The following is a 144,179-nucleotide window of genomic DNA, read 5'->3' as shown; positions in this document are numbered from 1 at the left end:
CCTCTCCCTTTTTATATATTCTCATAGCCCTGGCACCTGTATTCTGTGAACATTTATCTCTGTGATGACATAACAGATATTTTTGAAGTTTTTTGATTCTTATCTGTTTCCCCTTTAAGGTGTCAGCTCCAAATGGTCTGGAGTGGGGAGGTGGAGACAGAATCCATTTTTGTCTACTTTTAGATCCACACTGCCCTGCATAGTGGTAGATGCTCAGTCTTTATGTGTATGTTCACATACACACAGGTGTGTGTGTGTGTGTGTGTGTGTGAACAACAGCAGACCCTGGTACTCTGCCACACCCCAGATTTTTAATTCATTGAATTCCCTCCTTTTCTCCAGCTGTTTGAAACTCATGAAATCAAAGATTTCATTATACGTGTAATGACACTGTAAAGCTAAATGATGATTGGGGCAAACTATTCTCTGCTTTGGGGTCTTTTGGGTTCAGTAAAAGCCATTTGCAATGCTACACAGGCCATATTTCTCTTTATTTCTATCTGAATCCAGCTATAGGGTTGGGGATGTAGCTCGGTGGTAGGGTGCTTGCCTAGTATACTCTAAGCTCAATGTCCAGCACTTCGCAGGTAAAAAAGAAGGAAAATACTGAATTCAGGATCTACATTCTCTAGCCCCTTAAAGACCACAGGCCCCAGGAATACCAACTAGTGAGAGAAACTGGATTAGTCAACATCTTATTCTTTCTGTGACTCAAGTAGGGCATTTATACAAGGCACTCTTTTAAGCCAAATATCAGGTGTTCTGTTCTAACAAGGAGCAGGAAGCAGATAGAAGTATCAAGTCAGAAAATGACTTGAAGAAAGTGATGTAAGAGTGGGGAGAGATGGAAATAGGCTAATAATTCAGAAAGGTTTGATTCAAGGGGATGCTTCAGAGTATCCTCCAAGCATCCCAACTGGGTGGATGGCCAGCTGAATGTCATTTTCGGAACTGTTTGCAAACTTTGGGTATGACTCCCTCTTAGTGTTGATGAAGACCAGCATTTCCCAGACTTACTGAACAAACACACCTCCTGAGGGTCTGTGAATATTCACTTTCCGAGTTGGGGAGTCTGGAGTGAGGTTAATGATTGCTCTGAGAAGTTAGCAGGTGCTGCTGGTGCTGCTGGTTTGAGTGGCAAGTGTGAGGAGCTCCCCTAGCAATGCTGGGGCAGATGCTTCAGTGACTGGTCCAGGCTTGACAGTTACTGATATAAACGACATCTTGGGTTGATGACTTTGTTCTTAACTCTCCTTGTTGCTCCGTCACTAGGCACCCCTGTCTTCTTCCATGCTCTTTAAATGCAAATCAGTCTTAATGATCAGAAAAGCAACCTGAAATAGACCCAGGCTAGATAATGGTTTCCTGTTGGCTCCTTGTGTCCAGGACTGGGGACTGTTCATATAGTTGAGGAAGTGTTCAGCAGTCTTTGATACCTGTTGCTAGGATGGAGCAGAAGTGAGAGACAGAAATAAGATTAGAATGGAAGATGCCTACTAAGGTAAGGTATCCAGAGCACCAAAAGAGTGCTCTGTTACCCACCAGTGTTAGGCCATTTAAACATCAGAGCGACTTAATGAAGAGGAAACCTTCAACATTTATCTCTATTTTACGGTTGCAGAAAGTGAGGACTGAAGAGCTCAAGAAATCTGCCCAAGTTGTACAGTTAGTAAGGAGGGAACCCAGAATCTGATCCACAAAGACACATTTTAAATCTGCTGTTATTAACCTGGCTGAACATTAGAATTCCCAAAGGACTCCCCTGAAAACAGTCCTTTCTAAAACCTCAAGGATTCTTATTTCATTACCATTTTTAAAAAAGAGAACTTTTCCTGCTAATGTAATGTATATTTAGAGTTGAGCACAATTTCCAAGACCTTGACTCTTAATGACCAGAATTTATTCCCTACAACTACTGGAAAGTAAGTCAAACACTCAAACTAAAGAATTTGGAACCCTTGGCAGGGTATTTTGAGGAAGCTGCATTTTAGGACTACACAGTAGACAGGGATCAGCCCTGATCTATGGGCCACTGATCTTATGCTAGCAGGAAAATATCCAGATTCTGTACAATAATAGCTACGTAGTGTTTGTCATGTACCAGAAGACATTGTTTTAAATACTTTAGATACATTGCATTCTGTAATCTCTCAAGAATGTCCCCAAAGTAACACCAGTCACGAATGACCTCTCCTGTTGTGTAGATGAGAAGACTATGATTCTGTATAGATGCCTTGTCTTGTTACGGGAGTTGCCAGGATTCAAACTCAACCCCTTAGCCCAAGACCGTGGGATAACCACTTTGCTTCATGGTCTGTCACTTTACAGGTCATACTTGTCTCTTGTCAACTCTTCACCACCTTGCCAAGGTTGAGAACAGAAAGGATTGAAAGAAAATAATTGTGTCAGAGGACAGAGTCCCTATTAGACAATGACGCTCAACATGTGGAAGTTTGGGAAATTCAGATTTCCAGTTAAAATCAGGAACCAGCTTTCATTTGGCAAAGTCATTCAGCAAAAGAGAAGGTAGTTTGGGTGGGGATGAGTCCTACCACCTCTGGTGCTTCAGATATTTCCTGGATATCTACAAGGAAGGGATGTTATTGGAGGCTCAGAGGTTGAACGGGGAGCTGACCTGGATGCTGTCTGAGGTCTTCCTTAGGCATGAGTTGCTGTGATCCTATGATCTGACTTACGTCCTCTCACACTCAATCAGCAAGTGAGGGTTTGATCATTTACAGTTACAGAGTGAGACATTTCCAGGAATGATTTCCCTGTAGCATTTTAATAAGTACTCCATAAATAATAATTTATCGAAGTTGCCTAGTACGTTAGAAAAAGAATATATTAAAGAAGACTGGCTAATTGAAGCTGGCAGTTAAGTTCCCTGAATCGAAACCAATCGGTTTATCTACATAACTTTAAAGATTTGGGATGAAAATTGCTCATTATATCCCAACATCCTGATACCCAAAGATCCAGATGTTTCACAATATATTGACATGGCCTTCCAGGAAACCTATGTGCAGCACGGAGTTTAAAATGCACTGATACAATTAAAAATAAATTGGATCAGAAAAAGCCTTTGCTTCTCTTTGGCTGAGAGCTCAAGGAACTTGAAAGAAACAGAAATCCATGTGGTCCAAGTCAGCAAGATTAAGGTTCTAAGTTAGATGAATGCACAGCTTGAGTTCCTAGTGACTATCCAGTTTATACCTATGGTTCCAGTATTAAAAACGGGGCCCCCTTTCCATCCCCAAATGGTCTTTTTGAATAATCAGTTATGGAGTCACTGTGATCATCCTGGTTATTCCACAGTGAGAAAGATCGGATGGGATATGATCTAATAGGGGCAAAACAAGCTCTGAGGGAGGCCCAATTTGGGGTGGTGAGAAGGAACACCACACAGTAGGCAAGATGGCCGCTCAGGGAGAAGCATCTTCTCACCCTTCCTCAAGTGTAACCTCTCATAACTAGTTCCTCCTTGGCTCAACTTTTTATATGTGTGTGTGCAGGGGAAGAACAAAAAACCTAGGAGCATCCTTTTCTATTTAAAACGTTTTCTCCCAAATTGCATTATCATAGAGTAGTTGAGGACAAAAACTCCAAAACCAAAATTGAATATACAAGATCCTCTGAAGCTTTTGACCTTACCAGGTTTGACAATTCACAACAATTTTTCTAGTCCTTCCTCGGGATTTTACAATAACGACTAATGCTTCCAGTACTTGTTTAAGTGAATGACAAGTATTATTTGTAACATTCATGCAAATCCCATAAGGCGGGTATTATCATGATCCCCCTTTTACAGTTAAACAAAATAACAAGACTAAGTACCTTGCCCCAAACTCCACATTGAGCCGATGATGATGTCAATAATTTCACCCAGGAAGTTTGACTGAGCAGACCGCTGTGCATAACAAATGCTTGTTGAGTTCAGTGGGGGTGGGAGAAGGTGTAGGAGAGGACCCCTCTGCAGCAAATCACAGTCTCCACCAGCAGAATGTTACAAACCCAACCAACATGGACCCAGTGGGACACAGCAGTGTTCTCAGAGGTGCAGAGATCTCTGGAGAGAAGGTGTGTCTGCTATGGAAATCACCAAGGGTTTCCTGGAGAAGAGGGTATTGTCATTGAGGAATGGCAAAATGAGAAGAAGAAATCAAAAGAGGACTATCAGCCTGCAGAATGGCACTGGGCCTGGGAATAAATAACGGGTCTCCATTCTGGGGTCCTACACCAGGGCTGGACTGTCATGAGGTTCATATGCAGTGTTGGGATGCAGGTGGATTTCCCACCACGGCCTCTGCCCCCACTGCCCACCACACGTTTCTCTCTCTTCCGCTCTCCTCTCCAGCCCTGGCCTTCTATGGCACCTCCATTAATCCCTGCTGGCCCAACAACTCACTGGTATCAGTTCATGACTTCTCTCCATACTGGAACCCCTTCCCTGTAAGCTTCCTTCATGGGATTCATTGCTACTTACCTACAATGTCGCTTCTTTGAGGAAGACTGCTCTGACACCCTGAGCCGCTCATTTCTCTTTATCATGCAGGACAGCAGCAGTAAGGTCCTTGGTCCTGGTGAGGACTGGAGTGTGTCCGTGAGGACAGCATGGGGGATATGAGGAGATGCATATGATGGGAATCTCCCTCCAACGATCAGAAAGAACTTTACATTTCAGACCCTAAACAATGATAAAAACTTAGTTGATCGAATGCAAGAAATTCCATCCTGCACTTTTAAAACTGTCCTTGTGAGAATTTAGCCCTTTCTTCATAAAGGAGTTTTTCCAGTATTAAAAAACATCAAGGTTAAAAATCCATTTAGTCATTCAGTCAGTTCTTCATCCATGAAGTAAGCATGGAGACTGTACCAAATCTGGGCATGAATGGGAGTCCATTCATATACGAGAAAAACTGAGAAGATTGTAGAAGGAACAATGCGTATTAATACTGGGTCTTCTCTCCTTTGCAGGGTCATTTGGTCCTCAGGCAGCCCCGAGTTGAAGAAGAGTCAGTCCATGTCTCACCAAAGACTTTCTCCTATGGCCTTCTGATGTGAGGTCATTCTGAATTAGATGTGGACACTGATAACTTCATGAAGATCTATCAGATGTCCACTTGTTCTTTTTTATGTTTTAATTAGTGCATTATAGTCATACATAATGTTGGGGTTCATGGTGACATAATCACAGATGCATGGAATATAATTTGCTCTACTTCAGTCCACAGTATTTCCTCTTGGCCTCCCTTCCTTCCTTCTCCTGTTCCCCTTTCTCTACTGGACTGGTCTTCCTCCTCTTTAATTCTTTTTTTCACTTAGTGTTTTATAGAGATACATAAAGGTGAACTTCACTGAGGTATATTCGTGTATGTACATAGCGTAAGTGGATCAATTCCATTCCATCACTCTTCCCTTTCCCCATGCCCTCTCCCTCCCTCTCAGTCCCTTTCCTCTGCTCCCTAATTTTCCCTCTATTTCTATGGGAGTCCCCACCTCTCCCCACTTATTTCTGTCTAACTTCCGCATATGAGAGACAACACTCCACCCTTGACTTTCTGAGTCTGATTTATATCACTTATTCTTTTCTGAAGAACCAAAGTAGCAGATGCCTCCCTTCAATGCATGCACTGCAATAGTGGTTATGGAAAGGGTTGGTAATAAACAGATACGATGGGAAATTCAGTAAGAACATACAGAACTGCTTATGTTTCTCAATTAGAAGTTAAAAGGCAAAGACTTGGGAACTGTTTTCTCTTCACTTTGGGGAAAGTGTGACGTAATAATCCTTCATTCTTAAGAAATGAAGAGAAATGAGTGGTTTGTTCAGTTCTTGATATAAAAAAGTCAACTTTAAAGCAACATCTTATTAGAAACATAAGTTTTGTTTGAGAAATTTTTAAATCCGGAGTTTATTTTCCTTTGGTGTTGCTGCAGAAAGTCAACAGGAATTGAGATAATTTTTTCTTATATTTGTGCCCACTTATTAAACACATATGTGAGCTAGATTCCTTGCGTAGGTGCAAAAGGGATTGGAAGGGGGGAAGGTGTAATTTGGTCCACTGACCTGTTTCCCTGCCCTCAGGACACTTTCAAACAGCTGTGAGAAAAAGGAGGAGGGGAAAGGAGGTAATTTAGCAGCTCATATCCAGATGTTCATTTCAAATACACCCTGAACAACTTTTGCATGGTTTATTACATTTTCTGAAACCATTTTTCACAAGCCTGTTTTCTCAGCTGGGAAACTTGTGGTGTAGTCTTTTCAAAAAAATATTGCGTTTGGCATTACAAGAAAAAAAAAAAAAAGAGCTTTTGAGACATTCAAAGGACAATTTGTTTGCCTTGGTCTTCAGAAGCAGGACTACAGGAATGTAGGCATTCTGAACCACCCAAAGTATAGGTGGAGAAAAGTTCCACTTTACATCCCGTTTACAAGAGAACTTGAGAGCTCTATTTAGCTTCTTTGTTTTACCACTCTGCCATCTTGGGTTGGCCTGAGGTGTCGGAGACAAGAAACCTAATAAGGAAACAAATAAGACCAGTGGAAGACCAAACCAGAAACGTTCACATGGCTCTTAAACACAGGGATCCATTTTTATATAAATCTGCCCTATTCTAGTCTCGCCCACCTTCTGAGGTAAAATGGAAAGGAGGGGGAGAAAACAGCTGAGTGCCAAGGAATCTCTCGGGCAGAAGCCCGTGACGGGTCCCAATCATCTTAAAATCCAGGCCCTGGCACCAGAATAGTTGGGGGTACAGGACAGTCCCCACCCCACCACACAGTGCAACCGATCTCCTGGCCAACTGTAGGAGTCAAAACCTTTCCCCACACACAGTTGCCTCCTGCTGAATCCAACCCAGAAATAGCCTCAGGATGGAGTGGACAAGCCAGCATGATGAACCAAAGGGGAAGAGTAAGATCCATCTCTTAAAGAAAGTGAATCAAGCCACAAAGGTAAAATCAATCGGAAGAAATTATAAAGCAAAATTGCAACGTGGATAAAATAGAACATGTAAGGGTTTTTAGGTCCCAAACTGACACATGGATGAGTTTTTTAAACTTTCTCAGGCCATTTCCCAATTTTTAGAATTGGGCAGACAAGTCTTCACAAATTTATGCATGTACTAAATGTCTCATGGTACCCCCATAAGCCTGTGCAATTATTAAGTGCCAATTAAAAATAAAACAAGGAAAACTTTTAAAAGTGGGAAATGAGTGATGTGATGTGGTACCTCTAGCAGTACCAGGCAGATCATCATGCTTATTATGCACGTGACCTCCACATCGTATTCCCCTGGCCCCAAGAGGTAGTAAATAAATGTTTCTGTTGAAGTTTTGTGTCTTTGAGATATTAAAGAAGATATTCAGTTGATATACCAATCTCACTGCCAGAAGGCAAATCTGGTCTGAGAAGAGATATTCAGGGGTCATCAGCACAATGGTGAAGACCACACACATGCGCATCCCCAAGGGACTATAGAGAAAGGTATAAAAGGACACAGAGCAAAGCCTCCAGGAGACCACATGGGAGAAACAACCCACAAGAGAGGACCACGGAAAGACAATTGAACAAGAACAATTAAAGTGGAAATTAATGAGAACAAAGCCAAGAATGTTTCTAAAAGAAATGAAAGGGAGAATTTTCTAAATTTTAAACTAAATGCAACTCAAAATATAAAATACTGTGGAAATAATACCACTTTTGCAAAACTACATGCTACACTCTGAAATCCTATGAAGAAGTTGAAAAATAAGATGTGCTCTCAACTAAAATAAGACGGAGTCAAAAACTATTGTCTCTCTGTGACCTTGATAATTAGCGGAATCAGATCAAGAATGCTATTTTGTAAAATTTAGTAAAAATAAAAAACAGGATGATTCCTCCCAAATTACTGCAGGAGATTAAAGAAATCAAAGCAGAGTTCATTTACAAAAGGCAGGAAATAGGGGAAATGATAGGAAAACGTGAAATGCAGAAAACACAAAATAAGGTCACAGAAGGAAATACAAATGTAAATTAGTGTGATACCACCTTTTAACATTTAGGAAATGTCAGTTCAAATGCAAAAAGCAAAAGTACACCTCTTGAAAGATGCAATGTGTTTAAAGTGTCTCAGAAAGTTTAAAGATAAATTATCCAGAAAATGTGTATCAGAAGCACAGACATAAAGACAACCAATGTCAGTGTGAGTATCAGACTATGTAGAGTACCAGATTGAAAAAGAAGATACAAGCAGGACAAGAGTAAATTTATCTGGAGTTACATTCCATTATGGAAAAATTACTATAATAAATTTTTCTATGCTCAGTAGTAGAATAAAATAGATTCATAAACTAATCTTTTGGTAGATCAAAGGAATTTTTTGTTTGAGATACATACCTATTACTCTCAACTAGATGTTCCAAATTGACAAAAATCAAGTAAGTCTTTTTTTTTTTTTAATTTTTCAGTTGAACCTTTATTTCATGTATTTATTTTTATGTGGTGCTGAGAATCGAATCCAGTGCCTCACACATGCTAGGCAAGCACTCTAACACTGAGCCACAACCCCAGCCCAGTAAATCTTTTATTACTATAACAAAAATATACCAAACATGTACACTGCACCTAGATCATGAATGATCACCTGGCAGGTGTGTTTCTGATTTTTCCCTTCTGAATTAGTCTCCCCACAAATAACTTTGTTTTCCTGAGGATATGTTTCCATAGGATATGAAATTATTTCTTTTTCCTATCCTACCCTATAGTCACACCTCACTGGTGACATTTTGTACCCGGCACTAAAGAAGTGCTCTATGCAGTATGCAAGGATACAGCCTTTTGTAGAAAGATCTCAAAGTCTTTCTCTCGAAATATGGCCAACTCTTGCAAGACTCATTATGGAGACGCTCTAGGTTCCCATGTTATGAGTAAGGTCTTGGGAATATTGGTTTCATCTACCTTCACAGAGAGCTTTAAGGCAACTGCTTTCAATTCCTTGTTCTACTAAACATCTTTCCATAGTTAAACCTTGCACAGACTTTTAGAGGAATTCATTCACAGAACTCACTCTAGAAGAAATGAGTGTGTCCCATCCCCTGTACCAGTGTCCATCTGTCAGGGTCTTTCCATTGTGGACTAATGAGTTGCCTCTGACACTGAGAGTAGTGATAAGGACGTCATGGGTAAAGATGTCATGCTTATTTTTTTTCTCTGCACTAAAATAGTCTGAAAATACCTTTGCATTGTTAGAATCAGTGTAAAACAACCAATCTCTGGCTTATCATCCACATACCAGAAGTGGAATAACCCTACTCAAGATTTTCCTACCCTGATTGGAATAAAGTATGTCTGAGAAACTTTGCACCGTGTTTACCTCCTCCTAACATCATCTTCACCACCATCACGTCTACTATAATAATCAACATCGTCAACCATGCAGATCACTTGCATGTTTTCTATCACTTTTATCTCACGACAACGTCCAAGGAGCACTCTCCTTGAATGAACTGAGTCTCATGCCCAACATCACACAGCTAGTGCATAGTACAGACATTATTTTTAAGACTCCTTTTCATCACAGGAAACACCTTCTCCTCCCTTCTCCCATGATGCTCTGTGTGGACTCCTGCTCAATCTCTGGTTACATGGGTTCCTGGGTTATTTCAGGAATGTTTCCCACTATAATGGCTTCCAGAATATGGTTTTAGTTTTTCCTTATTTCTGTTCTACAGAGTTCTTAAGTGGTCACACAACCAGTGAGAAAACTTACTCCCAGTTCTCTTGTTACATGCTATTGGGGAAATAGTCTTAAATTTTAATAGAAATTTTTAATGCTTTTTTTTTTTATAGTGCTGAGAATGAAACCAAGGCCTGGTGCATGCTGGACTAGCGTTCTACCATGGAGTTACGCCGTGTCAAGTCTTGACTTCTCTCTTCATTGCTCTATCTGGGCATCCTCCCATCCATGTTCATGTCCTGTCTAATAGGAGGATTAGACAATGTTATTCTTGATTACAGAGATTCATAATCATATTTTTTGCATGAATGTTTTTCTTCTAGTATATTGTCACATGTCCTTAAGGGCACAATTAGCCAAACTTCCATTCGAATAACTCACCATGCTTGTTTTATTCAAATGGCCACTCCTTTACAAAGTAAACCACTTCCTTGGGTCACATGTCAGCTTTCAGCTCCCTGACACTCATTCGTTCACTCACTCATTTATTTCAGACATATTTATTGTGTGTGTTCCTTGGGTCAGAACCTCTGCTGGGTGTTGGATGACTACCACTATGTTATACTAATTAGTGTCTACACTAATAAAGAAGATGGCGTTGAAGAACTCAGTGGGTTTAGCATTTAATAAAGAACCAACAAGCAAGTTAAAACCTGCAATAGAATAGTATAGTTGCACAGCAGGGCTATGGGCCAGGTAGGGGAGAGAATCATCAGCTATATTGGAATCCCACCCATGAGGCTCCTTGGCACATATCCTGCCTGCCTGGCTGACCCTACAGGCATTCCCAGACAAGTCTGAATATCCAGGATGCACACATGTTGGGCTCCCATTCTAGGACCCTGTTAGATTTGGAATGTTGCCAGTCTCTTCTTGGTTGGTATTGTGGTCTGAAAGAAAAAGAGAAAGTTCTATATGTGGTAACTTAGAGATTTCATCTCCATCCGCCTTCCCCACTTACCTAGTTACTCCTCATTCTTTAGGGTTTGAGTCCATGGTAAACTAAAATAAGAGAAGAATATTACTGGAAAAAAGATGGAAAAGAGAAGTTACAACCCTGTTAGGATAAAAATACAGATAAGATTTAGCAAGTCAAAGACTTGTTAGTCTTGTAAGTTATGTCAGTGTGAGGTTGGTAAGAAAAGCCCATTTCCTTCATTCACTAGGAGGACTTCAATGATTCAAGAGCTTTACCTGGCTTCCACCTGTCCCAAGTGACATGGCCCATGGAGTGGAAAATTGTCATTTTCCAGCAAAAGTTAATGGTTAAAAGCATAAAATTGAGAGCTGATCTAGCTGGTTCTGAGCCCTGCTCAGCTAGGAACTACTTAGTTGAGCAGGATTGGAAACTCAAACATAGCACACAGCAAGTTTTTTCTTTTCTCTTTTCTTTCTTTTGCAGTGCTTGGAATTAAAGGTCTCATGCATGACAGGCAAGTGCCCTACCCCTGAGCATCCCCAGCCCCTTCTAAACATATCATACCATCAAATACTGGTAATGATCCTACTTGCTGGGTTGTTGTAAAGGAGACTTAAGAGCCTGGATGTTTTCCAGCAATTACTAGGCACATTTCATTAAAGGTGTCTGAGGGGGAGGGATGTGAAGCTGAGTCCTCAAAGATGTACTGGTGCGACCCAATGGCCAGGTGGAGAAAGGCATAATCAGCAAAGGCATCTCTATAAAATGAGGAGGACGAGACTGTGGCCAGGCATCCCAGTCCTGCAGAAATGTAAAAGAGTGTTAATCTGGACTTGGGATACCACTTGGGGGGCACTGCTTAAGCTAAGCCTGGAGAAAAGGTGGAGTCGTGAGGAAGGCCCACAGGGCATACCGAGAGCTTCAGACCCAGCTGCAGTGGGCAATGGGCAGCCATGAAAGGTTTCAGGCACAGTAAATAGTATTTTTGTAAAAGTCTCTGTTTCTTGTTCATTCAGTTGTTTTTTTTTTAATGAAAAAATATTTTCCCAGGGAGTGAAATATTGTATAAAATTATAAGCAGGTTAATCTACAGAAAAATCATAAATATAGTTAAAATCACATAAAAATCACACAACCAAGAGGAACCACTCACCATCATTCTGTTGAACATCTTTCTCAGAAAACATTCATATAATTTTGGTGAACTTGTAGATAACATCTTATAAAATGTTTTAAAATCAATAATATGTCATGGCAGCCTTTCCATATCAATAAGTAAAGGCATATATTAGCATTTTAATGACTGAAGAGTTCTCTATTTTATGGAGGTAATATAGTTTATTTACCCAGTCTTTATTGATCAAAAAAAATCTTCCTCTAATTTCTGAGCAGTATAAATAGGGCTTCAACACACAGCTCAGAATACAATGTAATAAAGTCATAAAATAACAGAGAAAACATGACAAATGGATTTCTTAACAGTTAAACAAACAAAACTCACCTCTTTAACTTGCTATAGAATTAGAAGGCAAGACTATGTCCACTACCTTGGGTGGAGGCTTATTTAGTCCATAGTTTTTTATCCCTTATTAGTTGGTAACACAGAGTAGCACAGAGTAGAGACCACTTTAGTGAGACCATCTGGAAAGGTTGCTTTAAGGAGATGACCTTAAGGCTGCAGAATGAATGACTAAAGGGTTCAGAGGGGTAAAGATCAGTCAAGGTGATTCAGAGAGGCATCATTGACCACTGCAGGGGCCCAAAGCGAAGAATGAGCTTTGCAGAACTAAGGAGAAATAGAACAGGAGCCCTCCAATGTAGCTTGCCCATTTTCAACCAAGGGAAAGGCAGCTTGAAGTGGAAGGCATGGGCAAGGACTGGGAGCATCCTGTGGACCAGGAGGAGTTAGATCTTACTCTTTCCTACAAAGACAGACCATTGAGACAGGCTGCACCAGAGAAGAGCTTGATTGAACATTTGAAAAATGAAGAGCCCTAAATGACTTTCCTAAACTACAAGCTTCCTTAGGATAAGGTGTCTTGTTTAATTCTGTGTTCACCAGACCTGGAAGAAATACCTGGCTCATGTGAAGCGTTAAGAAGAGTTCACAACCATTAGGTAGGCAACCAACATTGAGGAAATGAGGGTGGAGGCAGAGATCCCTTTATTGATTCAACAATGAGGAGTATTGTACAGTTAAAATTATTATACTAAGTATTATGGTTATAGTGATAAATAAGACTTCAACTTTACCCATGAGGAGTTTATATTCTAGTTGATTTTAAAATGTCCAGAAATTAATAAATGCAATTACTGAATTTTGGTTATAAGTGAGAAACTTGACCATCCATCATCAGAAGAAAGGGTCATGTCTTCCTTTCTTTCTTTCTTTCTTTTTTTTTTTTTTTTTTTTGACACTTCAACCTACAATCTATTTTTAGATTGAAATCAGACCACAACTGGTTGTCTCTATTTTCCTTTTCAAGGAGAAAGCCAGGTCCTAGAAAGTCTAGGGGGAAAGAGAAAATAAGGGGAAAAGTAACCAGTGTTGGCTGCTTGGTGTTTTGTGGCCCTGTGGGCACAGATGACCAGTGGAAGGTTGGATGTGGCAACAATGTAGCGCTCAGGCAAGAGAGTTGGAGATGGGGCCGTGGATAGATATGTAGGGACTAAGAAAGAAAGAAAAATGCAGTGTGTGGGGTGTGTCATTACTTGCCTCTTCTGTCCCAGAGTAATTGCTCCTTTACCAGTTCCTCCAGGGACCTATTGTACCATGGAAAGAGCACATGCTCTGGAATGGAATTGCTAGCCTGAGCAGGTGGAAGCATCACTTACAAGAAGGATGCTCTGGGGGAAGTTAGAAAACCTCCTGGAGTTCGGTCTCCTCATCAGTCAAATGGGAAAAATAAGAGCACCTATTTCACACAGTTGATTAAATTTTCTAATAGATTGAAGGGTTGGTTCATATGAAGGTCTTAGTAGAAATCTAATATCCTTATTACATTCAATTGAAAACGTGTGCTTACTTAAGTCTGTAACTCCTACTGATCCATCATACATTGTGATGATTTGCATATTACCAATGGCAATAGCAGTGTTTCGTAAACAATGCGCATGATGAATGTTCTTTGAATAAATATTTTTGAATTGCTTTTTTTGATTATAATGGACAAAAAATAATGTGAATCACTGTATTTAGTTTAGAGATAAGCATGTACCCACAAACCATTACCACAGTCTGTGCTATGAACATACCTGGAGTCCCTGCTTACCTGGAATCTAGGAGACCCTTTATCATGGAGGTCATTATATATAAGAGAGGGCATAGGAGTGTAGACAACATGCCCTCCTATCTTGTTTCATTCCTTTGGTTGTTGTTGTTGGGATCTAATAAATTCTTCAACAAAAGGGTTCAGGAGAAGGTTTAAAGAGTCAGGTGTTATCTGTGGTTTCAGTCTCAAGTGGAATCTCCAGTGCAAAGTGTTTCACGGGGACTTAGGCACCACCTGCATCCCAGCACTATGGATGAGATGCTTCCTGAACTCTGACCTGTCAGCTCACCCTTCTTTACTGATTCCCAGCATCATGGTGATAGGGAGGCAGAGAGAGCAGAGTGCTTGGAACAAACCCAACAATGTCTCCTTATAAAGGCTATCAAATTCTAAAAACAGAGGAAATCAAGGAGAAAAACAGCATATCTGGATACTTGCTGATGGAAATTGTTTCAGGGGTCATGTCATACGCTGGGACTGTGAGATCCTGGAATCGGTGTTTGTCTTCGTAGAGCAAAGTTTTCCTTTTCTGAGAGGACACGGGAAGTAGGAAGCAGATAATGCCTCTTGGTGGCAGTCCGACTTGGCAGGGAGCCCCTTCTTCTGGGCAGAACTTCTGTGGGGCCTTCAGAACCCACTGTCCATTTCACCAGGCTACCCATGAGATGGGTCCTGCAGAGAGAGCCTGTGATTGATTTCAGCCAGTTTCAAGGGGTATAATTTAGTTGAATTTGGGAAAGACAAAAAAAAAAAAGAATTTTTTTTTTCCTTTTCTGTTTTATTTCTGTCTTTCTCTCCTTTTTTAACTGAGTTTCTGCCAAGGCAAACTGGTACCACCGGCGCCATCAGGAAATATGGAGTTGGAGTCCAGTTCTCTTGAACGGTTCATACCCAACTATATTCTTGCTTTAAATCAGCATCTAACACTTAAGTCAAGCTTGGATTCCTGTAAAAACCTTCTACAAAGGAAACATAGACCAAAGACACGGTGAATGTGCTGCCAGGTGGCTTTTAAAATCCATGTGCAAGAAGCCAGTTGTCACCACCAGCTCATGGTCGGAACTTCCTCTGAGATTCTTTAAGCAGGACTCCCACAGCCCTTCCACCAAGGTGTATTCTTTGGGGGCCTTTGCCACCCCTCAGTCTTGCATTCTCCCATGAAAATGAGTAAGAGCAGCCCCAACAGAGGCCCTTGTCCTTGGCAGAGCTCCGTGTTAGCAAAGCATCTCCAGCAAGTATTTCCGTGGGAAGATCTTCCATCTGGAGCTTTGGCAGAGAGGGGAAATTTCCTTTGAGGTTCTGCCACCCTTTCCCCTCAGTTCTCCATAAGGTGCAGCTTAAGAGGCCCTGTCCGATTTCAGGGACAGCCCTAGTGAGTTTCATGCAGTCAGAACATGAAAATACCATCTTCCTATTTTCCTTCACAAGCATGAAAGACTCTGAGAAAAAGAATGTTGTTTGTTCTGCCACTACTTCCCATCTCAGTGTGCAACAGGTCACAAGATGTGACAAGTTCATGTGCTGATTCCTTCCTTTTCAGTTAATAGAATAACACAGATGGGAACATTGAGCTTTGGGTAGCACAGCAGCAATACAGGAAAGACAGGCAGTCTGGGCCATTCTCAGCTCTTCAACAAGCAAAAATTATTTTCTGTGGCATTGTTACCCTCAACTGGGTAACCTCGAGAAACTGCTCTCTGACAGAAAGGCCCAGGGCCCTGGCTTAGGCCCTAGTCTCAATCCACTTACCCTGCAACTGGCTCGCAGCGTGTTGCAGAAATATTAACAGTAGACCGAAACTTCATTGCTTCCCAGGAGCATATGAGCAGCACGGCCCTGCAGAAGTTCTAAAACTATCCCATGAGTTATCAGTGAGATGATAGATTACTAAGATGAATGAGCAGAGAGCATCGAGACAGAAAGGATAGCATCATGATCGGACACCACTGGGTCTCCCAATGTCCACTTTGACCACGGTGTGTCTCCAATATTAAGGTACAGAATTGGCTTCAAATGACTTATCCCTTATCAGACTCTGACCCAACATTTGTCCAATGCTGACAGTGAATCATTGGTGATCAAATGATTAGGGCTTTGAATTCTAAGGAATATCCCCCAGTCTCTGGCTACCCCTGATGACTTAAGACTCTTCGGATAAATTAGTCAACTCTTTCTAAGACTCTACTTTTTCATTTGTGAAATAAATCAAGACGATCCTTTCCCCCTTATTTAGTTGTTGAAGATCAAATAAAATGTCTATAGCAATGAGGGGAACGTAAAAATAGTAGCTTTGGTTTACTGATATATTGAACATGGTCTGAGCATTGTGTTCCCAACACTTTAAGGCAGGTTTCTAACTAAAATTCACTCAGGTGCTCTGAAATAAATGCTCATATTGCAAATGAGGAAATGGAAGTTCAAGGCTATGTTCCCATGACTTGCAAGTCTGAAACGAGGTCTATCTCACTGTGACCTCAAAGTCCAAGTCTGTAACCACGTGGTAGGTGGTCAGTAAATGGTGTCTGTTATCACTTTCATCATTGTCAAAACTACCATTAACCAAATCATGAGAGACTTCCAAGCCAGTATATATGTCAGCGTGGTGCATTGGTTTTAAGAAGATGATATTGAAATTGGAGAATTCAGAGAGTAACTCCTAACTTAGAACTGTTTTGGAAATCAAAGAGGAACTGCAACTAGAAGTTTAGATTAGGTCCAAAGCATATCTTCATGACTATATGTCAGTTATCAAAACTGAACCTCTCCCTCTTCTTTTATGATAACAGGTTTCCTCCCATCCTAAGAAGTAACTTTCTCCTGTCCCCCATGGCTCTGATATGGATGGAAGCTTACATTTTTCCAGTGCCTCAGACCACCAGTGTGGGCCACCATCATGGACCTCACCCGATGCACATGGAATGAGCCTAGGATTCAAAAGGCCCATCAGGATCATTCTGGAAGATAATGTGTTCACACTAGAAAAAGGGAAGTGCCTCTGTCTTCTGTCCCTGCAATGCTGGCATGTCATAAGCCTGGAGCTTCTGATGGCCATTTCTGTTTCTCTATTTCTATATAGAGTAGGAAAGAATATAACCAATTTGAAGAGAGCCACCAGGTAGGCAGAGAAATGGAAGAGGAGGGGTAAAGAGTGACGGGAAGTTGAGGAAAGAGAAGGAAGGAAAAAGATAAAAGGGAAGAGAAGGAGCGATTCTTTTCATTTTAGGATCCTCTTGCACTTAAAAGCAGGTCTACTCAGAGATTTCTACACTGCACACAGAGGAACTCTGGTTTGCACAGCATACCTTGGGTTCTTCCATGTTGAAGTCCTGATGCGTTGATGAGCATAGTCTCACATTGTCTCCTCATTCTCCTCCCCAGAACATTTTTCTTTGTCTTTGCTTGGGAATCTAGAAGCACAGCCCAACTGAGATTCAATTGAGAATGGACTACAAAAGAAGATAAATCTAATTTCAGATACCAACTTAACTAGAACCTCAGCCTAGGATCTAGGACAAATTATCTAAAATCTCTGAACTTTCGTTTTTCTCATCTGTAAATTAAATATGGTAGTTGGGTGTGGGAACAAGGTAGTTGGGCAAATTAAACAATTTAAAGTAAGAAAAATAAAGCAAAAAGGTAAAAAAAGAAAAGAATCCTGGGCATAGGGGAAAATTCCCTAAAATATGCTTGTATTTCATCAAGTTCAGCTTTACTCTTTGCAGGCGACAGTTTGGCTCAGTAATTGAGGATGGGTGTCCAAGTCTTTCTGGGCACTCAAGAACCTGTATGCAATACAGAATAATGATGTTGCTCTGTATGATGGAAATTGTACCTGACTTTGATATATAAAATGTCAACAAAAATCTCTCGGCCTCGATTCTTAGAATAAGTTGCAAAAATTAACAAAATATGTGAAGTGTCTAATTTGTTCACTAAATGAACAATTACTTTTCATACATCATTATCACTTCTCTCTGATGTTTCTGCCTTGTAATTAACAAGTTCACAGCTCTCACTGCCCCTATTCCAGTGTGGAAAAGGTGATGATGATCTGGTGGCCTTCTCTGAGCTCAGGATGTATCTAGTGACAAGGATACTGATGCAGATTTCATGGCTGAACTATCTCAGCCTCTCCTTAGCTCTGCTGGCTTATTCTTCAAAGAGAGAATAAGGATTGTGCATTGCTGGAGATTTAGGGATGATTACAGTTCAGTTTGATTTGGTATCTTTTTTACTTCCGTATTCCCTATTTCAGCATGTTCTGCAGAGTTCACCCCACCTCAACCTCTTGACTTTGTACCACGGTTCTATCCAGTGGGGACAAGATTGAATAAGATATAACCTCCTACCTCAAAAAGCTCACAGTCTCTTTGAGGACACAGACTGAGAACAGTTTGCAATAACTATTTCTTTAGCTGGAAGCCAAGAAGGTGGAGTCAAGACCCATGCCAGTGTGCAGGGTTGACTTCTCAGCCCAGGAGAGGTGACATTAAAGGGTGTTTCTGCCTCACATGGTGCCCAGATGCCTCCCGTTGTCCCCTGTGAGCCAGTTAAGAGGGAATTATCTTCCTATAAAAGCAGAAAGCCTTAATGCCTGGCAGACCCTGGATGTAAATTTCAAACACTGAGATTTAAGTAAAACTTATTTAAAGTGAAAGTTGTGGTCGCACTGAAGATAGAGCCCATCTTTGCTTTTTGCCTTACACAAGTTTATATGAAATTCCTTTCTTTTCCATTCTTGATGCCCATTGGGTATAGGTATCCTTTTGGCTGATTCAGAACATTCACAGAGAAAATCAGAACCAGGACTTCATCTCTTCTCCCGAAAATGGTTTCTCCTTTTCAAATAAACCTGCTGGTAAAATGTTTACAAGGGTGATATTTCACACAAGGAGGAGAGGATCATATTAACTGGAAGAAAGGGAGGATCTGCCACCTCATTCAGACAACATCCCTCCTACTTCCAGGGATGGGAATATAAACTCTACTGGTCCAGAGGAGAGAGACATCTAACAGGGTTTGGGATAAGAGGAAAATCCAGTAAGGAGGATCTTGGATCAGTCCTCCAGCAGATTTCCAGTCTTTTAAGGAATATGTTTAATTATAAATTGTCATTTTGAATCCACAGTTGCTTTTGCCCTCCCGTCCATCTAGGGAAATAAATGTATGTTCATTTAACATCAACTATGCATTGCAAGATTAAAATAAAGAAGGGATGTTAATTATTTATAGCACTCATGTGAGTGTCTACAGTTCAAATTCCCTTGGCAAATTTGTCACCAATGTCCCATCTCTGTGAAGGGATTTTCTTTACTAAGCATTTCCCAGGTCTTTTTCAGTCTATGTTTTCTTAATTTCCTAATTTTATGAATTGTCCAGAAGGGACCAGGACTAAGAGGGAAAAAAACCAACAGAGTGAGACCACATGGGATTTGGTTGCCAGGACCCAAGAGGGTCTTGTTGTTGCTGGAGCCTCAAATTCAACAACAGTCTTAGTAACAAAACACAAACAGTTCCCTGGACACTCATTCAAAGGGGCGAGTAGGGTACGGGAGCAACTGGCTTATTCTCTAAAAGGACTGAAAGCGAAATCTGAGTGAAGTCTGTTAAATCTTGAAGTAAAGAAATGTTCACAGGACTTTCCCAGCAGATCAACAGGCGTGCTGAAGAGGGATTTGGGGAGACTGGAAGCATGTTGAATGTGACTCATCAGACCCCCAGAGGGTTTTTGGGATCCTGAATGTGGAGAGGATCCAAGTCTCTATTAAATGTGATGTTCTCTCCTGGTGATTTTAGGGATGCGGGTGCTCCTGTCCTCCTGCTCTGGTAATCGGGTCTAGAAGGCCAGGAGCGGCAGTCTCACCGAGTCTGTCACACGTTGGGGCAGAAGAGGAATTGGAGGATCAGGAACGTGGTACCAAAGTGAGTTCTGTTACAGCCTCTTGGGTCAGGGGAGAGAGTGAGGGTCGAGTTCAATCTGTAGCATGAAGAGGCTTATCCGATCTTGGCCACTTACCAAAAGCCAACCATGAGCTGAGAGGTGGGAAGCCAATCGGGTGAGTGTACCAGCCCTCTGACCTGCTGTTGTGTCAGACATCCTCTGAACTGAGGCACGGAGAGCAGGCGCAAGCCCGGCAGAGGCTTTCAAAGGGAGAGGGCTGAATCTGGTGCTGAGATTCACTGTGGTCTAGAGAACTCATTCATGGAATCCTGAGCATTTATTTATCATCAACTAAGTGCCAGGCACTGCACAAGGAACACAGTGCTGTAAGACAGGAGCGGGAAAGAGAGAAGCTAAGCAGTAGCTCTGAAATCATGTAATGAGCCACCTGAAAGAGAAAGTCAGAGGAGGCCAAGAGTGTGCATTTGGTGTTTGCCAGAGCAGAAGGCCTCCTTCCAGCCCCCTGACACCAGGTCAACCCACCATCGTTTCCAACTCAAGCCCAGCAACCATCCTGCATGGATCTTTTTATGTCCATTCCGTCACCTTCCAAACACATCTGAACCTATTACGCCCGCCTAAAACCCTGTAATGATATCTCACTATGACATAGATACAATCAGCATTCCTTATTGGGACCAGTGTGGTTCTGCTCTCTCTGATTTGTCTCTTTCTCCAAATTCTTTCCCTCTCTTCTACCATTCACTATAAAATGAGAACATAGTTTCAACAAGCACACAGCATTTCCAGGCAAAGATGTGCCTCAAAGTACTAGCTATAGGCAAGAGAAAATTCAGGGTCGGATAGAAAACAAATGTTCTCTTGAGATACAGTTTCTTGAGTACTCTGAGGAGGTGTAGTAGGTAGAATTCTAAGGTGTCCCCTCCCCCAGGATTTCTGGCCCTTGGTCTACACACTCCTACTCCAAGTCATTAAATCAAACACTAATCCGTGTGCTTACTATGAAAGCATTTTGCAGATGTGATCGAAGTCCCGAATCAACTGATAGGGAAGTTATCTGAGTGAGTCTAACCTACTGGTTGAACTCTGCATGCAGAGTATTTAGCATCACAAAGTCAGAGATTTGGAACACAAGAAAGATTCAAGTCACCACTACTGACTTGAAAATGGAAGAGTCATGTGGCAAGGAATGTGGCAGACTCTCTAGTAGTTGTAAGTGGCCCCTGTGTAACAGCCAGCGAGGGACTGGGGATTTCAGTCCAACAACCACAAGGAAATGAACTCTTCCAACAACCAGTGAGCTTGGAAGAGGACCATGCACCTCAAATGAGAACTCCAGCTTTGTTGTCACCTTGTTTCAGTCAGGTGAGGTCAAGAGCAGAGAATCTAGCTGTGCCGTGCCCAGACCTCTAATCTGTGGGTCCATAAGATAATGCATTCTGTTATTTTTAAAAGGCTAACTTTGTGGCTACATAGGGATGCACAACTAATACTAGGGAAAAAAAGGAAATTTTAGCTTTCCCAGCAGCCTAGGTATATAGGACTCTCTTCCTCATTTACCAGCACCCCAACGTGGACTTCAATACCAACAGCCACCCAAAGCAAGAAAGGCATGCACAGCACCTGTCTTAGAAATAGGGCAGCAATTAGTTCTATTCTCAACTGCACTCACATGTGCAAGTCTGATTGCTTGAGAGATTGACAACTGAATTCTTTTTGACTCCAGAATAGATACATAAAGGGCTACAGATATTTAGATCGTCTTCCGAGCAGTTAGGATTTGATAAAAGATGAAAACGAGTCAAAAGCTGGTATGGGAGACTTGGACTCTGCTTACCTGAAGAAAAAGTGAAAATAACTGCTGGGGTTATTCCAAAATCCCCAGTTCTACAAGTCCATGCATTGAACTCAAAAGTATTGGAATGAACTCAGGTCCAAAATACATGTAGAAGATAGAATGAAAGCCAGAAACGCATCCATAGCTATCTCTTGGCAGCTAGCACAGACAGAAGACCCACATTCTGTATTAGAAGAGAATTGGGCTAATGTTGACATTTGACCTGTGGCATTGTTCTCCAAATATACATAGCCTGAGTCAAGAGAACTCTTTGCCAAGTGAGAGTTGCTGGCCCTTTGCCCAGTCGCCAGGCCTTGCTTGTTTTAGAGAAATTTATTACCATAAAAATGGGACAAATTGTAAAACTCAGACTTCAGTGTTGAAAAATTAATTAGGCCTTTGGCCCTCTCTTCTCAGCATTTGCAAAGAATTTCCTTATATACTCAGCCAGTTCAGTGATAGAGGTTAAATATGTGTACTCTGGAGATTAACACTTGTATTGGAGCTTTTTCAAGAGGAAAACTATGCTAGAAACAGGAGCCCATCTAGTCTTTCCAAAGGACATATCATGAGAAGGCAAATAAATCAGCTTCTTGGTTTTTAGGAATGGCTTCCCATTGGCAGCATTAATTCCAGGGGAAGAATTGTTCATAAGCCAGACAGAGAGAGGTAGGGCAACCTAATTAGTGGTTGTGGAAGGTATAAAGATGGTAGCCAGAATGAACATGAAGGATCCAAGACACTGAAAGTCAGAATCAGTGTGCTTGGAGTAAAGAAGTTAGTCAATGGCAGAAGGTACAAGGCTGGGAATGAATTTGGAAAAGTCAGTCTGAGCCAAAGCCATAGCCTTTATGCCATCCAAAGGGGTCTGAGCTTTAACCTAGAGGTACCAGAGGATTTTTACCAAAGGCATGACATGGTTACTCTCATTTTAGAATAATATATCCAAGGGCGGCAGTCTGGAAAATAAATTGTGAAGTCCAAGGTGACACCCAGTTTTCTGATGTGTCAATGTCATAAACTGAGCTCAGAATGGTGTTGGGACTGGGATGCGTTCACTTAACTTTTAGACATGTCAAGTTGCACTGGCCTGTGCTATGCTCCTGAATACGCCATGTGACTATTCTTTAGGACCTGGAAGATAACTAGAGATTCAGACAGGAGAGTGGTTCCACTGAGTGGTGGTGCACTCCTCAGCTAGTCCAGGGAGGTAGGTAACAGAGTTGTTTATTTCCTCTATAAATCAGGAAATTAGTTTATATTGCATTGGTCAATTACTTCTGAATTTTTAAAAATGAAGTCATTAACATTCTTTCATCAAGCATCTGAAATTTAATGAGTTCTACTGCAATGGGCATTATTCAGGCACCAAGGACTGTAGATCACAAGATAGACCAAGTTCCTAGCCTCACTGAGTCTCAAAGAGATGAAGACAACTAACAAATAACCAAAAAGGTCATAATATGAAGTGATACGTAGTATCTAGAAAATAAACAGGTTAAGGACGTCAGACATGGTTGAGGTGAAGCTGGGTCCCTTTTTAGTAGTTTTGGTCAGAGAACTTTTGCAGGGGAGATATCAACATTTGAGCCAAGACTGGCCTGAGGAGAGGAGTGAGCCAAGTCAAGGTCTAAAGGAAGAGAAAGCAATGTCTAAAGGATACGAGCCAGGAAGGCGACATTAAGAATGAAGAAGGGGGCTGGGGAGATAGCTCAGTTGGTAGAGTGCTTGCCTTGCAAGCACAAGGCCCTGGGTTCGATCCCCAACACCACAAAAAAAAAAAAAAAAAAAAAAGAATGAAGAAGGTTAAGGTTAGTCAGAGCCAAGTGACTGGCAGCAGAGGAGTAGATGAGAAGCAGGCAGGTGACGATCACCACGGGGCTGGGGAAGTTAGATGAGATGGAAAACCAGTGGAAGATTCCAAACGAAACAGCCATGTGATCTCATTTATGTGAAATAATCTGATTGGTATCCCTATGGACACCAATAAGATTAAAGATATTATTATTGTATTTTATTATTATTCTCTTCAGTCACTTTCATATATTATGGAAACATGCTCTGAATGCTTTCTCTCTGCCAAGAATTGGGAGAAATATTAGGAACAGAGAATCCAGCCAGACACAGTTCTCTCCTTTGATAATTTGTAGTATTGAAAGTATGTTTGTACGCACTGAAGTTTCTTAAGCACGCTTCCCATTCCACTCCTGATGCCTCGTGCACAGGGCAGGACTGGCTGGATGTCACGGATCTCCGATGCTTTCAACATCTTAGCCAGATGCCCATTTGATTACCTACGTTATGTGGCTTCCTTTCCACACCTTAACCTTCTCCTCTCCCTATTATCTTTCATGTATAGGTTTTTGCTTTTATAATTTATTTCAAAATGCTTATTTCAGTTTTGTAGTGACTATTTTTTTCTACCAAAATGTACATATCAAGCCTGAAGTAGAGGGTGCAATTCACTAGATTATGTACAGATACCAAAAATCCTTATTTTAGGTGTGTGTGTATATATATATATATATATATATATATATATATATATAAGAAACATGCAGGGGATTCACTATATAAGGAGATATATATATATTTATATATATAAATCTCATATATTTATATATAAATATAAATATCATAAATAAATAAATATATAAAGATATATAAATATATATATATATATATATATATATATATATATATATATATATATCTCCAGGTATTGCTACCTCAATTGATAACTTTTCATGGTGGGAGATACTAAAGCTCAGTTGTATGTTTGTAAACAGACTTCCTTGGTGGGAAAAAGGCCAAATTTGTAATGTTTACTGATTTTCATGGTGCAAATATCCCCACTGTGGCCAATTTCAAGCTAAGAGATTGAACAACTAGGTTGTAAAAACCCAAATATTTAACAATTGGCTGGAGCCATTCTCAGCACACTATTGTTTAAATCTTCAATTCCTTCTGAATAAGTACCCAGAGTAAATGTCCATTAAAATAAGCAATCCCAGTTCAATATGTCCTTCTTCCCAGGTAAAGGAACATTCAAAGTGCTTACATGAGTAACAAGTTAGATTGGCATCCCAGAAACTTTGCTAAGCCCACCTGGCGAGGAGTGACATGACCATTGTTTTTTGTTCTGTTTTTCCAGAATAATTTAAAATACTAAGTTTTCCAGAATAGTTTGGCTATTTGGTTAGCTGTGTATCTTACTGTTGGAGTGTGTTGTATGGACATGGTAAAGCCATCTGTCTGATCCTGACAACATAAGCAATTCCTAGCCAAAAGACAGGATGGCTTGTGGCCATTTTAAATATTGCCTCAGACATGTTTACAATCCTTGGGTCACAGTGTTTATGGGAGCCAATATCTGCTGTTGGTAAGTGAAGAGTACAGTTGGGAGGAAAATGGGTTGTTAGAACATTGAAGAAGCTTGGATTTAGTGAGTCCATAGATAGAGAAGCTGAATCATTACTAGAAGATTCAAGAGTGGCTTCTTTTGAGTTATGCAATCTCCATATGGACTTCTGACATCTTAAAATATGGGTATCCATCTTCCTTCTCACTGTATAAATAGTGAAATCTAGTTGCTGGAAAGTGAATATAGTCATAATCTAAACATTTTCCATATATGTTTCCCTGTAATCCTCACAAAAACCTAAGTTGGCCTTACCATGTTCCTCATCTCATAAATGAGAACACCCGACTCAGAGAAGATAACAAACAGATCCAAGGTCACGCAAGCTATCAGCGGGATTCGAACCCACGCTACCTGTGCCCAGAGCCGCCAGTTCTCACTGCCAGCTCATACTGCTTCCCAGTGCTTCCCACCACAGTGCCTGATGCATAGCTGATGCTCAAAATGCATTTGTGGGATGAATTAAGTGCATACATGGTGGGGAGATTGCCAAGAGAAGTTGAGTTTGGAGCATACAGATTTGAGTGCTTTTATTGTAGTGAAAGACTACTGCAAAATGTTGTATGGACCTTGAAAATTTATGTCTTTCTTGGAAATCTGCAAAAATTAAAAAAAAAAAAAAAAAAAGAGTGTGAGCCGAAGGTAATTGTCCTTTTATACTGTTATACTTGTCATAGTGCCAACATCCACATTTTTCCCCTAGGGATGAAATTAAAATGCCAAATTTTCATGATTATGAGATGATTACAGAATAAGGGCTGAGGGAAGACTCGAAAGGAGCAATGAGTCTGTATGACTTCCTAACCAGTGAGGGGTGACTTTGGTGCTTCCCATGTTTTTGCAAGGAATTGACTATATAAGGATTTTCTTCTATGTTCTTGATACACGGACTTTATCTTCTGGTAATTATACAGCCCTTGACTGCTTGTGACGTGTATGCTTTAGGAAGAAATGCATCTGAATTCATTAGCACCATTCAGAAGGCGGTTTGTCCCAGCTGGACTGAAAATACTAAGAAAGTTTCAAATCAAAGATCAGTTACTTTTGGTATGATATATATAAGTGCTTTGGATAAAAATATGCATTTTTTCCCAACTACCAAGAGTTCTCAGTGATTAGAAAGAATTCTATACAAGAAAACTTTGACCAGAGTGTGAAAAAATGAGACTTCCAATATACATCTCAGGGCAATTTTCACACGAAGTTTAAATTGTCCAACTTATTCATTCGTTCATGACATAAGAAAGAGAAAGCAATAATGAAAATAAATAAGGTTCTGATTGCATCAGTTTAATTAGAGAGCTTATTTTTGATTGACAAAAATATAAGCTACAGAAAAAGAACTGCAGACATAGAATCCAGCCCTTGCTTTTTTATTTCCCATTTCAGTGGGATGCAGACAGATCTGTAGAGTGTATTGCAAAAAGCCAGCCGGCGACCCGGGCTCACTCCTGGGGCTGACTGATGGAGCCCTCTCTGACTGTAGTTCAGGCAGATGGAAATCACAAGAATATTCCGATGGAGCTCTCCTTTGGTTCTCCCTCTGGGGCTGGTGGGAGGGGACAAGGCCATTTGTCCTGTTCTACAAGTGCGATGTCTCTCCCTTTTAAAAGGAAGAGCTTGCCACATGCCATATACCCCACTATTCGTCAAGTAGTGGAAAGAACTCAATACAGACTAAGAAGTACAATGCCCAAAGGGACACCATCAATCCTTTATTACCACGACTTCCTCGTTCTTGAGTTGTTTATATTGATTTATCTTTTGCTCAGGTGGAGTGACTTAGAGTAATTTTCTCAGCAAGAGAACACAGATTGCATCTGTTCTGAACCTTTGCCTGTCTGAGGATGCTTTTCCTCTGCCTTTGCACAGAATAACTGGGTATGGAAATGTGGGACCATCATCTTTTCCTGGCAAATTTTGTAGTTTCTGACTTTTCAGACCTGTGTGGCGGATGTCAGAATATGAAGCTGCTATGATTTGGGATCTATTTCAATCAATATACTTTCCCTTCCCACTTCCATTAAGTTTATGCTTTATATTTGGATTACCTTAAAAATTTTGTGTTTTAATTTTGTTTACATTCATTTTTCCCTGGACTGATGGAGTATTTTAGTTAGCAGATTGTTTTTTGTTTCTTTAACTCAAAAATGTTTTCTTCTATTACTCTTTTATTGCTTTTGATTTTTTTTTACTTTTCTCTGAGATAGTACATCATATCAGATTTCTCTATCTACCTGCCTATCTATAACAGGTTTATATAAATATATATTCTAGCATGTATGTGTGCTCTATATTCCTCTAGGTTTCTCATTATTTACTTCTAAGCTTCAGTTTTTTTTTTTCCCATACTCTCTAAATGCTCTTAAATTCCTATGGGTATTTTCTTTACTGATATACATGTTTTAAATAATTTACCACAGGTTCCTTATTTGAAAATCAGGACAATAAAGCAGCTTTTAATTTTCCCCTTTATCTCTGTTTCCTGATTTCAAATTATTTCAAGGAATGCTTGCTTACTTTGATTCCATGAATTCCAGATATCTTATAGAATATTAACCAGAAATGTCCTACAATTTTGGAGAGTTTTTCTAATTCCTGGGGACTGTGAAATGTGGAGGTTGGTTCTGGAGCCCGTCCCAGGGCCCGTTGCCCATGCCTGGGGGGCTTTCACAGAAGACAAGAAGGGTCACTTTATCCCTTTCCTTTGTCCTTCTCTCTGGTGCATTTTCCCTTGGATTCTTTCTTAATACTTATACAATTCCTGAGTTTTTATATGACCAACAAAATGTTATTGGCAGAGAGACAGCAAAGACCCAAAACATTCCTCAGAATTTTTGTTTTATTTTTCCCTTTGGTTTATTTTCTGGTTGAAAATGCAATCTTGGACTCACTTCAAAGGAACTTAATAACCAGAAGAAGCCTTGTGTTCCAGGGTATGTACTCCAGAAACAACCTTCCAGAAAATAAATATTTTCTATATTAAAATATTACTAACTAGTAAAACACTCAAGGCGTCAGGTGTATCTCCCTGTCACTATGGACATGAACTCTACCTTATTATGTAACAGAAGTCCCTTCTCTTAAGATGAATCCCCTCGCTCATGACACTGTGGTTGTCGGTGTGACAGGCAAAAATATGGTTATCACTGATATGTTTCAGTCTCCTCTGATGGTGATCTGCATGTCATATAGATGCATTAGTTAGAAAGTGCAAGCTGGAACTTAATTTTAATAATATAGTGGTATTTGCCTCATGCTTTCTGTGTCAGTAACAACTCACAGATGTCTCTTTTAGTTTAAATATTTGGGCAATTTCTCCACCCTATCCTTCACCTCTAAGTTCTATCATCCATCTATGTCATGTCTCTTGTCACATGTCACTCAGTAGGTAGTGAGCATTAATCTCACAATAAAGAAACCTATGTTATACTTTTAAATGGATTTCTACAACCATCGGTAGCTAATTTTTTTCTGAGCACCTACTTCATGAAAATTTTGAGAATTAAGTTCTTTGGATATCCAACCAAGGAAGTTTTCAATAAATAATGCTTAGGGAGAACTTAGGAAGAACTTTTTTCCCCAGGATGAGAAAGCATTGTAATTACCATAAAAACAAGGTATCCTTTGGTTAGAGATTTTTAAATTAATCTAAACTTCTTTTATGTAATTTTTAGAGACTCAGTTGCAAAGAAAACACATGAATGACTACCTAACTCTGAGAAACCTGACATCCTAGAGAAAATTATGCTTTCAATATATCCTGCCTTGGGTTGCAGGATATACTGATGGCCGGAGAACTCTGGCTGCAGCCCAAAACCACCCCTTGAGCTTCCCAAGCTCGGAGGACACACTCAACTTCCAAGGGCCCATCCAACAATGATGGGACCATGGCTGACGGGAATTATCTAACATTTGTCAGCAATGAACACACACTTGCTAATGGCCCATTTCCTTCCGTTGTGTGTGTCCCTGCAGAGGAAGAAGGCAGGAGAGAGCAAGACCCTTGGCTCTGTGTAGGCCTCCTCTCCTCTTTCCTTTCCCAAACACCCTCACTCCAGCAGTATGCTTGATTCTAGAATTCCCATCAAATTTCAGGGGAAGGGGAAATACAGTTTCTTGCACATTTTGTTGGCTAAGAAGCTGATGCTATCTATCTGCCATTGTTCTACCCCATCCTGTTTGGGCTTGATTGAGGGCAGGGATGAAGGTGTTCATCCAGCTGTGCCCATGTCCTTTGCACAACTCAGTCTTTGCATGGAGAAACCATTTCAGAGATTCTCATTTACTTGAAATATTGGCAGTAAATTCACTGCATTGTCCTGAAGAAAGTCACTGAAGAAACTCAAAAGAACTAGTGAAAAGCAAGCAAAAGTAAGAACAAAAGTCAAACTCGGGGGTGGGGGAAGAAGCCTTCAAAGTGTGGATTAAACTTTCAGGTGGCTGTAGACATAGAGAAGGAATCAGCCCAAAGACAGATGGGCGCTAGAAAACTCTTTGCTAGTGATAACAATGGTCGTACCTCTTCACGGGACCAGAGTCGAACTATCGTACCCCTGGTATACAGTAGGTACTCAATAAATGTTTGTGAGTGTTAACACCATCTTCCTAGTGTGCCTGCCTTTCTAGGCCACAGACTCTAAAGGGGGAAATAATTAAAATGCACCTAGTGCAGAACCGAGGTGGGGTAAATGGTACTGTTTAAATTATGAGAAGATTTTTCTAAATTAAGCTTTCATGTTTGAATTATTTTAGACTTACCAAAAAATTAACAAAGAAAGCACAGAGAGCCCACAGATCGCTCATTCAGTTTCACTTTTCCTTTAGTGTTATCTCTACATGGTAACAGGGCTTATTTGTCAAAATGAAGAAAACATTTTTACTTCATGAGAACTTCAGACTTCATCTGAATTTTATTCAATGTCCTTCCCAATAAGATGTTTGCCTGTTTGATTTTTTGGGTTCCTATCCAGGATGTCACATGCCATTTTTTCAGCCTATCTCCATAGACTAGTCTATGGTAATTTCCTCAGTCTTTCTTTGATTTTTATGGTCTTTAAATTTTTGAGGAATATGGATATGTTAGTTCATAGACTCTTCCCCAATTTGGGATTTGTCTGATTTTCCTCACAGTTTGACTGGAGTTAAGGGTTTCTGGTTAGAATACCACAGGAAATACAAACACATAGCATACAAATGATATAAAGTTAAAAGATATTTAGACAATGATGCTACTGTGAATTTGTAATGGAATTATTAAGTAAACCTCCCTGGAAAAGAAAACACATGTAGCAAGAGAGCAAAAGAAGATGTTTTTATAAAATGCTTACCCCATCAAAGGAAAATAAACAAACAATCCTTTTTAGCAAAATCCAAGGGTGGGCATAAGCTACAGAGGGAGGAGCAAAGACCAGCAACTTAAAATACAATAATATTCTACCATAATGGGACAAATGAGATGCCAAATATCCAACTGCTGCAAAATGCAGGTGCATGCCATTAATGATTAAATGAAATAGAGAATACAATATTTTAGGTCTGTGCTGTTTAAAATCACAATAGTAAAGACAGAAAAAAAAAATACACTCCAAACCACTGAAATTTGCCTGAACTACGAAAGCCCCAAATTATCACTGACTGGTCGTATTCTAACCACAACCACTTCTTACAAAAGAAAAGAACGTTTACCTACCCCTGCTTGAGAACCGGGCTGGAAGGAGGTCAGGAGCCACTCACAAACTGCATTATCTCCAAGTTCAAGTTTGGAGGGGTTTACTGCAATTTGCAGGTCTCCCAGTGAGGCAAAAGCGAGACTGTTCTGTGGCACTCATCTTGATAGGCCTGAGGGAGTGGTTCTGTGGAGTGTCAGTGGGGAAATACAGGTTTAATTGTGGGAATTAGAAGTTCCCACAATCAAACTGAAACATGTAATAGAGCTGCTAAATTACCAGGAGAAGAAGGTAACCAGAAGAGATGAGAAATTGCATTATTGTGTATTATGAGACAAATGCAAATCTAATGAAGCTTTAGAAAATATTGATATCAGGACAAAGAAAAATCAAAGCCATATGCATTAAAGAGGGTGAAAAGGATATTATGTAATAATACAAATGTAAATTCATAGGAGGGACTTGCAAAGAATGTGCATCCTTCTATAGCAAATAATATTCAGCAAGATAGAAACATTGAGTTAAAGCTCTTCAAATATGATAACTTCTTAAAATCAAAATTCACTGGAAAATTTCTGTAACAATTATTTTAGAATACAAAAATCCTATAAGCAAAAACAGAATATTTGAATAATATAATCAACAAGCCCAATGTAATAGATTTATATAGAATTGTTAGAGCTTAAAATAGAAATCTACATCATTTTATGTCCTTAGAATACTGTGAATAATAATTAATATTCTTAGACACAAAACATATGAATACAGTCAGGAACAGTGGCGCATGCCTGTAATTTCAGCTGCTCAGGAGGCTGAAGTAGGAGGATCGCAAGTTCAAAGTCAGCCTCAACAACTTAGCAAAGTCCTAAGCAACTCAACAAGACACTGTCTCTAAATAAAATTTTAAAAAGGGCTGAGGATGTGGCTCAGTGGTTAAGTCCCTGTGGGTTCAATCTGGGTTCCAAAAAACAAACAAGCAAACAAACAAAAACCAAGAATACATTTTCAAAGGAGATATTTTATAGGCCCATTTTCTGATTATACCCTACTGATACCCCCAATGGAAATCAATAACAGTGATGCCTACCCTTGAAAACATAGCTAGACATTTCTATTTAACAACAAATTTCAAGGAACATCTGATTAAAGAAGAGAAAAATATAAACCACAAATTATCTCTAAAGAATGAATGGAAAAAAAATACAAAATCCCATAAGACAACATATAGGGTCACAGGTAAAGTTATATGTTTTCAGAGAAAAAAATACATTTTCAAAGGGAATATTTTCAGGTTTAATTGAATATATTTTGCTAAGGAAAACATAGAAACTGAACTACATTTTATAATTTATTCTTAGAAGAGGCTTTAAATGTAGAAAAAAATTCCCACCTTGATTTTAGATATTTAAAGTATAAGAAGAACAACAAACAGCTTATAATAATGTTACATAAAACCAAAATAGAGAGTTAGGGAATGATTCATGATAGGGTGAAATAGATGAAGTGATCAGGAAAACCCACTGTAGAGAAACACTGAGCAGAAAATGGAGAGTGAGCCAGTAAGTCCTGAGAATGTGAGATGGCCCAATAGATGTGAAGTACTCCTCTCCATGGGGATTTCTCTTCCTGGCTTCTGTGATGCTGCTTTAGTCCGTTTCTCATTGCTGTGACCAAAGGACATGACAAGAACAACTTAGAGCAGGAAAAGTTTATTTTGGCTCATGGTTTCAGAGGTTCAGTTGGTGGTTGACTGACACCATAGCTTTGGACCAGAGGTGAGGCAGACCATCATGGCGGCAGGGCATAGTGGAGGAAAGCAGCTCAGGACACAGCATCAGGAAGCAGAGAGAGAGCTCCACTTACCAGGGACAAAATATAAACCCCCAAGGCACAACACCAGTGACCTACTTCCCTGCCTAGAGTTACCTCCCAGTTAATCCACATGAGTGGATTAATCCACTGATTAGTTTGCAACTCTCATGAACGAATCATTTTGCCTCTGAATATTCTTGCGGTGTCTCAAACATAAGCTTTTGGGGGACACCTCACAGCTTCCCATGGAGGTGACCAAAGCAGCTTATATGGACAACTGTAAGAAACAAAACCCTTTCTTTCTTCTGTTTCAACAGTGAAACTAGCTTCGTAACTGCTTGTAATTATATACTTAATATATTTTTATTCTACAAGGCAAACTATTTTAAAACTGTAATGTTCCCTTGAAATCCTTCTGTATCAGGATAACAAGAATCATCATTATTGATCATTTTTTCATGCATCTCTCTATATATTATTGTGTATTATATATAGTATACATATGTTACAAAAAATATGATATGTAATTAAGTTATTTCTTATTTTAGATACTCTAATACCATCTTTCTGGTGGGTTTTCCTTCAATTTTTGGAATTTGTCTCCTCCTTTCCCTCTCCTGTCCCAGATAAATAATACTAATTGCTTTCCTTATAGCCTACTCCAGGCTCATGAAATCCAGCTAGAGTGTTCAGTGTTGATAAAGATTCAGGTGTTAACATGGATATAGACAGCAAAGATTTTGTTCTTATTTTGTTTTTCAAATGGCCACAGTCATACTGTTTCTCTATGTTTTGCTTTTTTTCCCCTCACCAGATCATGACCATTCTTCCAAGGCATTTGGTCTGAATCTATCATATTCTTATAATGGTGACATAATATTCCCTATAGATGTATCACCCTCAATCTATATACCTCTGACTTGTATTATTCAGTTCCCTACCCTAATTTTTGTACCTGTTAAAAATCCTTCAATGAATATGCCCTTACATTTTAGTGTGTGTGTGTATGCATGTGTGCGTGTGTGTAAGTAGGTCAAAGAAATATATATTTTTTTTTAATTTTTAATGATCCTTACAAATTGCTTTCCAAAAAAGCTGTACTACTAATTCACATTGATATCAGCAATACCTGAACTGGATTCATATAATTTACATCCTTATCAGCAATAACATTTTTCTCACCTGTTAGATATAAAAGACTACTTTATTTTGTTGGTGTTTTTGGTATTGGGGCTTGAACCCAGGGGTGCTATACCACTGAGCTACATTCCCAGTCCTTTTTTATTTTTTATTTTGAGACAGAGTCTCACTAAGTTGCCCAGGCTGGCCTTGAATTTGCTATCCTCCTGCCTCAACCTTCTGAGTAGTTGGAGTTACAGGTGTGTCATTAAGCCAGAACTTTGTTATTTTTCATTGTATTTTCCAAATTAATAAGAAAGTAACACAGTCATTCCTTTCTTTCCACTGACCATTTGTGTTGATAATTATAGAAACTATTTGTCCACGTATTTGCCCATATTTTTTGACCCTATTTTTCCTACTGGTGTGTGTGTATGTTTTACTGTCAATATATTATCAATTTGTTAATAATATGTTTTAACCTTTTATCTAGCACGTGGGTAGAATTTATCTTCGATAGTTTCGTGTTCATTTTTAAAAATACATAAACAAACAAGGAAGTTAATTTTTATATAGTCAAACATCTCTGCCTTTTCTAAACCACTTTGCAAGTTTATTATTTTAGTTACAAAAACTTTTAAGCTCTTTGGCCTTCACTTTCATTTAGAATTTTTAAGAATATTTATGTTTTTACCCCAGATAAGAATATTTTTTAATGTGACATGAGGTAGATGTCTACCTTCTTTGATTCTTTTTGATGGAAAACCAGTTGTGCTGGAATGATTTATTACATTTCTGCTGAATTGAAATTTTGCCTTTTCCATTTTTTAAGTTGTCCTATGTGCTGGAATCTGTTTCAGAGCACTCTAGTCTGTCTTTCTTGTTCCTTTGACTTTTTTAATGCCAACATTAAACTGTTTTATTACAATGACATATATTTTATATTTCAATATCTGCAAGGAAAGTCCTTCTTCACAATTCTCCCAAATTTGAAGCTGAAGATTAGTGCTGCCCCCTACCCTGATTTTTTTTTAATCCTTTAGTGGCTTGTATAGAAGGCATTGCAGGGCATCCAGGCCCTTAATAAAATCTTTGTTTGCAAACCTGTATGATTTATGTTTTTCTGGATGAACCCTGATGGAGAAAATAAGAGTATATTGAGGTGGAAGAAAGTTCTGTTAATATATAAATGAGTTGGCATCCAAAAAGCAGGCAAGAGATATTTAAACAATTAATTTTCCAAAATATAATTTTCAATAGCATCAGGAATATAAAGTGTTTAAGAATAACTATAACGAAACATGTGAAAGACATTTATGGCAAATTTTCATAAACATTCATAATGAAAAACATTTGATATATTAAAACATATTAAGTAGACTGTGCAGAATATGAAGCATGAAATAAAGAGATGACAAGCCACAGACTGGACGATGAACTTGGTCCATCAAGTAACCTACAAAATTTTAGCATTTAGATTTAGAGAGGGCCTTTGCAAATCATAAAGCAAAAATGCAAGTCAGCCAGCAGAAAACTGGCAAAAGCCAGTAACTGTGACCTGATGCTGAACTCTACAACCTCTGAAGGACACTCAAACTAACACCACAGGGAGCTCTCTGTTACATCCACCATGTTTGCACATTTTGTTTTTAATTGACAGCATTATATACTGGTGAAAAATGCAACCAAGGAAGTTTTGCAGACTCTTGTTTATGAATTACTATAAAAGTGCCATGCAGCAGGAATTAAAGCAATCCTAAACTTGTGTTCATTTAACAACATGGCCTCCAAATGTATGAACGAAGGTTGACATTACCATATGGAGAAATGGACAATTAGAAACCTCAGTATACTTCTCTCAGTTACGAACAGTTCAGGAAGACTAAAACAATATTAAGAACAGAAAACTGAATGCCACATCAACCAGCCTGACACAATGGTCATTTTTAGAGCATGACTTATGACAACTGTAAAAATACATTCTTGTCAAGTGCACATGGAACACTTAAAGAAAAGATCAACTATGTGCCCTTAAAGTAAGTCTCAGATTTCAAAGGACTGAAACCATAGAGGAGGACCTCAGACACCAGTGGAGTCAAATTAGAAAAAAATAATAGAAAGACAACTGGGAAATCCACCAATATTTTGAATTATTTTTCCTTGGGTTCATAAAATAAATTACAATTAAAATTATAAACTATATTCAACTATTAAAGACAACATATCAAAACTACAGACTTCATTTATTGCAGTCCTTCTAGGAAACATTTTAGCTTAAAATGCATATATTAGGAGAGGGTATGAAAGATGGCGGACTGAGACAGACATCATTGCCCTATGTACATGTATGATTACACAAATGGTATGAATCTACATCATGCACAACCATAGAAATGGAATGATGTACCCCATTTGTGTACAATGAATCAAAATGCAGTCTGTAAAAACTTTTAAAAATGCATATATTATAAAAGAAGAAAGGAAAAGAATCAAAGATAGGTATTTAGGGGGGAAATAGCAAATTAAATCCACAGAGATCAGAAGGAAGAAACCTAAAAGAAGATAAAAATGGGGGCTGGGAATCAAACTCAGGATTGCACACTTAATAGGCTAACACTTTACCACTGAGCTACATGCCCAGCCCAGCCTAATTTTCATATTATTCAAATGGAGGGAGAAACCTGACCCCTGTGTTATGGGAATGGTACAGTCCCAGGCACTGTAGGGTGTTTAGCAGCTCCCCTCTACCCAGTGTATGACAGCAGCACCTTGTGCTAAATCAAAAGGATTGCCAATAAGAAGTGAAAAGGATGCAGAACTACTAGGAATCCCATAATTACTCTTTGGAACCAGTGAAAAGTTTTAGAGAAGTACCAATTAAAGATCAGCCTGAATTCTATGACAATACTACAACCTATGAATTACCCGTTTCTCTTTTGAATGCATATATACATGCATACACATATAAAAGATTTATATGACATAAATCTGTGTTTATATTGAGCAGAGTACCTTCATAGCACCATTGTCTATAATAGACCCAAAGCAGAAGCAACCTAAAGTAAAATGGATGAGTTGACTGTGGTATATCCATACAATGGAAAGTTACATAGAAATGAAAAGGAATTTTTTCTATATATAACAAGAATACATCTTAGAGACTTTATGTTTGATGAAACAACACAGATATAAATGATGCTTCTTGCATGAAGTTCAAAACTTATCTGTGGTGAGAAAGGTCATAAATAATGAAAAGACACAAGTGACCTGGGACGCTAGGATTTTTTAATGTTTTAAATCTTAATCTAGACAGTGATTGCATGTATATGCATATCTGTAATAGCAGAGTAATGAAGTTTTTAAGAAAGAGAACTAAGTTTTACCTGTATAGTTCTTATGACATACTTTATAAAAATAAAACACATAAGGGAGTTACTGACATATAACAAGAACCTGGCAAATATTAGCCAATAATCAGATATCTCTTACATTGTGTCCAGAGATAAGAGAGTGCAAAAGCAACACATTTCTGAATAGATCTTTCTTTTGAAACTTAGAGCTACCCTATCTTGTTACCCACTGGTACAGCTATCAAGGACCCTGGTTCTTGGGAATAGTGAGGACATCAGCAGTGAGTTTGGGTTGATGAGCGATGGTGGGGATAGGTACGACCCCATGGCTCAAGCCTTTGATGGTTGCAGCATCTGAGCCTTGATCCCTAGCTCCCCTTCCTGATGAACGAAGCTCCCCTACTTCTGGCGTCCCACCAGTACACCCTGGACTTTCCTGTGCATTGTTCTTTTGTTCTTGGCAGCTAAGATTCTGTGATTACAGGTCACTTCGTAATTGATAGACTGCACCCTACACTGAGGTCTTGAGGACTCTGGTGCTGTGCCCACCCTGGTCCTGCCCTGGCTCTGATGTAATAATATTGCTTGCTCCAGGAAGGATGGCCTCAGGAGATTCCCCAGGCACTCTCATATTCAGAGGTTTGTGAGCCAGCAGCCAGCTGAAAACAAATATCCTGATGTCCATGGTGTGGAGAAGGATGCACATTGTCCTGCTGGCTGCCACTGAGACTGAGGCTGAGGTGTGGGTCAAGGCACAAAAGCCAGAGGAGGAAGGAAGGATCTCAGCTCTGGGTGAAAGTGTCCCATTCTGCCTCAAGGGTTGTGGCTCTTCAGGATGTCCTGTCCTGTGAACTCAATGCAGAAGCAGACTGAGGGAGAAGATGGGGTCAGAATAGGCTCTGAGTCCTCTTCTCTTCTGTTCCTTGCAAGCCTGAGTCCTGCCCATCTCCCATTATGCTCAGCAAATCATGTTGTGTCAACCGTATGTTCAGTCAAGCCCTTCCCATGTTATTCCTTCCATCTTTTTTAGTATTTTTTAAGTGAACATATAGCATTGTATGTATTTATATTATCTGCCATTATGGAAAACAGTATGGCAGTTCCTCAAAAGAATTAAAAATAGAATTATCATGCAATCTACCTATCCCACTGTTAGGTATATATCCAATGGAAATAAAATCAGGGTGAGATCCCTGGAGTCTTGTGTTTATTGCAGAATTATTCACAATACCCAAGATATGGAACCAGTGTAAGTGATGATGGATAGATGAATGGACAAAAACTAAAGATGTATACATACACTGCAGAGTACTGTTCAACCTTAAATGATGAAATTCCATCATTGTTCACAACATGAATGAAGCTGGAAGACATTATAATAAGTGAAATAAGCCAAGCACAGGAAGACAGTCTTCTTCCCCCCACCACTGAAATAATTTCTAGTTTTACATCCTCCTTTACCTACTTCACATCCATGAGTCAACCTCCCAGATTTTCCTGTGTGCTCATGCTCTGTGCAATTTCCTTTTCCATCTTTACTTCACACCCCTTTTCTTCCATTATTGTCTGTTTCTTTACTGCCTCCAACATCGAAGTATAATTCCTAATCTCTCTGGGGACCCTGCCTCTCATTGTCCCTATGCCAGTCTGCCTTTCAAAATTAAATTCTGAAGACCCCGCAATGTCTGCATACTTTCTAAGGATTTCTTCATTGTCCTAAAAGATTATGATCTTATATTACTGGGAACTCCAGCAGAAGCATTTGCATTACATTTGCAGATGTATGTATCTGCCTGGCAAGACAGGAAGTTCCTGGGGACAGACACTCAGCTGTAATTATTATTATTATTTTTGTGGTGCTGGAGATTGAACCCGGGCCTTGTGCTTGCAAGGCAAGCACTCTACCAACTGAGCTATCTCCCCAGCCCTGAGCTGTAATTATTTTTGTGTCTTTAGCACCACCACAGAGTTGACCAAATACATGCTGATTAATTTACATAACAAAGATGTACATTGACATAAATCATCATATATGAGGAGAAGACATGAAAAATTCTAAACAAATCATTAGATTATTAGAAAAGTGAAAATAAAAACCACAAGGAGGTACCCACTAGAACAGTTAAAGTGAAAAATGGACACTCTCTAGTGTGGGCAATTTTGTAGAGCAACTGGAATACTTGTGAATTTCTAGTGAAAGTGCAAAATAATACAGTACTTGTGGAAACACTCTGACAGTTTGTTTTGAAGTTCAATGTATACTTTTCATGTGACCCAGCGATTTCTCTCCTAGATATTTACCCAGGGAAAATTTACTATGTTTACAAAAAACAAACAAAAAAGTTTCAAGATGGCAGATAAGAGGAAGATGGCATTTCCAGTTGCTCCATGGCTCAGAACTCAAGCAACAGGGATACTACTTCTCAGCAAGATGGGTGAAAGACAGAATTCATTGAAACTCAATATTGGATGGTTGGAGACTCCTAGAGACTTAGAAATTTGGGTGCATTGAACAAAGGACAATAAAGAGTATATTGGAGCCAAGTCCGTTGAGGTGGTTGCCAGCTGCACTGGTTCACGGCATAAGGAAGGGGCGACACAAACACAGAGAGAAACACATGGACAAATTTGGCAGGGAATACTTTGGAAAAGAAAAGCAGCCTGAACATAACTGAACCAGAGGCTGCACAATGAGCTGGTGTTTGAGGAGGGAGCCAACTTGAGGAGGCCATGCTGAAGCTTGCCACTGATGGTGTCCCTGAGATCAAGGCACACATTCCATATTGTTCTGACCAGTGCTTGCCATGTAACCTAATGTGTACCAAGCAGAACAAGAGTGAAAAACATGGGAAGACTGTTCCTAGGGGGATTCAAGTCAGAAAAATGGAGGGCAGTCCAACCCACTTTCCCTTTGAGTCTGGTGGCTCATTTGACCAGCTGGAAAGGATTGGGTTAGTGAACAGGCAGACAGAACACACTTCAGGTATTTGGGAAAGGCATATACATGTGTGGCAGAGCATGGGAGACTTGTGAAGGGCTCGTTCCAATGTCCTGTGAAGAGAATTCTGGGGAAGCTCCTGAGCAGACTCCCAGCAGAGATTGGCATCTGCCCAGCCCCAGGTGTGTACTGATCTAATCTCTTCAGAACAGATGCCACCCAAGAAAATCCCAAAGCCTGATTAGAGTTAAGCCCCAGCCACCAGAACTCTCTTTGAAGAAACCCCACCTAAGGGGTGCAGGGATCTGGTCTGACAAGACAAAGCTCCCACAGACAGGATTACCTACTCTGTCTTACCTTATACTGGTGAGGAAGGAAATCAAAAGGTGTTTCATCTGGCTTCAGTTTTAGGCCACTACATCTGGAGGCTGGGTGAGCAACACAAAAACACTCCATGCTCTCTGAAACGTAGATAGCACAAGAAAAAACAGAAAGAAGGACAACTGGGCATAGGCAGTGATCATCCATCTGGGGCCACTTTTTTGACCACCTCAGTGAAAGCAATCCTCACCACCACTCTCTGGAGATTGAATCCAAGGGTGCTTTACCATTGACCCACATCCCCAGCCATTTTTATTTTTTATTTTGAGACAATGTCTTGCAAGTAGCTGAGGGTCTCACTAAGTTGCAGAGGCTGACATCAAAATTAGGATCCTGCTTCAGCTTCCTGAGTCACTGGGGATATAGGCATGGACCACTGTGCCTGGTTCTTTAATGTTTTATGAAGAATTTTTTACCATTTTGGGGAGGAGGTGTTCTTGCTGTGCACCAACTTGTTCATGAAGATACATATAGATATACAAATACGTATTTGTTTTTTTTTTCTCATTTTTAGCATTTTTAAAATGATGAGTATTTATCTTGTCTTGAAGGTTAGGGATTTTTGTTTGTTTTTGTTTCTCTCTTTCTCTCCTTACCTCTCCCACTTATTTTCTCTCTCTCTCTCTCTCTCTCTCTTTCCTTCTTTATTTCTTTTGTTTATTTTTCCTCCTCCTTCTTTACATCAAGTACTTGTTACAACTCTTCTGCCTTCTCTGTGTTCACATTTTGGAACATCCTATACTTTCTTTTATCTTCCTATAACGTTTTCTTTTTCTCTAAATAAACTGTATTTTTACCACCTTTGAACACTATTTGGTCAATATCATTACTGCCCCCATCGTTCATATTGTGGCAGTTATTAGTACTGTGGATGGTGTAGTTGACACCTGCTGTTTACTTTAATGCCAAATCTAGTTTGTGACTATGTGTTGTTTCTGCTGCTGGCAACTGCTGACCCCACCATTCCTGTTTTTGTGGTAATGAGTGTTGTAGAAGTTATAGTAGGGATTTAGTTTAATTCTGTATATTGTTTGCTTTTGTTGTTGCTGTTTTTAGTTTCTCCCTGAGGTGCTGGAAGTCTGCTGGGACACTACAAGTTTACAGGGTAGAGACTGAGTCTGAGCTAAACACAGGCAAGGGAAAACACTCCTTGCTCCACAAGAAAAATAAGCATACTCAGACTTCAACAATACTTTAATGCAAAGAATAGAAGAGGAAAAGCATAAACACAACCAGGCCCCAGGTAGGAAAGGTTGAGGGAGGACTTGGATCCCACTAATGGACCTTAATACCTACAAAAAAAAAAAAAAAAAAAAAAATGGAGAGAATTATCTCAAAGACTGTGTACATAATACTTATGCAGGGTTTCTGTCTAGACCACTCCCATACCCATTTAGAATGTGCAGAGTTGTTAAATGGATAAGAGGAATCACATATCTTGCTATATATAACACAATTGCCAAATGTATAAGAATAACCCATTCTTTTGAGACCTGCTAGGAAAATTAAATACTCAAGCTCTGACACAATATGCACTGTACAAAAATACACTAATTATAACCAAAAAACTAACAGAGAAGTTATAATACAAAACCCACATGGAAATATATTGAGAAATTTACAATTTAACATCACAGACCACTTTGTCAAGAGAAGGCTGTGCCCTAAAAAAGACTCACATATTAGAGGGAAAAATAAATGAATTCCATCCAATGCATAAAACCTAGCACAGGAGTACAGCAATATGAAAAAAACAAGGTAACAGGACACCTCTTAAATTTCATAATTCACCAGCAGCTGACAGCAAAGATATTGAAGTGGATGAAATAGAAGATTTAGGAATTTTTAAAAAGATTATATAAATGATCAATGAATTTCAAGAGAACACAGACAAACAACTCAATGCATTAAGGAAGTCAGTTCAGGATAAGAATGAGAAATTTAATAAGGAGATAGAGATATTTAAAAAGAATCAAACAAAAACATTTGAAATGAAAGACACAATAAATCAAATAAAATGTCCAGTTGAAATCCTCATTAATAGAATAGACCATGCTGAAAACAGAATCTCAGAGCTGGAAGACAAAGTGGCCAGCCTTGAACATCCACACAGTATTAAAAAGAAAGAAAGATAAAAAGAAACCATGATCAAAATATACAGGAACTCTGGGACATTTAGAGCGAATTTAAGTATCATTGGAATTTAAGAGGGTTGTGAGATGCACGCTAATGGCATGGATAACTACTTCAGAGAAATAATAACAGAAAAATTTCCAAACCTCAAGAATGAGATAAACATCCAGATACAGGAGTCATTCAGAAGATCAAATAGACAAAAACAAAGAATAATCTCTCTACATTACATTAACTAAAATACCTAACATACAGAAGCAGAATGGAATTTTAAAAGCTCCCAAGAGAAAAACATCAGGCCACATTTAGAAATAAGGCAGTAAGAATTACTTCTGATTTCTCAGCACAAACTCTAAAATCTAAGAGGGCTTGAGATGATGTGTTCCAAGCTCTAAAAGAAAGTAACTGTCAATGAAGATTGCTATATCCAGCAAATCCATCCTTCAGAATTGATAAGGGAATAAAAATCTTTCAAGATAAGCAAAAACTAAAAATTTATGACTTCCTAGATGGCGCTACAGAAAACAAAGAAATACCATCCGCAGAAGCAATAAAAAACAAACCCCAGCACTCATAAATGGTCAAATATATTTGAAAAGTTGTTAGGCAAACAGAACCAACCACAAAACTCAAAATGGCAGGAATTAATAAACATCTCAATCTAATAACATTGAAAGTAAGTGAACTGGTCTCAACTCTCCACTTGAGAGACATAAGTTTGCAGAATGGATTTTAAAAAACAAACAATTTAATGATTTTTGCAAAAGAGTCAAAGGTAGCCACAGGCTAAAAGTGAAAAGATGGAATTTAATATGCTATGCAAATGGAACTGGAAAACATGCAAGGATAGCTATTACCATCTCTGAGAAAGCAGATTTAAGACAAAATTAATCAGAGGAGACAGAGAAGTTCACTTCATATTAATAAAGAGAACAATCCAATAAGAAGATGTAGCACTAGTAAATATTTATGCCCCAAACTTCAGTGCATCTAATTGCATAAAAGAGACACTACTCCATGTAAAGACCCAGATAGACCACTGTACAAGAATACAGGGTGATGTCAACACACATTTCACCAATAGACAGATCATCCAGACATAAACTCAGTAAACATTCTTCAGATCTAAAATAATACTATAAATCAAATCGACTTAATAAACATCTATATAATATTTCATACAACAACAGACAAATTCCTTTTCTACTCAGCTGATTTTGGAAACTTCTCCAGAAGAGACCACATTTTAAGCCATGAAACAACTTTTAGCAGATACAGAAAAAAGCATAATTAATTCTGTACATCTTATCTGATCATAATGTAATAAAATTAGAAATCAAAACCAAAGAAAATAAATACTAAAAATATAAACACAGAGAGATCAAAAATACTTTTGAACAATGAATAGTGACAGAAGAAATCAAGGGAAAAATTTTTAAAATTCTTAGAATCAAATGAGAATAGTAATACAACATATCAGAATTTCTGGGACACTATGAAAGCAGTTCTAAAAGGAAAATTTATTGCTATGAGTGCCTACATAAGAAAATAAAAAAGAACCCAAATAAACAACCTAATCATGCATCTCAGTGTCCTCAAAAACTAAGAATAAATCAATTCCAAAATCAGTAAAAGGAACAAAATATTTAAAATCAGAGAGAAAATTAATAAAATAGAGAATAGAAAAATACAAAGGATTAATAAAAGGAAGGGTTGGTTCTTTAAAAAGATAAACAAGATATAAACATCCTTAACCCACCTAACCAAAAGGAAAAGAGAGAAGACCCAAATTATTAAAATTAGAGACAAAAAAGGAAATCACTACAGGCAACACAGAAATCCAAAAGATTGAGGTTTATTTTGAAAACATATACTCCAATAAATTGGAAAACCTAGAAGAAATGAATATATTTCTAGACACATGACCTGCCAAAAATGAATTATGAGGAAATGGAAAACCTAAACAAACCAATAGCTAGCTAGCTAGATAGATAGACAGAAGTGAGATAGAAGCAGTAATAAAATACTTCCAACAAAACAAGCCCAAGACCAGACTGATTGTCAACTAAAGTCTACCGAACCTTTAAAGAAAAACTAATGTCAATGTTCCTCAAGATGTTCCATGAAATAGAGAAAGGTTGAAAACTTCCAAATTCAACCGATGAAGCCAGTATCACATTCATACCAAAACCAGATGAGGACCATCCAGGATAGAAAACTACAGAACAATATCCCTGATGAACTTAATTCTTAATATCAGCTCATCATATTCAATAATGTATTAAGAAGATTGTACATTATAATCCAATTGGTATTATTCCAGGGTTGCAAGAATGGTTTAACATATGCAAGTAAGTAAATGTAATTCACCAAATAGTTAGAATTAAGGATAAAAATCTCATTGTCATTTCAGAGAAAGCCTTCAACAAAATTTAGCACCCACTCATGATGAAAACACTAAAGAAACTAGGGAAAAAAGACAATAGAAGACAGAGAGACAAACCCACACATCTACAGTCATCTTATCCTTGATAAAGGTGTCAAAAACATACATTGGAGCAAATATAGCCTTTTAACAAGTGGTGCTAGGAAAACTGGTTATCCATATGTTGAAGAATAAAACTGGATCTCTATCCTTCACCCTGCACATGTCAACTCAAAATGGATCAAAGACCTAAGAATTAGATCAGAAACTGCTACTTCTAGAAGAAAATGTAGGGTCAACACTTCAACAAATAGGTGGAGGCAATGATTTTCTCAATAGAACTCCAAAAGTTCAGAAACTAATACTAAGGATTAATAAATGGAATGGCATCAACTATAAACCTTCTGCATAGCAGAAGAAACAATTCTGTATGTAAAGAAACAACCTAGGGAGTGGGAGAAAAATCTTTTCCAGCTACTCTTTAACAGAGGATTAATATACAGAATATATAAATAATTAAAATTTTTACAAATAAAAAGTTAACATGAAAAAGCAAATAATAAATGAAAAAATGAGCTAAACTGACACTTCTCAAAAGAAGAAATTCAAATGGCCAACAAATACATGAAACAACTAGAGACATGCAAATTGAAACTACACTGAGATTTCAACTCATTCCAGTTAGAATAGCAGCCATCAAGAATCTTAACTGTAATAAATGCTCAAGAGGATGTGGAGAACAGTGAACAATTTTACACTGTTGTTTATGAGTGCAACTACTATTGAAATCAATAAGGAAGTTCCTCAAAAGACCAGGAATGGAATCATCATGTGACCCTATGGTGTTCATTTTTTGGCAATCAAGAACAAAACCACTAGAACATCCACAGGCTTTATTTTGCTTCCTTGTTTTTTTGTTTTGTTTTGTTTTTGTGATTCTTTTACCTGTCTTTTTCATATACTACACCTCAGTATTCATCCAAAAGATGGCAATATATGAATACCCATGGTTATAATGGTACAATTCACAATAACTGAACTATTGAACAAGTCTAAGTGACCATCAGTGAAAAAGGAAAATGTGTTTTATATATAGACCACAGAGTTTTATTTAGCCACAAAGAATAATGAAATTATCATTTGCTGGAAAATGGATAAAACTTGCAAACGTTATGTTAAGTGAAATAAGTCAAACTCAGAAAGTCAAATGTCACATGTTTTCTGTCCTATGTGGAAGCTACAGAGGATAAAGGCAAAGAACAGTAGTGGGGGGACCAAGCAAAATCAGTAGAGTTGAGGAAAGGGAAGGAGGAGAGGAGGAAATGGGGAAATACTGAGGAATGAAACTGGCCAAATCATATTGCTATATTGTATGCATGTATGAATATTTAACGGCATATCCTACCATTATATATAATACACCTATAAAAGTAGGAAAATATAAGTACAAGAAAAAATTCACAAAACAAAATATAACCAACAAATAAACAAAACAAAACCTATGAATGTTGCAGTAGTTTCATTCAAAATTGTCCCAAACTGAAGTCAAACCAAATGTCTTACCGCAGAATTGGTCAACTGTGGCACATCCAAACAAGAGAATTCTTCCCAGCAATAAAAACAAATGAGGATCCAAGATGGTGGATTAGAGGGAGCTGTGTTCCTTGTCACTCCGTAACTCTGGTTTCAAGCAGAGGATATCTGTTTCTTGGTGAGGTAGTTTCTGCTGCTTATCGATCCCCTGCTGTTTACCCCATTTGTCTGCTGTGACCACCTGCAGTCTGCCAGCATATTGACGCCTTTTTTGAGTGCAGATTGCTCACTGTCAGGCACCTATCATCTGCCATTTGCCTGCCTCTCGCCTGTCCATCGCCTGCCTTACACCTATCCATCACCCAACGCACAAGGTACACCTTCCGATCATCTGACAACAGTCAGCAAACTGGTCACCCACCGCCAGTGGAGCACCAGTTGCCTGCTGTTGCCTGGAAGTTCACTGTTACAGTACCTGCAGGTTTGATTACACGTGGCTGCCGCCATTTTGAGACAAGAGCCAGGCCACATAGGACCCCTGGCCAAACTGACTGAGGGATCCATCTCCAGGATCCCTCAGCTCAACTGATCACTCCCTGCCTCTGGGACCCTCACATCGACTGACTGCTCCCTGCCGCCAGGACCCCCAGACCAACTGACTGCGCCCTAACACCGGGACCCCAGACCAACTGCACCTGGCCTCCAGGATCCCACAACCACACCAAACACACCCGAACTCCAGGACGCCTGCCTGACCAACCGCATCCCCCGCCTCCAGGACCTCCAGCTGACCACGTCCACACCCTGAGCTGCAGCTCCCCATTTGCCAACACATTTGGAAGCCAGAGCAGCCATCTTGGATAATCCTGGAAGCCGGAGCTCCAATCTTTAGGTGGGACAAATCCCATCCTGTGACACCTGCTGGAGGCTTGAAGCTCAATGTCAGGTACCTCTCATGCATCAGACTACTGAAGACAGGGAGGTTTCATTACTATATGACTGCTATACTGTAGATTTTCTTTTTTCTCCTTATTGAAAAATGTTTTAAGTTTTTATTTCCTTACTTTTTTTGCTCTCTTTTCCTTTTGTTTATCTGTTCCCTCAGAGTTTCTTTCTCCCTTTTTTGCATGCTAACATCCAATTTCTTTTGATTACACTCTCACCCTTTCTATTATCTAGAACTTCTGTATATTCTTTTCTTATCCAAATAACAGCCACATTCTACATCCCTCTGCATCCTCTTTGTCCTCCATTAGAAACTGTAGACCTTATTGCAAATCTGTTTGTTTTACTGAAGATAATATTTGAATTCATTCCGTTTATTATGACAATTTTGTTATTGTTCTCATAGGGGCTATTTGGTCTAGGATTGCATAGTGTCTGAATTGGGCACTGCTAACATTGATCTCCCCTTAAAGAAAAGGTTTTGGAAACCTATAGGACCACTATAAGCCTATAGGGGGAAATCTGCAATACTCCAGATCTGCACTGCTAGAGGGGAAGACACATGAACAAAATGAAAAAACAGGGGAAGAAAGTGATCCAAACAAATCTAGATTCTATATTAATAGAATCCAATGACAGTAATGGTAGAAGAAATATCAGAAAAGGACTTTAGATTATACATAATTAGGATGATTCATGAAGCAAAGGATGAGATAAGAGAACGATGAATGATAATACCAATAAGCTGACAGAGCAACTGCAGGAAGCAAAAGATCATTTCAACAAAGACATAGAGATTCTCAAAAAAAAACCAAATGGAAATCCTTGAAATGAAGGAAATAATAAATCAAATAAAAAACTCAATGGAAAGCATCACCAAAAGACTAGACCACTTGGAAGACAGAACCTCAGACAATGAAGACAAAATATTTAATCTTGAAAATAAAGTTGCCCAAACAGAGAAGATGGTAAGAAATCATGAACAGAATTTCCAAGAACTGTGGGACATCATGAAAAGACCAAATTTAAGAATTATTGGGATTGAGGAAGGCACAGAGATACAAACCAAAGGAATGAACAACCTATTCAATGAAATAATATCAGAAAATTTCCCAAACCTGAAGAATGAAATGGAAAATCAAATACAAGAGGCTTATAGAAGACCAAATGCACAAAATCACAACAGATCCACACCAAGGCACATTATAATGAAAATGCCTAACATTCAAAACAAAGATAGGATTTTGAAGGCTGTGAGAGAAAAGCATCAGATTACATATGGGGGAGACCAATACGGATAGCAGCAGACTTCTCAACCCAGACTCTAAAAGCTAGAAGGACCTGGAACAACATATTTCAAGCTCTGAAAGAACATGGTTGCCAACCAAGAATCCTATACCCAGCAAAACTAACTTCAGATTTGAAGATGAAATAAAATCCTTCCATGATAAACAAAAGTTAAAAGAATTTACAAATAGAAAGCCTGCGCTACAGAATGTTCTCAACAAAATATTCCATGAGGAGGAAATGAAAAACAAAAATGAAGGTCAGCAAAGGGCAGAACTACCTTAGAGAAAAACCACTCAAAGGAGAAACCAAGCCAACTTAAAAACCAAAAATAAGCCAAATGACTGGGAATACAAATCATATCTCAATAATAACCCTGAACGTTAATGGCCTGAACTCATCAATCAAAAGACATAGACTGTCAGAATGAATTAAAAAGAAAGACCCAACAATATGCTGCCTTCAAGAGACTCATCTCATAGAAAAAGACATCCACAGACTAAAGGTGAAAGGATGAGACAAAACCTACCATGCACATGGACTCAGTAAAAAAGTGGGGGTTTCCATCCATATATCAGATAAAGTGGACTTCAAGCCAAAGTTAGTCAGAAGGGTTAAAGAAGGACATTTCATACTGCTTAAGGGAACCATAAATCAGGAAGACATAACGATAGTAAATGTTTATGCCCCAAACAATGGTGCATCCCTGTACATCAAACAAATCCTTCTCAATTTCAGGAAACACATAGACCACAACACAATAATTCTGGGTGACTTTAACGCACCGCTGTCACCACTAGATAGATCTTCCAAACAAAAACCAACAAAAGTAACCGTAGAACTCCATAACACAATCAATAACCTAGACTTAATAGACATATATAGAATATTCCATCCATCAACAAGCAGATTCACTTTCTTCTCAGTAGCACATGGAACCTTCTCGAAAATAGACCATATGTTATGCCACAAAGCAACCCTTAGGAAATGCAAAAAAAATAGAGATACTGCCTTGTGTTCTATCAGATCATAATGGACTGAGAGTAGAAATCAATGACAAAATAAAAAACAGAAATTACACCAACACCTGAGACTAAATAATATGATATTGAATGAAACACGGATAACAGAAAACATCAGGGAGGAGATAAAAAAATTCTTAGAGGTCAATGAGAATGATGATACAACATATCAAAATCTCTGGGACACTAAGAAAGCAGTACTAAGAGGAAAATTAATTGCATGGAGTGCATTCCAGAAAAGAATGAAAAGTCAACAACTGAATGACCTAACATTACAGCTCAATGCCCTAGAAAAAGAAGAACAGAATAACAGCAAAAGTAGTAGAAGACAGGAAATAATTAAAATTAGAGCTGAAATCAATGAAATTGAAACAAAAGAAACAATTCAAAAAATTGACAAAACAAAAAGTTGGTTCTTTGAAAAAGTAAACAAAATAGACAAACCCTTGGCCACACTAACAAAGAGAAGGAGAGAGAAGACTCAAATTACTAAAATTTGTGATGAAAAAGGAAATATCATGACAGATACCACTGAGATACAGAACATAATGAGAAGCTACTTTGAAAATCTGTATTCCAACAAAATGGAAACTACCAAAGATGTTGACAAATTTCTAGAGACATATGCTCCTCCCAAACTGAATCAGGAGGACATACACAATTTAAACAGATCAATATCAAGCAATTAAATGGAAGAAGCCATTAAAAACCTACCATCCAAGAAAAGCCCAGGATCAGACTGATTCTCAGCTGAGTTCTACAAGACCTTCAAAGAAGAACTCATTCCAATACTTCTCAAAGTATTCCAGGAAATAGAAAAGGAGGGTACCCTACCAAACTCATTCTATGAAGCTATTATCACCCTCATACCCAAACCAGGCAAAGACACATCAAGGAAAGAAAATTTTAGACCAATATCCTTGATGAATATACATGCAAAGATCCTTAACAAAATATTGGCAAACAGTATCCAAAAACATATTAAGAAAATCATGCACCACGATCAATTTGGTTTCATCCCTGGAATGCAAGGATGGTTTAACATCCGTAAATCAATAAACATAATCCATCATGTCAATAGACTTAAGGTAAGAATCATATGGTTATATCAATTGACACAGGAAAAAGTGTTCAACAAAATACAACACCCCTTCATGCTCAAAACACTAGAAAACATAGGGGTAGTAGGAACATACCTGAACATCGTAAAGGCTATTTATGCTAAGCCCATGGCCAACATCATTCTTAATGGAGAAAAAATGAAACCATTCCCTTTAAAAACAGGAACAAGACAGGGATGTCCTCTTTCACCACTTCTATTCAACATTGTCCTCAAAACTCTAGCCAGAGCAATTAGGCAGACTAAAGACTAAAGGGATACGAATAGGAAAAGAGGAACTTAAGCTGTCACTATTTGCTGATGACATGATTCAATATTTAGAGGACCCAAAAAACTCCTCCAGAAAACTTCTAGACCTCATCAATGAATTCAGCAAAATAGCAGGCTATAAAATCAACACGCATAAATCTAAAGTATTTTTATACGCAAGAGACAAAACATCTGAAAGGGAAATGAGGAAAACAACCCCATTCGCAATAGCCTCAAAAAAAAATAAAATAAAATACTTGGGAATCAATCTAACCAAAGAGGTAAAAGATCTCTACAATGAAATCTACAAAACATTGAAGAAAGAAATTGAGGAAGACCTTAGAAGATGGAAAGATCTCCCATGTTCTTGGATAGGCAGAATTAATATTGTCAAAATGGCCATACTACCAAAACTGCTATATAGATTCAATGCATTCCAATTAAAATCTCAATGATGTACCTTGCAGAAATAGAGCAAGCAATCATGAAATTCATCTGGAAGAATAAGAAACCCAGAATAGCTAAAGCAATCCTTAGCAGGAAGAATGAAACAGGGGATATCACAATACCAGAACTTCAACTATACTACAAAGCAATAGTAACAAAAACAGCATGGTATTGGCACCAAAATAGACAGGTAGATCAATGGTACAGAACAGAGGACACGGACACAAACCCAAATAAATACAATTTTCTCATACTAGACAAAGGGGCCAAAAATATGCAATGGAGAAAAGATAGCCTCTTCAACAAATGGTGCTGGGAAAACTGGAAATCCATATGCAACAGAATGAAACTAAACCCCTATCTCTCACCCTGCACAAAAATCAACTCACAATGGTCAAGGACCTTGAAATCAGACCAGAGACCCTGCAACTTATAGAAGGAAAAGTAGGTCCAAATCTTCAACTTGTTGGCTTAGGATAAGACTTCCTTAACAGGACTCCCATAGCACAAGAAATAAAAGCAAGAATCAATAACTGGGACAGATTCAAACTAAATAGCTTTCTCTCAGCAAAGGAAACTATTAGCAATGCAAAGAGAGAGCCTACAGAGTGGGAAAATATCTTTGCCACTCATACTTCAGATAGAGCACTAATTTCCAGAATATATAAAGAACTCAAAAAACTCTACACCAAGAATACAAATAAACCAATCAATAATTGGGCTAAGGATATGAACAGATGCTTCACAGAAGAAGATCTACAAGCAATCAACAAACATATGAAAAAATGTTCACTATCTTTAGTAATAAGAGAAATGCAAATCAAAACTACACTAAGATTCCATCTCACCCCAATTAGAATGGCGATTATCAAGAATAGAAGCAACAACAGGTGTTGGAGAGGATGTGAGGAAAAAGGTTCACTCATATATTGCTGGTGGGGCTGCAAATTAGTGCAGCCACTCTGGAAAGCAGTGTGGAGATTCCTTAGAAAACTTGGAATTTACCCACAATTTGACCCAGCTATCCCACTCCTTGGCCTATACTCAAAGGACTTAAAATCAGCATACTTCAGAGATACAGCCACATCAATGTTCATAGCTGCTCAATCCACAATAGCCAGACTGTGGAACCAACCTATATGTCCTTCAATTGATGAATGGATAAAGAAAATGTGGTATATATATATACAATGGGATATTACTCAGCTATAAAGAATAATAAAATTCTGGCATTTGCAGGCAAATGGATGAAATTGGAGAATATCATGCTAAGTGAGATAAGCCAATCTCAAAAAACCAAAGGACAAATGATCTTACTGATAAGCAGATGACACAAAATGGGGGGAGGGAGGGGGGCAAGAATGGAGGAAGGAAGGACTGTATAGAGGGAAAAGAGGGGTGGGAGGGGTGGGGGGGAAGGAAAAAAATAACAGAATGAATCAAACATTGTTACCCTATGTAAATGTATGATTACGCAAATGGTATGCTGTTACTCCATGTAAAAACAGAAACAACATGTATCCCATTTGTTTACAATAAAAATAAAATACAAAAAAGAATAGGTTAGCTTATGCTGCCATAACAAATAAAACCAAATGTCTCAGTTAATTTTTAAAAAATGAATTCCTAATACCAATGACAATTGGATGAATTTCAAATGCATGGTACTAAGTCAGACACTCAAATAGCTTCCTAATATCTGATTCTATTTAGATAACATTTTAGGGGAAAAAAAAGCAGATCAGAGATCATCAAGAATTGGACATGGGTTTAGATTTTTGAGGAATGATGTTAACATTCTATATCTTGATTTCAGTAGTTGTAAGATGTGTCCATATTTTCTAAAAGTCAGAACTGTGTGCCAAAATAGAATCTTTTTCTGTATGTAATATTATACCTGGACTTGAATAAAATACAGGAAGAAAAGATATTTGGAAATAAAGCATTTCTTTCTCATCATCAGTGGTCCACAGAGAATCAGTTTCTCCCCGTTGGCTCCCACAAACTCCCCACCCCATCACAAGGGACATTGAGATGGGAGGTTACTTCAGGGTTCAAAGTTAGAGGCTAACAACTTAAACTGCATCTATGGGGAAAGTAGAAGTGAGTAGTCCAGAGTTATCAAGTCATTCATGTCTAGAACATAAACCCAAACATTTGACTGACATAAATTTTATTGGTATTTTTTATATTAATACGACCCAGTGGACCAATGGATAGAATTCAATAAAAATAATGTCTGTCAAAAGACTGACATTATTTAATTTTAAAACAGAGTTAATCACTCTTTCCATTGGGCTCTCCCAAATGCCATGTACACTCCTTGATTACAATATTTATTAAAAAGTTTCCTGATTATTTGTATCTCAGGATTCTCCACAAGGACTTTGGGTTTCTTAAGGTCAGGGATCTTAGCTTACTTATATTTGCACTCCAGGTGCGTAATGAAGTTGGTGCTTGATACATTCTTTTACTGCCAGAATGGAAGGGAGAGTGAGAGCTCATGATTTCACCATTACTCTCCCATCTTTAAATTCTACTACGACTTTCCCCAACTACTCTGCCTTTCTCATGGCTGCAGCAACAGCCCTCTTACTACCTGCTCAGAATCGTGATACACTTACAATCCTACATCCGGGCCCCAGACACATGATCTTCAGGAAACATTCACCACATCCCTCTTGGGCTGAGATCCACCAATGGTTTCCAGTCAGGCTTAGAACAACAGCCAATTTCCATAGTTGGGCTTTTAAAACCTACAATTCCTGGCACTTTCTACCTCTCTGACCCTGTGTCTCACTCCTCAGTCTCAGTTCAATACACAGTTGACCATTGAATTTCTTTACACCCCATAAATACTCTTAGTTGTTCTGTTTTGGGACTTTGGAGCAAACCTAGACCTTTCTGCACTATGCTGTTGGCATTGCTGATTCCTTCTTCCCATGAGATCTTGGCTACACAGCTCCTCCCCTGAGAGTCCTTTTCTTACCCTATAGTCTAACTACATCCTTTGTCATATCACCTGGTTTAGTTTCTCACCCGAATGGGATATTTATATTGTTCATGGAGTATTAGGTAACAACGCTGTCTCCTCCCCTGGAGAGCAGGCTCTCAGAGAGCAGGGACTCTACCTTAATGCTGCTCTCCCAGAACTGACATACAGCAAATGTTTAATGGACAGTTATTGGGAAATGGATGGGAAAATGGATGGATGCTTGAATGAAAGACATCTTTCTCTGAAGCATAGGAACAGTCATTATTTCAGAACAGACATAGAAGTTTCCCTACCCTCTTTTACACTGAAACATGTTACAGATAACCTTACTGATGCCTGTCTTCATCTAATATGTGTTATTTGGTCAAGTTAATAAGGAAGGGATCAGAGAATCAGCCTTTAGCCGCAAATTGGGAGGGAAATTGGGAAAAATGGCAGGGAGGGACAAATACAGGGTTGTCGTATACTTCCTAACTCCTGCAGCTACCCCTTATAAGGTAATTGGAGGCATCTGTTTTTCTTTGATCCTCATGAAGCTGATGTTCAATCTTTTGTACCAGCTACACAGGGCACAGTATCTTTGTGACCTTCAGAAAGGGTCATTTAGACTTTTCCTTCATTCCCTCTGTTCTTCCCACCCAAAGTTGTTGTTAGACTTAGCAGGAAACAATAGCGGGAAAATCTGTGTCATCTTCCTTTTAAATGGGAATGTGAATTTCTGAGGTCTACAGAACTTAATATGGTTTCTGTGCCTCTACCCTGTACAAAGATAATCATTTGTATGTTTTGTTATAACTTAAAAATCATGCTTTAAAAAAAAATCACTTTCAAAAAAATCATGCTTCATCCATGATTCCGTTGATTTAAAAAATATGATTTAAAAAAATCCTCCTGCACATTTGATGTGGACTACAGGTGTAGCCTGGCAACTTAAAAATTGGAATTTGCCCAAATTCAAAGTCACACCAAGCAAGTGACCAGATGCCAGAGTTTTTCAGAATGCATCTTCCAGAGCCAGACTGCCTGAGTTCAAACTTCTTTCACCTAAAATGGCCAGATCACTGGATCTCCGTGTCTGTTTCCTCCTCTATACAGATCATCACGGAGGTGGGGTGAGGCTTCCAGGAGGAAATGCATACAAAGGGCTTTTCACACAGTGGCTCTCACGCAGTAGGTGCTTAGTACCTGGTGCGTTTACTAAAATAATTCTAATTACACTAGTGAAGAGATGCAGATTTTCTTTACTTTTTCTTCCCATTAATAACACCAGCCTTACTCCATCCTTTGAAGCATCAATTGCTGAAAATTATAAAAGGTGATTTCCTTCAAAGCTGACTTCATATCACGCCTGTCTTGGTCTGTTTCCAGATCCCGGAGATGGCAGGGTGTGGGCAGGATGGGAACGCTTCTTGCTTCATCCACCAGCAACAGCTGGAGTGAAATTCTAGCAGGCTCCATAGCTGGTAAGCATCCAGCGACAGCGCTCTGCAGGAAGTAAACAAGTTCCACCCACTCCAACTTCCCTCTGGTCTACATCTGGGGACTCACACCACCCCCAGATTCCAGAACACCCACATTCTACACAGTGGGTCAACTGACAGAGACAATCACTGCTGTGAAGGATGATGAATTTGCTACCAAAATGATGATTGAGACCAAGGCTGCAACTTCTCATAGTGGTTCTAACTCTTAAGAACCCTTGGGAGAAGCCAGTGTCCTCCTCAAGGGAAAGGCTGGCAAATTGTATCATTTCGATTCACACCCATGAATGATGTTTCTGCAGCTGTTGGAATTAATTCTGAAATGCAAGCCCTCTCGGCAGGAGTCTGTATTTTCATAAAACAATTCCCTACAGAGTTAGTTCAGCCAGCTTCACCCCGGCCCTTCCACACCAGGCCCGTCCACACACCTCAGGATAAGGACCGTTACGGGATAGAGCCATTTTGCTTATTGAAGAGTCCTGTACTGTTCAACTCTTCTCAAATCCAGAGAGCATCGCTGGATGCAGGCCCTTCCACATGTGAGGCAAAGCAGGGTTCCGTAGTGTCCTTGTTGGCAGTGGAAACCCAGGGGGACCTGCGCCCTGAGGCCCACAGTCCAGGCTTCTCACGGGTTCACTTCTCAGATCTCTTAGCTGAGGCTCCCCACCCGGAAGCCCGGCTTCCCTGGCGGCTGATTCAGCACAGTTCCTTGGTCCACCTGCACCTGCTGACTGTCCTCTTCCCAACCATGCTGCAGCGAAGTCACCAGCATTTCCTAAAGGCAGAGAAAGTGTCCTCAGCCTAGTCCCTTTGGCTTAGCACTGATGCCTTTGCAAACATTTATGTCCCTTTCCCTGGGACCAAACACTGCACCCTGCATTCTGCTTCTGTTAAGGAGGAAGTAGAATCCTTCATTCTTCCACATAGCAGCCTGCAGGGGCCATGAAAATGAGGAAGGACAGTGCTACATCTGCTCCTCCAAATGCCCTCACATTTGCTTTTAGTGAGAAACATACTTAGAGGTGATAACAGAAAACCTAACTTACAACTTATGAGGAGTAAGATTCCTTTTGTAAGGAATTTTGTGATAACATACAACAGCAACTGAGGGAAGTTGTAAGAAGATTTGATTAGCGGCTCCAATGCAGAAAGATATACATATTTTTTCTGATTTTATTTTACTTTATTTATTTTATTTTATTATTTTATTTTTTATTTATTTTATTTTATTTTACTTTACTGGCCTTTTCCCGATAGTTGCAAGATGACTGCTGAAATTCCAGCCATTGTGCCCTAGTTTCAAGGTAAGATCAACAAAGGAAGAGTATTTCCAGTCATGATTGTCCTCATATCAGTAAAGCAAACACTTAAACAAATTTTATTTCTCAATCAACAAATGACTTCGGTTTAACTCTTGTTGGCCCAAACTGGGTATCATGACTCCTAGCTAGAAAAGAAGGTGCAAAAGTTTGAAAAGAATTTTTGAAGCAGTCTTAGACACCATCTCTCAACCTCAGCTGTGTCATTTGGGGCTGGAAAATTCTTTGGTATAAAGAGCTATCCTGGGAAATGTAGGGAATTTAGGAACCTCCCTGGACTCCGCCTACTAGGTGTGGATAGCATGTACCTCCCCCGCAAGTATAGCAACCAAAAATGTCTCCAGATATTGCCAAGTCTCCCTTGGGGAGGTGAAATAGCCCCTGGCTAAGAACCACTGGTTTAGACTAATCATGACCCACTGCCGGTATTGGAGGCGTGGCTGCCAGGGAAAACTAGTCAGGTGCCAAAGAAGGAGGTGGAATAAGGACACAAATGATAGCCAGGTAGTAACAACGTCATGCCCCAGACACAAATCCCAGATGTGCCTGCCACATCCATAGGGCACACACACGCACACGCAGCGGTGAACATACAGGACTGGCATTTCTTCTTTAGTTACCTGCGAAGTGTTAAGTTGCTTTGGTTTAAATATAATTCAATTCACATCAATTAAATCCAGAAGATATCCACTGCCAAAAACCAAAGTGACAACTTGGGCTAAGCCTGAATGTCAAGGAATCAGAGCAAAGGGAAAAACCTCTACCGTACGTGAGGTCTTCAAACCAGGAGAGTGAAAGCCAGAGCAAAGGCGGATGAACATTCAAGCAAAGTCCCAGGGGAAAACTGAGGGATACAGGAACCGGAAGGAAGCTGAATACTGAATGTCTGCGATGGGTTAAGAGTATCACTTAGAATATGGAAGGTTGTTCACAACAAAGCCCCAGACTTCTACCGCAAGGATGGCATTGGTTAGTGGGCACCAGAGCAATCATTCAATAAGGATCTGGGTGGATAATGGGGGAGAATCTGACTGATGGGCTACCTACCTGAAAACTAGGGTGGGCGCTAAATAGTACCCCTGACTATGGTGACTTGGACACACGAGGGGAAAAGCTATTCCACCTGCGCAGATCATTAGGGGATCAGAGAGAGTCAACTTCCTTCCAGGGCCTCGTTAAGTCTGTGCAATAGTAAGTAGGGACATAAACTGCCACAGATACAAAAGGACTTTGTGCTCCTAATTCTGGGATATGTGTATGTCAGGCACAGGAACTGAGCATCCTCAATGACGAGACCCTGAAATTAAATGATAGCATGTTCCTATACCAGTGATTGAAATGCATTACCAAGAAGAAGGTCAAAGGATAATTCAGGACAGGCGATTTAAGAAAGTGAATATTTTAGTTAGATTAGAGGAGACATGTTTATCTCTACCATTCTTAGCCAGGGGTTTCTCTAGTCCCTAGCGATTAATGTTTGTAGTAAACACCTGAGCAGCACTATAATATAATCATAAGTATATGTAAATATACATATCTATATACATATCTGTATGCACACACACATACCTATATATAATTTTAAATTTATTGATTTAAGTAGTGTAGGTATTTGCATGTATATGTGTAGTTAACTATCAAAATATTTATCACACTGTCTTGATTTTTAAATTACCCACCTGTGTTCCACACTAGACTGTAACATCCACAAGGAAAAGTTTTGTGAATATTATATTTGTTACATAATTGAATCATTTATTTATGCATGTATGTATTCAAACCCTATTTAGTGTATACTTAAAAGGTGTCAAAGAGTATGCTGGGTACTAAGGACACAATACTAAAGAACAAAACCAAAACAACTTAGCATGAAACAATTATCAATTGCCTTCATAAGCAGATTTTAATCCAAATCAGGTAAATGTAAAATTCATCCCTGAAGGTGGAGAAAAGCAGTGCTCCATCCTCGTGCCAGCTGGGTGTCTGGGTGAGATAATCAGCCGGCCGTCACAATCCATAGGGCCAAGAGGTACCGGGAGGGGAAGGTGGGTGAGGGACAGTCGGCTTGACCACACACTTCAACACAGACATCCTCGCACTGGTATTGTGGACTCCTGAGCTGTGACCAGTGGTTAGACCTGGAGCAAAAGCCAAGAATGTTCTTCCCTGTGCTTCCTTCTCTGAGAAGGGCACAGGTTTGTGTGGAATAAATACTTCCAAAGACACCGAGAGAGTCAGTACATGCTCACATGTTCCCAGCACTTAAGGAGGACAATGCCCTGTAGCCAGTGACCCCTGCACACTTATTAGGGCAAGGTCTTTGTCACTAGAAATTATAGACAAGATAAATGGCAATGAGAAAACAACCATTGTCATTTAAAAGAGGTAGCACAATACGGCTTTGAAAAGCAGGGACTCTGGAGCCATGGAACCTGGATTCAAAACCCGACTTGGCCCTTCACTAGGTGCATAACAATAGGCTAGTTCACTGATCCTCAGTTACCCATCTGTATAATGGGCTAATAACAGTACCTATCCCATAAAGTTGTACTGATGATTAAATGAGTTAATATGTCTAAAGTGCTGAGAAGACTGACCATTACTGAGGAAATAGAGATGTCTGTTAAATAAGTTAATACTAGTTTCATATCACATGCCTGTGTTGTGGGTTCACATGTCCTGGGTGTGGATCTGAGCCTGTTGGTCCCCACATACTCTCCTCCTGAGACTGATTCCTGCTCGGTTTCTGAAGGAGGTGCTCATGTTGTGTTCTAAGTTGAGAACAGACAGCCCTAATGGAGAAGTTAAAAAGAGGAAGATGTCCCAAGTTTCCTCCAGAAGATATGAAGCACTTTCCACTTGCAGCTTTGGCCTTGATGGCTCTGTCACCTAAAGCCATTTAGGCTTTTGAGAAATGATCTAATAAAAGGATGAAGAGCATAGTAGCCCAAGTGAAACCTCCAAAATTGGTCTTATCTTATGACCTTGTTTCATTCAGCTGTTATGTTGCTGCGACCAAAAGATCTGACAAGAACTAGAGCAAGGAAAGTTTATTTGGGGGCTCACAGTTTCAGAGGTCTCAGTTCATGGATGGTTAACTCCTTTGTTCTGGGTCTGAGGTGAGGCAGACCATCATGGCGGAAGGATGTGGCAGAGGAAAGTAACTTAGGACATGGCCACCAGGAAGCAGAGAAAGAAGTCTTCTCTCACCAGGGACAAAATATGTAACTCCAAATCATACCCCCAATGACCCACCTCTTCCAGCCACCCGCTACTGCCTAGAATTACCAGCCAGTTAATCCCTATCCATGGATTAATGGAGTGGTTAGGTTAAGGTTTTCATGACCCAATCATTTTATATTTAAATTTTCTTGCATTGTCTCAACCATGAGTTCTGGGGGGACACCCCATATCTGAACCATAACAGACTTCCTGTCTTAGATGTTATCTGGTGTCACACCTTGAAGACCTTCTTTCTCCAGGAACCTCCCAAACAGCTACATATGGGCCACCAGCAGATGATGCCATACCCATAACAAAATGGAATTCTTGGGATTCTGGAACTTTCTACTTGTACCTTAGAAGGCTAAAGGCCTTGCTGCCTCTAGGACATCACAGTTTTCTCTCTCCATTAGACTAATAATTGATTCTACTAAACTCTGGTGTCCTTCCCATGGTGCTCCTGGCAAACCCAGTGCTTTACAACAGGAAAACAGAACATCCACCTGGAAACGTCAGGTTATGTTTATTTGACTTTCCTTATAAAAGAGCAAACCCAGAAATGAAGTGGGTTTGCAAACTGGCTTATTTTCCTGACAGAGTTGAAGGAGACAGTCTGTGGTAAGGCCAGCGATAGATGGCAGGGCTGCCCACCAGCGGAAAACACTAGCCAGAGCTTCTCTCAGTAAGTATATATAGATGGGCTGAAGGGTCTGGCGCTGGGGCTTGGAGCCGCTCCTCCTCATTTCACAGAAAATGCAGGAGGTTTCTGGGACTTAGAGAACCCTCAGAGCTCTGTGGATTTGGTAATTTTCCTCGGCTGTTCAAATGCCCAGTCTCCAGGGACTTTCTGAGGCCAGGGAATGACTCTGAAGTGAAAGTTGGTTTAATCTCAAAAACACGTGTTCTTGATGGCTTCTAGGTCTCAGGAAACGCAGGCAGACTGAGGAGATAGCCTCAACTTGATCAGCCGTTAGAATAAACTAGTTCATCAGAGTAAATCAGAACCTCCCGGAGGGCAGGGGACAGTGCACTGTTGTACCCATGAAGCCTTATCTAAGGTGCTCACAAAAGAGAAGATTAAGAGGTTTTGAATTGCTGGGACTGGAATCTTCCACCCCGCCAGTATAACTCAACATGACATAAGGAGGGGAATGTTCCCCAGAGGTGAGTAAAAGACAAGTCCTGGGGAGGGAATCGATGGGAAAAATGGTTTTGAGAAAATTCAAGACAGAGGGAACTTGGTACCTTGATATCTACCCTACCCATTGCACTAGGTGGAAGGAGTCTCTTACACCCAGTAGCATCAGCACTGAGATATAAAGACTGAAAACTCAATGGGTTATGGTCACATGATAAGATGGAAACAATAGACAACAGTTCTGAAAGGGGGAGCTAGTGATGGAGAGTTGAAATCTGAGGTCGAAACCACACTCAGGCTGCATGAAGACAAGTCATGTCAACAAGGGGGTCAACTGACTGAAATCACTAAGTTCAGTCTCTATGCCCAAGAATCCCTGGTGTTAGATCTCGAACACAGGGACTTCTGAATTCTGATTGACACCTCACTCTGACCTTGTCTACAGTCTGAGGCTGGGATGTGGAGGACAAAGAGAATATCACTGGATTGGTTAGTTTTTGCTGTATAGCAGGTCACTCCTAAAACCCTGGTGAACATACATATTTGTTGCTTCTCATGATCTTCTGGGATTCCTGAGATCCTTGGTTCCATGGTTAGAGGGTTCTTCCTCTGGTCAGGGTTGGCTTGGCTGAGACTGGGTGGTCTAGAATGGCCTTGCTCAGACATATATGATGGTTGGTGCAAAGGCAGCTGGGGATATGGACTGATTGGTCTGGCTATATGGGCTGATTGGTCTGAAGGGCCATCGAGAGAGGGAGAATGACCTAACATGTATGCTCATCACCCAAAAGACTGGCTCAGGCTCATTCCCACAGGGTTGGTCTCAAGATTCTCAGGAGTGGCCATGGAAGGCCACCCAGTGTCTGTTTACTTCCTGAGCATCTGCTCAGGTGTCACTGGTCAAAGCAAGTCATAGGGGCAGACCAAAGAGTGTGGAAAGGCAAGTTACCCCGGAAGGTCATGGGGAGAAGGAGGAAAATAACCGATTTTACATTAAGTCACAAGTGTTTGACCCCTTCTATCCACAGTGTTTGCTCCCCATAATCTCCTCCTGGGTCCATTCACAGTGACTGGCCTGAAATGTATTCACTAAATAGGAGTTTCTTTCACATGCATGATGAATACTCAGACATTTGATGTCAACAGTTAATAAGATTCTCTCAGATGTCCAGGGCTGGATTAAATGAGCTGGTCAGCATGTTCTGAAGACTCACTTTTTAAATAGAAAGGGTCCCTAGCTGTAAGTTAAGTCACAGGCTCCACACTGGATTTGCTTTCCAAGGGTTAACTGCTGAAGCTGCTGCTTTTCCAAGAAGAATCTTCCTGGAGTCTTTTGTTCTTTTGATTGAAACTTAATCAGCTTCTTGTTTGACAAAAATGACAAGCTGCGTGAAAGGGGAAACAGAGTTTGGGTTTTGCTAATCCTGATTCCTATCAAACATCAGAAGAAAATAAGCACTTACTACATAATGTTCTCCACTTTGTGTTTTAGACTAAAATTTATCACTTAAAGAGAGAGGGAAAAAACACCCTGTTTAGACTTAAGGGGGGAAAAAGAGAAAAGAGACAGTTAACTCCTTTTCTCTGGGATTTTTTGCATGTAGTATTTTTAAAGAATGAGACTATCTTGAGTTTGCCACTTGTTTTGGTAGGATAGAGAAGTAGGGAAGTGAAAGTTTGGGAGATCACTTCTAGATGACATGCCCTGACCTTTGCCTGCCTCCTGTACTTAGGATCTACCCTGGAGCCAAAGTTATTGTCTCCCAAATTTCACCTAGACCTTGAATTCTGAACCTAAGTGCTCACACTCAATTTCATGAAGAGAATCAGGATTTTTAATTCTTGTTAGGAGGAAAGCACTGGATTTCAAATTGTAAACATATTCCTCTTGGCCAGACCCTCACTAGCTGTGTGATACTGAACAGATTAAAATCATTCTCTCTGATTCTTTCTCTGCATCTATGTATATTCTTTCTCTATTTGAAGAGTGGTTGGAATTTTTAAATGGGAGAATGAGCATCAATGTCCAAACCCAGGGCCCAAGACTTACTAAGTGCTGAGGAAAAGGCTGTTTTATGTGATCTTTTTCTTTCCTTTCATCCCCCTCCATATTGTTCCCATTTTCCCATTCTGGAAAAAAATGCAGGCTACCATATGCCCTTTGAATAAAAAAGAGAAAAGTCATACTGTGTGTCTGTGATAAACAATAGGGTAGATATTTAAGGCAGAGGCAGCTTTTAACCAGTGTCTTGACTTTGCCAGTGATCAGTCATGGGGTAGGCATGTGGCTCTGTGCAGCCAATCAGACAGATGGGAAAGCCTACCTTTCCATGGTCCCACGACTAGTGAGTACAGAGGCTGAGTTTGAGCCCCAGAAATATGAATTTCAGAATCCATATGCTTTTTAAATAAACTATTATTATTCTTCACACAAATGAATCGATGCATTCACTTACCCATTCATTTTATTAAATTTTTTTTCAACGTCTATGAAAGCCAAGCACCATGGTGAATGTTGAATCAGTGCAGAGCTGATGAAGAATCGCAGAAAGAAAGGCAGTCTGTGGGTTCTTCAAGGACAGCTCTCTTCTTCCCCTGTGCTGGGGAAGTAAGGCAGAGTTGACCCCAATCTTAGATTATCATCTCTAGGGTGTGATAGTCTCTGTGTTAGTTGAACTCATAAATTGTGGTCTCTGCTTAATAGGGTGATGGCGATATGCCTTCAGATCTGTCTCACAAGTTCAGTGTAATGAATCTAGCAAAGATAGATGGCAAACCACCTAAGTCAGGGCCTAGCACATGGTAATTACTCAATAAATGTTCCTGTAGAGATTTCACAAGAAAGGCAGGTCATTGTGCATGGGGTCATTTTCAGAGGATCTTGGAGGAGACAGAAGTCATGCTGAGAACAGAGAGAAGGAGAGGTCATGGGAGATCAAAAATGGTGTCAGCAGTAAGTAGCTTAAATGTGGAAGACAGTGACAAGAAATCTGACCTTTAGGAGCCCTGAAGTTAAGTCCCCAACCTGATATTTATGACTACTGGGCCATGGCCAAGCTGCTGAACACCAGAGAACTTCAATTTCCTCACCTGCATCACAGAGGTGAGAATATCTCTCTCCAAGGAAATGTGGGGATTCAGTGAGATCATGTGTTCAAGTGCCACACTGATGATTCTGCACATGTGACATGTGTTCAATACATTGTGGCCTAAAGGTTAACTAATAGGATGAAGAGTGGGGGGTGAGGGTAGGGGAGCAGATGGGTTGTACTTTGTAAAACTCTGAAGTCTCCATCAGATCCCAGATCATTGTCCAGGTAATACTGATTTTATCAGAACTAAACCAAATTTTTTCAACACCAAGTCAAGGACCAAACCACCAGTTTCTGGTCAGCATGTATTTCCAACTTGACAGGGTCTGTTTGAGGCCAGGAGTGCCCTTACAGGAGCCCTTGCTTCTCACACACTCAGCAAACCAAGCATTGTCAGCTTGAAGTAGGATCTTACCTCACAAAATTCCATCTTCAGTTGAGAACCTAGAACCATCAAAACTAAAGAGGTGTGATGCTTAGAAAATGTCCATTAGTATGTCTCCCATAATGCCCCTTAGGACGTCCTATGCCCAGGGTTGACTTCAAGGCAAATCATTTCTGAACTGTGGCTGGCCAGGCACTCCCAGGCACAGCCAGGCTTGTCTCCAGCATCCACCCTCCTTTCTCACACTTTCATGGAATAATGGCTTTCGTTGCTTATTGATTCAATTCCCCAGACAGTCTGTGGGTTCTTCAAGGACAGCTCTCTTCTTCCCCTGTGCTTTCTGAGCAGGGTACAATCAATGTTCTGCAACTGATGCCTGAACACGGAAACTGATGCACACGAACAGTCCACCCCTGGGCCCTGCTACCGAGAGAGGTTGCACTCTTGCAGGACAGGTCCTAGGACATGGGTCCCCAGGCAGAAGGGGGAAATACAAACATACGAGGAGAAAAGCACCCAGGAGAATAGGTCTCCACAAAACAAAACGGGGGCTTGTCACAAACCTCCAAGCCAATGCCAAGGAAAGAAATGTTGGATCTTTCCAAAGAGCTGGGCCCCACCCAGTGACCAGCATCCGGTTTCTGATACACTCCTGCCTTCTCCACCAAGCAAAGGGGAAGCCAGGCCAGGAGTCTGGACCCCATCTCAGCAGGGAACACAGAACAAGGTGGTATGTGACACCAGGGGTCCAGGGACCCTCCTGTGACTTGACGTGTCTGACCCTTGCAAGAAATGTTGGTAGGAGAGGAAACAGGAGTAGGGGAGTTTGGGATTATAAAATAAATTGACATTAGAAACTCAGTCAAATGATGCTGAATTCTTTCTTTTTTTCTTTTTTAAAAATTTTTATTAATTTTTTATTTGTTCTAATTAGTTGCACACGACAGTAGAATGCATTTCTACATTTTGATAGATCATACATAAACGGAGTGTAATCTCTCATCCTGCTGATTCTATATGTTGTAGGATCACATCGGTCATGCAGTCATATATGTACATGAGGTAGGTGGAAACTTCCATCATGTTCCAAACAGAGCTGATTTTGCTTCTAACAGAGATCTTGTTTGCTTGGGTGAAATGACAGACCCAAACATTTTTATTTCTCCTTAAAGGAGTGAATATACAAGGAAGGAAGGAGTAAAGGAAGAAAGGAAGAAAGAAAGGAGGGCGGCCAGAAGGAATGGAGGGAAGGAAAAAGAATGAGAGAAGGAAGAGAAGGAATGAATTCCCCTAAAGTAAGGACCAGAGGGAATAGAGAAATCCCAGCAGCTGCACCTCTTTCCTCTTTCCTTTTTAATCTTACTTTAGATGTTCTCCTGGTAAAATCATTACAAAGGCCGTTTATTTTTAAAATTGAAAGATTGGGAAGAGTCATAATGAGATATTATGTGTAAAAGTTGCACATAAATTTCCTCTTGTCATATTTTGGGCTTCACTAACGCATCCCCTTGGCAGGACGGAGGGAAGCTGATCGCTTTAGTATAGATTGTGCACGCCTCAGAAATATTGCCCTAGGAGAGAGTTCCTGGGTGGCTGACTTGGCTCCATGCTGATTTAGAAATTAGCTGGGCTTTTATTGGCCACACTAAATTGTTCTCAGGGAAAAAAAATACATTTTTATTACAGAACAAGGGGCAGATGATTGAAACAAGCCTGCCTTCTCCTCCGTTTGGAGCTAGGTTTTAGACTGTTAAGTATACTTTCTTCTCTGGGGTTCTTGCTGCTGTTTAATGGGGGCGTGCAATATCCACCAGTAAAGAAATTACCTCCTTTCTTGCAGTGTCCCCAGGGAATCCCTCATCCTTTAATAATGTTCTGTTTGAGTTCTCCTGAGTGCATGAGTGGGCAGGTGGAGGAAAATTCAGGCTCTGTATGATATTTTCATTGCAGGGTCCTAGGAAGGGGGAACTGGGAGCTGTCCTTAAAGAAGGGATTAGGGAGACAGCGTATTCCGCCGCTGACCATTGACTCCACAGCCAGAGTCTATGGTAATGCCATAAAGACACAAGACCGTGACCTTCTACCAAATGCAGCCCAAGGCAGGGGCCATGCAATGAACTTGCATGTGAGGCTGCACAAACCAGAAGCGAGTGGGAAGAGGGATTCGATTGTAGGCAGCACCTCAAGGGACTCTTAATGCTCCCTTCTCTTAATGGACAGCAGGTCACCTCTTTCTGACTATGACCTGCTTTGCCACGGGACTTTGGGTTCTTCCTCAATTTTGGAAAGACCTTGAAGCATTCTTGTGGGATTTTCCACTATCTTCCCATAGAACCTCTCTCTGGATGTCAGACAGCCTCTTGCTCAGAATCCACTCCGGATAGAAGCCATATATCCCTCTTCCAGTAGGAATGCTATACCCATATGGATGGGAGCAACTAGTTGATTTCTAAAACTTTCTGAAGATTACTGATTAAAAGCTAAAAGCCAAACATACAATCCTATCAAAGCAAATGAGTACAGTAACAGAGTAGTTGGGGTGTTTGAGGAATGGATCATGCAGCCAACTAAGCCAACCCATTAACCCTTTAAATTTTCTTCTAAAATATGTAATGCACCTCCCTGCATTAATATTCAATATGAGGCAAAAGTAAGATCTCAGAGTTGAGGTTAAGTCAGATCTGAGCATCTTGCCACATTTCAGATCTGGGTCCCTGAGCAAACCTCATGTGTGCTTTCTGGTCCTGTTCCCCTTCCTATAAGATGAAGATAATCACAGCCTTACCAATGAGGATTTTACATGTGGTACTTTTAAAGATATGTAAATTAAATAAAATCTGTTTACATTAAGTACATTAAATTATTAATGTGTGAATGAATACTAAAATGTATCAATATATCAAAATATGCTTAATATGTGTCAAATTTATTAATTATTTAATGAATTATTTAATCTCAGTAAGTTGGTATCATGCCTAATGTATAAGACAAACTCATTAAACATGAGCTGTTGTCAGTGCCCACCATCAGCACTCCATGGCTGAAAGGTAAATTTATTTCCCCCACAAGCTAAACTGTACAACAGAGCCAAGTCTCACAAGAAGTTAGTGGTTAGGTTAAGACAGAAAACATAACTTTTGGTTACTTCTCCTCCTCGACTAAACTTCAGACCACACTGCCTCCTATTAAAATTAATTTCTGTTCCCTTCGAGTGGAGATTTAAATTTGTCATGCCGCCCTAAGCCACTAGGACCCCAAGCCCGGGCACTGATTGTTCCTTTGGGAAGCCAGAACTACTTGAGGTAATTAATCCACTGCAGGCTCCCCTACCAAGACTGGGAAGGAAACGCCAAATTCTACTTGGTTTCTTCCTAATTAGGAACAGAGAGGGGGAGAGAGGGATGGAGAGACAGACGAGGGACGGGAAGGGCTGAGCTAAGTGGGGTGTGGTCACATGTGTTCCCAATCATGACCACACAATGAAAATGTTTTCTTTCTGGGGCAATCAGGCAAAATCTTGGAAAGATGAACTTTTTTCCCCCTGTATGTACAATAATAACAACATCCCAAATTTGAAACTTTTTTTGTTTTCCATCTTGGCACAGTGTGGCTTCTAGAAGATTTGGAAATCATCCAAGCTCTAATGGCCTGTGTGTGACCCTTTTCTCTAAGGTCCAAGGCATTCATTTTATAATAATAATAAGCAAACATATATTTGAAATATACTACGTGGCAGGTTCAGTTCTGCGTGCCTTGCACATATTGACTAAAGTTCAGTCTCCTTCAACAACCATATAGTTCCACACTATTACTATCTCCATTGAACAGATAAGAAAACCAAGGCACAAAGAGGTTTAGCACCTTGTCCAAAGTGAATTAGCCAGTATGGGGGAGAGTCAGCCCTCACAATCATGCTGCCTGGACCCCAAGGCTGTGATTGTCATCAATACCATACTCCGGCCAACCACCTCCATGGCCTAGAGACTAGGGCAGAGACAGAGGGGTGGACCTGATCAAAGGCACAAGACCAACATATGCATCTTCAGGACTGGTACCGGTCCAGCCTTTGAGCTGGGCTCTACCTTTCCAGTTCTGTGCCTTCCCAGCTGGTGAACCAAACAACTGTCATCGCTGCCCTTGTTCACTCGGCTCCCCGCTGTGCTCCTCACTTTGATTGACGTGCAGACTTCCTTCTCTTACACTCCTGACCTTGAATTCCATTTCTAGCCTGTGCTTCCCTCAGGCCCTGACCTCCATACCTCCAGCTCTGGCCAAGTACCCTGATCCTGGCTCCTAATTGCTCCCTTTGCTTAACTGTCTAGTCTAAAGGTTCAGACCCTGAAGTGGCCCTTGGCTCTGATTGATTGTAGCCCTGGGGCTCAGCGACAGGGGTCTGAGTCCCTTCCCAGTCACCCGAGTAGCCAGAGTAGACCTCTATTGGCTTAGCAATGGGGGCCGCCACACCCACCTGTTGAATCTGGAGCTGCTGTGAAACTTACTTCATGAACTGGTGCATGTGTCACAGATGTGACTCTGCCAGCAGGAAGACCCTCAGGGACTGGCTGCCATCTGCTGAAGGGAAGCATGGATGGATGGGTAGATGGATGGATGGTGTCTGACCTCTGATTCCTTCCAGAGTTAGAATTTTTAGATAGTGATGTTCAGAGGCCTAGGGAAGCCACCATTCCAGGAACAGCTGGCTGAGCTGGCACGGCTGCAGCAATCGATGGCCTTCAGGGGCAGAGATTAAGTTTAGGCCAGGAAGGGAGGCACAGGTCTGGATACAAAGCAGTGATTCAAAGATAATGGGTCTGAACTGACTGAGGAGAAGGAAGGAACCGTATAATCTGTGAGGGATATTGATGGCGGAGATACTCTAGCTGGCAGTTCCCAATAAATGCTCACAGTTCAATTCAAAGGCCCTATTTTTCCCATAAGAGTGGAAGGTACTGGAGACATATTAATCTCTCAGCATAGTAAAAAGCAGAATTTTTGCTCCCTACATTCTCCAGACATACACTGTGGTGTAAACATATCAAAAGTGACATGAAAAGAGCTCAGAGAAAGAGAAGATAAGCATCTTAAGCATCTCACACAGGGGGGCTGCTTAATATGTGGATTTGGCAGCTTTGGGTGCGTTTATTGGCTTCTTAGGTGGCGTTTCTAGAAATCATGTGCATATAAGCCTGGGTCTTCTGTGATATATCTAAATCACATACCAAACCCAAATTATTTTGCTTTCATAATAATCCTAGGAGGGAGTGATTATTATTATTTGTTACCCAATTTATAAATGAGAAAACTGAAGCACAAAGGGTTAAGTGACCTATCTGAGGTCACACAGGAGTTTGGGCTATTGGGTTCTATGCCATCATGGTACCCGTGACAATCACTGCGTCCCTACCTTGCCCATTTCCATATTCTCTCTCACATTCCCCAATGGCCCCATGGAAGGAGAAGCCTGTATACAACCAATGGGACAGTGATGGGTAACTGACCCACCAGGCTCAGCCATGGGCTTTGTCCTGGAAATTCAGAATTGCTCCACAGAGTGAGTGGATAATGGGGGATGTTATGTCAAGTTAGAGTAAGAGTGGTAAGGATTGATAGCCAAGTCGGTCACAGCCAGGTGTACTCAGAAATCCTGGAGTCAAGGGGACTATTAGGCACATGCCCAGGCCAAGGGGGCAGCAGCTTCGTTTCCTTATTCCCAATCTGACAGCCCTGTGGCCTGTCAAAATCGTACTTCCTGTCCTTGATAATTATGTAATTGATCATGCCAGTGATCAGTATGAAATAGTTTTCTTTTTCTTTTATTTCAAACCATCTCTCATCAAGAGATGAGCTCCTTTAAAAGGAGGATGATACATGACCTGGCGTAAAGGGGATTTGAAATATTAATAAATGATAATGATAGCAATGATGATCTCTTGAATACTTACCAGATAAGGACCAACTGTGCTAATACCTTATTATCTCAGTTAATTCTCAGGATAAGCCTATTAAGTAGGTACTGTTATTATTTTTGTTTTAAAGAACAGGAAATCAAGAGTTCACAGAAATTAACAAATGAATTTGTTTTTCCCATAAATATTGATTATTTGCTATGAGCCAGTCACTTTTCTAGGATGTGGAATACATTAATAAGCAAAATAAATCATTTGCCTTCTTGGGAATTACGTGCTAGTGGAGAAGCTAGGAAACAAACAACAATAGCAAATAGGCAACTTGTGTGGGATATTAGATAATGAAAAGTGCCAAGCAGATGAAATAAGAGAACTGGGTGAGGCTGGCTAGAGTGTCCAGTGGTCACAGGTGGTATAGTGCGATTTTTAAATAGAGATCAGTGTACATGTGCTGGTCAGTTTTTCATTACTGTGACAAATCACCTGAGAAGAACAACTTATAGAAAACAAGGTTGATTTTGGCTCATGATTTCAGAGCCTTCAGTCCATTGCTATGTACCTGTGGTGAAGCAGAACATTATGGTGGAAGGGCATGTCTATTCACTTCCTGGCAGCCAGCACGGAGAGGGAGACAGACAGACAGACAAAGGAGGCTAGAGACAAGTTAGAGTCCCTGTGGGCATGTCCCCAAGGACCTGCTGCCTTCAAGCAGGTTCCACCTCCTACAGTTTCCATTCATGATCCAGTTACTTCCCAAAGCCCCACTTCTGAACACTGCTGTACTGGGGACAACATATGAGCATCTGGGGGACATTCCAGCTCCCAAACATAACAGAGGACTTCATTGACAAGTGCTGTTTGAACAGAGATTATAAAGGCAGTGAAGGGCCGAACCATGAATATCTTAGGGAAGAGTATTCCAAGCAAAGGGATCAGCAAGTACAAAGGCCCTGAGACGGAAGCCACAGCACAGAGGCTAATATGAATGGGAAAGAGGGCGGGAGGCTAGAGAAGTAACAGGACCAGATCAGAGGCCCTCAGAGAGCATCATAGGGACTTTTTATTCCCAGAGAATTGGAGACCTATCAGAGTTTTGATCACATGCACAACTTCACCTGACTTACTTCTTAAAAGCATTTCTTTAACTACTGTTATGGAAAGAGTCAGGATCCTAATCTTTAAGGTCATGCAAACAAATGGCAGAGCAAGAATTCAAACCGATTTTCCTCCTAAGCATTATATTCTATTTTCTCTTCAGTTCTAAAGGTTCTGAAGCAATGAAGAGCTGCTTCAAATTGGTTTTCCTTCAGCATCATCTAGTATTTTTTTAAAAATTTGCTCCAACATGCAAAACTTCCCAAGACTACTTATCCTGTTGAACTGTCATCAGAATTTCAAAAATAATGCTGAGTACAAGTTAATATAGATGAAGTATAAGGTTATTACCATTTGCCTGGCACTGAGCTAAGGTAGGAAATGCACCCTCTCATTGGATCTCCACCACAAGGCTATGGGACCTGGTATGACTGTCATTCTGTGATGCAGATGAGGATCTGAAACTTGGGGAGTTTCCTTACTCGCCTTGACTCTCAGGGACCTCTGCCTCTTAAAAATTGCTTTGAGATAACAAGTTCCTCGTTATTCTAGAAACTCCTCCCTGAGAGTCTCTCAGCTCCTTAAAACCAGGAACAAGTCATATGCTTCTCTATTAATTTCTATCCCTGAGACAGCATCCTGCACATGGAAAAAGTCTAATCTGTTTATCTTGGATGATTGATTTATATTAACAACAACTTTCAGCCTAGTTAAAGTAGATCTTAGAAGCACCAAGTATTTCCTTAAAAGATCATTATAATTCCATTATAAGCCACAAAGGAGTATGTTCGATATGGAATTCTTGGATGCCATGGGTTAATGAAATTTCAAGTGGGTAATGAATTTACATTTGCTGACCCATCAGTATGTACTAGGTGACTTTAAGTCACAATGCTGCCACTCCCTTCTGTAAGTTATGTACTTGATCTGGGCCTCATTTCCCTTGATTATAAGTGGAAATACTACTAAGATTGTTGCAATCACTAAATGATCTAATGATGCCCAGCTTTTACACAATGCCTGGTCCCTAGTATGTGTTCAATTCCATTTATGGTAGTAGAAGCTTAGAATTCCTTTTCTTAGCCCAGAGATGCTCAGGTAGATCTGAGCCAGGCCGGCTAACATCTGCTGGGAGACAGATAACCGCTGCCTCCTAGGTCTTCAGAAATACGTGCTATAAAAACAGTGGTATGCTGGTAAAGGTTTAATGACTGGTCCTTTAAAACATACTTCAAAACATGGCATATCATGTGACATTTGCTGATTTCTCTAAATTCTTCCTCTGTGACTGTTTTCAAGAGTCACGTCACTGAACGTGGAGTTGGGAAGGTGGGTGCAGGACTGGATCTCGCCAACCCAGTGCCAGCCGGCTGGGCCAGGTCACTGCAGCTCTTTGCCCTCCAGGAGACCTTTCTTCTACCAGTTCAGAATGTACCAGCAGCCCAAGAGTTACAGGCTCAGCCTCCTCTTTGCCCCACAGAGAGACTTAGTTTTACAATCCAAGCAACCTGAGGGATTTTTACTTTATTTTACTGGGCATTTATAAAGGGCTGGGATTTTACACACATGAACTCATTTAGTCAATAATCATCTTTGAAGACAGATGTGATTTTAAACCCATCCCTTCTTCAGGATGAGGAATCTGAGAGACAAAGAGGTTAAGTAACTCCCCTAGGGTCATAGGGCCAGTAAGTGGCAGAGACAAAATTCAAATTAAGTGGCCTGGCTCTGAGTCCGTTTTTATATCTGCTCTGCTGGCCAAACACAGAATGGTGTCAATTCTGAGCCAGGTCACTGCCCAGAAAGGAAGGCTCGAGAATCCTATTGGTCACTACTCACAGGCCTTTCTGCTGGGTAAGGACCAACTGGGAGCTTTTTTGCTAAACACTTCCTGCCTGGGTAAACCCATTCTGTTTGGAGTTTATTGTGAGCCCGCCAGCATTAAGAGGAGCCTAGAAAGTGCTTCCCTCTCTCCTCCTTTGGGGGACTCTGGGACACTGCAGGGAGCCAGCTGCTAAGTGCTCCTCTGGTACCCCAGGGCCTGGGTGGCTGGAATGGAGGTCCTTTGATAAATATTGCTTCCGCGTCTCCCACGGAAGGTGCAGTTCGCACATCTTCCTGAGCTCACCTTTCACAGGCCCAAACAGCAAACCTTGCTTGGGGCTAGATTTCCCCAGGTTGCTCTGGCAGCCAGAGAACAACAGCTGTTCAGCCCTGTGATGATCCAGCAGCCCCAGAGGAGGAGGGTTGCAGCGAGCCTGGTGCCCTGTGCCAAGCCCAGCACCCACCAGCTGCCTCCCTCCCCCTTCCCACGGAGCCAGAAGAGCATTAACCCTGTCAAGCCCAGTGGGCGAAGGCTCAGAGAAGGAGTCCAAAGCTGAGTTGCCCATAACCACGGATAGGAACTCAAACTCAAACTCCTCCAGACTCCTCACTTGCGTGGTGCTTTACTGTTGCCCTGTCTCTCTGGTCTCGAAGCTACTCTGCTGAGAGTTCTTTCTTCATCTTGTTTCTACGTCATCCCGGCTCCCCTTTCAGCCAGGAGTACCCTGCAAGCCATTGTCATTACATCGCAGTCTAACCAGCAAGTTGTAATAAAAAGAAAACACACCTCACGGCGAGTGGAGAGGTTTTTGACATTTAGAGGAATCTAGAATGATTAGAAAGCCTCTTCTTATACTATTTCTCTCTCTTTGCACTGTCATTAGCATGCTTGGCCACCAGAAAGCATGTGTGAAAATACAGTGAACTTCTCACTGCTTGATAGGCAGAGAGGGGAAGGCCTCATCCCAGTTATTGATCCTATACCCAAAGGATGGAATAGACGCTCTGGGTTCCTGCCCCCAGGACCCAATTTGGCATAAGCCATTGGGGGCCTGGATCTTCAAGGACAAGAAGCTCTTAAACCGAGCAGAAAGCAAACAAAATAAAACAACACAGATGCAGATGCAGACATGAATAAATAAAACAGACAAATACGCATATGGGAAGGCTCCCACCCTGCTCCCCAGAGGCAGGCTCCCCGAGGCCCTACAGATGTCAGAGCAGAACTGACTCGCATGTTCCAAGTTGTGCAAACCTCATGCCCATGGTTACTCTAGGAAAAATGGAGTGGAGGGAGTCATTTTCTTTGATTTGAAAGAGATGGCCCCGCCCCACACGCCAGCATGACAGGGTTCCCTTCTTTGTCTCCAGTAGGGCTGTTAATTTTTCCTCCAACCATTCAGACAGCCTCAGTGGGGGAGGCCAGAGGCTGGCCTGGTCCCTTAAGGAGAAAGAATGTGGGACTTGAGTGCCTGGTGTCGGGGAGGCGGAAGGAAGGCAGAGAATTAGAACAGGTCCGACCCACCTGTAGTGTCTGCTTGGCTTTTGGGAAAGCCACATGAGCACCATCTTGGTGAATATAGATATATGGACATAAGCAAAAATGAATTCAAACAATGATCACTGTTGTTTTTCTAAAATTAATTGCAATTTTAATGTCAAAAACAAGGTTTATTCGGTACTAAAGATGAATTTTTTTAAAGAGAAAAAATAAAATCATATTTTGCTGGCACCTTGACTTGAGATTTGTGCTTTCCATTTAGGTCATTTGTATATGAACACATATTTTAAATAATAGTAAGTACAGTTTATGTTCTATTTTTTACTACCTTTCTCTTCCATCTTACTTTAGAGTTTTCATGCTTTAAGAGTCTTCAGTTTTGGGATGATGCATAATTTTCTAATGAGTGGGAATTCCACTATTTACTAATTCATTTTCTTATAATCAAAATTTTAGGTGGTATTCATAAGTTATATGTTTTCTATGAAGGGAAATTTTTATTCGGGTGAATCATTTTCTTAGAAAAATTCCACTTAGAAGAATTACTAAATAAAAATATAAGTAGGGTTTTAGGCCTTCTGCTACAGATTGTCAAGGTAGTTTTCAAAAAACCTTGCAGTGATTTTCAAAGAACATCATCATAAGAATGGGGAGAGCTCATGAGAATTTTGCCGGATCTGGACATCACCAAATTTTAAAATTTTAGGTATGTTTTACAACATCTCCAATTCTTACTCTTTATATCTCACATAATACTTTTTTAGTCAGTTCTTTTTCATTGCTACAACCAGAAGACCTGACAAGAACAATTTTAAAGGAGGAAAAGTTTATTTGGGGGATCACCGTTTCAGAGGTCTCAGTCCATATGTGTTTGGACATGAGGTAAGGCAGAACATCATGGTGGAAGATTAAGGTGGAGAGAAGCAGCTCAAAACATGACATCAGGAAAGAGAGAGAGAGAGAGAGAGAGAGAGAGAGAGAGAGAGAGAGAGAGAGAGAGACTCCACTTACCAGGGATAAAATATGAACCCCAAAGGCATGCCCCAATGACCCATCTCCTCTAACCACATCCCACCTGCTTGCAGTTACCACTCAGTTAATCCCTATCAGGGAATTAGCACAGAGATTGGGTTAAGGTTCTCAAAACCCCCAAATTTCACTTCCAAGCCTTCTTGCATTGTCTCACACACACATGATCTTTTGGGGGATACCTCATATGTAAACCATAACAATAGTCATAAAAAAAAAACAAGGCATCATACTACCTAACTTTGAAATACACTACAAAGTTATAGTAACCAAAACAGCATGATACTGTAAAAATAGATACACATACCAATACAACGGAATAGAAAACTCAGAAATAAATTCATGCATGTATAGTCAACTGATTTTCTTCTTTAAGAATATTTTTATTGGTGATTTATAATTCATAATTCATTGTGAAACATTCATATACACACAACACATAATTTGTTCTAGACCAACTGATTTTCAACAAAAGTACCAAGAACACATGACAAATTCTTTAATCTGTATTAAAGAAATATGTTGAGAAAAGTGGATATTAACCTGCAGAAAAAATGAAATTAGACCCTTACACCATACACAAACACCAACTCATAGTAGATTAAGGATTTAAATGTCAAACACAGAACTATGAAATTCATAGATGAATACATAGGAGCAAAACATTGTGACATTAGTCTGGGCAACTAATAGGACATAAAAAACAAAGGCAAACATAGAGATATGAGACTACATCAAATCAAAAACTTCTGTACAGCAAAGGAAATAATCAACAAAATGAAGAGATGAAATTCAGAAAAAAATATTTGCAAAGTATACATCTGATAAGGAGTTAATGTATAAGGAATACCACTCAATAACAGAAAAACAAATAACTCAAATAAAAATGGGCAGAGGACATGAATAGATAATTCTTCAAAGAAGACATAATAAATGAAAAAAATGATCATTGCTAATCATCGGGGAAACGATGTGACATAACCACAAAGATATGTCACCTCTGGAACCCTTACACACAGTTGGTGGGAATGCAAATTAGTACAGCCATTATGGAAAGCAGTATAGGAGTCCCTCAACAACAACTATATGTTCCAGCTACATATGTGTATACAACTACATATGTACAGAGGAAATGAAATCAACAGGCTGAGGAGACATGCACTCCCCTATGTTTGTGAAACATGGTTCATAATAGTCCACATATGAAATAACCTAAGTGTCCATTAGTGGATGAATGGGAAAAAAGTTGTATAAATATACAATGAACTATTATTCAGCCAAAAAAAATAAGAAAATGCTGTCATTTGCAACAATGTGGATGAACATGGGGAAAATTTTGGTAACTGAAATAAGTCAGGCACAGAAAAATAAATACTATGTGATCTAACTCCTATATGGAATCTAAAAATAAAAGTTGATCTCATAGAAGTGAAGATTAGAATGGTGGTTATCAGAGGTTGGGTGGAAAGAAAGGGAATGGGAAGATGTTTGTCAAAGGATAATTGGTAGCAGAAATAATTAAACAAAAGCATTGGAGGTTTAAGTCTTGCTGGGGGCCACACAGCTTGTTCATGGACATAAATGTAGTCATCTGAATCCAGACTCTTGCTCTCCTCAAACATTCTGTAGTTCACTTCTCCCAGGAAACTTCGGCACTGATGAAACTTTGAGTTGATACTTCCATTTTCCCCTTCTTTCCCAGAAATTTATAACACATCTTTCATGATCGAGATACAGGCAGGGGTAAGGTGGCATGCCCAGTGCCTTATAAGTGTCTGCCATCTTTATTGGCCATCCCCAAATGCAGCACTGATGCTGGATATCTTGAGTATATTCCCTATATGTTCCCTATAGACTCCATCTACCTGGACATTCCTTCACTCTCTAGGGTGGGCTTTGCTTTCTGTCTTTATTTGAGATTATTGACCCTGGGAGACAATTGTAAATTTAAAACTTTCTCTTCATTGTATTTTCCAGAAAAATTACCAGTTCCTTTGGCAAAAGAAAAACTCCCAGTGACCCATCCTGCCATAACTGGTTTCTTCACAATGACGTGTTTCTGAGACCATCCCTTGATACCATTATAACAGACGCTATCACTGAAGAGTGGCAAGGACCCAAGTCCAATCCAGAGTCCACCCTTCTGCCAATGCAGCACTCGTGAGTAAAGTCTCCCATTCCAGCTCTGGTGCCAGAGCATTCGCTTATCTAAAGTTCTTTCAATCCTCTGGCCATAAGAGTATGTAAAACTACAGTGAATTCTCAAAATCTGTTGAAAATATATCAGATAAAGGAAAGTCTTGAATAAAGAGATCAAGACTTATTTGGGACAAAAAAGTAAGAAAAACTTATCAAACGTGTCAAATTTGACACATTTTTAGTTTTGTTTGTTTTCCCAATGAATCAAAATGTAGACATTTATGACATCAGAGCGATGTCAGAGGAGGAAGATTGCTTTCATAGACAAGTTGGGGTCAGAGTATCATCCATGGTTGACTAGTTGGCTAAATGCCAATTCCTGAACCTCCTGAACCAACACTGAATCTCTTGATTGGGAGCTATGAGATCACGTATTTTACATTTCCCTCGGGCTCTCATTGACTCTCAGTAGTGCTTTGTCACTTCCCCAACATTGCCAGTCTCAGATGAACTGCTTGTGGGTGGTAGTATCATAAAAAGATGGAAGATGACCTGGCATTGATTTCATTCCTAAACCCTAAACGTATTTCCGTCCGACTCTGGACTTTCCTGTCTTCCCTACACTTTCCACAGAATTTTCTTAACTCAGGAGAATGTTTGAGTAGATTAATTATGACATAAAAAGATTTCAAGTGTCTAAACCTGCCATTGAATAAAGATTTTTATGACTAACCTCAAATACCTGTACCGGTTTCTCCTCTCAAGATAAAAACAGAGGGATAAGAATAGCCAGCGAAGAGACTTCTAGAAGGAACAGTGCATCATTTCCAATACCTGGAGTTTTGCTTCCTCTAGGGAAATAGAGATACACTGTAAATGAAATGCTCATGAGTCATACTTGATCCCAAATATTCTATACTATGAACACCTTCATTGTACACAGACCTCTTAGTTCATGAGTACCTTGCTTAGAAACTATCAACACAGTAACTCTCAGAGATGTCTGAGCCATTTGATTTGTTTAACTTTTGTTTTAGAGGAATGCAGGGTAGGACAATCCTTATAAGTATGATTCCTTACCATGGGAAATCCTGCCTGCCTTTTATGCATCTAGTTTCCAGTACCACTGGAAGGATGTTAATCAAGTTCAATAGCACCTATAATTTGTTACTCACTTCTCCTTACATGCATTGTCCAAATTTTTATTGAGTACATACTATATGGGGCCTGGACAGTCTAGTAGTTTGGAGGAAAAGAAGGGCAAACAGATGTAGTCCTTGCCTACAGTAAGCTTTTGGTTTAACAATGGAGTTTATAAGTAAACAAGTAATTTCGATTTCAAATGAGAGCTAGGTAGGCTAATACAGTCTCACATGGAGGAAGCCAACCATGAGAACACAAAAAGCCAGAACCAAAGACGGGGGACTTGTCAGAGATCCTTGGCAACCACCCAGCTGAGAATGGTAAAAGTGGGCACACATTGATCTCCCTCGATGTTTGTGCTCATTTTTCTTTCTAAGTATTGGAGGTTTGTGGGGAGCCTAATCACTCACTTCTATTAATGGGTTCTAACCAATTAATCAACAGACAAAAGGCCAAATGTGAACTGAAATACATCATGCACTAGTGAGGCTGGGCCTCCTGTCTCTCACTCCAGTTTAAACTTATCCGTCCGCCGCAAGGCAGACAGTGGAAAATAAGACTGTTCTAAAGTGGAGTCACATGCCACCTCCCAAGGTGAGGCAGCCATGTGGCCACAATTTTACATGTCCCCTGTGTTCATGCCCTTGATTATGTCTTCGGAGAAGACTCCAAGTTTTGTCTTCTGTTCCGCATTGACCAACAGGATGTGTGGGAAGTGGTGGCATCCCAGAGCTGAACCCAGGCTTCAAGAAGCTTGTGTTCCTCTTTCACTCTGTTTAAGACTCCTGGGCCTCAAGGCTGGAGGACGAGAAACCACGAGAAGAGCCTCATCATCCATCCCATCCAAGGTCACTATAGGCAAACTTCAGCCAGCTGAGTTGTGATACAGTCCAACCAATTTAAGCAAAGAGGCTGACTTGCCCCAAAACTCACCACTGATGTGTCAGTGAGCTGAGATGAGACCACAAGAATCACCTGATTACCCCATGAATGATAAGCTTTTTGTGTTACACCATCAGGTTTCGATATGGTTGGTTACATGACAATATTGAACTGCATACTTCCTAGAGTCTAAGACGCCCAAAAAACAGAAACCAAACAGAGAAGGACAGATTCTGCCACTCTTGTCCCCATGACTGTGTGACTTATTCCTAAGACCCCATTCACATCAGCTTCTCTCTGGTTGAATAAGCCACCAAAGAAGTAAAGAGCTAAGAGATGGGCGCCAAACCTCCCTGTCACTTCTCCAGTCCTGCTCTGAGACAAAGTTTTAAAAGAAGGAAGAATTTTTTTCTTCCAGGTACCAAAACCACTTGCCAAACCTGTGTCCTTACCCTCTCTATGAATCCATTAACTCTCCTCCAATAAACCTCTTTTCTGAAAATATGAAAAGGTCATTCGAGGACAATGCATTGACTGGGATGAAAAGAAAAGAACAATTAACGACAACAATAAAAAGGCCTACAAGGCAAAACTAATAGACTTTTCATCTTATTACTTTATGTCTCCCTTAAAATAGTACCCATGCTTGAGTGTAACAAAATCTATATAAGAACAAGCTGTCAGTTTTCTGACACAGTCAACAGCTACGGGCAAATATTTCTGCTAAACGTTTGATGGCGCCCTGGGGAGAGCAGGAGAAGTCCCAGGTTGAGGATTGGCAGCGGGGCTGGGAAGGCAACCTGACGCTCCCTTCCCATTTCACAAAGAAGGTTTTGTTTGGATTGTGGGGCACGGTGAGTGACTCCTGAGAGCCATGGGGACGTGTGTTCTGGGGCAACATCTGGGCTGCCATTGAGGCCAGGCTGAAACTCTATCCTGGCCAGAGCTGCTCCAATGAATCAGGTGTAGGTATATTTTTCCAGGATGTTCCAAACCACATCTGACCCTGAGAAATGATTTTGTCCGTAGCAGCTTCATTCCAAAGGGCAAGAAATCCTCCTAGGTTCCCATGAAGGGTATGTTTACGGAGGCCTCATGCCCAAAGAATCAAATCCAAAGACTGAAAGCATGACCTCCACACATGCTTCTTCAAAGCCTGTTAAGAACCCTCACCAGGAAAATCTCCCTTCTCATCCGCAGACTCACTCCATGCCATTCCCATCTTGTATTTATAATAGAGTTTCGAGAGATCGGTCCATCACTTTGAGCTAAAGGATTGTATTTTTAAGTGTCCCCCTTTTCTTCTTCCAAGGATATTTCCCATAATATTATAAAGTCCTTTGCTTATTATCCCACCTTGATACCATGCTATTGCTAATAGCTAACTTCTACTCTCAATATCCCCTTATCTTATTTACCATAGACTCTAGGGATAAGTATGTTATGAAATTACAAATGTCAATATTTGCATCTAAAGAGCCCCTCATATTTAAAGTCATTTCACATGGATTAGTTTAACTTGATGCTATTGACACATTAGAAAGAAATTTAAATATAATTTCTGTATGTTATGGCTTCTTAATGAGGTTGGTAAAGAAAGTATTATTTCTCATTATAAATGAGGCAACTGAGTCATGAATGGTTAGGGATGAAACTGGGATCTACATTCCAGAGTCTTCATGTGAGTCACGGACAGTGGGTTTTGGTCACTGGGGGAAAGGAAGGCAAGGGGAAATGGCCAGGACAGTTCCCAATGGTGTATAGCAATAAACAGGGTTTCAAAAAGATACAATGAACAGGGACCTGCATACATCAACAAAGAGCTGCAGTCAGGTCTTGGAGTACCTAGATAAATGCCCACCTAAGATAAGATAAGATAAGTAACCATGGTTTTATTGCAAATTATAATAACTAATGGTAAACTTGTATAGGAGTTTTAATTTGTGGGAAATATTGACATAAAACTTATTTTTATAAAGCAGGGGAAGATGGAGTTCAGATTATAGAATTTATTGGCATATTGATTCCAATTGTTAACAAAATCCGAAGCTCTTTGGTATACAAATATCTGGGTTGGCCAAAGAAGATCAAACTTCATGCCATATTAGACATCTGCTATTTGCTTCCCCAGAATTTCATTCTGTTCAATGACTTATAGTGTTCTGATTCCACTTTGAGGGTTTTACCTATCTTCCATCGCCAGCTTTGAAACTAGATGGTGAGGATCCATCCTCAACTGCAGCCATGGGTCCAGATTGGCTTAAGTCAATCTGATTAACTCTTCCCCTTCGTCACTGTGATTGGTTCAGAGATAAGACACATAACCAAATCACTATCAATCAAATTCACAGGGATATTTTATAAAACCTTGCATTCACCCTTCCAAAAATTTTTTTTTTTTCTGAGCACACTGAGTGCCTGGTTATGGTTAAAATTAAGAGAGATTGTTGGAAAGAAAGAAAGTATACTCTCTACCCTCAACATGCTCACAATGGAGGAGACAGAATTATGGAAATAATCAGAATAACTAGTGCTGCATCAGAGGTATTGATGAGTTGTAATGAAAGCAAAGGATGCTATCCTAGTGTCCACAATTGAAGAAAAGGTAAAAAGAGTGGACATGAAATCAGTTCAGTAAGTGCAGACATTATGGTACATTTCCAAAAGGACAGTGTGAGCCTCAAGGTTTTCTAGCATCCCACTGGCTCCAACCACTTCATTCTTGGACCTTCTAATTGGTTAAGCAGTTGGGTCTGTTCTTAAGAAATCTTCATTTCCTATTAGGCCAAATAATTTATTTCCCAGACCTTGATTTACTAATATGGAAATATGTGGAGACCCACATGCGAAATCTTGTCACTTGACCAAATAATGTCTGTTGAAAGAATGAACGCCAGGACAGATTATTTAACAAACCACAGGATTGCTAAATAGAGAGAACTATGAGGAATTAAAATGGACATTGAGATAAAAGAATAATTAAGTAATATGTTACTGTGGAAATCTGTGGGGTCTGGAAAGTTGGTGGAGATGACTTTGAACTTTGAGGAGAGATGAATAATCAATAAAATACAAGTCAGAAGTGATAATATTAATGATCCCAAATAGGTAGATAATGAAACCTGAACCATAAAGATAGGTAGCCACAGGAACCTAACAAAAAAACTAGTTAATCAAATCTTTCATTGATTTTTATTTATTCAACCAATATTTTGGAATGATCATGAAGTACCATGAACTGGCAACTGACTCTCAGCTATAACTGAACTGGAATTGGACCTCTGAAGGTTATCTTTAAGTGGAAAACTAGAAATTTCAGGCTAAGATATTTATGATAAATTCTATATTAACAAAGAGACTTTGCTATCCTTGCATTTTGAGTAATTTTCTCTCCTCATTCATTAATAAAGTATGTCTTATTGTATGTGACCACACATGAGTACTGAAAAGAAAAGCTAGGCTATAAGGGGGCCTAGGTATTCCCTCAAATTTACATGTAACATGTTTGCTTTAGCTGAATACCTATGCACATAGTGGAAGCTTGAGCTCATTTCTATGTGTTTGTCATTATAATTAAGGTTTCAAAGTTGCCAAGATCTAAACTAGTATCCTTACTCTATTAGTAACTATCTTAGGAAAGTTATTCAAATTTTTAAAGCTTCTATTTCCTTATCTCTAAAACAGAGGAATAATGACTAAATTTTAGTTATTAGAATGACATTGGCACTTTCTTAAGATCTATAGCACAGTACTTGGTACATGGTAGTGAATGGATGATCCTGAATGAATGAGTACCTGACAGAAGAAAGACAAGACAAGAGAAATGATGCATGGCTAGATTAATTTATTAAGTTACTGGTAACAGTTTTTCACCATGAAAAAATGTGAGGTACATTGCAAGCAGGTATGAATAGGTATCTCAAAATTCACGGTATAAGCTTAATTATGGGCAATTTATCCTGTCCTACAAAAGTTATACATTAAAATTATCACAAAATGTGATTTAAATTGGATGCCATGGTATACTTTTTCATAATAATGAATTTATTTTTCAGGGTATAATGTGCGCCTACAGCTTATTTACATATTTAGATATATTTCCTATATATAATCAGAATTTGAATTACTGGGCCCATTCTTAGCTAAATAGTTTATAGTCAAATTATTTCTCAAATAATTTTTCATTTTTCTCTATGAGAGAGCCAATTTATCTGCATTCTCTTTAAAATATTTCTTAGGTCAAAGGGTATGCATGTATCTTTGTTGTAACAAAATTTTTTTCATGATTTCTATCAAATTCACCAAGACTATTTATTACGGTTTATAAAGTTAATTTTACTAATTGGAAACCATACATTGAATAACTTTCTTTTATAAAATGCTTCACTTCAGTGACTAACCAGGAAAAATGTGACATGAGCAGCAAAATTCTAAAACAAGAGTCCCTGATGTCCCAATTTTCACCTTACTGGCTATGAATCTTTAATACCTACTTCTATGTTAAGCTTTAAGCAAAAGACATAGAAACCAGGAATGAGAAGGTGGAGCTATTTCAATGATTGTTTACAACTTTACAAAGTGCTGTTATGCCATCCTTCAAATTCATAAACCTTTCCTGTATCTCATGGGTCATCCTTGGGAGTTATTCAAAGTGCTCAGGTACATAGTCCATAGACAAACTTATTCTTAAAGTCTTCTCATACTTTTCTCAGTGTCTCTCTCTCTCTCCATCAAGGGAAGGCGACCTTCTTTATGTTTAGGAAGAAGTAGGCCCCTCTTCTTTAGGAAGAACTCACCCCTTCTCCAGAAACAGGACATAAGATAATAAGCAAAACAACTTTTGCAATTCTCTTTCTCGAAGGAAGTTGAGAAAAAAAAATGTTTTCATTGTAGTAGGAGTTATCGCCTTAAGCTCTCCCATGGAGGAAGTTGTCCTTGTGAAAGAACCTTTGAGAACAGGCTTGGTTGGACAAGACAGAGTGCCGTAGATTGATTGCAAAATAATAAACATTTTACTTCATTTTGCATCTACCTCTCTGGTAAAGTAACTTTGCAGCTCATCCCTTCAGGAGGCAGATTCTATTTGTCCACCATTAAATTGAAACTGGCTTTGAGACTTGCTTTGTTAAATAGAATATGGTAGAAATGACATTTTGCCATCCTGAGGCCAGGCCTCGAAGGCTTTGCATGTCTGTGCTGGTCCTCCTGAAATCCTACAGTGCCATGCGAATCAGGCAGACTAGCCCGTCGGATGGTCCAAACATGTGCGTTTCCATGGTCACCATTCAGCCATCCATGCCACTGATCTATTCCAGAGCAGAAAACCAACTCCTAGGAGACCCACCAGTTGGTCACAAAAGCATGAGCAAAGCCTGCTGAGATCAACTGAACCCAACCTCTACCATAGAACCATTCAACTGACAAACTGACCAGTGAGCAACAGTAACTGTTTAAATCCTTGAATATGGGTAGTTTATTACTCAGCAGTAGCCAACAGATACATCTCCAAGAAGGAATATCTATAAGCATTGGAATAGCAAGGGCTGTGTGAATCTGCTCTGCAGGAGCAAGAAGAAAAAAATATTTCTATTACTGACAGTCAACTCCAAGAGGAAAATGAGAAAGAGAGAAAAATCCAACAAAATGGAGAGCATATGTGGTTGTATGGGGAGGCCAGGAACTGTTCACTAGTGGCAGGGTGGTCAGAGGGTTTTTAAGAATGGTGAGTTACGGCATTGAAGGAAGAGCATCCAGTCCATCTTATTCCCTTCAAGCAAGAAAATATCAGTATATAAATTTATAAGACAACACATTAATGCAGGGCATGAGTAGATACACATCCTGTTGTTGTTTGCAAAATCTAAAGAAAGAGCTGAGTGGTTCTACTGGGTAAAGTGATGCGATACCAAGAGAGCATGCTCAGAAGTGAGAGCTGGGATGTTCTGCCCCCTCACGTGAATTCTCAAAAAAGACTGAAGAACATTGGGACTTCCATGGGGTATGGCATCTCTACAGTCAGAGGAAGGAGGGTGAGCTATGGGACAGAGACCTGCAGCTGTCTGATTAGCATTTCTCACATGTAAAGGGTAAGCGAGTGCATCCACACCCACTGAACACCTAAGCCTATCTCACGCAATTCTCACAACTGTACGAAGAAGGCATTGGTTAACAGCATTGTATTTGAAAGGAAACCACGTTACAGAGACCTTAAGGAACATACTGAATTTCACACAGCTGTTGGGTGCTATATAGTATTTTAAACCCAGGCTTGCTTGACCCCAGCCCAAGAATCTTCCAACTCCACTGCAACTGTCAGAAGCATCATCTACACATCAGGTGTATCCACCAGCTGTTCTGTTTGTTGTTGCTGAAATTTCAGTGTAACACCTCCCTTAGCAACTGAAAAGGCCCTTAGCTACCTGCCATGTGTAACAACTACTTTCCACATAAACAACTTCTGAAGGTTTCATCTTACACCATAGTGGGTTCCTGACGGCTTTTATCTGAGGTGATGCAACAGGAAGAATGCCCACTGTGACCTGACAACTTGGGTGGGGTGAGGGTGGGGTGGGGAACTCAAGAAAAGTCTCCTGGGAAATACTGGGGTCACAAATTCTCCACAGGGTTGAGGTATTTCTTTCACTGGAGCGTGGAGTACAGAATTAGCCCAAATGCCTGACCTCTAGGAAATAATAGAGATGTTCTGATATCCGACTCTTACTTTTTAGATCACTGGGGTTCAGTGGAAATTCCCTTACAAGTATACATTTGGTGTTCTCTGGCCTAACAGGTGTTTAATTTCACTCTGTCTCTTTTGAGGTGTTCTTGTAGAATTTTCACTTTAGTTCCCTGACACAGGTGCTATATCTTCCACCTGATCTTACAAGGGAGCCCTGAATCCCAGAGTTACTTACTGGGTGTCCTTCAACTTAGGTGCACAAAATACATATCTATTTATTTATTTTTATTAACCTCAACTGAAACAATATTATGTTCATCAATTATAAATGTGCAAATTCTCATGAAAACCTGACATTTCCTTTCGTTAAAAATGTAGTTGTGACTTTGTCATCAACAAAATCATAGTGTCTATTTTATGGCAGTTTAAAGATATTTCCAAAAGGTTGTTTATGCTTATTGCTGCTTCAAAATTATGAAAATTATTGTAGTTGTTATAACTGATGCTAGATCTGGTTATTTAATGCTTTAAGAATGTTGAAATAGCTTGATAGTTGTTTAAATATGATTGGTTTCCTTTACAGTTCTATGAATTTAATTCATGCACTTAAAAAAAGAAGAGGTCATCTGTAGGTAAAGATGGTCAAAAGTATCTATAGCACAAAAACACTCAGGTTTTGAGTTTCTATACTCTGTCTCTGCTGTTGCTCTGTCTCCCTTTCAGGCAAGCTTCTTGGTCAAAGTCCCTTGAAGGCAGTAAAGGACAGTTGTCTTTCTCCTGCTCACTGGTTGCCAGCTCCCTGGGAAACATGCACCTTTACCAAAGTTCGACAGCAGTGCAGGACCTCCCTGACCACAGCCTCTACTCTGCCAGGGGTTCAGGTCTGCTAGTCAGCTGGTATGCACCGGTAGGGCAGATTGTCTGTGCACATGCCACGGAGCTCCCATAAGAATTGGTAAATAGCTTCGGCGCTGAGCTCCCCAGCTCCAAGCCCTCTGCCAATGCCCTTGCCTTCCCAGCCTCCTCGCTGTGCCTCCAGACCTCCCACTATTCAGGAACCTGAGTAAATACTTGGCAAATCAGGACCCTGCGGGAACTGACTCCTGTTGCATAGCTGATTTCAGTTCTCATTTGTCAGCGCTGGGGCCTCACTGGTTGTTGGAACGCTTTGAAATCTCCACCCTGTTCACTGTGTCCAAAGGAAGCAATCTAGTTCCCTAATTGGGTCTTTCCAGCCTCTCTCACTAGACCTGAGGCAAGGGGGCTCATCCCTCCCACTCCTTCTTGGATCAGTAGTAGAGCAAATACTCTAATACATTTTCCCAAAGAAATTCTCTTTTTAACCTACACCTCACTCTTTTTATTCCTTTTAGGTGATCTGTCGAACCATAGATAATGAAGGTCCATATTAAATGTCAATTTATTGTAATTATTTCTGACAACCAGTTCCTACACTCCCGCCACACACACACACCTACCTCTACTTGGCCACAAGGAATTTCCACGAGGGAGAATATTGAACTACAGAGTTTTCAACATTGGCATTTGAAAAAAAATCTCAAACCCCAAGGCAGGAAAACTGTAGCCCAATATTTCTAATTTAAAGAGAGATTCCCCTAATCCTGGAGAGGCCACCTCGTGAACACTGGGGTGCCTCCCGCACAAGCAAGGTGGCCCTCCTGCCTCTCCTGTCTCCCAGTCCCTGCTACCTGGGTCCCTCCCCCTTTCTGTAATTCTCAGCCCCTGCCTGATGGGTCCTATAAAACAGATGCAAAGAGCCAGACCTGAACACTGCACACTCATTTCCTGGGTGGTCAGCCTATCTTTCACATGTCCTACAGTGCCATTGTAAGAAGAAAAAAAAAATTCTAGAACACGGAATGTGCAGAGGGAAAGCCATGGCCGTATTTGTCGGTGATGTGACAGTGTTTTGCTTTGTGGGTTTGACTCTTGGAGAGCAGGCCATTGTCTCCCAGTCATAATCCTTGCTACTCTCTGGCATTTAACAGTGTCTGCCTTCAGTGACTCAGCCAGGGTTTCCTTAGACAGTAAACAGCCACTTATTGCCTTTTACACCACCAAGAAAATGAGATTACTCCTGGAGGAGATCAGCAGCTCTCCACTGCTGTCACAAGGGCACTTTGCCTATTTGGCTGCAAGGCACCACACAGCCCTGGCTTGTTTAAAATTAGCTTCCCTCATAAATCACTTGCACAATGAAGTGGCTGCCTCTGCCCTCTGACATATTTGTGTCTCTGTTTATTTTTAATGATGACATGGCTTTCTCTGGTTCCATTTGGCTCTTTAGCCTCCATGCTTCCAATGCTAAATTCTGTGCCCAAAATGCAAAATCTAAGAAACTGCAGGGAAGAAAGGTTTCTTTCTCTACCAGCTCACCAAGGTAGTGGCGAAATTGAGTTAGCTCTGGAGGTCTTTCTGTAGGAAATTGCCCCCTTTCTAGCTTGATTAGATTATTAGATCCTAAAACTGTTCCCTTGTGAAGGCACAAGGGGTTGATGGCAATGGTCTACATTTTATTAGGGACTTGGTTACAGGTATATGTGTTTACAAAACTCCGTGGTTGTACGTTTGTTTAATATTTCTTACTTATAAGTTATATTACTTGCAATTTTTTTTACCTATATAAGACAAGGAAATATTGAGCGCTAATAATATGTATCCAGTTGTATTCAGTAGGAATTGTACTAGTATCCACAATTTGCTATGAAATGCATTCCCAAATGTGATTAATTAATTGATGGATACATGGATAGATATGAGATAAAGCAAGTATAGTAAAACATTAATGGTGAAGTATAGGTAATAGGTTTTAGGCTCTTTACTATAAAATTCTTTCAACTTTGCTACATGTTTGAAACTTTTCACAATAAAATGTCGGAAAAAATACTCCCTGGTTGAATCCTTAGGGGTACCAGAGACTAAAGTTTCTAAATTCTTGTATCACATTCCAATTTTATATATGAAAATCTGCATTTTCTTATAAATAGAGTTAAATTTCAATCATTTATAATAACAAGGATAAAAAGAATCCTTGACCCAGTGAAAAGTCCAAAATAGAGAATATTCTTAGAGACCGGTCAATGTTATTAGATAGATATATAGGTATCTTCTTCAATTTAAAACGACATCTGGCTAGAAGAAGCTTTTAAGACAATCTCCAATCTACCATGTGAAATACAAATAATGACCAAGAAATAGCAAATCATGACCAAAATTCAGATAGAAGGAAGTCAAAGACCTATGTCATAATATGCCTACCATTGGTAGAACCATGGTTTATTATTAGAAAAATTTACCCAGAAAAGTCTGAATTGAGGAGAAAACTAGGGAACTTATGAGTGCTTTATGAGTGCTATCTTTTTCAGGCAAACAGTATTTTTTGTTTTCTTATCACATCTTTTGGGAATTTCAGCTTCCTCCAAACAGCAGGATACTAGAGAAGAAGGGATTTTAGGCTGTATGCCAAGTCCATCCCAAAAGTGGACTGTGGTGGTAAGAACATAGAAAACTCACAGCAGTCATACACTGTAGGGTGGCAGATTGATGTGCATTAACAGTGTCGGAGTTGAAGAAGTCACTTGTGTGCAGCAGTATTCAATTACATGAAAGCCACTAGATATTGGGACTTGGTTTAGATATTGTGCCACTAGGGTGTCCTCTGGGGCAGAGAAGCATTCTCCTTCCCTTAAAGAGGGTGCAGGATTAGACAATAAACCAGTCAACCATAATACTCCTAAGAAATATTTCCCACAGATGAAGATTATGGACTCATTTGTTGACAAGCACCAGCCTTTGATAAATGTCCTATCATTCATGGATGAGTAAACCAAAAAATATTTTTGAAATATTTATTTGGATATAAGAATATGTCTATGAAAAATTTGTAAAGAAAGTTATAACAAAATGCTGTAAGAAGAAGTGAAAGGATAAGGAAAGATGTCAAAGAATGTGAAGAAAATCTATATCTGAGGTAGTGAAGAGCAGAATGGACCCTGCCTGAACTTCATATGTGGACACAGACTATAATTTGAAAAGATCTCTAAGGATATTGATGGGAAAGGACAAAGGGAGAATGAGAGATGTAACATACAAACTGTACATTTGAATGTATTCCTGAGAAAATATCCAAACAGTTGGAAAGGAAACAATAAAAATACTAAATAAGGAAAGCCAGAGAACGCATCTCTGACTGGTTCATAACATTTCAGGGAAGTCAATGAAGAAGAGCCAAACGTGGTTTTGTACACAACAACAGTGCACAATAAACTCAGACGTCAAGAAAATGAGGATTGGAGGTTTTGATACCTTGACCAAAGCCAGGAGCTAGGACAGGGTCTTAGGAACTTCACTCTAAGAACCAAAAATTAGAAATACCAGATCTGTGTCATTTAGAAATCCTCAAATGTGATAACGATTTGAAGATTCAACTACTCAAATTGTCAGCTCTCTCTGAAGCTCATGGTTCTTTAATGTTCTCATCTTTATTAGGGAAAAGTAGGTAACTTTCTTTGTTCCATGTCATTCATCTCTTTATCTTTACAAAACAGTAGTAATGTTGTGCTGTCCTATTGGACACTTTAATATGTTCCTGACCAAAGAAAGTACAAAATTCAATAGTATGGGTAAACAATACCAAAATAACATGTGAAGTATGATACTAAATGATTGAGAGAAACAGAAAAACAGGGGGGATTCAAAAGTTTTATTTGTATTCCAAATAGCATTTTTTTTTCTCTTATACTGTCCCTACATATTTATCACTTTCTTTGTTCTTATTTCTCCTGGCATCTCTTGCTTTACATCTGGGATCATTTTATAATTTCTATTGGTAGCATCTGCTAATGCTAAACTGTCTGTTGTTCTTGGCTTTATACTGTCTTTATTTTACCTTCAATCTTGAAAGATTTATCTGGTATGGAATTATAAGATGGGAGAAATTTTCCCCCCAGAAAATTGAATACACACACACACACACACACACACACACACACACACACACACATTCTGCTTCCAATTGTAGTTGCTGAGAAGTTCATTATTAGTAAATGCTATTCATTTGAAGGTAAACTCATTTTTTCTCTACTTTATCTTAAATCCTTATCTCTGTGTATTGACTTTCTTCAGAATCATTCCAGTATGCCTAGAAGACGAAATTTTTATTCCCACTTAAGAAATTTTGGTGACTTCTTTAATGTGTGGATAAGTGTCTTTCATCAGTTCTAAAGAATTTGAGCTCTCATCTCATCAAACATTACCTCTACTTCATCCTCCCGTTTGCTTCCAGTATACCTATTACATATATGTTAACTTCTGTGTACATCTTGTATATCTGCACTGTTCAATATATTTGCCTGTAACTATATGTAGTGTGTAATGTTAAATTTATCTGTTTAAAATTAAGTATTATTTTAAAAATCAGTGCTTCAGCATTAATAATTACAGTTCAAGTACTCAATGACTTAATTGGCTTAGGGTTACTGTGTTGGACAGCACAGACAGAATATTTTTATCATTGCAGAAATTTCTACTGTATAGCACTGCTCTTGGTTTACTATCTTTTCTCTTCTGCCTTTTGCTTTCTCTTCATGCCTCAATTTTCATAGACATCTGATGTTTTCTTTAATAATTCCCTATCGCTTCTTCCTTTCTTTTAAACTTATCCATTCAGTGATTTTACCTCAGTACTAGAATGCATAGTTCAATATTTTCTGAATATGCTGTCAGTTTTTATGGTTTATCGTTCCTTGCCAACACTTTAAACTTGATTTTCATGTTAAAATACTGAATGAAGTTGTATAGTGTCTGGTAATTCTATTACTTGAACTCTATTTTGTCTGTTCCTCTGTTGTATTGTCTTTGCTGTTTTACTTTTGCATTATTCGTGTGTCTGGTTATTTCTGTTTGTGTCCTGGGCATTGTTTTTGATAACTGACTTTTAGTAGTAATTTGAAACTTGATTATAGTTGTCTTCCTCTGGCACATATTTTAATTTGCTTTTGCCAGAATTCTAGGCATACTATTTTTGACCATTTTGAACTGGTTTAGCATTTGGGATTTCTGAAGAGCAAAATGATTCAAAGCTGTAACCCTTATAACCAGACTACCACCCTTAGGATTTGAACCCATTGTCAATGTAGTTTTCCAGGGAATTTTATTATACCAATAAACATGGGAAATATTCTCAGATTTTCTTAAAAAGTTTTATTTAAGTATAATTTGGTAGTACTGTCTTGTCCATGAAATTAAAATTGAATAAGATGTTATGCAAGACTATGATAAAAATTCAAAGAAAAGGTCTTGTCAAGTATGGTTTGGAAATCTTTCTCTTAAAAGCTCTAGTATAAAAACACAGGTATAGCTCATCAACCAACACATGTGGGATGAAGGTAAATTGGTACTCAGAGGCAAATTCATAAACTTCATGCACATTTTTTAATATAAGAAAAGTGAATGAATGATGTATACATTGAATTAACAAGGTGGGAAAAAAAAGTAGAAAAAAATCCTCTCCCTAAAGGTATAGAATCCACTATTACAGAAGATCAGAAATATGGAAGTGAGAAATAATAATGGAGAAAAATACCAAAAAAAGGGACAGAATGGAATTTGTACAAATAAGAAATACAATGCTAGAAATTTGAAACCATGGCAAAACCAAAGAAATACAACAAATTGACATTAAACAGGAAAATTTTACAATGCCCAATAAATAGTTAAGAATGAATAAAAACTATAAAATGCCTATAGCATTTAGCCTACCAAAACAGTTTTAAGGTGCCACCTAAACAAGTAAGGAATGAAAATTCTTGTTTTCTAAAAGTATTTCTGGTAACATAAACGTTCTATAACAAAATTTCTTTTAAAAAATAAGCTTCATATAAAAAAAAAGAATGTGTAAAAGTATGTATCAGTTGACATCATGTAGAAACAGAGAGGCAAGTGTTCTAAATCAATATTCAGACTTTGCTCACGTTCATCAAACTCATGTAAATTCAGTTGCAAGCACCTCCAAATGCAACTGAAGTTTTTGGGGACTTGGAACATCACACTTTTCTGATCCAAGTGTAAATGTTAAAGTCAATTTGTTAACACTATCTAGCGATGTTGAAAATGCACCTCCCCTATGAATCAGTGAGTTCACTTGGAGTTGTCATAGAAACACCTGTACACGCATATTTGTTTATCAAAGCAGTAACACTACAGAAAATAATTGGAAACAATGCCACAACTAGTAATAGGAAAGTGGGTTGGCAATTTGTGTATATTGATATGACCAAACATTACATAAATTATAATTAATGCATTATATTTATTTTTTACATGGTGCTGGGGATCTAACCCAGTGCCTCACACCTGCTAGGCAAGCACTCTACCACTGAGCCACAACCCCAGTCCCTACACAGCATATTTTTAAAAGGAACTATATGCACCAACTAGAGAAGAGCAGTTGCCTTCCCAGAAGGAGAGCGGGGAATGAGATGAAGAAGGGGTTATAACAGGGACCTAAAGCCTATCTGAAAGAAAACGTATAGCTTTACAAATGATTTGAAGCAACTAAGACTCAATGTAAGCATCTAAATACCTAGGTGGAAGGTGTCTATCAAAGGTAAGGCTAGATTCTACTTTGTAAGGTTAACTCTGGGGATTGAATTAATGCCTACACAGAGCATAGAGAATAGAGTAGGAACTCACCGTATGTTGATTCTCATAGCTGTTACTTGGAGACTAAATTTCTAGAAATCAGAGTCAATTTATTATTTATCATGATGTCTTTTATGCATACCTTAGGGTCTGGCACAGAGGAGATGTTCAGTAATTTGATTGAACATAGGCATCTTAAATCTCTCTCTTCATCTCTGCCTCCCTAATGGTCCTTACCTACTTGCATAGGCTTCAGTGAATGCAAGAAGGTAACAGATTGGCATAAACCACTGGTAAAAATTTTAGGTCTTAGTATTTGACTCTTGCAACCAGTTCCATATGTGACCTGGTTTATGGTTTCAGGGCAAGTGATTGCTTTTAAGTAACTAACCAGCAGAGTTTATATGTGTTTTGAGATTCTTGGAAGAAGGTTGATTACATAAATGCCAACTACATTAGTATTGATTTCTCAAAGAATAAAGAGAGAAACAGAAAAAAAAGTCAGCTGAACTGACTATTTATTATTCCTTCTATTCTTTACCATTGCAATAATTTCTGAGGGGTGGGAATTTCAAAGCTCTTCAAAATCATCATATATAAAGCATTCCTTAGTCTACATGGCCTTAAGGAGGAGAAATGGGCTTTGGCTGACTTCATCCACATGCTGAACTCCATAAATATTATATAGTTAACACAGGATCCAGATACTTTAACTTCACGGAGTTCAGGAAAGAACAGCTTTTGTTTATGGTGAGTTTTCTTATGTGTTGAATATAAAGTACCAATTAAAGTGTAATCGGAATAGCTGTTTGAATTTTTGGCAGCATATCAGAAGGAGTTACGGAAAGCAGGGCCTTTTCAATGATAGATATGATTTTGCAGAGGTCATGCTATGGCCTGGACAGGGCATGCCTGGCATGATTTCAAACCATAAATGCACACAAATCTAGTAAAATGAATCCTATTCCAGGACCCATGTCCTATTGCCTTAGCAATGGTTTCTCCATTTCCAGGGCAATTCTGGTTTTCAGAATACTTTGCCTGGAACCCAATCCCTACAGGCTGAAGAGACCCACTGAGGTCTGAAATGTCTAAAATGCTGGAACATTTCATTTTATCATTGCTTTTGTCCAACTTTTGTAGATTTGGATTTAGAAATGCATTCAACCCTTCGAAACCTGAACTTCTCTCCCTTTATCACTAAATAAACTTCTCTTACCGTAGGTTTTCATAGAACTGAGTTTCTCAGGTTCAGAGTTCTTACGTGAAGTTGTAATTATGTACCCGAGGAAAGCCTAAAAGGTTCAGAACTGTTGGTAGGGATGAACTACAGGGCATTTAAAGACTAGAAATGGGAAATAAGTAGAGAAAGAAAAAAAAGTAATGTGATAAACACGCTTGGTTGACAGAGACACAGGACAGGAACTACAGCAATAGGTTCTCAGATAGAAGAGTTGAATGGGACTTAGAGTCACTTTGGAACTTCGATTAAAATCTGAAGGTAGAAATCTGACACAAGCTAAGGTAAATTCAGGGACTGGCTCACGGTGTAACAGCTTCCAAAAATGTGCAGTTGACCTTGTAACTAGGATTGCACTTGGCACCTAGCCAAAACCCACCAGCCCTCTCCAGGGCAAAGAGTGACAGCTTTGCTGCCCTGCAGCTGAAACAGGTTGGAGCACATATTAAACTGTGCCAAGAAGGGTCTGCCACTAAGCTGAACACCTGTAATTCACCCATCTGTGTCCCTCAAGTCCTCACCCCAAAGTAAATTGATTTTGAACTCTAACAGCTGTCTGGGGGGACTCTGATGGGCTGGTCACAGCAGGGAAGGCTCTGGGAGAAGACCGAAGCTGTGGGTGTGTTTCCAAGGTCAAAACCCAAAGAGGGAAGTTCCTTTGATTCTTTCATGTGTGGAGATTACAAAAAGGGGCACGGGGTGGGATCCACATTTCCAGGTCATTTGAGTAACGACCATAAGTTATTTATCCCATCCTCCTATTCAAAAATACAAATAATCGTTGTTGATGAAAGAGGAGAAAGTCTGGGCAAAGAAGCCCCTTTCACCTAGGAATGAAAAGAAAAGAGAAGGGGAAAGGAGGTGCAAACCTGGAAAATGAAAGGCATAGGGAACCTCTCTATAAATGTGAGAGAGTCTTGGGAATATTTAAAATACAGACTCACTAGAGGCTACCATGTTCATAACCTCCAGTGACAGAAGCTATAATTGGGGTAATGGCAGAAAAATTGAGATATATATGTCCTAGCAGCAATAAACTCGAGATCATTTGGAAGAAAGGAAAGAAAAATACACATACTGGCCACCTACTATGGGTATGTGCAATCCTGGATGTACAGTACTTACAACAGCAGACGCTTGCCAACATCAGCAGCCATTGACATAAATAGATTATAAGTATGTGGAACAGTTGCATTCCATGTAGGTGATATTTTAAAGTAAACAGAATCTTAAAGGCTGAATAGCTGGAGACTCCCTTGTGACTTGAATCATAATCACACTTTTTTTTTCTTGCAAGCTTACACACTTTTTCTTGATTTTTTTTTTTTTTTTTTTTAGGTACTTAGGGTAAAAGACCTTACTTCTTTTCAGGAAATGTTTTGTTTACTGTAACTAAAGTAGGGGACCTTCATTTATTCATTCTTTCATTCATCCATTATCCATTAACTAATTTATTTTTAAAATATTTATTGTCTAGGGACTACAAATGGAGTGATAAGGAAAAGATCTAGTCTCTCCTTTCAGGCTGGTGCTCAATAAATGGTGACTCTCGATGTGTCTGGTAGGTTGACGGACATAAAGCAGAAGCAGTAGGCACAACCTTGTCAAAGCCAAAGCCGTAGGAAATCAGCTTTGAACTGAAGGTGCATCTGTGGGGAGACATTTGACTGAGTTCACATCATTACTGTTACCACAGATATTTATTGAATGACTCCTGAGCCTGGTCCTTGGTGAGCCACAAGGTTGCAGAGATTCATTCACAGAGCACCAATCTAAATGAGATCCGCCTGGTAGGAAAATCAGTCCTGTCTGAACAAGCCATCAATTTTTCCTTCATCTGTATACAACTGAGTCAACCAGCATAAAAAGCTGAGCACCTACAATATATTAGCTACTTCTCTAGGCACTGGGAATGAAGAGTGCTCTTGACAGCCATCCCTTACTGTGCCCAACTATTCTTCCATTCATTCCTCCAATTCAGAACATTTAATGAGTGCCAATCATGTGTTAAGTGCTTATGGCAGATTGCAGAGAAAAAATAAAACAATATAGACCAAGCCTATGACTTCATGGAACTTATATTACAGGAGCAGACGTGAATAAAATATAAGAAAACTACTAGATACACAGGATATAGACACATTTCAATATTTAGGGAGATTTCCACCTCTAGGAATATGAATTACAAGGATTTCTGAGCGACACTGCTGCTGTACAGTGAGTAATCCCTTGATGGTTCACATTTTGGAGAAAATGCCTGTCACACAAAAGTCAGGAAAGACTCCAGAGGCACCACTAAGTCCCTCCCCTTACACAGGAATGAAGCGAAGCAAACAAATAAGGAATGAAGGAACTAACAACCACTTGTATACTGGGCCTGGACTGGTCAGGAAATGGGTCAGGAATAGCTTGAAGATGGGGAATGAATCTGGGGGTCCCAGAATCAGAATGCTGGGGCTTGATGTTGTAGAGGCTGGGAGGCTGGAGCTAGAGGTGCAGGGAGTTATTTGGGAAGGCAGAGCCACTCTGAGCCCAAATGTGGGCAGACGGGGAGAACAGAGTTACTATCACCCAGATGCCCGGGGCACTCATCCTTGGAAGAGTATCTGTGAGGACGTGACACTGGAACTCCTGCTTCAAGCCAAAATGCTGACCAGGTGTGGGGCTGTCCTCTGACTCTGGAGGGAAAGCCACGTGGGGATTGCAGAGCTGCCTGGTGATATATGCAAACAGCGAGAACACCGGAAGTCGAGTACATACAGAAGAAAGATCAGCACTGTGCCTGAGAGGCAGAAGAGGAAACCAAACCCGTTATGCTGAGAGTCTCAATAAAGAATGCGCAGAACTATGAGATGCGTAAGGGAACGAGGGAGGCTGCAGTCGAGAGCACCACAGAGCCATGAAAACAGTCTCCCCGCAAAGGCCAACAAACAGATGTTGAAAGAAAAAAAAAAAAAATTACAGAGAGTAGCAAACACACACATACACACACACAAACACTTACACAAAAGTGATAGCACAAAGCATTCTGAGGTGTACTGAAGTTTCTTACCAAGGGCCAGGAGATGGAAGGGCAGAGAGAGATGGGGGAAGTTAATCAGCAACAAGCTAAGGACTACAAAGAAAAAAAAAAAGACCATTTTACTTACAACTATAGAGAAAAGGGAGGTCCAGCCAATGACTCGACCCTCACTGATGCTTTTTCAGTTGAGACATTTTCCAGTTCATGAGTGGCAACTCAGAGACCAAACTGATGAGAGAATAGCAATGACTGACAGTTGAAAGAAAATTCAAGGACTAGGAAAGAACACATTTTAAGGACTAAAATCATGATTCTCATATATGTACTAACAAAATAAACATATGTCAAAGATTTGATTTAACTCATCAATTAATGAGGGAACTAGTCAGTGTTATAACCAGATCAAAGGAGAATTATACATACTCCCTACTTCTGGTCAGATAAGAAATACTTAAATGGATTTACAAATTGATATAAAACTCAGAAAAACTGGTCAATATCCACAGGGTGATAATCACCACATTCCCCTGGATACAATTTGCATTTCTATGGTGAGGAATAATTTGCATCACTATCAGGTTTCTGCAAGTTCATTATTATCTCCACAAAATCATAACATGGCCTAATTAAAAACAATGCACATATACCTACAGAATCACGTGATTACTGGTAGACTCCAACATCCCATTAAAAGGACATCTAGTAATCCTTTATCCATTTCAAAATCTTTAGTAATGTTCCTCTACAGAGTCTCACAAAAAAAAGTTGTGTTAAACTCCTGGGAATTCAGTTGGTACCTCAGAAAGACTGTTTGTCAAGGATGAGAGCTTGAGACAGCTCCACTTTCCACAGAGAAGGGTCTTTGAGAATTGAATCAGTTTGATTCCCCACTTAGATTTAGGTGATTTTTCTCTAGTCTAACTACCTGCCAGGTAGACAATCATGTCTTCTCTGGAACATGACCAAGAGCCTTCATTATTCAAACTCTATTATTTAATAAAATCTAAATTGCTAGACATATAAGGATACAAATTATTGACAATCAAGACGGACACATACTAAAAACAGATCTGGGGGAGATCCACGGTTTGGAGTTAATAGATAATAATTAAAAATAGCTGTGATTAATACACAGAGGAAATTGATAACAGTAATAAGATGCGGAAAAGATCACAAGATACACATGGGACATGGTGAAAATGTCACAAATTCTTGATTAAAGCTGGAGTTCCAGAAGAAGAGAGAAAATACATGATGGAAACAATAAGAGATTGTTAGATTGGAATAAAATGCAAGACTCACTTGTGTGATGTTTATAAAATTATGCTTTATATGTAAAGGTAAGGACAGTTTAAAAGAGAAAGACGGAAAACAATATACCATATAAACATCAATCACGAGTAGAGTAGAAAAGTCAAATTCATACCAAAGAAAGTAGACTTCAGAACCAGAATCTTTACCAGAAATTAAGACAAACATTTGGAATGACAAGGGTCAATTCACCTAAAAGGCATTGTTATCCTAAATGTGAATCCGCTAATTCAGAACACCTGAAGCAAATACTGAAGAATAGAAAGGATCAAGAGGAAATCCACAAATGAAGTAAGATATTTCAACACAATTGTATCAGTAATTGTTAAGATAAGTGGATAGAAAACCAGCAAGGACACCAACATCTTGGACAAGATGATCAACAAAGTTGATTAAATTTATAGAATGCTACATGCACCAATGTCAGAAAATATGTTTGTCAAGTGCACATCAAATATTCATCAAGATAGATTATAAAAATGTTTTCAAATGCTAAAGTCTTAAAGTTTTCAAGTATGTTATCTAACCACAAGAAAATTAAACTAAAACCACTAACACAGGTTTTCTACTTAAATATTGAAATTTAAATGACTCACTCCTAAAAAAATACATGCTACAAGTTGGATACCACAGGGAAAGCATAAATTAAAATAAAGATGTATCATTTCAGTATGAATAAAAATCCACCAATAGATAACAAATTTTACATGTTTAAAAGACTTGACATCTGGGGAGACTGAGGCAGGAGAACCCAAATTCAAAGCCAGCCTTAGTAACTTAGCAAGTACCTGTCTCAAAAAAGAAAAGGGCTGGGGATGTGGCTCAGTGGCTAGCACCCCTGGGTTCAATCCCTGGTACAAAAAAAAAAAAAAAAAAGGAAAGAAAAAGACTTGAAATTTGACATAGTATATTCTCTAACCCAGCAAAATTAAACTAAAAATCAGTAACACAAAGTTTTCTGAAAAATCACCAAATATTTAAATTGTAAATAATATACTTCTAAATACATAAATACATGGTTCAAATAAGTAACCACAGGGCTAATTAAAATACATTTTAAATTTACTGATAATGAAAACACAACATGGCAAAATTTGTAGAGTATAACGAAAATAGTGGTAGAAGGAGAATTGTAGGTTTACCTGATTCTCTATCCAAAACTTCATTCAAGATGAAACAAAATGAATCATATACTTATGTAAAAACCTATGAATACAAAAGCTAGTTTAACCACTCTATTTGAATGTTACCATTAATTTCTACTTTTCTCTTTAAAATGTAAGGTGTGACTTCATAACAATGGGATTCCAATCTTGTCCTTCATTCTTACTACTCAAAATGGGATCCATGGACTGACTGGTAGAGTCAAGATCTGCTGGGAACTAGTTATAAATCAGAATCTCAGGGTCCACTCAACACCAACTGCATCGGAATTCGCATTATTCGTGTCTCAGGTCATTTGCTGTGTTAGTCAGCATGTCATTGCTGTGGCAAAATACCTGAGAAAAACCACTGAAGGGAGGAAAGATTTATTTTGGCTCACAATTTCAGAGGTTTCAGTCCACAGTCAGCTGTCTCCATTGCTGTGGACTTGTCGTGAGGCAAAGCACCATGATAGAGAGGGTGTCCCGGAGCAGTACTGCATACCTCATGGTGGAGACAAGACACACCTTCCAAGACAATCTGCAGTGACCACCTTCCTCCAAATAGGCCCCCTTCCTACAGTTTCCCTGCCTCCTGATAATGCCATCAGTTACAAAATCCACCGAATGTGCCCTCAAGGTCAATCACATCCCAAGAGCCCCACCTCTGAGCATTACTGCACCGAGGACCACTTCTTCAACACAGGAGCCTTTGGGGTCATTTAAGATCCAAACCACAGCATTCATATACACATTAAAATTGGGAACACTGATTCTTTTGATTGCCTAGGAAGCCAGCTTCCTGCTGCTGTTCGCTGTGCTGGTATAAAAGCATGTCCTGGGGATGTCTGGATGGTACTCCATCTCACCACTGAGCTCTGCCACTGCTACCCACATAGAAAACTTCAGACAAGTCCCTTGGAATCTCTCAGTTTTAGTTCCCTGTCTATAAACAGAGGATGACGTCCTTGTCCTCTTCTTCACAGACTTGCTGTGAGGACTAAATGAAATGTGACTTCATAGCACACCCAAGACAATAGCTGACATGGTGCTTATTCTCAATATATGCAGTCCTTTCAACTGGTCAATAAATAATGACTTTATTTTGCATTAAATAAATAACAAAAGTCAGTGCCTCAGAGCCAATGCAAACCTCTGACATGGTACTTCCAGAAGCAGGATGCTTTGCATCTCTTCCTAAGTGGGCTTTTTTTCTTTGGCCCAGCAGTCTCCATCAAAGAGGGGGGGCCAGCAGTGCCAGGAAGAGACCTTGCCTTAGATCATGGCCTCCCTCCCATCCGTGTCCCCAACAGCCTCCTTAATAACAAGAGCAATAACGGGGTTCATTATGCATGCAGCTCTGCAATCATTGCAGAGGAGAAAATTAGTTTGATGCCCTGAGCGACAGTTGAACTCTAGAAAGTGCCTAAATAAAATAAAAGGCAAGGAAAATATATACATATACATATATATAATAAAGACTGTGATGAGAAAAGTTATAAAAAGAGGCAGGTTACAAAATTCATTCTCCTGAAACTTCCAGACTCTTCATGAAGGGCACATGCATACTAAGAAGTCTGTTTGTTTAACCAAGAGTTGATTTGTCCCTAGGATCATTTTGGATGGTGGAAGATGGTCTAGAAGGTTCAAGGAGAGACAAGTGCTTGTTTTTAACCTTTTTTCTTTTTGTCCATAATTTCAAATTTACAGAATTTCAAGTGCAGTACAGTGTTCCCAGATAACCTTTCTCTAGCATCTGCTAATGTTAATATCTTACATTATCTTGGCATATTTATCAAAACTAGGAAATTAGCATTCATGTATACTACTAAGTAAAAGATAGGCTTTCTCTGGATTTCGACTTTTCCATTCACTACTTCTGGATTCAATCCAGGACACCATATGCATTTAGTCACGATGCCTCCTTAGTCTCCTCCAATCTACCAGTTTCTTTCTGTCCTTCTTTGTCTTCCATGACCTTGAAACTTTCAAAGAGTCCTAGCCTGGCCTTTTGGGTAAAGCCCTTCAATCTTGGTTTGTCTGATGTTTTCTCATGAATTACTGAAGTTATTAATTTGGGGAAAGAATATCACAGAGATGCTGTATGCTTCTTATCACTTCTTACTAGGAAAATGTGATATTGGTATCTCTTTTTTACTTCGATGGTAACCTTGATTAACTGACTAATGAGTTTCTCTAGGCCTCTTTACCATGAAGCTATTATAATTGTTTTTCTTTTTTCTTTCTGTGACCTTAGAAGCAAGTAACTTAAGGTCAGTCCAAACTGAAGGAACATAAACTCTTTTATTTGGAAGAAAGAGAAACAAAGAATGTTAGTTTGTTTTGAAGCCATGATATACTTGGTCATGTGTTAAAACCTCTGTTAGTAAGTGTGGGAAAGATAATTGAAACAGTGCGAATATCCTATTCTTACTTAAATATCTCTCCACTGATTTTAGCATTTGTCCATGGATTGTGGCTACAGCAATTATTACTGTGATTTTCCAATGCTGATTTTTATTTCCCTCATCCTTCTACTTTCATTAATGGCAGTTCTTCTGTGGAAAAATTTGTTCCTTCTCCATTTATTGAGTTATTCAATGATTACATCAGTATGGCTTAATGGAGTTTTTGCTTTATTTTAAATGTTACTGTTATTTATTTTGTAATTCAAATTGCTCCATTATTAGCCATTAGGAGCTATTTCATATTGGTCCCTGTGTCCCTTCACATAATGTTATCATGTTTCTGAGTGCTTTCTTCCCTTTTAACATTACACAGTTCTCAAGTCTCATCTTCTCTATGTCCTACTCCAGTTGAGGAATTAACCATTTCTCTAAGAAACCCTGGTTCATTTTAATTGGTGAAAGGTATTTAGAATCAAGACCTGTGTGCTAGGTGAATATTTTTTTTGAGGACACATTTTTTAGTTTGTTCTCATTAGTTATACCTGACACTAGAATGCATTTTGACACATCATACATAAATGGAGTATAACTTCTCATTTTTCTGGTTGTACGTGACGTAGATTCACACCAGTTGTGTAGTCATATATGTATGTAGGGTAATACGTCAGATTCATTCTACTATCTGTCGTACCCCCAAACCGCTTTCTTCACTCCCCTAATCCAAGGTAACTCTATTCTTCCTATCCCACCCCACCGCTTATTGTGAATTAGCATCTGCATATCAGAGAAAACATCCACATTTGTTCTTTTGGTACTGGGTTATTTCATTTAGCATGATACTCTCCAGCTCCATCCATTTACTGGCAAACATCCTAATTTCTTTCTTCTTTATGACTGAGTAATATTCCATTGTGTATATATACCCCAGTTTCTTTATCCATTTATCTGTTGAAGGACACCTAGATTGGTTCCATAGTTTCACTATTGTGAGTTGAGCTGCTATAAATTTTGATGTGGCTGTGTCATTGTAGTATGCTGATTTTAAGTTCTTTGGGTATAAACCAAGGTATGGGATAGGTGGGTCAAATGGTTGTTCCATTCCAAGTTTTCCAAAGAATCTCCATACTGCTTTCTGTAATGGTTGCACAAATTTGTGATCCCACCAGCAATGTATGGTTGTACCTTTTTCCCCACATGTTTGCCAACATTTATTGTAGCTTGTATTCTTGATAATTGCCATTCTGACTGGAGTGAGATGAAACCTTAGAGTAGTTTTGATTCGCCTTTCTCTAATTGCTAGAGATGTTGAATATTTATTCATGTTTGTTTGTCAATTGTGTTTCTTCTGTGAAGTGTTCATTTAGTTCCTTAGCTCACTTATTGATTGGGTTATTTGTTTTGGTGTTAAGTTTTTTGAGTTCTATATGTAATCTGGAGATGAAGATTAAAAGAGGTGAAAGATCTCTACAATGAAAACTAGAGAACACTAAAGAAATACAAAAGAAGACCCAGAATTGCCAAAGTAATACCTAGCAATAAGAGTGAAGCAGGACACATCACAACAGCAGAACTTAAACTATACTACAGAGCCATAGTAACAAAAACAGCATGATATTGGCACCAAAACAGACATGTAGACCAATGATATAGAAGACGCAAAGACAAACCTACATAAATATGGTTATCTCATAGTGAACAAATGCACCAAAAACATTCACTGTAGAAAAGATAGCCTATTTGACAAATGGTGCTGGGAAAATTGGAAATCCACATGTAACAAAATGAAATTAAACTCTTATCTCTTACCCTGCATGAAATTCAAATCAAAGTGGATCAAAAACATAGGTGAATATTTTTAATTGCACAGTTATTGAGTATATATTCGGGTTGAATGCACTTCTACCTGTTCACATATGCATGAAATCATTAATTTCTTAATCTACCCTTTATAAAGGGTAGCTGAAAAATACTCCTTTCTCCCTTAGTTCCCATTTTTTTGCATAGTCTCTGTCCAACCCGTCCAAAGGCTCACACTCTTGCCTAACATCTTTCAGGTACACAAGTGCCTTCTTTGTGGTCTCTAATGTCCTTTAAACCCTGCCACTTCTTTCTGTCCTCTCCCTGCAAAAAAAAGTCAGTATATGTATGTGCACGCACATAAACACACACACACGCCCACATGCTCTCTCACACATACATGCACATGTTAGTACATTCTATTCTTACTGCCTCAACTTTTGTCACCAAACAACCTTCCAAAAAATCTGGAACCAGCACATGCTATTTTGGGGGACCTTTGAGAAAACTGTTTCAGTGAGCAGAAAATTCATCCAACTGCATTATAAGAGAATGTGGGATAATGGCCTAGTCTGAGTGAAGTATGTGTTCAAGGAATTTGTTCAATAAAGTTTTCATGCATATAGGAATAGGCAGCTGAAGCATTGGAGTTATTCATTAATTCGTTCATTTACTCATTTGTTTTCATTTTCTTCAAAATTACAAAAGGCTTACAAGGCAGCAGGCCTTCATAGGATCTGGGGTTGCAACAGAGTGCAGGGTAACTCTCATCCTTCAATGACTTACGGTCAAAAGAGAAGCAAGACTACCGGGAACTGAGTGACATAAAGCAGGAGGTGACAAACATCACGATGTTGTGGGGTCTTCATGTAGGCAATGTCATTGTCTTCAAATGATGATGAGTTTTTCCTCTCGTGGTGGTTGCTGTGTTAGTGTTCTGATAAATTGTCTTTATGGTGATAGCAGATTTTGCCAGCTGTTTTGCCTCGTGAAATGCTTCAAACGGTATAACACAGAGACACCACGCACTCTCTAACATGTATATACATGAAATCTCTTTTGATTGTTTTTTTTCTAATTCTTCCTTTTGCATCAAAAGTCACATAGAGTCATCCCTCCATGTCCACAGGGCTTGAATCCAGGACTCCTCACAGATACTCAAATCCACTGATGCTGAAATTCTTTACACAAAACGGCAAAACATCTGCATGTAACCTATATACATCCTCAAGTATACTTTCAGTCTTCTCTGGATTACTTGTGATACCAAATACAGTGTGTTACACAAAGAGTTGTTATACTGGGAATAATAACAACAGAATAAAACTGTACATGTTCAGTACAAATTATTTTTTATCACTTTGAATCTACTGAAACAAGGTATCAATTCACTTCCATTTTTACCTTTATATATATATATATATATATATATATATATATATACTTCTAGATATTGAAAATTAAAGATTAAGAAACAGATTTGTGTTATCCTAATGTTAATTCTACCTTGTACATTTTCTTTCCAAAATGCTTAAATTTATATTTGTTATTGTAACCAGCTAGACAGAAGCTGGGACAGGATATTTTTTTTCTATTTTTGTTGTTTTATTGAAGTCTCCCCCCTACACACACACACACACACACACACACACACACACACACACACCGCCTTCGCCTTCATGTGATCGGAAATTTTGTGCACATTTTTCAGGTTTTCTGGATTTGTTTATCTTCTCCTCCTCTCACACCTCGGCTCCCTGCCCAAAAGGCTAGTTTAGATATTTTTGTATTTTACAAAGAATGCATGTTTTTCCTTGAGTGGAAAACAACTTGGCAGCATACTCAAAAGAAAAACAAAGCAAAACACAATAAAATGCACATTAAAAATGTGCAAGGTCTATTTTCATCAGCACTCCGGTGACACGGCCATTTATTTCTTCTAACATTTCATGTTTGAGATTAAAGATCTCAGATTAGGTAGACTTTTGTTCCTTCCAAGTCCTTAACATATTTATTTAGACATATTTTCAAGTTTCTTCATTAGTAAGATAACATTGATTAAATGTTGAAGTATTGTACTCTGGATGTGTTACTAAATGAAATAGATTTTTAAATAATTCTTTTCTTTTCAGTTTGAATGATTTTTATCACAATGATTTGAGCCCTTAAAAAATTCTTAGGGTTTAAAAAGGAGTTAGGAGGGTAGGAGGTAGCTCAGTGATAAAATGCCTAATGCGTGCAAGACTCGAACTGCTAAGAAGAGAACCCAAAAGAAAAGGAAGTCTAGGAACATAGCTACAGTTGTCATTCTGACTGACCTGGTTCTTCGTAAACCTCTGTAGTTCTCAAATACCTTTTTCCCCATCTATTATAAAATTTGCTTTTTTTAACAAATGTGATGTTTCTTTTTTCATCTTCCCAAACGTTCCTAGTCTCTTTTCTCAATGGAACCTATTATTTCTCTTTTCAGTCTCTATTTCTTCTTCATTCTAATTTTTTGTCTTGACATTTTAATCTCATTGTTTCTTTATTTTATTATCAGATGTGCTCTCAAAAATATCCCTGTGTTAACAATTCAACATTCCTACAGTATCAATCATACTCTTTTCCCCACATTCAATGCACATTTTACTGGAATTTTTAAAAATATCCACTAATACTTGCTTAACATATCCATCTGTCTTTTCAAACATCTAGAAATATATTTTTCCATATTTTCTACAAACTTGCCATCTCCTTAACAATTTTTCCTATACATTTAAGAATCATTACTTCCTGCCTATTTGAGGATGACAGGTTGTTTTTTTTTTCGAAATTTTCTTCCAAACTACAGTTGATCATTTTGAGAATTTCATTTTTCTTTATGATTTTTAAAACTTCTCCTTTCCAACATATCAAACCATATATATTCTCTTATGTCTGTTTACATCTGTATATACCTGGCATTCTGTGTAATTATCGTTCAAGAGCTAGAGAGACTCAGGTAAGGTTGGCAGTTTGGTTTGTGTAGTTGTGTGTGGGACTGCGACTGAACCCAGTGGTACTTTGCCACTGAGCTACATCCCAGTCTTTTTTTTTTTTTTTTTTGAGTCATGGGTTTCTAAGTTGCTTAGGGCCTCACTAAGTTGTTGAGGTCGGCCTTGAACTTGCTTACAATCCTCCTGCCTCAGCCTCCAGAGTCACTGGTATTGCACCACCAACCGCTCCAAGCCTCAGCTAAGTTATTTGTAGGGAGTTGGGAGGGTTGTCCATGTTTTCCCAAAATGTTGTGTTTTCACATCTTTGAAAATATTGTGAATGACAATTAGTAATGCTTTTTAAGTACAAATTTAATTATTATAAATATTGAAATTATTTTATACTTATTGCTTATGGGAATTCCTTCTTTAATGAATTGCCCATTTGGTATATTTTCCTACCTTTCTATGCAGATATTCATAATTTTTTCAGTTAATTGACAGAGTTCTTGGCCTACCACAAATGCAAATATTTTTCTAGGAAATACTCTTTATTCATTTTAACTTTTTCTACTACTATTGTTTGGTTTATGATTTAGTAACTTTTAGAGGTTTTACATACTGAAGTTGGTTTATCTCTTTCTTTTTCCTTAGAAAATTTTTCCCCAACCCAAGACAAGTTAAATATCTGTGGATGGGAACATGATTCCATGTCTGGGCTAAGACAGGAGCAATGGGGGAGAATGAGGTCAGCCCAGTAGCAAATGTTGCTAAGCAGGTAGGACCAGCAGCACCTGCTGCCTGGCTGGAGATACAGCATAAATCAAAAAGAGACATGAACTAATGTCTGCTTTTCTATCTTGAAAATGTAGATAGACATTGGTCACCAACCAAGAAAACAAGCAGAATAATACTAGAAACTAAGAAAATATGTTTCCAATGGAAAATGATGGGCTCAGAAAGCAACATTCTGAGATGTAGGAAGCATGGGAATGAACATTCACGGGCAGACGTGGGCAAATATAAAAGACAGAAACAAACAAGAGAAGGAAAAGGGAAGAATTTGATAATAAGAATCTCTAGAAAATGTTAGTCAGGTTGTGAGTGGAGAGAGCTGATGCTGGAGGAATCAGGACAAGGATATAGTCCAGAGATCAGAGATCAACTTGAGAGAGAAGAAAATGAGTAAACATTGCTTAAAGGTCAGACTTTATGTTGAGAAGTGTTATATTCATTCTGACTTTTTTGCAAAAACAAACAAACAACAACAACGAAAAATAAAAACAAAACTGTTAAGCATCTTCCGGTTTTGCAACCTGGTTCAGAGAAGCTAAGTGTCTGTTTTCCAAAGGCAGAGGACTGGCTCACTTGTCTTTGTTTCTAGCACTGGTGTTCCTATGTTCCTAATTCTCCCTGCAGCAGATGTTGGTATCACAGTACTGACAGAGCTTTGTTATCTTTAGGTTAAAGTGGATATGTTATCATTACCCCGTGCAAAGGAATCTGATCATTGCCCTGAGGATAATTTTGTTATCTTGCATTGCATATGTGATCATTACCCCGAGGGCAGAGATGCAATCACTGCCCTATAGGAATACCTATCATTATGGCTTTGCAAGTGGAAAAGCGATAATTAACTTGCACACATAGATGGGATCTTTGCACTACAGATAGAACTGTTATTGCATTTCTCTGGGAAATGCAATCTTTAGTGTGCAAAAGGCAACGTGTTAATTACATTTATGGTAGAGATATGCTCCTTATACTGCCCATAATGATGATATCAGTTGCATTTCAGGTAGAAATTGGGATCTTTGCATTGCTGATAAACCTGTTATAATTACATTGCAGGAAGAGATGCAATCATTTCCTTGCATTTGGTGCATATGGAGATGGGATCATTATAGGACAGGTGGAGGTGAAATCATTATGTTCCACATACACCCATTTTTATGGCATGGTTAGTGGTGGAAGGTGGGACCCTTTCTTTGCTGGAAGGCTTAGCATCAGTAGTTTGCAAAAGTTGCAATCATTGCCCTAAACAACGATTGAGGATCTCACAACTGTTTTAAAACATTAGTGCTACATTGAGGATGTAGGGGAATCTAAATGCCTGTTGAAGAAATCTAGTGTAGACTCCTTAAGCATGAGAGGTCACGTGAGTAGTGAAGCCCTGAAGGATGAAGACCACCATGGAAGCAAGAAACCCCATCAGGCCCTAGCTATTCCAGTCTTCTCAGCTGAGGTGCCAGATTTGTGGATGAGGACACCTTGGATCACTTAGGCCCAGCAGAGCTGCCAACTGCCTGCAAATACATGAGTCAGTCCAGCTAATACCACACATGAAGCAAAGACAAGCCGCCCAGCTGAGCCCAGTCCAGATTATAGAATTATGAGCAGATGCGGTCATTGTTATTTTAAGTCACTAAGTTTAGGGGTGATATGCTACACTGTAATAAATAACAAGAAAAATTGTGTACCCTTTAATGATACCTAATCAATTGGTTGTGCTATGATAGCCTTTTCAACAGAATTCAAATAACTTCTCCAATTACAGTGCAAAGCAATTTAATGGTAATAGCTACAACCGCTCTGAAATGATGTGAAGTCTCATGAAGTTGATTTAATATATAGCTACTCAAAATGCCTAATCACATGTCCACTTGATGCATAGTGATTGCATCTCCATGGACAATATGATAGTCAAGATCCCCCACCCCTGCTGGAGTTGAATGAGCACATTTACATTGTGAAAAAGTCGAAGTCGCTTGTTCTGGGGTTAGTCAAACTCAGGTTCAAATCTCAGCCTTGCTTCATGGTACCTGAGTGACCTTTGGTAGGTTGTTTAAACTCTAGGCCTTTTGGGTAAACTGAGGAAAAGAATTACAAACTCATGGTGTTATTGGGAGGATTAAATCAGATAATTTGTACAAAGTGTTTCCCATACCTTTCACGCATGTTTCTAATGTAATGAACAAAGATCTTACTCTCCAAGGACACAAAGATAAGGGTTTATCCCAGAAGAAAATCTTGTGATAGAACTCAGTAGGCAGGCAGTCTTTGGTTTTATTTTCTGCTAAGTTTATTTTAATTAGTTACTCATTTCTTAATTTAACAAACTTTGCATAAATGAAATGATACTTGTTCTATTTTATATTATTCTGTGGATGCAAAGATAGATAAGTTACACTTGAATTAAAGGTTTTAGCCACCACCCCAAAAGAAAAAGAACCAAAGAGAAATAAAAGGAATTTGTGAAAAAATAAGCATGAGGTCTAACTCTGAAGAACTTTTGTGGAATGGCTAAAATTTTCAAAATTAGTACTAGATGTTGGTGAGATATGAAGCAACTCTAACTCTCATATTGCTGTTGGAGTAGACATTGGTTTAAGCACTTTAGGAAACTCTTGGGTAATATCTAAATATAAATTAAAGTTGAACTGACCCCTAGGTCTTATCCCAAGAAATTTCAGATCCAGACATATACCCAAAGAAGATATTTTCTAAAAGGTATATATAAGAACATTCATAGTAACTCTAGTTATAAACCCTAAAACTGGAGAAGATTCAGATGCCCATCAACAGGGACATTATATATAAATACTTACATATCTAAACAATGGGTTAATACATATAAGTTTGAGTATGAGCAAACTATTGCTACTTGCCTCCACATTAATAAATCTCATAGATGTTATGTTGCAGGAAGTAAGCCAAAATTAAAGAAAAAATGCATAGTGCACAATTATGCTTATAAGGAGGTCAAGAATAAGCAACTGTCACTTGTAATGATAGAAGTTAAAATAGCAGCTACTTCTAGGTGTAGGGGTGCTATGCAGGTATGCGAGGGAAATAGGTTGGTACCAACATAGGTTGGTAAAGTGCCCCATGTCTGGATCTGGGTGGTAACTAAGAGATACACCTACATAATATTAATCAACTCCACACTTAAAATGTGTGTCCTTCACTACATCTGTGTTACACCTCTGTTAAAAATAAATTGGGTGTCTCTAGGAGATTAGAGGCACCACTGATTGATCCTCTTATCCAGATAAGAACACAGCTCTTCTCTCCAGCAACAGATCCTCTCCATCTGAGGAGCAGAATCTTCCAAGGAAAAGCTTTCCTAATATTCTCACCAAGAGGCTGGCTCACTCTGACCTCCACTTTTGGCCTGTTTGGTTTCTTATTCAAGTCTGGAGGACTATCAGGACAGAATATCCACTCAACCCAAATGACAGAAAGTGAAACCTGCTATTAGACTCTTGTTACTTTCTGAGGAGGAGCCACACTGCAGGACGCAGCTGTGCTCCCCACTCGGGTCCTTTCCTGGGACCACACCAAGCCCTGGTGGTTAGCTTCTACAGCCTGTTCTTGAAGAGAGCACAGGGGTGTCTGAATAGGACCTGGAGACAGCATCCTGGGCCTGAGATTTATGACTCAGATTTATGACCCTCAGGCTGCCGAGCTGGCATTCCTGGGACCATCTTCCTTTCCACAGGACCAAATCCTTGGCCACAGCCTCCTGCCCTTAGATGAATGTTTCCTTTTGCCCATCCTGAACCCCTCCCCTGATCCCACTCAGAAGCACTGATATCCTGAGCATCCTCTCCTACCCACTAGCTCTCCTCCCAGGGCACCTATTTCTAGGATGGACATGTGAAAAGTCTTCAGTGCTGTTTGCAGTGAGGGAGGTTGTGTTTTCAAGGAGGGATGCAGTATCTAAGCCACATTAGCCTGTTTTAAATATTTTATCTTTCATTTATTGGTTTTCTAAATTTGACCAAATAACTTCTCTTGGAGTCTCATTTACCTCATACTCAGAATAAAGTGAGAGAATGTATGCAAGCAAAGGCACAGTTTTTCCAAGCAAAGGCACAGTTCCAACAGACAGAAGAAATGATAGTTTATTCAAGCTTGAAAGGAGATACTTTGCTGATTTGGAATTAAAAAGGGTGGTGAAATATACATTTGTACCCCTTTACCTTCTAAATTCATTCATTCTCTTGTTTCTTCATCAAATTGCTCAATTCAGGTAATGATTTTTTCCCCAAATCCCTCCATTTAGATGCCTTGGGGGCATCTTCCAATTCCCACTCCTGTTCACTTCTTACCTAGAGACACTCATCAATTCTATCGACCTTGTCCTTAGACAGTCCCCTTTCCTCTCCATTTCCATCGCTGTTAACCATATCCATGACCACTCAACCCATATGGCATTGGATTGCTGTCCTGACCATGGCATGTCCTTTCCCTTCCTTGATACTACACATAACTTCTAGTCTCAGAAACTCAACTTTCAGGGTATCATGTTTTCACTCTACAGATCAAATTTTTCAAGACGTTTTACTTTCCAGCTCTGCCTAACAACTCTGAAGACCACTTCAGTCCTTCCTTTTGGAACAATTTCTTGAACCTTTTTCTTTCTATGCTCAATATCATAAGTCATGAGCATTTTCTTGTGATTATATTGTCACAGATTATTGGTTCATGGGTGGGCACCTAACCCAAGATGAGCCAACTACAATTCTTCCCTGAAAATGTGGATTCATTCTTAAAAAGGAATAGATATGCCTGAAACTGTGTTGCATTTTGGTCTGTGAGTAGCAGTCATTTCTCTGCACTATAAACTTATAAATACAAAGAGTTTGTCTAGAATGTGAAGAAAATATCAGTGTAAAACCCAGAGGAACATACACAAATAGAGTGAGAACAGAGAAAAAGAATCCATTTGGATTCTTTCTGAGACCTGAATTTTTCATTTGTCATTGGTCTGTTTAAGATAAATTCTTCTTTTCATTTTAAACAATTAAAGTTAGTTTCTAATTTTTCAATCCAAGGAGGTCTATCATCTATTTTAGGACCCACATACCAACTATCCTTGATCAAAATGATTTTTAACCACACAACTTTTTCATCTGATTGTTTAAAAAAAATCTGAAGATTGATCTAATATTCTAAAATGCTTGGGGCACGCATAGTAATATAATTGAAAATGTCTTGACCTTTTTGATCTTTAATTCTCCTCTTGTTTCATTGACTTCCCAGTCCAGCACTACCTTCTATTTCCTTTCTCTGGCTCTCCTTTTCCCACTCGTGTTCCTAATGCAAGTAGTGTCCCAAAGAACTGCCCTTGTCCTTATTCTCTTCTGAATTTGCAAGTTCTCCCTTAGTGGTCCTGCGATTTCTGATGTCAACTACCATTTTCATATGAATATCTCCTGGTCTTTACCTCTTAACCTGTCTGCTCACACTGTTGACTTTGTCAGTCATATTTACATGGATTCCTTTCCTGTGCCTCAATCTTCGAATGCCCCAATCATTGGTTCTCAACTGGGGATGATTTTATTCACCAGTGATATTTGGCAATACCTGGAAACATTTTTATTATCACAACTGGGGTAAGACTGCTACTAGTGTCCAGTGAGCAGTGACTAGGGGTACTGCTAACATCCTGCAGGTACAGAACAACCCTGTGATGATTTGAATATGGGACATCCCCCTAAAGCTCCTATATTAAAGTAGGAATATTCAGAGATAAAATTATTAGATTGTGAGAGCTATAACTTAATCAGTCCATCCTAGTTTAAATGACTGGCAGGTTGGGTGTGGCTGGAGGAGGTGGGTCATGGGGGTGTGGCCTGGAAGGGTGCATCTTCCCTGAGGGCCCCTCCCCTTCTCTCTCAGCCTCCCAACCCTGCTGCAGGCTGAGAAGCTTTCCTTTGCTGGGCCCTTCCTCATGATGTGCTGCCTCACCTCAGGCCCAGAGCCATGATGTGAGTCTACGGACTGAGACCTCTGAAACTGTGAGTCCCAGATGAACTTTCTCTCGGTTAATAACACCTTCAGTCTCTAAATCACTCAGGTCATAAATTTCAGTAATCTTGGTCAACTATTTGTCAAGAACAATTCACTAACTATGTCTACAATAGGAAAATAAAAGTAAATATTACTTCTAGAATACTTCCTATAAAAGGAGTTGTCAATACTTTCAGTTTTAAGTATAAATTTTATAAAAATTAGACATTAATGCGTTTGTATACATAGGACAACAAACAATTTAATTTCAAATAAGTTACTTACTAAGACATTCTGGTTAGATCAGCTACTCTGATCTATGTCAGATCTGTATCATGTATATCATCAGAAGTTCTTGGGGCCACTCCTGTATTGCTCTAGTTTCCCTGCACATCAAAGCAAAGAAAACATGTGGTAACTTCTAACGAAGGTGACAAGTCTGCCCAATAACACAAGAATGGGAATAAAGTTCATTACATGCTTTAGGAGCTTTTTCCTATGAGTCTTAAAAGGGCCATCCAAAGAAGATGCAAGAAAAAAAGAATTGGTCCCTAGATAAAAGCTTTAGTCAACATCTTTGGATGGGTTAACAACTTCCTAGAGCTAATTTTCTGCATAATATTGGTCACTTTCTAGCATTTGTTTACTGTTAGTTTGTTTCTGTGCTGTTACTTCACACTAGAATTCAAGGCCCATGATATCAGGGGTCTTATCAGTTTGTTGACCTGTTGCATCTTCAGGTTTGAAATAATACTTTGTATTAAGCATTGCATTTGTTGACTTAAGGAACAAATAAATGATATGTGACCGAATAAGCATGTTAATTAGAGAGGAAGAGTCCTGTGATTATCCATACATTAAGGGTTTCTGTTCACCTTTCAAATCTATGTATTAATAGTGTACCAATATGTATTCAGATCTGTTTCATAATTTGCCTATCAGGTTTACCATTAGCTTATAACTCTGAAAGAATCACATATCATTAATTCATTCACTTGTGTAGTAGTCATTGTTGAGTTCCTAATTTATGCTGGTCTTAGGTTAGACTCTGGAAATTAGTAGCAGAGATAGGCACCAGGGCCCTGGCTCCTAAGGAACTTCTGATTAACTGGGGGACAGGCGTTAAATACATAGAGGCGGGATGGACTGGGGAGGTAGTTCAGCGGGAGAGTGCTCATCTAGCATGCACAAGGTTCTGAGTTTGAGACTCAGTATTGATGAAAAAATGCCTGGAAATACATGTGTAAGAGAGTTTGTTGCTTTGGAGGGAAATCATAAGATATTATGGGATTGAATAGGGGAATTACTTTGTCTAGTGAGTTCTCTGTGTCTATGCATCGTGATCTAGAAACTACAGGTAATACAAGTTTCCTTAATGTTGTTTTTGTAAGGAATAATTTTTAAAAAGGTAAATTACCCAATGATCTGGATCTAGTATTTGTTGCAGGAAAGATCCTAAGTCAATGTTGGTTTCATTTTTTCTTGTTCCTTCTGAGTACAGTAGCAGTTTGGAGCCAGCAATCTGATTCTGGAGCTGCTCAAAGGCCCAGAAACCCTTCCAGCTCCACTCTTCCAACTGGAGCAGCAGTATGGGGAGGGAAGAAGCCCATTCAACTGATGGCCCATAATCCAAGGGCTGAGAGTTTACCCCACACTGTGGAAACAAAGGCTTTTTAATTCCACTATATCTATTGTTTGGCTTTTACTTAAATATTCTTCAAACCTTTCCTGGGATTTTCTGGATACTTCTCATGAATGACATCATACACTTGAGTATGATGACCCCTTGCACAGTCTCTACGACTTTCTCCAGGCTGTATCAGCCTCCTGACTATTCCTTGCAACACATCTTCTTTACTGGGCAAAGTAACTGGCAGCTGCAGGTCATCTTCTAGAAGAGGAACCTATCTGAGTTCATTCACCAAGACTGAAGGAGGTGAAGCTCCGCTGAGCCTTAGGACTGGCTCACCTTGCAGAGACCACGCAGGGGCCATTGCAACCTGCCCTTTCTAGAATTCCCTGGAAAAGTGGAGAAATTGAGAAAGGGATATTAAAACAGTAAAAGCAAAAAGTCTTGAACAATAGCCCATACTCAATACGATGAACAGGGAAGGTTCATAAAACCGCGTGGAAGAGCTCATGACCCTAAGAGGTCAACTTGATTAGGATTGGTGTTTCAGTCTGGACAGAGAAAAGGGGTGTGATTAAGGCCCACATTTGTAGGAGGTGCCTTATGGGGTGTCAAGGTCTTCTTGTGTGCTCTGTGACCATGAAATGTCACTTACCCTCCGAATATCTCAACCTCCCTACTTGTACAATAAGGATGATAATATAATGATTATGTAGGGAAGAGATGCCAGGTACTCTGCCTAGCACTTCACCTGCATCGTCTCAGGTCCTGCTCCCAATGACACGATGGGATAGGCAAATTCAGCAGCTACATTTTACAAATGAGGAAACTGAGTGTCCAAATGGTTACATAACTCTTTGAAGGTTATAAAGACAGTGAACAGCAGAGATAGGAGATGAGTCTAGCTCATCTACTGCTCATCCCATTCTGGAAAATATGGAATTGTACAGACCTCAGAGGGATGTCATGAAGATTAAATGGGGTGCTAAATGCCCACAGGCAGAGGATCTAGTAGCTCTTCCACTGTGTTCACCTGGACCATCAGCACCTTCACTGAGTAACTGTGGAATGATTCTTGAATCCAGGAAAGAATATTAAAATTAGAGCCCAAGAACATTAAGTATAGAAAAAAAAGAAAGGACCCTACTCCTCCGCAAGGGTGTAGAATAGGGCAGCTGTGGCCACTATCAGTACAGGCCCCACCTCTCCAATGTGCTTGGGCCCACATGCACCTGACCTCAAACCATCGGGCTAAGTGAAAAAAGCTAGACCGAGAAATGCATATTGTAGGATCTCATTTATGAGAAGTATCCAGAAAAGGCAAATCTCTAAAGAGAGGAAACAGATCAATGCTCACCTGAGACTGGGAGCTAGACTGGGATTTGGCAACAAAAATGACATTCAGAAGTGTTTTACACAATGGATATTCTAAAAGTCCAACTGGGTGATGGTTGTATGGGTGATAATGTAGAAATTTACACTGTTGACCTATACAATGAAAAGTGGTGATTTTTGTATTAGGTAAGTGATACCACAATAAAGCAGCTTTTAAAAAGAAGTAGCAACTAAATGGGAACCAGATTTCCAGTCGGAATCGGTTAACACAGACAGACATGGGGTCATTTTTTTCTCCAAGCACAATTCATATATAATGCTGTTCATTCCAATTAAGTAATGCATGTTTGATTTCTCTTCAGTATATGGTCAGATGGTCATCTTGTTATTTTATTTCCTTCTGCATACTCTAGTTACACTTTTGACTTAATATCTTCATTGTACCCCTTAATTAGATTCTTGCTGTTTCCTTTAGGCAATGTCTTTGATGGATAATGTCTAGTTTAAGTTTTATTTTTCACTCTTAGATTTGATCAAGGCCACCCCATTTTAAATATCTTATAGTTTATATCTGTGACTGTTAAGGGACACATCCTTGGTTCACTTTCCAAATACATTACTGAAAATCCAGACTAGAGGGGCCAATGATTGATTCTAAAGGACATCAATTGCTCTCTTCCCCTCCCTGATAATGAGCCCCTCCTCAGAGGGACCCAACCAGCGTTAAATCTCATAATGACAAACAGCAATGTGCAGTACCGTTATCACTAAGCCAATACCATTAAAGGCCAGTGTTTATTGACACTTCAGATGACTGGATGATGCCTCTCCAGCAGAGCTAATGAGGAGAACCTCTCCATTACCTCTTATCGAGATTTAGCAGCATCCACAGCTACCCGATGAAGGTGGAAATTACTGGGGCAGCATTGACATGAGCCAGATGCTGGCCCTAGTCATAATGCACACACTCGGGACAGATTTTAGACTCAGAACTTCAGCTTAAAGAGGTTTTTCTGTTCGTCTGTTGTTTACGAAAGCCTGTGCCCTCAAACGTTGCTCTATTGTCCGTAGCCTGGTGCGCAAGTGAATGTGTACGTGGGTAGGTCCCCTGCCACTTGTCTTAGGCACAAAAAGAGACCAGAACACATATATCAAAGTCTTTTCAGTCTTTGCACTTCTTAGAATCCCACCACAGTTGTTGTTAACTGATGGGTTCTATTTTCTCAACCCCAATCATCCTTAGACCAACCTCATAGATTTATTCTTTCTGTTATATGTGTACTTACAGATTTGTTAATTAGTATTAATTTTTATTAATTAATTAGTATTAAATGAATTTTTTTGGAATTCATTCACATTTAAAATTTTTATTTGTAAAGGAAGTGTAATCTTACTACATTAATGAAAGATAAGATTTAAAAACACATTAACTCAAGCATGTAACTATTAACTGCTGTATCATATGCTCTCTAGACTTCTTTAATATTAACATAAGAAAATTCTTATGTTTTCAGAGCAGCAACACAGGCAAACAGAGAACTACATTTTCCAACCTCTTTGGCAGTTAGGTTGTTCATAGATAGCCAGGTTCTGGATGACAAGGAAAGAAGTATCTTGAAGGGGATTCTGGGAAAACTCCATTAAAGGGATATGAAGGGAATGAGGTGGCTTTGCCTGCCCTCCTGCTTTTTCCTGCCCTGATAATGCACACAAAGTTAGCAGTGAAGTGACCAGCTTGGGTTGGTGGGGCAGTAAGCCTGAGGTTGAGAGCCACACTTAGCCTCATTTAGACAGGAGAACTATGTTCAAGAGATGTACCACATCACAGTGACTATGCAACAATTGTTCCTGAAGATCACTACAGGAGGGAACGTTGAGTGTTCTCATCACACGCACACACACAAATGATAAGTATGTCATGCAATGCATGTGTTAACTACCTTGATTTAGCCATTCCACAACATTTCAAACATCATGTTGTATGCAATGAATATACACAATGTTTGTCAATTAGAATATAATTAAGCAATTAGACTTTTAAAAAGATAGTTAAGCAGAAATCTGGATACAGTAGGTTCTCAGTTATTGCACAATAAAAAATGAACTCGCACTTGCTTAAGTAACTTTTAAATCATGTTTTCTGTTATGAAAAGTCAATATAGTCCTAGCTGAGATGTTTATCATTGTACTACTTAAAATCATCTCAAGTGCTGCCATTGGTTTGGACATTGCTCTTTGATAAGTGCTTTGCTAATTGAATGTACTGTGTTGTAAACTGTCTTTCTTGAGGGCAGAGGTATTTTTATTTTTATTTTCTTTCTCTCATCAACAAGAGTTAAGTTTGAGAGGATCCAAAGTGGTATCTCTTTCCCTCTGTATATGAATTATTGGTGGATATCCACTATATTCTCCCTGTCATTGAAAGGTGAGCTAAATGGTTTTGATATGGATTCAAATTTGTTCATATATAAACACAATATTGAAGGACTAGTCCTTAGCTTGTCTTGTATCCTGAGGTGGCTTCCCTGTATGGAGATGGGCACATGGGCTGCCTTGCAGATTGCTCCAAGTTAGAGCTGCAGACACTGTCTCTGAGGTTTGAGGAAGTTGATACTCTGGCTACTCCAAGTCTTGCTTTTAGGATTGGGAATGCAGAACTGATCAACCAAGTCAGCAGCAATTCATGTGATCAAAGGTTCTGAGTTTACTAGCTTTACCTTGTTTTACTATTCCAAACAGTAGACATCTGGGCATATATAGTTTTTCCTGAATGATGAATAATATATATTCTTAGAAATATTCTATAAATAATAACTATAGTAACACTAGTAGCTACCATTATTTAACTTATTCTATAGGATAAGCATGCACTCTTATATTTAATCTCTAAGCAACCTCATAAGGTAGCTATCATTATTTTTACTTTTGTTATTATTATCTCAATTTTACATTTGGGGAAACTATGTCTTAGAAAAACCAAATTCCTTGCCCAAGATCACATAATGAGTAGCAGAAATAAGAACTAAAATTCTTCTCAGTGTAAAACTAATGCCAGAACTTTTAACTATTGCTATCATTGATGTATCTGAGTGTAAAAGTATCCTGACATTTTTGTGTGCTGGCTAATTTATATTCAGTATTTATAATTAAATTATTTAAAAATATTGATGCATATTCATATTTTATATTAAGTCAATAAAACTCTTAATAATCCCTTAATAACATGAGCCAATTAACTGACCCTAGGCAAGTTATTTATTTATATTTATTTTTATTTAATTGACACTATGGCCTTAGCTACAAGCCGGGCATTGTCCTAAGGATTCTACACGTATTACCCATTCAGTTTAGATTCTAACTCAATGAGCTAAGGACTTCACTCACACAAGAGAGGAAACAGGCACAGGCAACAGTTATTTGGCAAACAGCTGCAGTTAGGAGTAGAGTCAAGGCAATACCCTCATCTGCAAATTGGGAAGAGAGTCCTGGGGAATCTCTGCACTCTCTTCATCTTGGGCATTCTATGAACTGTGAATTTTAAATTTCTGGTCTTATTTGTGACCAATTGGTTGATTATTTGAATGATTATATGGGGAATATGCTGCCACTGAACATAACTGGTTATAATAGTCCTTTCCTACCATGGGTATTTTCCCAGCTCAGCCAATAGGCAAACTTTATCAATGTGTGTATATGTGCATGTCCTCTTCCTATATTTCTATCAGTTCAGCTTATGAACCATGTGGGTATACTGATAAATAAATTAGAAGACAAAGACCTGTGACAAAATGATTTCTTTCAGGACACTGGTGAATACCATTCCTGATGAAATTTGGAGTGTCTTCGTGATAGGCCAGCAAGCACCAGAGATATGGCCCAACAATAGAAGTCAGATGATCTGACATTGTTTTGACCATGACATGATCTAGAACTTACCCACTGTGGGAATTCAACTATAGATCCACACTATAGATCCTTAGGAAGATGGGAAGTTTCTGTACACATGAAAAGTTACAAATTTTTGCAGGCAGAGCAGTAGTATAAATTGCTTTCCTAGACCTTCCTGATATATGCAGCAATGTCTCCTATACAGACTCCCCAAATTCCCTAAGCTCCCATAGGATGTTGTCTTATTGGGCAAACACCTCTGTTAGTTATTATTGATGTCTGCCTAGATCCTTATAGCTTTTGAACACTGATGAGCTTTGGAAGGTCTGGCATGTGGCATTGTATGAACTCATCCTCCCTGGGGTTATTTTAGCAATATGTTATTGTGATGCTTGATGTTAGTTCTCTGCCTAGTTCCTCCTTACCAGTCTGGTGCCCTTATCTTTTATCTTCTGAGGGTCCTGGTTGCTAATGAGTCACACTTCTGGAAGATTTCCCCTGGCCAGTGGGGGCTTACTTGACCAGATGCCTGGAAATCTATCGAGGCTCGTTTCCAACAACTGATACAGATGTACGATAGTACATCTTTGCACCCCTTTCCCCAGGGGTAAGGTGCAGGGAGAGGGGAGGAACTCTCTTGGTGCAATTCATCCTCCAAAACCGTCTGTGGGGTGACAACAAGGTGAGACTTCTCCTGAATCCTCTGTTCTCTATCCTACTTCCCTGACACTTCATAGGTTTCTTTTGCAAGCAGCCCTTCTAGTCTATCACTTACACAGAATCCAAATGTATGAAGGGAAAAGTGAAAAAATACCATAGGACTCCTGTCTTTAACTGCTGAGTCCCACTCTTTAGTTTTGGCTTGCATGAGCCCATCCAAAATGGCAGAGCTCTCTGACAGTCTCACCTTCATTTATCACTTTTCCCTGTATCTCTATCAGACAAGAGAAACTGCTTTCATTGACAGTAAATAGCCAGCACTGCAGTTCCCACAGGAGAAGAATGGGAGGAAGTACAACGCCAGAAGGTGGAATATCCTGCATTCCCTCAAGAATCAGCCACCAAGAGACACAGCATTTAATTTTACCAGGATCAGAAAATAATCCACAATATTTCACAGTAAAAGGGTCAACTCCCAAACAAGGAAATTAAATATAGGTTTTGGTTGGAAGCTACGTGCCACATTTGCACAGGAAGATCCAACTGAAAGAAAAGTGATTTCTGTGATTGATAATACATTTTCTCAAATATCACTCAGCATGATAAGCATAATTTTTGAAGAATCCAGAAATAGATGGTATAAAGGGAAATGCCATGAAGTGGACTCATTTGAAAACTGTGGCCTCATTTAAACACTGACAGGGAAGCTTCTTGCCTCTAACCAGTCGGATATCTAAAGATTTGGAACTGCCAAGTAAACTTTTTAATGCAAATGTTTTGCTACTCTTTGGACACAAAATTTGTTTCCTATCATCTGTCAGCTTCATTCTGCATTTTATTTGGTGTGTGAAGCTGAGCGATCATTAGAAGCAAGTTTTCAGTATGTGTACACATAAAATAAAAATAAAAAGAGGCTCATGGAAGGTATTTTCCATGTCTGCCTACATGAAAGTAGGTTTAACCCTGAAAAAAATGAAGGAAAGAATCGAATGTGCTGATATTTCAAAAGCACCTTTTAATATAATGAAATATGACTTGCCCATATATAATTTTGAAACTCAAATTACAGAAACTTTATAGGCAAAGCTATCCCCTCTAGAACTTGGTGAGATAAAAAGAAATCCTTATTAAACATAAATTTAATTCTTACCCTTTTCAACAAATATGTACCAAGGGATCACATGGAGTCAAAATGATATTTGAAAATGGTAAATAAAGAAAAGGAACAGCATGCTGCTAAAGAGAGCAAACCCTTTCTGTTGGAAATATGAAGAAAACAGGAAAGAAGCAACAGATGATGCAGGCCACTCAGAATAGGTAGGGTTTGGATAGGTATAAAGAGTGGAAGGTGTCTGCCAAGAAATAGCGCCACAGGCTTATAAGAAAGAAAGGGTAGGTATAATAGTCTAGGAAAAGCAGAAAGCTACCTTGTACTTAGGATACTGTATTAGTCAACTGTTGATATGGCAAAAATACTTCACCCGAACAAAACAGAGGAGGAAAGATTTATTTTGGCTCATTGTTTCCCAGGATTCAGCTAATGACGGGTTGGCTCCAAGTCAGAACTATCATGGCAGATGGGCACCGTGGAGGAAAGTTGCTTATCACGTGGTAGCCAGGGAGTAGAGAGAGAGAAAGCAAGGAGCCAGGGATAAGAAATCATTCCCACGGGCACACCCCCAGTGATCTACTTCTTTCTGCCATACCTACCAGTCCATAATTACCACCCAAGAATCCAGATTATTAATACATCAAATGGATTAGCCCACTGGTGAGGTCAGAGCCCTAATCATTGCCTAAAAGTCCCACCTCTGAACTTGGCTGCATTGGGAATCATGCCAACACATGAGTTTTGGGGGGACACTCCAGATATAAATCACAACAGCTACTATAGACAATAGAAGGGCTGTCCTGGAAGGTTAGATTGAAACTATGGAGAGAGAATAAGATGCTCAGTGATCCGTGAATGGCAAAATGTGTGGGTGTGTGTATGTTGGATTAGGAAAAAGAGACCTGGAAGTTGAAATACCAGGAAGAGAGATATGGCCATGGCCTAAAGTGAGCAGAGAAGAAGGCACGGACATTCAGGAGAGAGTGGGAATCCAGGGAAACCAGAATTTCAATAGAGAAAGGAAGATCAAGGTGGCTGAGGGCTGCAGAAAGAACCAGGAGGCAGGTCAAAGCAAAGCAATTCGATTTGGCAAAGAGGAAATCAGTGAGTCAGTCAGAAGTTACTCTCTATGGCCATGATTTGGGTCCCTCCAAAGTCATCCTTGCCATCAGAGTTGGAGCACTGTGAAATGGTTTAGGAGGTAACCCCCAGGAAACACACAGGAGGGAGCTGGGACAGAAGCAGGTAGAGGAGAGTACAGCAGTGAGAAAACAGAAATCTTCTGGAAGAATCTGCAGAATGTATCTAGAATTGCCCTACTGAAAGAGGAGTACAACTGAGGTAACTTTAATCCACGATTGGTTGGAAGCTGTTTCTAGGGCGTTAAATCCCCTCTTCTCTGGACTACCCTGCCCTGGGTAGAGTAAGCCACAATCACCCTTCTCCAGTAGAGAAACAGAGACATGCAAGTCCCAGAATTATGCAAGGAATCATTCACTGCAGTCTCAGATAAATTCGGAGGCAGGTGAAGGATTTGGAGTAGTGGAATAACAGCAACGTCAAGTTCCAGCAAGTCCTATGGACTGGTAAGCGATACTTCACTGTTTAAGATGGTGGCTGAAATTCCACCCATCATATCTATTTTGTGGGCAGCAGAAACCACTTTCAGAGGAGTCTACCTCATTTAATCAACCTCCCTGTTAGTATCACATAACATGTCATTTACTAGGACCAGATCTTGCTGCAAGGGAGGCTGGCAATATGTTAGCACACAATTATTGTTACACGTAAAATTACAATATTTTTTAAGGAGAGAAGAGTGCATAGATGTTGGGTGGTAGCAAGCAGTCTCTGCAATACCATAAGAAACATTTAAGTCAGAGTTTTCATTTCTTTTTTATTTATTTGTCCCGGATCCCACCCACAAAATTTCTAGTTCCTTGAAGACAGGAACTGTGTTAGGTTTACCGTGTTATTATTCAATGTGACTCATGGTTGAGGTTCATTTTTCCCACAGCACAGTCTAGCCCACTTTATCCCTTTGGGTTTTCCTGAAGGACATCAGTATCATTACTGAAATTAAAGAGAAGAGGGAGGATACCCAATAGCCTGCTAAAATAAGCCAGAAATTTCCAAACCTCAATTTTGGGCTTTATCAAAGAAGCAGGTGGTCCCAGAAACAGAAATTGTGGGTTATTTGACACATTTAATTATTTTAAGTAGTAGAAAAACATACTGCATAGAACTCCTTTAGAAGAGAAATTCTTCCTCCCTTCTTACCATACACTTGCCCTGACATAAACTATGCCACCATCCTCTGGCCTTAGTCAGGTCAGGAGGTATTTTTTAAAATGTCTTTCAAGGTACTGGAAAAATATCTTTCATATCTACCAGTTTAGACTTCATAGATGAGAGTGTGTGTTCTTGATTGCAGCATTAAGCATTGGCAAGCCATTTGCATCTCAATACCTTTGTCTTCTTATTTTTAAAATAAGCACAATCAAGCTGCAGGGGCATCTTGAAGGAGGGACTATTTGAAAAGTTTCTGCATAGGTCTTGGAAGAGTAGACTATCAGAATACAAACTTTAATTTAAATCTTATCTTGTGTCCAAGACTAAAGAGGAGTCCAACTTGATCTTGGGCTCCTTTGACATGGGGAAATCACTGCTGCCACCAATTATATCACCAGGAACCCCTGAGATTCCTGAAAATTCCCATGGTCTTTCTCCCATACTCTTGGGAATATGGCCTTGATTTTTCCCAGAATGCAAAGGAGATCTCCAAATGACAGGTCCCAGAGGGAAAACCACCTAATGGTTTTTCCAAGCACAAGGAATCAATCCCCTCTCCATGCATATTCTGAGAATTAGCAGAGAGCACATACATATTTCAGAGTTACTTCTTAATACAATTATAGTTCATTTAGTCAGTAATTACAGTAATAGAAAGATTGGCAACCACTGTAAATCAGGTTTAAAGGAATTGATAGCCTGAACTGCTAATGCTTCAGTTTGTCCAGTTCTAGTATCAGAGCATGGCTTAGTGACACCTCCTGACTGGGGATGGACAATGGGCACTCCTACTGGAGTAGGTTGACTCATCACAGTGTCTATTTTAAACTTGGACAAGTAAGCACTCCTGAAAGCTTCACCAACTGAGGCTGTTCAGCTTACCAGTCTAGCAGTCTGGACTCTGGTTTTTAAGAAACTGTCATTTAGAAAGAAATGTGTACAGAGCACAATAGGAAAAAGGTCTTTGTATGAAGGGGTAGGAAGACCTCTACTGCATAGGAAAGCCCCATTCCAATGCTGATCTCCAAATAGTGTCTCACTAAACTTTATGTAAGCTTTTGAAGACAATTGCTTCCAACTATGTCTCATCCTCGTAAATGAAAATCCACATCTGTTTCATTGTCTTTTAGATATTTATGCCTAGATATATAAATTCAAATGGCATCTGGTTAGAAGACTTCGATGCATTGTTATTTCTTACTAACATATTCACAAAGAAAAATAATTGTCTTAAAAACAGCAACAAGGACTAAAAACTGAAGATAAATAACTAAAAAAGGAGATTAAATACTCTAAGAAAAAATGGGGAATTGATCAGCATTTAAAAGTACATAGGGCAGGTTTAGGCTAAGAAATGAAAGATGAATAAGGAACCCATGGGAAGCAACTTAGTAGATCCCTCGATGTGCAGACATCCAGCAACTTATCAAATTAACAAGAGCCATAAGCAGCCTTACTTCTTTCTACCCTCAGAATTTAAATCTGCATTGAGAGAAAACAAATAACTTAATAGAGTCTGGGATGAATAGAGTCACTTAAATGGAGAACATGTTGGAGATGTTCTCCTGAACTGAGAAGGAAAAAACAAAGTTATGAATATGATAAAAAAATGAATGAACAGACATTGAATAAGAATATAGAAAAAATTATCTGTGATTTTTTTTATCAGTACCAAGGATTGAAGTCAGAGGCACTTAATGACTGAGCCATATCCCTAACCCTTTTCCGTATTTTATTTAGAGACAGGGTTTCACTGAGTTGCTTAGGGCCTCGCTAAATTGCTGAAGCTGGCTTTGAGCTTGCAATCCTCCTGCCTCAGCCTCCTGAGCCACTGTGATTACAGGCATGCGCCACCACACCTGACTGATTTCTACTCTTGGAGGATATTTTAGGACAAAAGGAAATAAATTATGTCAGACAGGGAAAGAAAGATAGGAAAAGAAAGGAAGAAAAGAAGGAGGGAGGAAGGAAGGGAAGGAAAGGTAAAAGAAGGAAGAAAGTCTTTCCTTGCTCAGAAGAAAAAATAGTGCCTGCAGAAGAAAATAGAATTACAACTGGCAAATAGTTGAAAAATAGGGAGCAGAAAGAGTAATTTTTCCAGTCATTGAGGCAGAAAAAAATATTCTGCTGGCCTCATTCTTCACTGTTGCAACATTGGTCTTTCTGTCACCCCCTTAAACCTTACTTCTCTAAAATCCCGAGTAAGCTTTCTCCAGGAGAATTCCACTGTGCATCTCCTCTGCTGAGATGCCTCCCTTGACTCCCCTCACCCACCCAGTGCGTCCCAGGCTGCTGAGCCAGACAGGCCTATACCTTGTTCCCTCTCCTCGCTTGTTCCCTGCAGCTCCCGACCCCACCCTGCCTCGAGCCCCTGCAACATCATGATGCTCAGTCTTCTGTACACACCCTACTTTCTGTGTCTGTTCCCCTCTAATTTTACATTCAGAGCTTCCTTCATATTCTGCTTCCTCCAGAAAGCTTTGCCTGCATTCCCTTCTCCAATAAGAACAAACTCTGTCTCCTGTACAGACCTCTCTTTTGGTACTTTTTTAGTGTGTTGACTTTTTCCATATTGGTTCTCTGCAGGTTTTCCCTGAGAAGCGAGCATATGTCCCAACATTTAACATAGCATCTAGTCCTTCACAGGTGTGGGCTTGTGCTTTTTGACCTGAATCATGAAAAGGCCTGGGTCACACACCAAGTGCAGAAAGAGAACTCAGAGCAAGAGAGGTGATGCTCAGTGAAGTGAGGGACTTCAGTATTATGCCCGATGTTACGAAGGTCACCTGTCTTCTCTGGGTTTCCAGCAATTTAGGAAATTCTTGAGCAGTAGTTCAAACTGTTTCCCTTAATCTGTGATTTTTCCAGCCATTTGAAAAGAAAGGAATTACAAACAAAACCTTCATTTTAATTCATTTTATCACTATAATGAAACAGAGAGATCCAAAGTGGATTATAGCAAATGGAGAGGTCCTGGGGCTCGAGTGTGCATGAAGGAATTCTAAGAAGTCCGATACCTGGAGCAAAGGAAGCCAGGGGGAGGTGAATAGAAAAGGAAGTGAGAATGGTAATGAGGGTCAAATCCTGAGGTCTTGAAGGCCTTCACAGCCTTCGCCATTCATTCTACATGAGACTTAAAGCAAAAAATCCTGACTTATGTTTTATCAGGATCACTCTGGCTCTTTTAGGTGTGTAGGGGCAAGGCTGGAAGGAAAGAAAGCAGATATTACAGATATCTAGCCAAGAAAAGATGGGGAATCAGGTGGTAGCCATGAAGATAGGAATGTGGTTGGATTATAACATGCTTTATGTATAGAGCTAATGGAATTTGCTGGTGGTTATATGCATTGGTGCTTAGAGGAAGATCAGTGATGGAAGACAAGGAACATAAGCAAACAGAAAGATGAGAGTGATGATAAGGACTGTATCATTCCAAGAATTCTAATAAGAATAAAAGGTACCGAAGTTCACATCCATTCATAGGCTATGGGACGGTGGCAAGACCAAAGACCCAAAGAGGTATCTAAAGCAGGAAAATTCTTCTCCTATGTATCAAAATCTCTAGTCTCCAACTATGCCAGAGGACATGGAACTGTGCTAAAAACTAAGATAGTCAGTGGATTAGGAAATAAAGGGTCCTTCTAAGGGAAGCGTGGGACTGAGTATGGCTGATACACAAGAGTGTGTTGAGGTCTAATACCTTCATCCTCACATGACAAAATCCATATGAGTTTCTCCAAGACTCAGAGTATATTGGCAAAGGAGTCCTCACAAACTAGTCCAAGTGACCTAGGAACTCTGGAAGATAAACCTGGCAGCTGTAATTCATCAGACGGAATCGCAGCTACATCAAGGCCAGGATCTTCCCCCAGTTCTTCTTGCTGGTTTCTGCTCCTCTGGCTCAGTCCTGAGGTTCCTCACCACCTCCACCTTCAAGTAAATGAATCCAGCCCCAGGCCTGCTGGGCAACCCAGTCCACCTTCCCAATCCTCCTGTAGCTCCAGCGAAGAGCTACTTAACAGATTCCTCTCGTTCAGGCACAGCTCAATGAAGAGAGATTAGGAAAGTAAATCCATTCTGTAGGTTCCTTCCTATCTGTGGCCCATACATTCATTACTGTCTCCATTTGGAATTTCCTGCTCTCAATCTTCCATTTTAGAACTTCGTTCCCTGGGAAATCTCAACCAGGTCCACTCAAATCTGAGGAATAAATTTAGATAGGTACAAACTTAGCCATTGCTTTGTTGGATAAAATCTATATTCCTCATTTTCTGATTTGATGCTCTGCTTACCTTATCATGACAGAACTTTTTTCGGTCTTTTAGTCAGGAAACTCAGGAAAGCTCCAAAGCATTTAACTATAATACATATATTGACTAATATATCTATGATCATTATTCTCTGACCTCTAATCCATTCATCTGGCCCACTGATCTGGATTTTGTCATTACAATTGAAAACAGACTTTTATAATTTTTAGTTCTTTATACTGATGTTTCATACATATGCATGTTGTCCATATACACTACATAAAATATTTGTGTGAACATCTATATATATTGTTCACCTACTAGTACTATTACTCTACCTTTAAGTGAGATAATTTGCTTATCTCTAAAATCGCCGAGCATGATATAATTAGATACTTCTTATTTTTTCATAACAATCCTATTTTACTTATGACACTTATTGACATTTACTCTCTTCAATCCTGTTCTAATTTTCTTTATCCCTCTAGACAATTTTATTTTCTCAACATCCCTGGGAGTTTGATGATAATATGTTGTTTTTTTCACAGATGGGGACACTAGAGATTGATCAAAATAATGCAGGTATTAAGTGTGAGGTAGGAACCAAATCTAGATGTATGAAAGGTCAGATTCTGAGCTCTTTAAGGGTTCACTATATACTGTTAATTTATAGTAAGAGTATGCAAATCATTTTACTGGGACTGGGCATGAATGTAGCCCAACTATGTTTACATTTATTTCCAAAGCAAATGTAGATAAATTCAAAATTCTTTATGAAGTAACAGTTCAGAGTTCATCAAAATCTTTCAAAAACTTCTTCTGGATGTGAATCTAAAAACAAAGAACCTGAAAAATCCCCTCTTTTCCAAATACAGGAAGTGGTTGTTGCAGATTCTTCTTTTACAGGAGTTTTTGTCTCAGCAATTAGAACCCTTTGATTGCAACATGTAATGAATCGAATACCATTGGTTTTTCCAAGAGGAGAAAATGAGGAATAAATTATTTCTTTTGCAGGAGAAAAGACAATTTAACTAATGTTGCTTTAGTAAGAAAGCTATATTTGCAAATGTGTAAATGATATGTCAACAAGAAGTCGATATCTGCTTCACCAGGTTAACTTAGCATTGAATTTTTGGTCTAGATAATGCAGTGCACTTTCTTTTGGGTCCATACGTCTGAAGTTGCCATTTTAGGGTTGTGTCCTGATGGAGAGATGAATCAATACTGAGAGGTTCTATCCTACCTGAGGTTGACCCACAGCAGCCACTGGAATGTGTTAGCAGGCTATGAAGTTCTCAAAGCCCTCTGCTGAGAGCTTGAGAGTTCCCTGGTAAGAGAACTCAGTGGCCAGTAACTAACTCACAGACCACTCTATCCCCACTCTATGAATGCACTGAACAACACTACTCACAGAAATACATTGAAAAGAAGCCAGACTCGGTGTCACACACCTGTAATCCCAGCAACTCGGGACACTGAGTAAGGAGGATCATGAGTTCAGAGCCCTCCTCAGCAACCGCAAGACTCTAAGCAACTCAGTGAGACCCTGTTTCTAAATAAAATACAAAAAAAGGGCTGGGGATGTGGCTCAGTGGTTGAGTGCCCTACGTTCAATCCCCAGTACCCTCCCTCTCAAAAAAGAAATACATTGAAAAGAGAAAGAAAACTGATATTGCACACCATGTTAATTTATAGAGCCTAAGGGTAAGAGCTCACAGCATAGACGTGGAGCTATGCTGACAGTCATTCATGTATCAATTATTTGACAGTTTTACCAACTGGCAAATCCTTCTGTCTTCCACTTTATTGGAGGACTTTGCTGTGCAAACTTCTTGACTAATATATCATTAATCATTGTTCTCTGACCTCTAATTCACTCCTCAACCTCTACTAATCTGGATTCTGTTATCGCAATTAGAAATAGGCTTTGTGATGTTTAGTTGTTTACCCCAATATTCCATCACTCTTTGGTAAAGAGAATCTTGATTTTGAATGGAAAAGACAGGCACCACAAATAAAAGAACTACATTTCTCATCCTTCATTGTAGTGAGGTATCGCATGTGACTGGTTTCTGTCCAATGAGAGGTAAGCAACTGTGTGTTTGTGTGGCAGGGCACACACAGGTATGCAGCATGTATGTGTGTGTGTGTGTGTGTGTGTGTGTGTGTGTGTGACAGAGAGAGAGAGAGAGAGAGAGAGAGAGAGCCTGCAAAGACTGACAAGTCAGTGCACAATGCTGAAAGTGGTCTTTGTGCTCTTCTATACTTTCTCCTACTCTTTTTTGATTTTTTTGTAGCAAACGCAATGGCTGGAAATGCAGCAACCATCTTGGACAACAAGGTATCAAGAAGTTTAACTATGATAACAACAGAAAGATAGTATCCTGTGTCCCTGATGTCACCCATGTGATGATGCATGCCTTGGCAGCCTACTTCTAAATATTTATATGTGACAGAGAAATGCACTCCAGTGTTAAGGCTACTCTTTTGTGAGGTATTCTAACAGTGAAAGTCACAGCTTAATTGACTTGAGGTGTAAAAGAACAGAAGTCAAGACAGGCAAAGCCTCTGCTTATTTTGGAAAGAATTCCTAGAAATAGGAGTGTTGCAGTTACCCTGTATCTGAGTAAAAACTTTTTCTGAATACCTTGCTGACCATTAAATTACACGTGCACTTGAGAGACTCCAGTTGCCAGTAAGAACACAGGTAGAAGTAAAAGAACTTTCTACTTCTAAAAGATAGAACGGCCCTGGATGAAATTTGCTGAGATTTTTCTGTAATTTTTTACCTAGTGTATACTGAAGTGGTAGAATGCTAAAATCTTATTATTCTAAAATGAAAGAGGAGAGAGCTTGGAACTGGCAAAGTAAGATGGAAATTTATATAGTAAATATTGATAACAGAGTCAGAGTGGCATCTGACTCAGAGCGTGCCTGATGTCAGATTTGGTGGAAAAAGACTTTATAAAGCTATTATAAATATGTTTCAAGAATTAAGAAAACTCTAAAGAAATGAGAGAAAATGTCTCATAAATGAGAAGATAGATAATATAATCAGAAAAAAAAAAAAATGGAAAACAGAAAAAAAAGACCAAATGGAAAATCTTCGGTCCCAAAATCTATATGTAAAGTCCATCCAAAACCTTGCCTGAAAGTGAAATTATGCAGCTAAAGAGAACATACACCAATGAAATGAGAATAAAAATGCAAAACCAGGAAACTCTAAGAATGAGCAGAAGTAACAGCTAATTCTGGTTTATGGGACACAGAGTTTACAGCTAAAAAAACATTCAAAGTCTTCTGCTAGGATTTCTTAAATCATTAAAATGAAATAACGGTATTCAAAATAACTGAGATACATAGCCTGCAATATTGACCTTTCAACAAAAAACGAGTAGTCATACAACACTACAACAGAATATTAACCATACACAGATAAAAGGAAGTCAGCGGCATCTGACTCAGAGCGTGCCTGATGTCAGATTTGGTGGAAAAAGACTTTATAAAGCTATTATAAATATGTTTCAAGAATTAAGAAAACTCTAAAGAAATGAGAGAAAATGTCTCATAAATGAGAAGATAGATAATATAATCAGAAAAAAAAAAAAATGGAAAACAGAAAAAAAAGACCAAATGGAAAATCTTCGGTTAAACATTAGAATAACTCACGTGAAAAATACATTGTCACATTCAACCAAAAAATTCTCCTGTACAGAAAGGAAACAATCAACAGAATGAAAAGGTAGCCATGGATTGAGAGAAAACGTTTGCAAGTCATTTATCTGATTGGAGTTAATCTCCAAAATGTACACACAACTCAATAGTCAAAACCAAACAGGAACAACAACTAAACCCCAAATGACCCAATAAAAATTAGACAAAGGATCCGAACAGGTATTCTTGCAAAGAAGACGTGAAAAGAATTAAGGGATGAATGAAAAGCTACTCGAGACCGCTAATCATCAAGAACATGCAAATTGAAAGTAAAATGAGATATCATCTCACACCTGTAACGTGGCTGTCACCTAAAGGACAAGATAACACGCGGTGGCAGACTTGGAGGAAAGGACACCCTCCTGTGCCACCAGTGGGGATGTAAATTGGTACAGACACATGGAAGCAGTATGAAGAGTCCTTTCACAATTAAAAATAGAACTGCCATGTGACCCAACGATCCCTCTTCTGGATGTGAACCTAAAGAAAATGAAAACAGGACCTCCCAGAAGTATTATTCATATTAGCCAAGGTATGACATCAGTTGAAATGTCCACTGATGAGTGAATGAATAAAGAAATGTATATGTCAATACCCACCATATACACAGATATGTGCATTACTTATACACTAACACATGTAAGTACTATGGGTGTATAATATCACAATTTCTTTATCCATTCCTCTGTCAATAGATGATTAATATATAATGGAATATATGTATAAAAGCAAGGGGAACAGTGGTTACCAGGAAACGGTGCGGTGGGAGTGGAGAGAAGCAGACCAAAAGTTACACAGTGGCACTTATGTAGGAGTAAGTCCAGAGATCTCATACAGCATTAGAACTTCCGAACTGTAGTAACTTACGTTGAATCGCTGATTTTTTTTTTTTTTAGCTCATACCCACATATGCACCCACGCATACACTAAGGTACTATGGAAAGTGATGAATAAGTAAATGGGCTTCATTGAAATAATCTTTTAACAATATGAATGTTTATCAAAACATCACAAATGGTGTGAATCTACATCATGCACAACCATAGAAACGAAAAGATGTACCCCATTTGTGTCCAATGTATCAAAGGCAGTCTATAAAAATAAAAAAAAATTTAAAAATCATGTTGCACACTTTGAGTATATACAATCCAAAAAAATAGGGAAAAAGACATCACATTTACCCAGTGGTAGATTGGAAAAGGCAGAAGATAAACTATTTCAACAGAAATTTGAGGAATTAAAGAACAGAGAGTTAAAAAAATTAAAGGAAACAAATAAGCTGTAGAAATTCACAGGGTAGAGTTGAGGAGTACAACACACATATAACTGGAGAGCCTAATGGAGAGAAGGAAGAGAAAGAAGCAAAAAGTCTACACTTGAGTAAAAATTGACTGTAAACCCCCATATTTGGTGGGAAAACATTGGCTTATAAATCCATAAGTTTCAAAGACCCCAAATAACACAAATGCAGACAAAACCACATCTGGGCACAAGATGGTCAAACTCTAAATCCAAAGATGATAAAAATATCAAAAGCTGTGAAAGGAACAATACTTCAATTAATGGCTGATTTCTACCTAGAGACAAAGGAAGCAAAATGATAGAACTAAATAATCAGAACACTGATTAAAAGTACCCTCTCAAGGATCCTATATCCTGTGAAACTACTCTTGAAGAGAATAACTAAAGATGTTTTGGGGTTAAAGCTTTTTGCAATAATTTATCACCAGCAGGAAGAAGTAACATTTTCCAGCTTATTTTAAGAGGCTAGAACTACAACAATACCAGAAACAAAAAGAGAAATTGTAAGAAAACTATAAATAAATATTTATGATGAACACAAATGCATAAATTTTACTTTTTTCTTTTCTTTTCTTTTCTTTTCTTTTTTTTTTTGTTTTGTGGGTTTTTTTTTGTTTGTTTGTTTGTTTGTTTGTTTTTTGTGATCCTGGAGATTTAACGCGGGGGATCTCGACCAGAGAGCTACATCCTCAGTCTTTTCTATTTTAGTTTGAAAGAGAGACTACAGGCGCCCAGGCTGACCTTGAACTTGCAATCCTCCTATCTCAGTCTGCTAAATCACTGGGATTTCAGGTGTGCACTACCATGCCCAGCTATGCATAAATTTTTTAAAAAATCAAATCAAATTCATCAATATGTGAAAAAGGGATTTCAGAGGGATTTTGTCTAAAGGTTGCAAGGCTAACTTGATATTTCAACAAATTAAGCAATGTTGGTCACAACATGATCATCTCAGTAGATGCAAAAAAAATACAGTGAAATTAGCAATTATTCATCATTTATAAAAACCTAGGAGGATAACTTTTCCAATTTGAAAAAAAGACCAGAGATGACATAATAGTGATGAAACACTAAACTCTTTCTCTTAAAACAAGGCAAATAAACTCTCTCACTGTTAAACATTGTATAGAATTAATAGCCTTATAGTTACCAAAATAAAAAATAAATACACTATAAATTAGTTAAATTAGTAGAATAAAAATGAATGTGTATGGATTATACCAGAAATAAAATCTTTTGTAATGTACACAGAAAAACTGAAAAAAATCATTAAACACTACCTAAAAGCTATTAGAAGAAATATACATAAGTTTGTAAAATGAATGGTAATATATATAAAATCAATTATAAATACAAGTAGTACTTAATTGGAAATAACATGAAAAATGAAAATTAAATTTCATCCAAATTTATGAAATAGAGTAATTCTAGCAAAATAGATGTACGATTTATGTTCTGATGACCTTAAATGATTTGAAACATAAATTATAAAAACTTAAATGAATGATGGGCTCTATCATGTTCATGGATGTGAACACAATGTCATTAAGATGTCAGTTCTAACCAAATTAATCTGTAGATTGAATGTGATTCCTTTTTGTAGAAACTGGCAAGCTGATTCAAAATTTAAAAAAATAAAATAAAATAAATAAATAAATATATATATATATGACCTGGAAGAGCCAAAGAAACTCTGAAAGAAGACAACAAAGTAGGAGAAATCACCCACCTGATATCCAGACTGTGGCATCATTCTAAGGATAAACAGACCAATTCGACAGAAAGAACCAAGAAATGCATTCACTTTTTTATTTAATTGATTTACACAAAGGTGACAATGTTACTCAATGGAGAAAAGCTCTTCTTTTCAACAAATAGTGTTAGCACTCTTGGATATTTATATTGAAAAAATAAAGAACTACACTCCATACCTTACCTTATATACAGAAAATGACCTGAAATAGATAAAAGAGCTAAATGTAAGCACTAAAAATAAAAAAAATTAAATAAACTCTTTCCAATAAAAATAACATAAAAGAGATTGCTTTTTACATTCTTTTTGGTTATACACAGCAAAATTACACTAGTGTGGAATATAGTTTGCTCAAAATTAGTGTTCAGTATTTCCCTTTTCTCTCTCCTCCCTCTCCAGTTCTTTCCCTCTATTTACAGATCTTTTTGCTATTTACTTTCAGATTTCCTGTTTTTTTTTTTTGTTTTTTTGTTTTTTTTGGTTAGTGTCTTATGAATATACTTGATGGTGAGATTCACTGCGGCATGTTCTTGTATGTACATAGGAAAGTTAGGTTAGATTCATTTCTCTGCTCTCCATTTATCTTGTCTCTTCTCCTTCCCTCTCAGGCCCCTTCATCTAGTTCACCAGTCTCCCCTTCCTTTTTATGGAATCTTCCCCTTTTCCCTTCCTCACTTTCTCTTTCTTTCTTCTCCTTCCTTATTTTGGACTAGCTTCCCCATAGAAGAGAAAACATTCAACCTTTGACTTTCTGAGTCTGGCTTATTCCACGTAGCATGATAATCTCCAGTAACATCATCCATTTACCAACAAATGCCATAATTTCATTTTTTTCTTCTGACTAATACTCCATTGTGTATTTAGACCACATGTTCTTTATCCATTCATCAGTTAAAGGACATCTGGATTGGTTGCATAGTTTGGTTATTGTGAATTATACTGCTAGAAACACAAAACTGATGTGGCTATGTCACTATAGTATTCTGATTTCAAAACATCTGGCTATGTACTGAGGAGTGGGATGGCTGGGTTCTATGGTGGTTCCATTCCTAATTTTTTGAGAAATCTCCATACTGCTTTCCAGAGTGGTTGCACTAATTTTCAGTCCCATTAATAATGTATGAGTGTACTTTTCACTTACATCCTCACCAACACTTAATCACTATTTGTATTCCTGATAATTGCCATTCTGACTGGAATAGAAAGAAGAGCTTTTCTCCATTGAAATAAGATGAAATTTCAATGTAGTTTTAATTTGCATTTCCCTGATTACTAGAGGTGGTGAACATTTTTTCATATATTGGTTGGCCAATTGTACTTCTTTCCAGAAGTTTCTGTTTAGTTCTTTTGCCCATTTATTATGTTATTTGTTTCTTTGTTGTTAAGTTTTTTGAGTTCTTTATATATTGTGGATCTTAATGCCCTATCTGAGGAGCAAGTAGCAAACATCTTCTCCATTCTTCAGGCTCCCTCTTCACATTCTTAATTGTTTCCTTTGCTGTGCAGAAGTTTTTTATTTGATGCCATTCCATTTACTGATTTTTTATTTATTTCTTGCATGTTAGGTATCCTGTTAAGGAAGTCATTTCCTGTGCCAACATGTTGTAGTGTTGGACCTATATTTTCTTCTAGCAGTTGCAGAGTTTCAGATATGTTTCTGAGGCCTTTGATCCACTTCCAAGATTACTTTTGTGCAGGGTGGGAGATAGAGATCATGTGTCATTCTTATACATACAGATTTCCAGTTTTCCCAGCACCATTTGTTAAAAAGTCTAGTTTTCCCCAAGAAATGTTTTTGGCACCTTTGTCTAGTCTCAGATCATTGTATTTATGTGGGTTTATTTTTGTGTCTTCTATTATCTTCCATTGGTCTTCATGTCTGTTTTGGTGCCAGTACCATGCTGTTTTTGTTACTATGGCTCTGTAGTATATTCTGAGGTCTGGAATTGTGATGCCTCCAACATCACTCTTTTTGCTCAGGATTACTTTGAGAATTCTAGGTCTCTAATTATTCCAAATGAATTTTAGAATTGCTTTTGCTAATTCTTTGAAGAATGTCATTGGTAATTTGACAGGGATTGCATTGAATCTGTAAGTACTTTTGGTAGTGTGACATTTTTAATAATTTTTAGTATTGATTTAATATTGATTCTGCCTATCCAAGAACTTGGGAGATCTTTCCATCCTCTGAGGTCTTCTTCAATTTTTTTTGTAGTGAATATATAGTTTCCTTGTAGAGGTCCTTGATTTCTTTCATTAAATTAATTACCAAATTTTTTTTTTTTTTTGGTTCTTGTGAATGGAATAGTTTTCATAATTTCTTTTTCAGCAGGTTCATTATAGAAAAGCAATTTATTTATGTGTATTGGTCTTTTATTCTGCTACTTTCCTAAACTTGTTTATTAGTTTTAGAAGTCTCTTGATAGAGTTCTTTTGGGTCTTCTAAATATAGGTTCATGTCATCAGCAAATAGAGATGATTTGAGTTCCTCTTTTCCTATTTGTATCCCTTGAATATCCTTCTCTTGCCTAATTTCTTTGACTAGAGCTTAAAGGTCTATGTTGAATAGCAGTGGTGAGAGTGTTCATTCTGGTCTTGTTCCTGTTTTTAGAGGAAATGTTTTCAGTTTTTTCCAGGACCATGTTGGCTTTAGGTTTTTTATGTACAGTCTTTAAAATGTTAGGGTTAGTTCCTTCTATCCCTTGTTTCTTCAGTGTTTTAAACATGAATGGGTGTTGCACTCTGTCAAGTGCTTAGTCTGCATCTATTGGGGTCATCATGTGATTCTTTTCCTTAAGTCTATTCATGTGGTGGATTGCATTAATTGATTTCTAATTGTTGAACCAACTTGCATCCCTGAAATGAAACCCCTTGATCATGGTGCCTTATCTTGTTAATGTGTTTTTCTATGTGATTTGTCAATATTTATTAAGATCTTTTGCATCTATGTTCATCAAGAATATTGGCCTGAAGTTTTCTTTCTTTGATGTATCTTTGCCTGGTTTTGATATTAGGGTGATACTGGTCATAGAATGAATTTGGCAGTGATCCCTCCTTTTCTGTTTCATGTAATTATTTGAAGAGAATTGATTAATTCTTCTTTAAAGGTCATGGAGAATCTGTCCAATTCTAGACTTGTCTTTGTTAGAAAGTTTTTGATAGTTGCTTCAATTTCATTACTTGATTTGTTTATGTTTCCTGTATCCGCATGGTCAATTTGAGTAGATCATATGCCTCTAGAAATTTGTGAATATTTTCAAGATTTCTAGCTTATTGAAGTAGAAATTTTTGAAATAATTTCCTCTGAATTTCAGTGGTGTCTGTGGTGATATTTCCTTTATTCTCTAATTTTATTTGTTTGAGTTTTCTTTTTATTTTGACTAATTTGGCTCATTATTTATCAAAATATTATTTATCCTTTCAAAAAAAAACCTCTTTGTTTCATTGATATTGATCCTTTGTATTTTTTATTCTCCATTTCATAAGTTCAGCTCTGATTATGATTATTTCCTGTCTTCTGCCAAATTTGTTGTTGATTTATTCTTCTTTTTCTGGGACATTGAGGTATAATGTTAGATAATTTATTTGGTTTCTTTCTATTTTTTTAATGTATGAACTCAATTCTATGAATTTTCCACTTAGAACTGCTTTCAAACTGTTCCAGGGATTTTGCTATGTTCTAACACTTTCTCATTTGTTTGTAAGAATGATTTTGTTTCTCCTCTGATTTCCTCTGCTATCCATTCATCATTCAAAAGTGTATTATTTAGTCTCTAGGTGTTAGAGTATCCTGTTTTCCTCTTATCATTGATTTCTAATTTCACTTGATTGTGATCTGATAGGATAAGAAATTATCTATATATTTTTTTGTATTTGCTAAGATTTGCTTTGTGACCTGAGATGTGATCTATTTTAGAAAATGTTCCACATGCTGCTGAAAAGGTTAATTCAGTCACTGATGGATGAAATATTCTATAGATGTCTGTTAGGTTCATTTGTTTAATATTATCTTTATAGATCTGAAGACTCCTTGGTTTATGTCTAGACAATCTATCTAGTGGTAAGAGAGATGTGTTGAAGTCACCTAGTATTCTTGTATTGTGGTCCATTTGATTCTTAATATTGAGAAGTTTCTAATGTACATAATGTACCATTGGTGCATAAATATTTACAATCATTATATATTGTTGATTATTCCCTTATTCAGTAAGAAATTACCTTCATATGATTAATTCTGACTCAAAATCCACTTTGTCTGATATGAGAATAACTATCCCTGCTTGTTTATGTGTACAATGTGCATGGCTTATCTTTTCCCATTCTTTCAAGTTTGCTTGCAAGGTATCTTGGAAACAATATACTGTTGGGTCTTGTTTCTTAATTCAATCTGCCAATCTATGTCTTTAGATTGAAGAATTTAGACCACTTACATTCACCATTATTATAGAAAGAAGATTTTATTCCCTGTCATTTTGGTTTATTTCTGATGTTTAATTCAGATTTTGTTTTCCTTCAGAGCTTGGTAGATATTCTTCCATGACCTCCTGGCTTTTCGGGTCTAGGTTGAGAAGTCAGTTGAAATCCCAACTAGTTTTTTTCTCAATGTGACAAGCTATTTTTCTCTTGCAGTTTTTAGAAGTCTATCTTTATTCTGTATATTAAGCATTTTCATTATAATGTGTCTTAGAGTAAATCTATTGTGATTTTGTATATTTAGAGTCCTATATGCCTCTTGAATTTGAATTTCCATCTCATTCTTAAGGTTTGGAAATATTTTTAATATTGTTTTATTGAAAAGATTGTGCATTCCTTTAGCTTGTATTTCAGAGCCAAATTTGATCTCTTCAAGTTACCTGTTACCCCAGATTTCCTGGATATTTTGGTCATGGTTCATTAACATCTTTTCTTTATGTTTAACTTTATTTTCAAGATTATATTTTTTGTCTTCAAGGCCTGAAAATCTATCTTCAAGGTGGTCTAATCTATTGGGGATGATTTATATTGACATTTTTATTTGGCTTATTGAGTCTTTCATTTTCAGGATTTCTGTTGGTTCTCTTTCAAAATCTCTATCTCTTTATTGAAGTGATCTTTCACTTCCTCTATATTTTCTCTAATTTCACTCCTAAATTCTTTGTCTGACATTTCCTCCACTGTGGTATCAATGGAGTCAGTCATTGAAGTGTTATGGGCTTTCTGAGGTGCTTTATTCCCTTGCCTTTTCATATTGTTTGTATGTATACCCATCTATTGGAATGGTTATTGCTGCTTTTTTTAAGCAAGGTCTTCATAAGTTTCATGAGCTGCCTTTTCTTATGAGCTCTGGATAGGACAAATATCCAGCAATTTATAGTTTAACCCATGTGTGGACTCTGTTGATTCTAGTAACAGGTCCACTTTGGAGATGCTGCTGAACTCTATTTACTACAATCACTTCAGAGTCAAGCCATATAATACTCAATATTGTGAAAAGTGAAAAACTTGTTGATATTGTTCTCCATATGCCTATAATTCAGGTATAAACTTATAGTAATGTTCAGAAACAGGTTGAAGAATTAGTTATTGAATACAGTAAATATTTTATAACATCATACAAGGGTTGAAAGGGGGAAGAAAAAAGATTGGACAAAAGTGTAAGACAAAGAAAAAAGGAAGAAAAGATAGAATAGAATAATATAGACCAAGGCAAAAATGAGGAAAATGTGGATGGTGGGGTGTTTGAGGTAATGATAGAAAGTGAGAGAGAAAAAACAGGGGAGAAGATAAACTAGGGATAGGAAGACAAAGATGGGAGAATGATTCCAAATAATGCTTTCAACCATTAGAAGAAATACATTTACATGGGTTGAAGGTACCATATTGGCTATTAGGGTAACAACTAGCCATCAAGATAAAGAGTATTACATAGGATCAAGATTGACATTGGAGTTTTTTATTAACCATTCCAAAATAAAGAAAATTCCTGATGAATGCTGGTTTGAGTTTCATTAGGACTGGGGGCCATTTAGAAGGTGTCTGTTATTCTTTGGCTTTGGATTCCCTCCTGAGGTGCTGGAATACAGGAGCCACTTCCCTAGTTGCTATGGACCTCCCACCAGCTGGTTCTGGTTTGTCACTCAGGGGCCTGTGGCTAAGTGCTTGGAGGGTGTGGCATTGTGTCTGTTATTTGTTTCCATTGTGTGCAGAGGTTCAGGCTGCAGGCTCTGGGCTGTGATTATGATTACTGTGGGTCACTGTGTACCCGTTCCCCTCGACAGGGTCCTTGTTTTGGTGGTGTAGATTCTGGTGACTGTTAAGAAGCACGGGTCCTGTGGTTGTGCATTCTCTGAGGGTGATCTGTGTGCATAAATGTTCCCTCTGGACTATGCAGATCACTGAATTACTGTGGTTACTACTGAGGAAAGAGACTCAGCCAGTTGATCTGGGTTTAGTTCCACTGCCCCAGGTTGCCAACAGCAAGTGATGAGATGAAATAGGTAGAGATTCTTGCTTTCCCTTGCCTTGGGTCCAGGCAAATTTCTGCCTTGAATGACCTCCCAATGGCTGTGGTCATGATCTGGGCACTTTGTCTTT

This window comes from Sciurus carolinensis, chromosome 2 (assembly GCF_902686445.1).
Source record: "Sciurus carolinensis chromosome 2, mSciCar1.2, whole genome shotgun sequence".
Taxonomy (NCBI): domain Eukaryota; kingdom Metazoa; phylum Chordata; class Mammalia; order Rodentia; family Sciuridae; genus Sciurus; species Sciurus carolinensis.
This window is presented reverse-complemented; position numbering follows the sequence as displayed.